This window comes from Pygocentrus nattereri, chromosome 12 (assembly GCF_015220715.1).
Source record: "Pygocentrus nattereri isolate fPygNat1 chromosome 12, fPygNat1.pri, whole genome shotgun sequence".
Lineage (NCBI taxonomy): Eukaryota > Metazoa > Chordata > Actinopteri > Characiformes > Serrasalmidae > Pygocentrus > Pygocentrus nattereri.
The window spans coordinates 11531748-11662168 of NC_051222.1; the positions used below are offsets into that span (position 1 = coordinate 11531748).

At 39.5% G+C, this 130421-nt stretch overlaps 5 protein-coding genes and 1 long non-coding RNA gene across 6 annotated transcripts; 4 read left to right on the plus strand and 2 right to left on the minus strand.

Moving 5' to 3' along the window:
* Window positions 1-2184: 2184 nt before the first annotated feature.
* Window positions 2185-32709, plus strand: rgs11 (regulator of G protein signaling 11). Its single transcript, XM_017717410.2, has 17 exons — window positions 2185-2265; window positions 3504-3600; window positions 10573-10623; window positions 12029-12135; window positions 14005-14056; window positions 14151-14209; window positions 14383-14459; window positions 14898-14979; window positions 21028-21096; window positions 22058-22081; window positions 23832-23893; window positions 24114-24227; window positions 25014-25129; window positions 26593-26680; window positions 27969-28107; window positions 29619-29701; window positions 29815-32709. The coding sequence occupies exons 1-17, from the start codon at window positions 2203-2205 to the stop codon at window positions 29945-29947; spliced, it is 1416 nt and encodes a 471-aa protein (XP_017572899.1). The 5' UTR covers window positions 2185-2202; the 3' UTR covers window positions 29948-32709.
* Window positions 32710-32892: 183 nt separating this feature from the next.
* pgap6 (post-glycosylphosphatidylinositol attachment to proteins 6) lies at window positions 32893-53575 on the minus strand. The gene is made up of 13 exons (XM_017717411.2): window positions 53408-53575; window positions 52190-52367; window positions 51050-51260; window positions 50225-50355; window positions 49482-49750; window positions 47956-48272; window positions 43712-43805; window positions 43231-43348; window positions 39508-39647; window positions 38279-38457; window positions 37039-37185; window positions 35933-36049; window positions 32893-35092 (listed from the first exon to the last, which is right to left on the minus strand). The coding sequence occupies exons 1-13, from the start codon at window positions 53469-53471 to the stop codon at window positions 34799-34801; spliced, it is 2259 nt and encodes a 752-aa protein (XP_017572900.1). The 5' UTR covers window positions 53472-53575; the 3' UTR covers window positions 32893-34798.
* A 6243-nt stretch (window positions 53576-59818) lies between these two features.
* On the plus strand, window positions 59819-65251 carry percc1 (proline and glutamate rich with coiled coil 1). The gene is made up of 2 exons (XM_017717428.2): window positions 59819-60088; window positions 63867-65251. Exon 2 carries the CDS (start codon window positions 63868-63870, stop codon window positions 64591-64593), a length of 726 nt encoding a protein of 241 aa, XP_017572917.1. The 5' UTR covers window positions 59819-60088; window position 63867; the 3' UTR covers window positions 64594-65251.
* An 8232-nt stretch (window positions 65252-73483) lies between these two features.
* pdia2 (protein disulfide isomerase family A, member 2) lies at window positions 73484-84816 on the plus strand. Its single transcript, XM_017717412.2, has 11 exons — window positions 73484-73814; window positions 75355-75561; window positions 75642-75775; window positions 76634-76771; window positions 76856-76972; window positions 77123-77248; window positions 79944-80138; window positions 80840-80960; window positions 81048-81229; window positions 82332-82532; window positions 84369-84816. The coding sequence occupies exons 1-11, from the start codon at window positions 73571-73573 to the stop codon at window positions 84435-84437; spliced, it is 1734 nt and encodes a 577-aa protein (XP_017572901.1). The 5' UTR covers window positions 73484-73570; the 3' UTR covers window positions 84438-84816.
* Window positions 84817-99452: 14636 nt separating this feature from the next.
* LOC119264806 lies at window positions 99453-109225 on the minus strand. The gene is made up of 3 exons (XR_005131228.1): window positions 108996-109225; window positions 99622-99793; window positions 99453-99506 (listed from the first exon to the last, which is right to left on the minus strand). It is a non-coding gene; the product is annotated as an uncharacterized LOC119264806 (long non-coding RNA).
* Window positions 109226-109865: 640 nt separating this feature from the next.
* Window positions 109866-118553, plus strand: si:dkeyp-75b4.8 (lipopolysaccharide-induced tumor necrosis factor-alpha factor homolog). Its single transcript, XM_017717431.1, has 5 exons — window positions 109866-109914; window positions 111105-111250; window positions 112239-112334; window positions 116331-116538; window positions 118345-118553. Exons 2-5 carry the CDS (start codon window positions 111118-111120, stop codon window positions 118448-118450), a joined length of 543 nt encoding a protein of 180 aa, XP_017572920.1. The 5' UTR covers window positions 109866-109914; window positions 111105-111117; the 3' UTR covers window positions 118451-118553.
* Window positions 118554-130421: the final 11868 nt, after the last annotated feature.

The following is a 130421-nucleotide window of genomic DNA, read 5'->3' on the forward strand; positions in this document are numbered from 1 at the left end:
AAACTTCTGAAAACGTTCTCCACTTAAAGGACTTCCTAACATTCATTCCAGCAGCAGAACTTGTTTAAGGACCTTTTCCTCCATTAAACCAAAAACATGGTTACAACACTAGATGGCGCCCTGAGTCCTCAATGAATGGGGTGAATGGAGCAAAATGACTGAAAACACCATTAAAATTAGTTTTTGGTCTTTCATACAGAGATTTCCTTTAAAAGTGAAAGAAAGAGCATTAAATAATTTGCAAAGACTTGTCAGGATCGTAATGTTTTTCTACAGATAATTGACCCGTATTGGGTCGTGGGATGCTAGCACTGCTGAGTGCTGATTGGCTGGTTTGGCTTTGTCAGTGTTGAAGGGACAAAACCTCTCTTCATCCCTTAGAGTTAAACAGGCTGTGCCATTAAGACTATTACATGTAAATGAGCTCTGTTCTGATTGGCTGAATTTTGCTTTGTTCAAAAAGCAGTCTGGGTTGAAATGCTCCTTATAACTCTGTGTAAGTGAGGAGGGGTTAATCTGCGGTTGGCTGAATAGGTGGATATATGCAAATGAGTTTTTCTGACATCACAAAAACAGTGAATTCCAAACTGGTTGTTTTTCAGCTTCAGTTCCATATATGGACTTTATGAACTGGTGTGTATTTTTTGAAAGTTAAACATTGTTTACTATATCTATTTCAATAAAGTGAGGACAACGTGGTTTTCCATGACATGGACCCTTTAAAAGGATTAACCGTTTACAAATGACAGTTTTACACAGAATCTCCATAAAAACCCATTGATTTTGGACTCTCTCAGGAGTGCCATCTAGTGTCTGACCAACCAGACGCTAAAAAGACATCACTGAGTGGCGGTTCTCCTCACTAGAAATCCTCTGACTGAACCAGCGAGAGAACCAATAAACATCTAGTTCAGCTCTTTCTGCACGAACCTCGGACAGATGTAATTAAATGAGACTCCCAGCATCGTTTAGTGAGTTTATCATGTTTGTTATCAGTTAACTGTCTCCACAAATTCACTGTTTTCCAGCTAAAAGGTACGAGGTGACGTTGCGATGTGACTCCACTGTAAAAAGTAAAGGTGCCTTAAAGATCTAATACAAGGTACTGAAAGAACTGAAAATGCACGGTTCCGTCCAGACGCGCTGTAAGCGAGTATAAGAACAAATAGTAAAGCTGTCTGTTCTGATCTAAAGCAGTAACAGAGAAGAGCTGAGCTCAGAGACAGCGAGCAGAGCTGGAGGACGCAGTTCAGTGAGGAGGAGGTTTTTCTTCGCTGTTTTTTTCCAATAATGTTCATAAATTCGAATTTAAACAGTGACTGAAAGGCCTCGACAGTGCAGCGTCAATAAAAGCGATAAACAAACGAAAACCGCCGAAAAAAGAGTGTAGAAATGTGGTGGAGACTCGCCTGTAGGTGGTGTCTGTCGCTGAGTGGGCAGTGAGTTGAAATGCGGGTCGTGTCCTGATAAAGTTTGAGCTTTATCGAGTCGCGCTGGTTTAGCAGAGCGGATCGCTGGTCTGAGCGCTGGAACGCAGGCGACGAACAACGTAGCCACGAAGACCGTTCTAGAGCGCGAGATCACAGCGCGGCGCTGAAACACATAGCGACCAACTTGATATCGAAAATAAACAGGAAGGTCCGATAATATTAAGTAAAATATACACAGTTTTTATTGTAGTTAATATATACAATAACAATTATACAAATGTACACGATATTAATAGTCTATAAATGTAATTTAATAACATAATACGATAGTCGTTATTTTATTTTTTATATTTCAATTGTAAAAAGGAAATATTCAGGTTCATTTTTAGTGAAATGCATCTTAGTACTTTATAAAATTAAATGAAGGTGCTGAACAAGTCGCTAGAAACTTTTCGCTTTTTAGCCGTTTAACTCAACCAGTTCACCCCATTCATCCAGGACTCACTCGCGCGCGCCCTCTGGTGGTCTTCAGTCATGTTGTCAATATAACGGGACAAACCCTAAACCTAACCCTAACCGGCCTTTGAACCACTAGTCAATCACTGTGTAGTGGGCTGGGCTTGACAGAATAAGGGCGGGGCATTAGCGAAGCTTTTCACAAATGCTCTCTCTCTCTCTCTCTCTCTCTCTCTCTCTCTCTCTCTCTCTCTCTCTCTCTCTCTCTCTCTCTCTGACTCCAGTCGGTGCGCGGGGAGCAAGCCGAGCAGCCACCATGACCATCAACACGCTGAACCAAGGCGGAGTGCAGAGAGAACAGATGCCCTGCTTGACCAAGGTAGGACGGCCGAGACCCTGAGGGGCTGCTTTCTGTCCTTTACCTCAGAAACCGTTAGCTGACAGTCTGCCAGCTGTGTTCAGCTCCTGAGACCCTCAGAGCCCCTCACTTCACGAAGTTTTGACGAAGCTCACTTCAAAATAACGACGTTTCTGTGGTAAATTCTCTCTGTTGAAGCTCGTTCTGCAGAGAAAACCGCCCGTTTTCTGTTCTTCTGTTTGTGGCAGCAGTTTGTCAAAGTTTTTTATCTCAGAATAACGACTTATTGGCTCCAAAGTGAGAGTAAGTGTATAAAAATACCGACTGTGTAGATAATGCCTTTTCTTTTACATGTTATCGAGAAATAAGGACTAAAATAATGATTTGCTTGACAGTCGTTGTTCAGACTTATTATTTTTTCTCACGAAGTTAAAATAGACAGACTGCTGGAAAAGAAAAGGGGATTGTTGTCTTTTCTAGCTGGTGTGAATGAGTTTCTATAAAATCACTGTGTAGTGCAGCTGCACTTTCCATGAGTAGAGTTCAGTTTCTGTCGTCACCTTTTTAAAGGCAGTAAAGTGACTGTTGTTGTTTTTATTTCTGTAAAAAAATGAAGGATCTGTAGTTTAACTTAAAAGTAGCATTTATATGATCACAAATATATATAATGTAATAAACAGGGCGTTGAAAGACCCCTTTTACCCTGTTCTTCAATGGTCAGGACCCCCACAGAGCAGGTATTATTACTAGTAGTGCCTAACAGAGGGAACAGTGAGTGAATATTTCCGTCAAAGCTTTTCTCAGCCTGTTACTGAATGGACTCCATACAATACTGAGGACTCACTCATGCTGTAATGAAAGGCCTGTGGTTGATTTTTACAGTGTTTTGTCTGAATGTATTGAAAACTGAGTTTTGACGTCACGCTACCGTATTGATATTTAGCTTTATTAATATTCATAGAGGACAGAAACACTGTTAACTGTGATGTTCATGATTACTGGTTCTTTAAGATTGTTTTGGAAGAACAACTCAAAACACAAATGAAGTGAAGAGTAAAATTGTGTGAATGTAAAAGTAATCAGTCCATTGATGATGAGCTGAGTCAGGCTTCAGTTCAGAGTAGCAGCACTGAGGAAGCCTGGGTTCGCTTCCTTTATTAATGCTGACTTCAATATCTTCAGATATCATGTTGCTGTGATGTGTTTGGAGAATATTGTGACTGCAGTCAGTGTGTTTTTGGTGTGCTGTGTTGATGTAGATGGAGCGGGTGATCGTGTCGATGCAAGACCCTGACATGGGAATGAAGATGAGGAACCAGCGGCTGCTCATCACAGTTATACCTCATGCGATGACCGGTGAGTCTCTCTCTCTCTCTCTCTCTCATTCTCTCTCTCTCTCTCCCTCTATCTCTCTCCCTCTCCCCCCCCCCCCCCCTCTCTCTCTCTCTCTCTCTCTCTCTCTCTCTCTCTCTCTCATTCTCTCTCTCCCTCTCCCTCTATCTCTCTCCCTCTCCCCCTCTCTCTCTCTCTCTCTCTCTCTCTCATTGTCTCTCTCTCATTGTCTCTCTCTCATTGTCTCTTCTCATTAGCTGAAGTTGAAATGAGCTGTTCAGTTCATCTTCATGAGCCGCCAACATGTCACGACACAATCAGGCAATTAGTTAATTAGAGACAGACCTCCTGTTAGTTAGTGGCAGAAATAGTTAATTGTTGTTATTATTAGGGAAGATTTTTCGGGCTTGACCGATATGAACCTTTTGTGGCTGATGCTGATGCTTATATATATATATATATATATATATATATATATATATATATATATATATATATATAAATTAATATGTTGGCACAGGGTCATGTTTTCCACTGCGTTTCATAACCTCTTCTTTTCACAACAGTTTTTAAGCATTTAAGAACAGAGGAGACCAACTGCTGTAGTTTTGGAAGTGAAATGTTTTCTCATTTTTGCTTAACATAGGATTTCAGCTGCTCAACCGGTCAGAGTCTCCTTTGTCGTATTGTTCAAATGTTATCAGTGTGTGACAGGGTCTGGACTGCAGGCACCCAAGCTCTTTTAATATGGAGAAAATGCTGTTGTAACACATGCAGAATGTGGTTTGGCATTGTCTTGCTGAAATAAGCAAGGACTTCCCTGAAAAAGGTGGCAGCATATGTGGCCAAAACCTTCAGCATTAATGGTACCTTCAGAGATGTGCACTAATGGCCACCTATACCATCATGAATACTGGCACACAAATTATTTAGAAAGAGCTGAAGCCTTTTGGCCAAAATATCCAAAATATTCATTTTTCTGGTTTGACACCACTTCACAAGCGCTATTGTACTATGTTACATTTTTCCTCTTAAAATTTGTTCAGACAACTGTACAGAAAGAGATGATTATAATTGTCTTTTAATTTGCTATTCTGATCTTAAAAAGACTACACCTTCAGCTCCACCATCAACCCTTGTGGGAAAACATTATTACTTTTGTGGAAAAACTGCAGAGCCTCCAAAACAGGTGTACATTGTATTTTAGGGCTGCTGTGAAAAACACAGTGATTGGAAGTGATGCCAGGCTTACTGTGTGTATCTCTGAAACTCAGTGTGAGTGTTTGAAGGGAACGGCTATCCATCTTAAAGTCTATGCACACTGAACTCAGATGACACTGTGTGTTTTTCGGCCCGAAAGTTCATTTTTTATGATTAATTATACAGTAGCCTGCAGTGTCGCTCTCTCAGAGGAGGTAGGGTTGACGCAAGGGAAAGTGTGAGGGAACACAGTCAGAATCTAATTCAGTTTTTATTTAGCTGTACTGTGCTGAATTTCATCTTGGTGCATATGGTTATGAGATCAGACAAGATATCAGAATCGAGTGAGTATCTGCAGATAATAAGCATAAAAATGTATTGAGTTTGGACAGACAATCATTTTTGACTGATGTTTCCAATATCAATATTTGATTATTTATTGTAGAATGTTTAATTTTTATGTATTATACAACTCCAATTCCAATGAAGTTGGGATGTTGTGTAAAACATAAATAAAAAGAGAATACGATGATTTGCAAATCCTTATCAACTTATATTCAACTGAATACACTATAAAGACAAGATATTTAATGTTCAAATGGATTCAAATATTCACTCATTTTGAATTTGATGCCTGCAATACGTTCCAGAAGTTGGGACAGGGGCAACAAAAGACTGGGAAAGTTGAGGAATGCTCAAAAAACACCTGTTTGGAACATTCCACAGGTGAACAGGTTAATTGGAAACAGGTGAGTGTCATGATTGGGTATAAAGGGAGCATCCCTGAAAGGCTCAGTCATTCACAAGGAAGGACGGAGCGAGGTTCACCACTTTGTGAAAAACTGCGTGAGCAAACAGTCCAACGGTTTAAGAACAATGTTTCTCAACGTGCAATTGCAAGGAATTTAGGGATTTTCATCATCTACAGTCCATAATATCATCAAAAGATTCAGAGAACATGACAGGGTCATGTTTACCACTGTGTTACATCACCTTTCCTTTTAACAACACTCAATAAGCATTTGGGAACTGAGGACATTAATTGTTGAAGCTTTGTAGGTAGAATTCTTTCCCATTCTTGCTTGGTATACAACTTCAGTTGCTCAACATTCCGGGGTCTCCGTTGTCGCATTTTGCGCTTCATAATGCGCCACACATTTTCAATAGGAGACAGGTCTGGACTACAGGCCAGTCTAGAACCTGCAGTCTTTTACTATGAAGGCACGCTGTTGTAACACGTGCAGAATGTGGCTTGGCATTGTCTTGCTGAAATAAGCAGGGACGTCTCTGAAAAAGACATTGCTTAGATGGCAGCATATGTTGCTCCAAGACCTGTAAGTGCCTTTCAGCATTAATGGTGCCTTCACAGATGTGCAAGTTACCCATGACATGGGCACTAACACCCCCCACACCATCAGAGATGCTGGCTTTTGAACTTTGCACTGATAGCAATCCAGACAGTCCTTTTCCTCTTTGGACCGGAGGACACGACGTCCATGATTTTTTGAGCATTCCTCAACTTTCCCAGTCTTTTGTTGCCCCTGTCCCAACCTCTTTGGAACGTGTTGCAGGCATCAAATTCAAAATGAGTGAATATTTGCAAGAAACAATAAAGTTTATCCGTTTGAACATTAAATATCTTGTCTTTGTAGTGTATTCAATTGAATATAGTTTGAAAAGCATTTGCAAATCACGTATTGTGTTTTTATTTATGTTCTACACAACGTCCCAACTTCATTGGAATTGGGGTTGCAGATTAAGTAATCAATATTAGTTATTATAGAACGTTTAGGTGCTTTTTTAATCATGGCAGTGTCCTGAATCAGACCTGCTTTCAGGCATATATCAGATATGCATTAGTCATGGCAGTCGAACATGTGCTCAATTCTGTGTACCTTCAAAAAATAAGGGCCATTTTGTGCCGTTGTTTATTCATAAAAACTTAAAATATTTTCTGTTTGGAATTTATTTTGAAATTTGTGTTCTTGGTGACTTTGAGGGAGGCGCACAAGTATAATCTAAATGTGGGAAATACATCATGTATGATGTATATATAATGATTTGTCGAAGCTCGGAGTGTGTTGCACATGGCTACCTCCATGTTTCTACGCTCACTGTCCACTTTATCAGCTCCACTTACCATATATGTACACTTTATAGTTCTACAATTACAGACCATCTGTTTCTCTGCAAACTTTGTTAACCCCTTTTTACCCTGTTCTTCAGTGGTCAGGACCCCCACAGAGCAGGTATACATGTAGGCATTGAGCGTAGAAACAAGATGTGCTTAACGAAGACTGGACTTTTATTATAACAGATCAGTTCCTCCGAGAATCTGTTATTTCCTCTTAGAACTTGTTCAGGCAAACATTAACAGTGTCACACTTAACACAAAAATGATCAGATATTGAGCACTATATAAAACGTTAAAGGCTCTTACATAAGAAAATGAAATTTTATAAACGTGAATGAAAAGGTCCATCATGTCAAAATATCCACTTTTTACCTATATGCATGGCTGCCCACACCAAACACACTCACTCTGAGCTCAGCCTTTTTACACCATAGTTCCTGCCTGAAAATGAGCCACGTGATGTGCAGCAGCTTTGGCTGAGAATTACGGCAGCATCATCTGCTGAGCCATAAAGAGCTCATACAGCGAACTTCCTGCTTGCTAATGGAACCCTAATCTTTACCTTCTGCCTCTGTAGCTCACTATTGATTACCATGAACAATAATTCCACTTAGAAAAGAATAGAAACCCCCATTCCAAAAAAAAACCCCACCCCCCCTAGTCCCGGAACACACTTATAATAGATGCCAGTGGGCAGTTGCTTCAAAACACACTGGCTTCTATTAGAAGTGGTTTTTAATCAATGAGCTTTATGTTTTTACAGAGAAACATGTCAACAGCGTTGTCCATCCTAATCAACTGTGTGATACAGATGCAGTAGGTGCAGATTGCGCTGAGTGTTGCTGTAGCACAGACAAAGGTAGATTTTGATTAAATGTGATAAAGTATTGAAGTCCCCTGCTCAGATTACATATTTTGTTGACTGTCTGAGTGAGTGAGAATAAGTTAATACGTCCTGTAGAACTAACAAATTTAAAAGTAATTTTTTCATCAAATTTCTATTTATTTGCTCATCTTTATATATATATATATATATATATATATATATATATATATATATATATATATAAAGATGAGCAAATAAATGTAGAGGAGATGTTCACTTATTTTCACTTAAAATCATAACATTTGACCAGAAAAGCACAAACTTTTACATACAATGGTAGGGCTACTGCTTTATTCTATGCCAAACACAAGGCCTGCAGGCCATGTCAGGCCTGTGGAACAATACTATTCAGCCTGGGAACTTATTTTAATGTTCTATTAATATTAGCCTGTTTCAAGCTGCACTACACTTCCCAGTATGCACTGAAACATAATCTTTGTTTGACCACCTTCTATGGGCCAGCACTTACACAAAAATAAAAGATGCCTGGTGTCTAGTTCAAAGCAAATAGGCAAAAAAAACATTAGACATTAAAGACATTTAACAGTAATCTATACACAAAACAGCCTATTGTTTCAACTTGTTTGTATTCAAAATTATCTTTGAATAGTTCATGTATTGAGTGCCTATTTTGCTGTTGCAGTTTTGGCATATTTTGATTGAACAATGGTCAGTTAGCCATAGCAAAATGTTCAGTAATAATGAAATATTAACATTACTAACAAACAGTGCATAGTTACTGCAAGTTTTGAAAGTATATGAATAAAACAAAAAGAGATCTTTCCTACATTCAAATAATGTTAAAAATCAGGTCCTTTTTTATTTTTAAATAGGTAGGTAGGTAGGTAGGTAGAATGAGCTAACTTTATTGATCCCGAAAGGAAATTGCAGTGTTTGAGTAGCAAGACATATAAACTTACTATGAAGAAAAATAGAAATGAATCTAGGCACAAGTTAAAGTACAAGAGAAATGAAACAAAAGTATATCTATTTAAATATTTACATTGCATATGACACATATTTGTTGTATTTATAAGACAGCAGGCACTGAGTGGTATGAGGTAAACTAAAAGCACATATTATAGGCCTCACTGCTTCAGAGTTGCATCAAGATTGCACAGTGTAAAGTGCACAGTTAGTGTCATTACAGTAGTAGCTATGATATGATATATTGCCCAGCGTGTGTTAATTGGAGAGGAGATACAGTGATGTTGTTCAGCACTGTTCTGACAGCAGGAGATCAGTACCATCTGTCACGATTAGTCCCTCCCCTCCCCCTTGATTGTTCTCACCTGTGTTATCCACCTGTGTCTTGTTAACCCTGTTGTATTTAAGCCCTGTGTTTTTCCCTTTTAGCTTGCTGGTCTTTGTTTGGGCTTTGTATTGTATTGTTTGCATTGTTTTGTTTGGTGTTATATCTTCTGGCCTCCGTTTTATTGTCTGTTCTCTGTTGTTGTGTTTAGTCTGTATTCCTTTATGTTATGTCTGTCCCTCCATGTCTCCATGTTGGCTCTTGGACCCTGGTTTGTGGATTTGCCCCTAATAAATCTCACTTCTCTCAGCGTATGCATCCGCCACATCATCGCTCCCACACGTTACACCATCTCTGCAGTAAAGGGACTTGTTGTAGAACTTTATAGCAGTGGGTAACCAGTGTACCAGTTGCAGTTGAACATTCCTGAACCCCCCCCAGTAAATAAATTTGTCTTTGTCTCACAAACAGTTTTCTTTTAGCGCTGGTCCATGTCCTGAGTCAGCTGTCTGGCTTCAGAACGTTCTGCAGATCTTTTTTATCACGGTGCCGTGATTGTTACACTGATACTTCACAAAACATCTGATTACATCACTAAAAACCAAGCTGACACATAGCTCTGCTACCAATGGCCTTTAGGCTATTTCACATGGTTAATGTCTAGTCATTTTGTTATTTTAACAAGAAGTAGTTTATAGCCTGTAAATATGCAGGTTATTAAACTGAACCAGGCCATGCCAGAAACTACCAATACCAATATGGTGTGGTGTTACCACAGCCTGCGGTGCTGTGCTGAAACAGCTTTCTGGATATTGATTAAGAGGATCCTCATTCTGTCAGAGTAAGGGGCAGCTTGCGGTCCATACATACGGCTATTTCTTGTGTGTGTGTACTGTGCTGTAAAACAGCTTTGTTTTTGAACAATGACCTGCTTAGAATCCCCCGCCTCTAACATTCCCCCAGGAATAGTATCATAAACCAGAAATAGCTAGGAGATAGTAATCTATATTGCACAGGGTATCGCAACCCTATTCTGTGGCGTTAAGAGGGTATTTACCTGCACTCTCTATTGGTCAATTGATGTGAAGTGGCAGGTCTTCTGGACGCATAGCTTCTGCCCCCTGCAAAAAGCAAAAGAAAGATTCCAGAAGCAAAAAACTTTATCAGCCAGTTCAGCAGATAGAAACACAATAAAGCAAAAACAGACAAAATGACTAATACATTTATATCAGAATGAGTGAAAATGAGTTCTAATCTTTTTTTTTAAATGTTAAGTTTGATTTAAGTCTCATTGTATTAGCAACACATTTTGGACATTTTGGTACTTAATATTTTGCTTGTGGTTTCATTATTTTATTGGAAATTTTTGGCACAAAATTACAAATGCTGTAAAAAGTGACAAAAATGAAGAAAGAAGTCTTTGTTCAGGCAGCCACAATACACAGACCAAGTGGTGTGTGTTTGAATGGATGTGTTTGTTTGTCCATATGTCCATTTGACACTCTTCTGTTTTTGTCCATCCAGGTCGAGATATTGTTGATTGGCTGATTCAAAAGTATACCATAACGGAAGAAGGTAGGAACACATGTGTATGTGCACATGCAGATGTGTGTATATCTTTGTTTGTATGCAAATGCAATGTGTGCATGTGTCATGCTGGTTGCTATGCTTTGTTTCCAGCAGGAGTCCCTGAGGAGATGACATGATCCTTATTGTGTGCTCCTTTGCGAGTTTTCCAACACACATATACTCATTATTTATACCTATTTCAGGACGAGGGGGTCATACATATACTCCATATAGTTACTTAGATATTTACTTAGTCTTTAAAGGCACCCCGTAGGGATGCATGGTTTTATTATTATATTTTTTTATTTATTATTTATATTTATTATTTATTATTAAAGGAATCAGGTGTAGCGGGTAACCCCTCTACTTTCTACACAGTAGACTGGGGTTCAATCCTACACTATACCAATATGAGTCCTTGGGCAAGACTCCTAACATGACCTTTGCCTACATGTGTAAAAACAGTCAAATTGTAAGTTGCTCTGGATAAGACTGTCTGCTGAATACCGTCAATGTAAAAGCATGGGAATCTCATTTGCACAGTACTGTACATGATAAACAGTGGATATGGGCCTTTACACACAATTTCCATGTTGCAAAGCCTAACCAAATTTTCCAAAAAGAAATACTACAAAATCAGAACAGTTTGGCCCTGAAAATGTAAACGCACACACATACATGCAGGCACGCTCAAAAACTCAGACACGTGTGCATTCACATACAGTTCAAAACTGCTGTAGCCAAAATATCCTTACATTCTAAATGCAGTGCAAAGAGCAGAGCACTCTGATTATCAGAACTCTGGGTAAGCAGGAATTAGGATAATATCAACTGTCAGCAATTAGAACAGAATTCACTTGTAATCCTAACATCGCAGATCACACAAAAATACTCTCTAGTGTGAGTGTCAGTGTAGTGTGAGTATTATGAAGGAGCAGTTTGAAAGTGGAAATATTTACGCAGAGCTGTGTTTTTCTGCACCCCTGTTGTGCTCGGTAAGCTTAGGTAAACATCTAGGGCATCACGCAGGTGTATGTGTTGTAAACAAGACTCCAGAGAGTTCCGCAGTGACTTAATGTGCTCCAGAAAAGAGAGCATGTGCAGTAAAGAGTCAAGCTGAGTCATTTATTTTGAGGTATCCCAAGTACAATGTTTATTGTTTTCACTATAATACATTAGAAAATCAATACTTTTCACATATGTGTGTTAAGACAAATACTAATTTATTTGCATATTAGCAAAAAAATACACGTATGCTTCAACCTAATGGTATTACCATTACTGAAGAAACCAGTGCTGGCTAATGACTGATGCTGACTCAGTGCTACACCAGCATTGTCAGTACCAGCTATGGCTGTGATATAGCTGTAGTAATATAACATTGAATTTTTTTTTGCGTGTGTGTTTTTAGAGGCGTTACATATAGGAAACTTCTTGGTGAAATATGGCTACATATACCCTCTGAAGGAGCCTCGGAACCTGTGTTTGAAACAAGACGAGACCCCTTATCGCTTTCAGGTACACACAGACAGTCCGACTAATACCAGAGGGGTATTACATGTAAGATACTCATAAATGTTACATATCAAGTAGGAAAACACTAAGACCTGCATATATATCATTTACAAATGTAGAGAAGAATGTCACAGTTTTATGCATTTAATCAATGCAATTTAGTCAATGTAGGAGTGGACATGCTTTTCTGAGCATATCGTAGTTATATGATATGATCATATCATATGATCATATAATATCATTAGCATATAATAATAATAATAATAATAAAAACATTTTAATTAAACTTTTTTCCATTTAGCTACAAAATCTCAAAGTGCTTTACATGGGAATTTAGGTAAAAAATGGAAAAACAACAGTACGGTCTTAATGAAAAATAAGAGCAGACATACAAATCACAGGCAAAAATCATCATCATTATCATCGTTAATCGCAGCGGGTCCTAGGACGACCCCAGAGTCTTATCCCGGTAGGCTGTGCCTGGTACACCGCCACCGGGAGGCGTCCAGGGGGCATCCACCTCAGCTGGCTCCTCTCAATGCAGAGGAGTAGCGGCTCTACTCCAAGGTCCCCCGGATGGCCGAGCTCCTCACCCTATCAAATAGAGTGTAGCCTGCCACCCTGCAAAGAAAGCTCATTTACGCTGCTTGTATTCCCGATCTCATTCTCAAATTAAATTATCCACAAAAACATTGATAATTTGGAGATGAATTGGCTTATTTGTGTTTAATCACTTCAGCTAGTTTCCTGATACATTCAATCCACAACAAGATACCGACAAATACTAAAAGTCAGGAAGCTGAAGCTGTTCCACCTTAAATGGCGCTGCAGTTATATTCTGGTGCCTCAGGCACCATTTAAGGTGGAATGGGAAGATTCCAACAAGAAGCTGGCGAAACAGAAGCTGACTTCAGCCTCATAAAATTAAATTTTGAGAGACATTTTACAAGAAGCTGTTCTACTTTTGAGGACAAGTCTCCTGCTGGAGATGCAAGAAAAGCAGCTACAATCTGCTTTTTTGTTTATATTTTTTAGCCTGTACTTCTACATTAGTACATACTGACACATTTACAGCCAAGATAGAAAAAAATATAAAATGTTGTGGCTCTGAAGGTGGTTTAATGTTTGTTGACATTTGGGTTGCGACCCCTGGCCTAAGCATATGCTAACCTGAACAGATATGCTCTTAATGTGGATTTAAAAACACCAGTGTATTCCAGTATTTTCTGGAAGGCTTTTCCAGAGTGTAGGAACTTCATAAGAAAATGATCTTCCTCTAACTGAGCTGTTAAAGATCCTTGGAGTTTGCAGTCAGGCTGCCTCAGCTGAGAAAAGTGGACTCGACGAGCTACAATGCTTCAGCAGATCAGTAAGGATTATATCAGTGCTACGCAGTTAAGAGTTTTAAATGTCATAAATAAGATCTTGGAGTTAATGTAAAACTTTAGAGGAAGCAAGTGGACACTGAATAAAACCAGAGTATTAAAACTGCTAAAACTGTCTTAGTGAGCACACAAGCTGCTGCATTCTGAAATAGTTGGAGTTCATTTAGAGAGACAGACAGTAACACATTACAGCAGCATTAAAGAAATGAATGAAGACAGTGTAGTGCAGTGCGTTGTGTAAAAATTATTGTATTTGTAGGTTTTGCTAATTTGTAGCACTAAAGTTCGTTTTTTCTCTGTTCCAAATGATGAAGACTCAGAAAAACTAAATATTGTGATACGTGTTGTATATTGCGAAAATCTCTGGAGATTTATTATTAATTAACAAGTTACACAGAAAGCTTCTAGCTTTTGTCGAATTATAGAAAAGATTATACTTGAAGGGAATTTACACTAATGAATGTAATATCTCTTTTGTTTCTTTCAGACGCCGTATTACTGGACCTCAACCCGTTGGCCTGCTTCAGAGCTGGATTACGGTGAGTTTCTTCAACCTCACAAATCGTTCTCTATACTATTTTGGCATCAGGCTCAAGCTTTGCTGGCTATTCTGCTCTTGTTTTCTACCCAAAGCAATTTATTTGGCCAAGAAGAACATTCGGAAGCAAGGGGAGCTGATAGAGTACGAGAAGGTATGTGTGCTAAAATTTCTCTTCCAGCACAGTTGTCCACACAATGCTTACTGGACCATGTGCTAATTGGGAAATATTTTCTCTTGCGTTTCTTCCCCTCCCCCCTCTGTCTCAACCTTTCTCTTTGTTTCTGTGTCTCTCTCTCTCTCTCTCTCTCTCTCTTTTTCCGTCAGGAGTGTTATAATGCTTTACATAAGAGGATCAATCACACCTGGGACTTTGTGGTGATGCAGGCGAGAGAGCAGCTTAGGTGAACTGCTTTTTGCTGCTCACAAACACACTTCATCTCCCCACTTACCATTCTAGCTCTGTCCATTATGTATGGGGGAAACTTCTCATCCTGGAGAAGTGAAATGAAGACTGCAGCTAAACAAGAGCTGTTTCAGTTTCGTACCTTTAGTACTGATAATACCAGCACTAATTAACTCTAATACTGGTCCAGTTTCCCAAAAAAAACATTGTCCTAATTGGTAGAGAAAGTGTTTAGTGTGATATGCACTCTACCATATAAGAATTAACTGTGTGCTGAGATGATTTTGGGAAACCTGTGCACTGTTAGTACTAAGACATCAACAAAGTAATAGCTACATCATCATTGTCTGTACTGTGATATAGTATTACAGCATTGCAATGTTTGTCTATTGTTTTTAAAGGACTATGCTGTGTTTTTTTGTTTTCCTCCATTTAGGGCATCTAAACAGCGGCGGAAGGCTGATCGCATTGTGCTGGAGTGTCAGGAACAAGCCTACTGGTTAATCAACAGACCTCCTGTGAGTAGATATGTCATATAATACGTTAATATATTATATTGTGAAGACATACAACAGGACATATTAATACTGGCTATGCGTTGTGTACTACTACAGCTTAGTGTTTCCCCATTGTGACAGTGATTGACTCATTAGAAACTGCAACATTCTCTACGTTCAGATTACAAGGTTAAATTGGTGCAAATACAACTTTTTTCTCCCTAATTTAGTTGTGGACAACTACTTAGGCCTCTTCTGTCACACGGCGCTACCAAGCTGGGAGGATGAAAGCTCTAGTATGTACTTCCTCCAGGATATGTAAATTTAGGCACGGTATCTTTTAGAACAGTCAGTAATGCACATCATTGGACAGCTCAACAGGCTTGGAGGAGAATGCTAAACACCAGTTATGTTACGTCAGCTAACATAACAGCTAACACGCTCTGAGTGATGGGAAGGGGTCATCCTACCCATCCAGAGAGAATGAGGACAGTGGTGCTGGACTCATGGCCACATATGGCTGCAGCATCGGCATGGGCTGGCTCAAGTTTGCAATCAAACGATAGGGGCGGGATTGAGTCAGTTGCACTGCTCTATTCAAATCAGGTCTAAGCCTCCTTTATATGTAGATACGTATAGGTACATATAGATATATCATGGCAGATTCAGAATGTGTATTTTTACATGTAAATATGTATTTTTCTATAGCTTGCAGTTTCTGCTAGTTATCACTGCAGAAACACTGAAACATTTTTTTTTTTTTTTTTTTTTTTTTTTACAAACACAAACGTGAACCATCAAGGCAGAAAAATCGGACCTGAGCCAAAACTGGAATTGAATAATAAGACATTGGTTAATGTCTTATAAGCCAGTGTTTTTCATTTGTGGCCCACCCAATTCAACTCATCAGTTAATTGAAAAATCAGGTTAATTCATTTGGTGTTTGTCGATTTATTTATTTATGGCTATAATATTCTACCTACAAAATTACTTGAAGTGATGTTTTTTATCATACAGAACTGTTTTATCACTATTATTTATATATTTATTTATAGCCACAATATCCTACTCACAAAATTACTTCAGATGATTTTTTTTATCTAGCAGGACTTTTTTCTCACTTATTTATTTATTTATTGCTACCTTGTCCAACTCACAAAATTACTGTAAATTGTTTGATCATGCTGAACTGTTTCATACATATTATTTATATATGTATTTATAGCCGCAATGTCCAGTGTGATTTTTTTAAAGGCAATTTATTTTAACCTTATTTATTTATTTACTTACTTACTAACTTTCTTACTTATAGTCATGATATCCCACTAATAAAATTGTTTATTGTGATTTTTTTATTATGCAAGACTACTTTATAACTACAATTTAACTATTTTTAATAGTTACACTGTCTTACCCACAAAGTTATTTTTTGCATTTATGTATATTTCACATTATGAACTGTATATATCTTATATTTCCACAGTAAATTTTGTGCTTGTTTTTTTGTTGTTTTTTTATGCTTTATACTATATATATATACAGTGAGTCCAAGAAGTATTTGATCCCTTGCTGATTTTCTTTGTTTGCCCACTAATAAAGACACTATCCTTCTGCACTTTTAATGGTAGATATATTCTAACATGGAGAGACAGAATATCAAGACAAAAATCCAGAATATAATTTTAAAGAATATATTTTAATTAATTTGTATTTCAATGAGGAAAATAAGTATTTGATCCCTCTTGCCAAACACACTCAATACTTAGTGGCAAAGCCTTTGTTTGCAAGCACAGCGGTGAGACGTTTGTTGTAGTTAACCACAAGTTTAGCACACACACCAGGGGGAATTTTGGCCCACTCTTCTTTGCAGATCCTCTCTAAATCACGAAGGTTGGTGGGCTGTCGCTTGGCAACTCTGACCTTCAGCTCCCTCCATAGATTTTCGATCGGATTGAGGTCTGGCGACTGGCTGGGCCACTCCATGACCTTAATGTGATTTTTCTTGAGCCAATCCTTTGTTGCCTTTGCTGTATGTTTAGGGTCGTTATCATGTTGGAAGACCCAACCACGGCCCATTTTCAGATCCCTGGCAGAGGGGAGGAGGTTGTCCCTCAGGATTGTGCGGTACATGGCTCCATCCATCTTCCCAGTGATGCGGTGAAGTAGCCCTGTACCCTTGGCAGAGAAACACCCCCAAAACATTATGCTTCCACCTCCATGCTTGACGGTGGGCACAGTGTTCTTGGGGTCATAGGCAGCATTTTTCTTCCTCCACACATGGCGGGTGGAGTTGAGGCCAAAAAGTTCAATTTTGGTCTCGTCTGACCACAAAACCTTCTCCCAATAACTTGGTTCATCTTTCAAATGATCATTGGCATACTTGAGGCGCGCCTCCACATGTGCTCCCTTCAGCAGGGGTACCTTTCGGGCCCTGCAGGATGTGAATCCATTGTTGCGCAAAGTGTTGCCAATTGTTTCCTTGCAAACTGTGGTCCCAGCTGCCTTCAGGTCATTTGCTAACTCCTGCCGAGTGGTTGCAGGACGATTTCTGACCGTTCTCAGCATCATTGCCACCCCACGAGGCGAAATCTTCTTTGGAGCACCGGGCCGAGGTCTGTTGATTGTCATGTTATACTCTTTAAACTTTCTGATAATTGCACCAATAGTTGTTACTTTCACATCCAACACCTTACTAATCTTTTTGTAGCCCATTCCAGCTTTGTGAAGGTCAACAATTCTGACTCTGAGGTCCTGTGACAGCTCTTTGGTTTTACCCATGTTGGAGACTTGAAATCTGTGTGATCTGTCTGATTCTGTGGACAGGTGTTTTTCACACAAGTGATTAGTGAGAACAGGTGGCTTCAGGTCAGGTAACAAGTTGATTGGGAGTGTCTAACTGGTCTGTAAAAGCCAGAACTGCTAATGAATACTAAGGGATCAAATACTTATTTCACTCCATGAAATACAAATCAATTAATATATATTCCTTAGATTTATTTTCTGGATTTTCTTTTTAATATTCTGTCTCTCCATGTAAGAATACATCTACCATTAAAAGTATAGAATGATCATGTCTTTATTAGTGGGCCAACGAAGAAAATCAGCAAGGGATCAAATACTTCTTGGACTCACTGTATATATATATATATATATATATATATATATATATATATATAAATATAGTAAGACTACTTTATAATTACAGTATACACTTATACACAATAATAACTCATTATTGCGAAGTCACGTCTGATATATGGTAGCTTGCACTAAATAGGAACTGAATTTTGACAGTAGAATTTATTCCAGACAATCCTACACATGCTCTCATGTTTACATGCAGGCCCTACTTATGAAATATTCACTTAGCCTGTTAAAAGCATCAGTTCCTTTTTTAAAAAAGAGGGGGATGGGAGAGGAAGGACCTGTCTGGAGAGGAAAAGAGAAATGCAGAGAGGAAGGGAATGAGTAAAAGAGAGAGCATAAACGCATGAATAAAAGAGGGAGGAAATAAAGGGGGCAACAGAGTGGAACTCTGATTTCTTTATGAAAGCATGCACACATGCATGCCTTTACTTGAAGTTATGAGAATTTTGCAGGATGCTTGATCCACAAGACGTACACCAGAGACACAGAGCATTTTGAGGTGATGCTTGGCTGAAGGAGTGAAGATGCCTGTAAGGAACAAATCCACAAGAAAAGAAGTGAATGTGTGTGAATGTGGGTGTGTTTTATTTTTTGTGTGTTTGTGCTTGCAAGGTCATGTGACCAGGGCTTTCTCTCTAATGGGTCCATCTTCTGCCTCAGAGCTTAAGAGGATTCCATTATTGAGATGTGTGTGTGAGAGAGAGGGGCACCTACATGCACGCAACTATCAGTGAAAACATTATCCAGGAATTGAGGGTTTAATCTGGGCTACATTTAGAGGCCATTTCATTCCTTCACATCCAGTCTGTGCGGGTGGGTTTGGTTAATTCTCATATAAACCATAAATCCAGCAGCAGGAAATGTGTCAGGATAAGTGATTTACACAAATGCGTCTGGATAAACCGGTGGCACCAAAATTATCATTTGTCTACCTACATCTGACGGAAAGTCTAATCTGGGTTTAATTTTTAAACCTTCATCCACTAAATCACCCGTTCAGAATTATGTCTCTTAATGCATCTAAGGCCTTGGTGAAGGGGCAGAAATATATGTCTATATGGGCATTTGTCTCCAGTGATGACAGGAGAGGATAAAGTTCAGCTCCTCCCTGCTGGGCTTTAGTTAACTTTATGGCATTTTATGCTTTCAGAGAGGGGGTTATGCAATGATTATTTATCATCACCCACCCCTGGTGATAATAAGCTAATCAACAGCTTCTTGCTCTAATTTTTCTGTTATTATTATTCTGTTTTCTTTTAAATGGCACTGCAGTTACATTCAGGCAGTTCAGGTCAGAACTGCTGGACTATTTAAGGTTGAACAGGAAATTTATTTTGCTAGCTACCGAGACATTAGCATAGTATTAGCAATTCTTTATGCTTGTTATGAAGAAAAGGACCATAATACATTGAAGAGAAATTAAATGGTTGGTTATCGAAATTTCTAAGGAAATTTTCTCACAGTACTCCATTTGGAGTGTGCCTCTGAAAAACCTCTCTTTGGAGGGCCATGTAGCCCCAATGCTTCACCCTACCCCTCTATTTCAACAAAAATCGGGACACCCTATCCCTAGGCGTGAACATGCAAAACGGAGGGCTAAGGGCTGAGTGGTAGAGGCAATTAGTGAAAAGGGATTGGACCTTAATGACAGAATCAGTCTTCAGTATCCAGTTTAGCTGCTCCTCAACAAACTGAATACACATTTCAGCTAGAGTTCCTATGTGGCTTTTTCCGCATTTCTCTTCCAGACTGAGTGGCATTGAGATATGGTGATTTTGCTGGTTAGTCAAACTGTCCATGTGTTTGTCTGATAAAGCAGTCACATGTACAGCTGGCACGCTGAAAGGTGTTTTGCTCGGACATAAAGCACAAAGTTTTGGAAGAGTGAACTACAATGAACAGGAATTTAAGAGACTTTTGTAATCTATATCTGACAAGATTCTGTCATTAATTGGATGCTTAATCCAGTATTAGAGACAAAATGATTCAAGCAACTATTTTTTGTCCAGGGAGACTGACCTTCTCTTGCAGTATTATATGTAGTCATCACCCAATACCTGGTTTTGCTGATTAATGCTTCATTAAATTAACATATAAGCTAGTGGTGGAATTCAAGCAACACAACACACTACAAAGACCAAACAAAGACGAGCAAACTAACAGGGGAAAACACAGGGCTTAAACAGGGCCAGGAAACAACAAGGGTTAACAATACACAGGTGGATAACACATGTGAGAACAATCAAGGGCGGAGTCAAGAAATAAGGGGGCAGGACAGGGAAGAATCAAAACAAAGAAAGCACAAGGACAAGACCAAAACAAAACAAAAGCACATGGAGGACTGGGAGGGGCCAATCGTGACAGTGAGTTAGTTTGAATCCAGAAAGCCCAGACTTGTGTTGTTTTAACTGTAATTTTCTAGCCCAGATAATATATTTTTTAAACCTGATTTTTAAAATTAGATTTATGTTGTTATTGTAATTTATTATGGTGTTTCTACAGGCAAAAACACTTACTGTGGAGATAATTTATTTGAACATTTTTCTTGGCTGCCTAATACTTGCACAGTACCGTCTAAGATATATGATTTATATATTAACATTTACTGCTGCACAGTGCATAGCTTATTAATCATGACTGATATGGGTCTGGTGTGTTTTGATTCATGTAATTCAGCAAAACTAAAAAAAAATTGGTTAAAATAATACAAGAACGTGAACTAATGTTACATTATTGATCGCCAGTGTAATATTAATATAAGCAAGGTTTATCGCAATTGTAGTATGTAACAATATAATCACTGTACTAGTATTTCCCTATTGTAGGGCTTTAATATAGATTATTACATTTCAGTTTGAGGAAGCATAAGCTCATCTCGACATGTGTACAGATATTCCGTGTTTTTGTTTTTTTCTTCTTCAGCCAGGTGTCATGGACATTCTGGAGCAGGGGCCAGATCGGAGGAATGTTGCCAACACACGAGTACAACTGGTCAGTGGTCAAATGCTTGCAATGTGCTGTACTTGCTCTTGACACTCTATGTATGTCATTGTGCTATTCCATCCACATGCTCTTAATATATTTCAGATCCTAGCGAATATAGATTTCCAATATGATGAGTCAAGCAATGTAGGGATTTCAGTATGAAATTCCAAGCCTGTAAACAGTTTTCATTAATTTCAACTTACAAGCAGGCTCATTTTTTGTTAACCATCTAATACCCACATCATGAGAACAGCACATCACCAGTTGTCTTGTGATGGAAGATAATTGTTTCTCTCTTCTTTCTTTTCATTTTTCTGATGCATCCATACTCAAGTAAGTGTTTCTTTTGTAGTGTAAGACTTAAATTCTGGCCTTTCTGTATTACTCTCAGCCATTTTGGTTCATATTGTGGCATAGAGCTTAACGGCATGTTCATCTGCAGTATTGTGCAAAAGTCAGATGCCCGTACTGAGAAAAGGAACTAGGCCAACATTAAGGATATTTGCTAATCAAACAAAGAAGCTGCTGGTGTTCTTTAGAACAATCCCTGGCTGAGACCTCCCCATTGTAGTAACTCCTAAAACTGAACTGTGGAGGTTTAGGAAAATGTTCCTGCAGTTGTCTTTGAAAAACTGGAAGCAAAGACTGAACACATTATATACTGTACTAAATACATCATATCTCATGTAGTTCATGAGGCTTCTGTGTCATTTCCTGTTAAATGTATTTGCTTTTTTTTCCGGACTCTAAAAAATAATTTTGTACTTAATGGCAGTTTTGACTGGAACTTGATTGAAGGATGTTTTCTGACTTTTGCACAGTAATGTTTGTTTAATAGATTTTATTTGAAATAATTTTAATCAGAATTGATTCCTGGAGAAATACAGGCATTCTAAAATCTCATTAGTCCAAATGCGTTCACAGCAAATAACAACATATGATTTGTTTCTGCTGAATTTCAGAAAAGAATGCTGAATTCTACAAGAAAGAGGTAAATCTACTTGAAGATGTTTTGTTTTTATCTCCATACATTTTCAAGCTCACATTAATTTGTTTATAAATATGTTTGTTATTACATAATGTGTGCAACATACACCGATGAGGCAAAACATTATGACCTCTCACAGATGAAAAGAATAACAATGATTATCCTGTAACAACGGTGTATGTCAAGGTGTGGGATGTATTAGATGGTAAGCGAACATTTGGTTCTCATAGTCGACGTGTTGGATGCAGGTGTCATGCTTCTGGGTTTCCCCCCTGCCTCCATAGGTTCCGCACATTAGGGTTTCAACAATTCTCTGGACTCTTACGCCACAGACTCAGCCAATCATAAACAATGTCCTAGACCCAAGTCATGTGATTATTGAACTGAGGTCATCTGTTTCTTATTATCTGTCTGAGTATAAATACTTGTGTGTTTGAAGACTTTCTTTGTAAAGTATTGCTGGCCTCACCTGTTGTATACTGAGCCTTCATCTCGGTATCTTTATTTATGTTTCTTGTTTCTGTACTTGTGCCTTTGGATTGTGCTGTATGGTATTGTTGTCTCGGACTGGCTCCTGTTTTGGTTTTGTAGTTCGCTTGTATTTGACCTACTCTTTCTGATTAGTGGCCATGTTTGCACTTTTGTTCTTTGCTGTTCTGCCCTGGTTTGGCTTTCACACCCCTTTTGTTTATCCTCTTACTGTCAATAAATGCTTTTTGGACTTTTTTATCTGCGTTAGTGGGACATTTGTTACAGCAGGAAAAATGGGCAAGTGTGATGACTTGAGCGACTTTGACAAAAGTTCCTTTGAGTGTTGGGCACCCAAGGCTCAATGATGGGTGAGGGCAAATAAGGCTATACCGTCTGGTCCAATCTGACAGAAGGGCTACTGTGGTACAAGTCACAGAAATTTTTAATGATGGTTACTGAAAGAATCTGTCACAAGACAGCTGCATATAGGGCTGAGGAGCCACAGATCGATCAGAGTGTCCATGCTAACCCGTTTACCATTGAAAACTGCTACAGTGTATGCACGAGCATCAGAACTGGACCTTGGAGCAATGGAATAAGGTTGCCTGGTCTGATGAGTTGTATCACATGGACACCCTGGTACATGTGCACTGTTAACATGCAGAAGTCATGGCACCAGGATGCAATGTGGGAAGAAGACAAGGCAGTGGAGGGAGTTTGATGCTCTGGGCAGTGCTCTGTTGAGAAACCTTGTGTCAGAGCATTCATGTAGACGTCAGTTTGGCATCTGCCTAAACGTCGTTGCAGACCAGATCCACCACTCCATGGCGATGATATTCCCCAATGGTGGTGTCCTCATTCTGCAGGATAATGAGCCCTTCAGGAGTGGTTAGTGAAACATGGCATTGCAATTCCCCAGATCTAAAATCGATCAAGCATCTGTGGGATGTGTGTTGGAGCTGTTTTGGCAGTACCTGGAGGACCAACAGCATAATAAGCAGGGGTCATAATGTTTTGGTTCAGTGGTGTATTTTAGCTCTTGTAGCAAAACCTTCTATCTCAGAAATTGTGCCTTTACAAAAGAAGGAAAAACAAACATTATTTTAAATGTGTGTGAATGTACTGAATTTGTAAATAATAATAATGGTGTAAAAATATTTGATGCGACAATATAGTCTGATATGTATGACTAGACTGTCGTATATTAAGCTATGTCAGATTCCTTATACATTTGCATCATGCTATTGTACATTTTGTATTTAATTATGATGGAAAACCTTAGATTGAGCAAAACAGAAGAGGTCTGGGAAGAAATCGAATCAAGTCCTCCATCTGTCTGGAAAGGTAATTCTACTCCGTGCATATATTTGTGTAAATATGGCCACTCATGCCTGCTGTTGTCTGTTACTTCACTGTTTCTGCCCATTAATAATGGATCTCTTTACAGCCTCTAAAAAAAGCCTTTATAGGATTACATTAGAACATGGCTGTAGAGTGATGTTATGCTCTATATGTGGTGTTTGCCTTTAAAAAACAAGTTGTGTATGTTTGTTTGGGTGTGTAGTTTTGTTAAGTACTGTGAACAGTACCAGGATCATGACCCCATAATGCAAGGATGCCTGCCCAGCAACCCGTGGATCACAGATGACATCATGTACTGGAACATGAATTCTGAAACGTGAGTCAAGACTCATACACGCATATTTGGGCAGAAGAAGAAGTTATTGAATGTTAAATAATACACTATAATGCTCTGTTTATTATGGGGCATTTATTTATTTTTTTTTTAGCCTGACTTGAAATATGATGTAAATAATGTGCTGTATTAAGATGCTGCTGCATATTGTGCTGACTAGCCAGTCGCCTCTCACTTTCAGTGTAACTTCATGGTATTTAAATAGGCGATTCATTTAAATGCCTGTTGTGGAGCAAATAATATTAATTATGTTGCAGCTTTGGCTAATAAAGGGCAATGGTAGTCGTGTGTTTCATGTTTTATGTTACATACTTTTTACAGCTGAGTTTCAGTTGAACTTTATACAATTCAAGTGCAGTTTAATTTCATGTTGGTTTCTAGCAGCTGAGGTGGCTGGCATGCTGGTTTCACTGTGTAAAGCCAGCCTTAGAATCATGAAATGACGCAAAAGACGTCGGAAAGATTTAAAAGGTGTTTACTGTGCAGTAAGTGTTCCTTTACTCAGGAAAACACTGACATTAGAATAGGCACAAATAACACAATACATAGAAACATTTTTCCAAACTTCCAGTCTCCTCTACTTTTTACTACATTTATGATCATTTGTATGTGTTATAATGATATACAGTGTTTTTACAAACAAAAACACTGTTATTGGTAAGATAAATGATAAATGATGTGCCGATCTGGACATATCAGCGTATATAATGCTTTGTTTTAATGCCTTGTATTACGTGTGAGAGTGATTTGTGATTTATTTTTGACCAGGGTAACCATGCCGACCAAGCTGCGTGTGGAGCGCTGGAGTTTTAGCTTCATGGAGCTGCTGAACGACCCGCTAGGCAGAAAAGAGCTCCTTACTTATCTGGAGAAAGAGTTCAGTGGTACACACACTGCACAGACACACACAAACACACACACTGGCTCAGACACACATCTGAAGCATGTGAACATATTGTCACTTTCATACCTCAATTTTTTTTCATATGAGAGAGTAAACATATGAGATATAGCCTTTATTTATATCGTATGAGACAAAAACAAAGGCTACATCCTCATTATGAGGCTGAAGTGGCACAAATTTTGCACTAATGAGACGAAGATCTGACGTATACATCTTTTCAAATCAGATCTGAGCCACTCTCGCCTACATTCATATTACAAGCCTCTTGTAGGGAATTTAAATCTGCAGCTACACCAGCCATTTACAAATAAAACTGGACACTCGATAAGTTTCTCTAGAACAAAGATTTTCACATCAAACCACTCTGAATGACTTTGATACATGTTCATGTTTTAATTATGCAATTAATTTTTTTCCTGTGAAATTCTCATATCATACAGTTGCAAGAACACTGGTTAAGAAATTAGGAAAATGTTTACTCTTCCGGTAAAGTCACCCAACATCACAGGCGGATCAAATTCCAGGGCCACAGGGGCACTGGCCCTAAAAGAAATCTGATTGGCCCCTTAAGTGCCCCCAATCCAGGCACTTGGATTTGAGTCACATCATTTACAAACTCTTCACCTTTCAGTTAAATTCTCAGATTTGAATATTGAATATGCCACTCACAAGAATTGTGTAGATTGGTAGTTTCAGGAATGCTGGCCTATCCGTACTTTAATGGTGCTAATAAATGAAACCACTTCTGTGCAACAGAAGTTTCTTCAGAAGTTGGTTTCATTTTTATGTATATATTTATCTTCAGTGGCTTTACAATGCTAAAAAGGCTACTTTGAGTAAAATCTTGGTTGCAAAAATCAGTTCAGAACCAAGACAACCATGTACCACTCGATTTTTGTCTGAAATTGATGTAGAACATCACTTTTCTGTGGACTGTACTTCCATGAGAGCTAGGCAGTCGCCTGTAAATTGCAAGTATCACTGCTTGTTCTTTTGCAAGTTTGCATGTCTGTATTTGGTCATTGAGAAATTATTAGCCTCATAAATGTATAAAGTGAATAACATATGCAAATGCTTTATATAGATATTATGAAATATTATCAGAAACTGCCATTGCCAGACATATAAGTCTACACAATTGAGTGATGTTTCCTTTTTATGAGACAAGATATATGATGGTTTTACTTGACCCTGAATGGCTTTGACCTTCTTGAATTTTTCTGGAAGTTTGAGGGAGCTTTTATTCCACTGCACTTTCTGAAGGCATCAATAATGTAACAACTCCCCATGTTTCTTGTCTCCCTCGCTCCGTTCTTTCCCTTCTCCTCCCAATTTCTCTCTTATTCTCTCAACACTCTCTGCTCTCATGTTCACCCTCCCTTCTTCTGTCCTATTGCCTCTTCATTCGTCCTCCCTCAACGTCTATTCCTGTCTTTTTCTCAGCGGAAAACTTGTGCTTCTGGCAGGCGTGTGAGGAAGTGCGGCACGGCGAAGCCTCCAAAATTGCAGCAAAAGTGGATGAGGTTTACAAGTATGATCTCACATGTTCCAGATTTACGTGCAGAATCACGTGCAAAGTGGTCTCTGTTACATATGTATGAACTAAAAGAAGTGATGAATTGAATTTACTTGATTTAAATGTGAGCATCATGAAATAACCATTATTAAAATCAATAGTTAGTAAACACAAAGGCAAAATGTTTAGTGCTTTGCATTATATTTATCTGCAAATTATGTACAGTACTGTGCGAAAGTCAGAGACCAGCATTTCATTGATTTAATTTCCAGTCAGAAGGGCCATTGAGTTCAAGTTATTAATTTTTCAACATCCAAAAAGAAAATAACATATATTTAACAGTAAATTTAACTAAATTACAGTGGTATTTTATGTATTTATTGTGTTCACCGTTGGATTGTACTAGAGCTTTCATTCTTTTCAGTTCTTTTCAGTTTCCTTTTCTCAGCAGCAGCTTTTTGGTAGCTACACATCCTTTCAGACACATGGCACTGAGTTGTCTTCCCACAGTGAAAGGATGGACAGAAACACTTGTGGATGTTTTCAGATCTGAAGCAGCTTGATTTTCGTCTCCCTCTCAAAGATGAAAGTGTTAAATGCTGTTTGTTTGATGTTGATGGTTTTGGTGGTCTTTGACCTCTTCCTTTTGCAAATGGATTATAGCAATTTTGAGTGGAAATTCAGTAAAGAAAGGTTAATTTCTTTGCATAACAATGCAAATTTCCCCCAGTGGGATAATAAGTCTTATATCTTATCTTATTTCTGACTTTTGCACAGTACTTTCAGTACAGCTTTCAGTAATGACGATTGATGTACACCAATCAGGTATAACATTATGGCTTATTGTTTCTACACTCATTGTCCATTTTATCGGCTCCAGTTACCACTAAGGTGCACTTTGTAGTTCTACAATTACAGACTGTAGTCAATCTGTTTCTCTACATACTTTGTTAGCCCCCTTTTACCCTGCTGTGTCTGATCCACTCAGACCAGCGCAACACACACTAACACACATCAGTGTTACAGCAGTGCTGAGAATAATCCACCACCAAAATTGTACCTGCTCTTTGAGGGTCCATGGGGGTCCTGACCACTGAAGAACAGAGTAAAAGGGGGCTAACAAAGTATCAGAGAAACAGATGGACTACAGTCTGTACAAAGTGCCTGATTGGTGTAAGCTTTGTGCACAAACATACCACACAGTGACACAGTGAAATACTGTCACTATCTTGATGTGTTACTAATTTCACCTGGGTTTGCAGTGGTTAAGTCTGTTTAAATCTATCTTCTTTTTTTTTGGCAGGCAGTTCCTTGCACCTGGAGCCAGTCGCTGGGTGAATATTGACAGTAAGACAATGGAGAAAACCTTAGAGGGAATCAAGCATCCTCATCGTTTTGTCTTGGATGATGCACAAATGCACATTTACTTCCTCATGAAGAAGGTAAGCAACTAGATGAATGCTCCAGCAGTTCAACCTCATCTCTGTGCTTATTGTTAATTACAGTGGATAATCATTGTGATATGTTTCCCTGCATTTAGAAAAGAAACGAAAACCCACGCGCCTCTGATAATATCATGTGTTATCAGCGGCATGCCCAAAAAAGTAAACTGGTTTTGCCAATGGGAAAAATAAATGATTTTTAGAAGATTTAGAAAATTTCTGCTGTTGCATTCTGTGGTACACAAAAATGCTCCTTCCCATATTATCACCCGTTCCTCTGAATTATGAGATTGTGAAGTAGACAAAAACACTGAATATACTAGTAGCTAAAAATGCTAGTAATTGAAATACAAATATTGTTAGGTACCAGTGGTACAGGTTCGTGGTATGTAGATATATACGTGAGCAGAATGACATTCTGCTATGAATTTTTCTAAGATGAATTTTGCCGTACTGTGGATACTGTACATTCCCAAACACAGTAAAACACAAACAGCACCAGCCTGAGACAACTTAAACATTCACATGAACAGCTTATGTAACTCTTATAAAGTCAACAAAATGCTGTTTTAGACAAAATTGCACCACTGACTGCTACTTGTAGCTGCTTCTACATTAATCATTAAAGATTTTCGCAGGTACGTGCATGAAGTGAGTGTGTTGTTGGTCACGTGCCATGTGAATGATGGATCATGAACATGTTCAGTTTTGCTAGTCATGCTGTGCGGTGTTCATACATAATTTTACTTGCAAGGTTTTTTAACTCCCTGAAGAACATTGTCGTTTGGACTACTTTCGGGGGCAGTCGTGGGCTGGAGGTTAGGGAACCAGCCCTGTGACCGGAAGGTTGCCCGTTTGATCCTCTCGGCTGACAGTCCATGACTAAAGTGTCCTTGAGCAAAACACCTAACCCCCAATTGCTCCCCGGGCGCCGTGGATAGGGCAGCCCACCGTTCTGGGCAAGTGTGCTCACTGCCCCCTAGTGTGTGTGTTCACTAGTGTGCATGAATGTGGGTGTTTCACTGCAGGGATGTGTTAAATGCGGAGGTCTAATTCCACAGCGTGCAAACACAGTTGGCAAATGGTTCTAAATATACCACTATTTTACTAAACATGTGTATTTTATACCCTGTTTCAGATGTATATGTTTGGACACATTTGGGTCAGTTTCAGCTCGCAGCTCTACAGGTCATTCACAGATCCGTCACAAAAATTCTATTATTTTTAGGTTTATATTAAATTGGGTTTGTATATAGGGAAGCTGTTAAAATCGTTGTCCATGCTAATTGACTGTGGAGTGGAGTATCCCTTAAAAGCATTTGTAATACACACAGAACTCAGCAGGAATTTCGCATTTGAACACATAATAAGGTCCAGGTTCCGTTATATGTTGCATGTTGCATAGCCTATCCTATTGTTGTATCCTATTGATATATCCTACACTGGATATATCAATGGGGTAGATTAGTGACCAAGCTTGGTTTCAAATTATTTATCTGCCATATCTATAGGACTCGTACCCTCGCTACCTGAAGTCTGAGCTGTACAAGAACTTGTTAGCGAAAGCTATAGTACCGCAAGAAACGAAGAAAAGGTACGTACAGAAACAGCCAAACATGTACAAGACGTCTGAAAATTACATTCTTAATATGATCAAAGGAGAAAGTCGCTGTCTCACAACGTGCATGTGTTCATGTCTGTGTGCAGCGTGTTCCCATTCATGCGCCGTCAGCGACATTCAAGCCCCTCTCCAGCGCTGGTCACACAAACAGCAGAGGATAACGGAAAGGCAAAACCCAGTGCTGCCAAGGCCAACGCTGGAACTGCCTCTCAGATTTAGTTACACACAAACGACCAGAATTCATGGCTACAGTGCTTCTATAACTGTCATGGTTGGGTTAGCTATGTTAATAGCAAATAGAGCATGAACCTTAAACTCTCAAAATCTGTCCTGCTTCCCTGTAGCGCTTTATCCCTCTCTAGGGCCCGACCGATATAAAAATCTGGTCACTGATGGCCAAATGCATATTTTATAAAAAAAACATTTTTAATCATGATGGAGTTCAGATTCACCAGTTCAGCCTCTGTTATCGTCATATACAGTACTGTGCAAAAGTCTTAGGTGCCCATTGATCATGGCAAAATATATTTCAGAATAAATGCAAATAAACACAATTATGGTAGAATTTTGATCTTGTGAGCTGGTTAGAACAGGTTCCCCAAGCCATCGTATAAATTTGTTCAATGATTTGACATAATGAAGCATTGAGCGTTGGATGATACCTATGATACCGGAGAGATTAAGTTAAACAAACACATAAAATCACCATTATTATATTGACCCCTTAAAATATCAGGCTCATTACATACTACATTTAAAAGATGATTTTCAAGGGTTCTTTGGTAAAGAAGATGGTTCTATTTAAAACCATGAATGCTCAAAGAACCCTTTGCTTGTTTGATCTTTGCATCTTTGATCTTGTTGTTCTTTGCGTTGTGAAATGGTTCTTTAGGTTGATGGAGAATGTTCTACATAGAACTTTTTTGAAAAGGGTTCTGCTGTTATGATGTCAAAAGAACCTTTTTTGGTGCTATACAGAACCATTTCCAAAAAGGTTCTATGTGGAACCATCTACAGCACAATTTGAAGAACCCTTCCACAATGCAAAGGACCAGTTAATCATGCATGTTCATCATGTTCTTAAGGGTTCATGGTTCTATACATGGCTCTATATAGAACAATTTTCTTCAGTAAGGAACCCTTGAAGAACCATCTTTTTAACGGTGTGTGGCTTGATATTCAGGTATTACAGGGACTTCAGTGCGAACTGGTTTATTCTTAGATTAGGCTAAGCTCTGGCTAGTTAAGGTGTTAATGCTATTTGTGATTATTGTGATATTGGAATTTTCTGAGGAAATAAATGCTCATTGACCACGTAAATATCGTTTTAAAGAACATTTTGTAAAGTTTTTCTCTGTTGTCAGAAGGTTGCGCATTTGAATCCTGCAATGCCTCAAAGAAATATGTCAATTAGCGGCACAGTGTCAATGATACTTTTGCACTTGCTGTTAAAACTGCATGTCATCAATATCGACTGACATTATCCACTGACCAATATATCGGTTGGGCTCTACACCTTTATGATGTCTCTGTCAAATAAACAGGACTGTATCATTTTGTATACGCAAGTCTAGTTAGGTTATAGCAATAAAACCATTCACACCAAACTGCTTCTTTCCCAAAATATTATTCCCTTTTCAGTGTCTTCAGTTGTTCATAATTAGATATATTTTTATCATCATGTATTTCTCATATCCTTTATTTTTGTTTTTAATTCTTTGCACTATATGTTGTATTTCTTTGTTTAGCACAAGTGCTAACAAGCACTAACTGAAATACTCAGCCATGTACTGAAAAATAAGGCTGATTTATTTCTTACAAAACGTTTTCTATGCGTGCAGAACAGTCAGCGTGGCAGCTTGAGCACTAGCTGTAGCTTTACTGCTAATGCTGGATCTCCATTTACACCTGTCTGGTCCAGGTCCACACCGCAAATTAGAAAGAATCGCAATAATGAATATAATAAAGCCGCATTACAAAGTCTATAAACACTACGAGATAAATGGTTAACAATAAAGGTCCAGTGTTTTATAAGATTCATAAAGCATTAGTTATGATTAAAGCCTGAAAAATAGCTTTGAGTGAAAGCAATGTGCACTCAATGTCCAGTTTATTAGAAACACCTTTGTTTTTCCACTCCCTGACCACTTCATTATCTCAACTCCAAACTCAAGCACATCTGTTGAACAGTTTGCCAGCTGCATTCTTTCCTGTTCAACATGGGTCAGTTGCTGTTGCCCTCATCTGTTGGCCTCATGTTACCTCTAGGGCGTGGTCCACCAGCCAAGACTGGCAAAAAGATGACCGACACAAATTGTGCATAAACACACGAGCTGCCATCTTTAACTCTACACTGTGAACCTACAATGGTTCCTAATAAAGTGGCCAGTGAGTGAATCTCAATATCCATTTAGTATCTTCATAAGCTGCTGTATAGTATTTATATATCTTATACCAAAGCAGAATATAGTATTTATATATCTCATACATATTAGATGCTTTTTCCAGACTCCATGGAGTTTCTATGGTCTTTTCCTGGCCTCACTTTATGCCTGCCTCCTTCTGAATAAAGCACAATAATGAACAATTCTTGACGTTCTCTCATTTCTCGCTACTAATTCTGTCTTCTGTAGGAGGGGACATCATTCTTCAGCTGGTGGAGACCAAAGATGGCAATAAAATGATGATTCAAATCTCCAAGACCCCAGAGTTATAGCACGGAACAGTGGTAGAGGACCAGAGAAGTCAGAGACCAGCATTCATTTATTTAATGTCCAGACAAAATGGGTCATTATGTTACTCATCAATGTTTGCGTCTACACTTTAACTTTAACATTGCAGTTTCGATTCTTTTAAGCCACTTTCTTTGTTTTTTCTAAGAAACCTGCAGGGAAATCTTTCCACACCTCCAAAGATCATCTTAAAAGTTTCTCCTCTCTGAAAGATGAAAACTTTTAAGTACTGTTTACTTGATGGGGACAGCTCTGGTGGTCTGCTTGGTCTAAATTGTTCTGGAAACTTTCACTTGTAACCTCTTCAGAAAAATCTCCTAATAATGAACAACTTGTACTTGATGGCTTTTTAATGGTTTTCCTTCTGGTCATGAAATATAAGCGCGGCCTCTGACATTTCTGCTCACTCATCAATACTGCAAACAACACAGGTTGGTGTTTTAAATAATCACGTTCTTGTTTATTTGTTCATTTGCTCTATTAATTACAATTCTATCATTTTTATATTTCAACACCGTAAATATACTTTGTAAGAAAGGAGGCAGGTACTTTGACAACAACAGTGAATATAGAGGCATTATGGCAAGACAAACAAAAGTGTTTCATGAGGGGGAAAGTCTCACATTGACATAGACAAGACAAATACACATGCTGACATTTACATACACACAGATGTAAAGTTGCATTGCTTAAGTTCCCAACCCCATGAGAAGTTTGTAGTTTATAAATCCTGCAGTGTTTTTTGAGCTTAAAGAGATTGTCATAGCGACAGGAAGGTGGGGTGGTGAGGAGTAGTGGAAAGGAGGGTGCAGTTGCCAGTGGTTCCCGAGTTATTTCTTATTATGAAAGTAAAGTTCCCATTCAAATCCCTTCAGATCTCAAACTGCAACAATAAATGACCAACACAAGCAGCAGAATGACCATCTAAACTCATAATTATGTACTCAGGCACATAAAGAGTTGAAGCCAAAGGTGCTGAGTTTTACAGACCTAAAAGGTCTATTATAATATGGTTTAATGGAATTTCAGGCTGGTTGAGTAGCTGCCCACTGCCATGTACAGTACTGGGCAAAAATGAGACCATCTTTTACATTTATTTTACAATAAGTACATAATACTTTAAGTACAAGTGCCATAAAGTGCCAAGTCAGTGCCTTTATTCATTTTGAGGAAATATTTATGGGAAAAAGAGGACATTCACAAACGGGAAGAATAGACCGGTCATCCTTAAGCAAGACCTCAAGTGTTTGTGATTACTTTGATCATGTGAAGCACAAAATGCAACCAACGCCTAAGACTGAACTTTGGAGGTGTAAAAACAAAATATCCCTGCAGTTTTCTCTGAAAACTAAAAATTAAAAAACAAAAAGGATACTGTAATAAAGAGTGGACACCTTGAATACAAACTGAGATGCAAATATCTCATATGAATCTTTTATGTTTTTTCTATGGCACTGAAAAATTAATAATGCATACTTTAATGGCTGTTAATGCAATAAATGAGGTAAATGGTGGTGGTCTCCGGCTTTTGCACAGTAGTGTACATTACATCTAAAAAGTGATCAGTAAAATTGGATCCCAGTTAACAATGATTTTCAGAGAATCGTTCAGGTGCAGTGTAACAAGTACATATGTACATAAGACATTCTTCATTGCTGGTTAATTTTAGTCATTCAAAAATGTTATATTATATTAACACAGTACCAGCTAGCCATTGCTTGGCCATTAAAACCCCATACAGGCACGTTTTCATGACTGCACATGCAGTCCTGCACTGGCACTGCCTGACAAAATCACCTTTTAAATCACAAATAAAGTGCTGAAGAGAACAGTGTTTCATTAAGGTTTGTTTAAGAAAGACCTTGGTCATGTGCCAATAACCTTTTCCAGTAAACACACACAAAAGGAAAAAAAAATAAGGAACAGAACTCAGACACACCCTTACACTCTGTCATGAACACACAATCACCACCGTTTTTAAAGTGCCAAACCAATAAGTGGCCATTTTCTCTATTTAAAGAAAAATTAGGAAATATTCCCAATATGTAATCTCTCAAAATCAGCATTTTTAATATTAATGTCTCCAACAGAAAGCCTAATCTACATGAACATATTTTAATCTAACAGTCTATCAAATCAAAATGTCAATAAATGTTTTAAACCTGTAATTGTCTCCAATTGATACTGTCATGTAAAATTAATTATGCACTTTAACGTGCAGTAAAATAGCAAGCGTCTGCTACATTAACTGTCTTCAGGAGCATGTGCCCCAAATAAAGCTGGACAAATTACATCCGTAAAGCTGTATTGCGCGTTTCGTAAACCTGTGTGTGTATATTTAGGTGACGGTGTAAAGCTCTTCTTTCTGGTTTCGGCAGATCTTGTAGCCACAGAGTTTGTGTGGCCAACCCCAAGGCGGCACATGTTTCTCACGTGGTGGTAAAAGGAATACAACACTCGTGGCCACCATGATGTGCCATATCGAGTGAGTGTAGTAGTAGTTGCTGTCAGTCTGTGCAAAGACGTACACGCATACTCCGATTAGTGCCGACAGCATGCCCGGGAGCAGGAAAAAGACCCAACGCTTCCAATTTGGTGGGTAGCAGTGATGACGTGTAACACTACGATACACCTGCAGACAGCAGAAATATTAATGATTCATACACATTCAAGTTTCTGGCACAATTTCAAGCATTTTGGGAACAGCAAGAATATGACATGGAAATCATCTACAGCTCCTCATCATCATCGAAAAACATTTTTTTTACACACTTTCTATAGAATACAGTACTAACATAATATTGAAATGTACACTAGATGCTGAATTAGAATATATGAAATTATATATTTTATATATTCTGTATATACAGTACATGGGCAAAAGTACATGGACACCTGACCATTACACCTAAAAGAGCTTGTTGGACATCCCATTCCATTACTGCGCATTACTTTGGAGTTAAAAGAGAAAATACCCAGTGAGCGGTCAGTTGTGTGGACGAAAATGCTTTGTCAATGTGAGAGGTCAGAGGAGAATGGGCAGACTGGTTCGAGATGATAGAAAGGCAACAGGAACTCAAATAACCAACCAAAAAATCTCGGAGGAATGTTTCCAACACCTTGTTGAAATTGTGCCACGAAGAATTAAGGCAGTTCTGAAGGCAAAAGGGGGTCCAACCTTTTACTAGCAAGATATAGCAAAAAATAGTGATTTTATGGATGTTAGTGTGTTTATATAACCATTTTCAAACCTCTCATCGAGGAAGCCCAGTATTATATGTAGTTAAAAAGCAACTCCTGGTTTGTGCTCATTGTGCTCATAATGTAACTGATGAGATATATACATATATATATATATATATATATATATATATATATATATATATATATATATATATATATATATATATATATATATATATAAACTCTCCATCAAAAAATATATTACATGATACGACAGACTGACTCTTACCCAGGCAGTTACCATAATGACCAAAGCAAACAGGACAGGGCCTAGTAGGTTCCACAGGCCCCGGCGGTCCAGCTGCATCGCCATGGCAATGATCAGAGTTCCCGTCATGAAAAACACCTGCAGGAGACAAGGGAAGTGTACACGTATATCACGAACCAATGAAACATAACAATGCCAACAGCCAGAATCACCCTTGGTGGTTATCAATTTCGCATATTGAAAAAATGTGTTATTTTGATTTTTGAAAATCAAAAGAGCTCAACGTAAACTGAGGATAAAATATTTGGAGTCTGTTTCAAATTAAACAATTCTATTAGTATCTAAACAATGAATATCAAGCAAGATTGGGTACCTCACTCATATTTTATTGGCTCACTATGAGGGGTGAAAATGTTACATATAGACAATGATCAACTTGTGATTTAACCCATGCCACAACTCATTTATGTAATGATGGGCTGCCCAAAGTGCAGCCTGCAGGCCAAAGCAGGCCTGTGAGGGAGTTTGATTTGGCCTGCTAGAAAATGACCATAATCCCACCCCCTCACCCAAAGAGAGAAAGAACACAATTTTTTAACTGTATATAACTCGCTACAGCCTTATTTACCTTTCACAACTGTATTCTGCTTACAAAATATAGTGCATTGTTTAAAAATGCATTTTTAAAAACCTATTCCTTTATTTATATTTCTCCTTTATTTGCATATTTTGTCATTTTCATCTTCAGCAAGAAACACTGCACTTCAGCTTCGCTGGACAAAAGGTTTGGGCAGTCCTGATCTGATATCAGCATACTTGCACTTTCATGATTGATGCTTCATTCACAAATTAAACTGTATCACCCAAGTTGCAACTGTTAATTAACCTTTAACCTATTAAGGCTGACACAAAAAGTGTTGATTGTTATACAGTCTGCATCACAAACCAGGATTTAGCCGACTGACAATAACCACATGAATCACCAACAGATATATCGCAACTCGCAATAACTCCCTGATGCCAAGCTTGTTGGGTTAAACGAAGAATTAAGACCTTAGCAACCAATGATTCAATCATCTAGCCAATTATCTCCTCTGTACCTGTTCAACAGACAGCACTGCACTTACATATTTAAATGGCTCCTTCAGTCGTGCCATGCACACAATGGTCACCCAAACAGCCACCACGGAGCCCAGGAAGTCACAAAACTGTAGTGTGTCATAGTCCATGATACACATCACCGTCACCCCTGGCTGGTCACATGCATGATAAAACTACAAAGAGACACAGTTGGAAGCATTAGAATTGTTTAGTGGATGGTAAGAATAAGAAAAGTTTGAAGATATTCTCTCTTTTTTTTACCCTTAAAGAGATCATAAAAACAGAAAAAAGAAATGCAGACATACATCCTAGGTAGCCAACATATGATCATATACACTAGTGTCCCTGAAGTGTGTGCATGTGGGTAGGTTGGCATGTATTACATATGCTCAGCATGTCTGCAGAATCTGGTGAAAAATTCTATTTACTTTAATTACATTTTTCCTAGTAGATTCCTATTTTAAGTAAAAGCTAGTCATTAAACCCAAACTAAACCCAAACAAGGTAACACCCCTGTACCTACGATAACCTTAAGAGCCTCAATGCTTGAGCTTTAGCAAGAAAATTGAGGTTAAGTTAGCCTAGTTAAAGCTACACTATGTAAAATGTGGGGATTTGGGACCTCTCTGGTAGAAATGTGTAATTGCATGCTATGTTCATGTTGGTTGTGCTTTGGACCCAAGTGGATGAATCTGATGATTAGAAGACAACTCAGTTTTGGTCTTCCAAGGACGTAAATGAATGATCAACTATTGGCTTCATATCTTCATCAGTATAGTTACTTTTGCATTTTACATTCAGAGTCATTATTTTTCCTTTATTTTATTTTTTTGAGACTGTGGCTGTGATGTTCATACAAAAGGATGTATGACCTGGTCCGAAAAATATTGAAATCTGACTCAATGGCCTCTGACTTTTAAATTACTTCAGGTTTTACAGGCCGATTTGTACCACACTCACCTGATATTTTAGTATGTTCTTTATCCTCTTGATTCAGTTATGCAACTTCTTTGAATTTGAACAAAAGAAATCTTACATAGTAGTAACCTTAACTAATAGCTGATAGTGCTAAATAAAAGTCACAGGAGGCACCTGCATCATCATTTCCATTGGTATCAGTTAAAAATCATGGAAGCAAACAATGAATGCCAAAAAACACCATGCAAATAAAAAGGAACAAGACTAGGGGGTCATTGAAAAAAACATTGCACAGGCCTCTGGCGTAAGCTACTGATTTGATAATTTCCTTCTCTTAGAAGTACAAACCGTGGAGAAGAACATGGTGAAGAAGTAGACGGCAGCCTCGACATGGTAGCCGCGGTACAGTGCCACACAGGTAGGTGGGATGAAGAGCAGGTTACTGAGTGTGAGGAGCAGGGCTGCACTCAGCTGCCGAGAGAATGACAGGGCAGCTGATCCATCTGAGCAGCTCCACCCCAACCAACCTGTCAACCAACAAACAAAATCAGCCTCACAGTTAACAACAGAAAACAAGCAATAACCAGCAGAAAAGCAATGGTTCGGGCAAAAGTCAATCGGTTTGGTGTTTTCTTTAGGTTTGTGCTAGAGCTATGAAGCTACTATGGCCACCACTTTAGCATTGTGCCAAACGCACAACTAAATGACCACACACTTGCCTCAAACCATGTCAAGTTAAATGTTCTCTGGACTGATCTATTGACACAAAGTGCCAACAGTAAAGTTTGGTGATAGAGGGATAATATAGCTAGAGCTGTTTTTCAGGGTTTGGGCCCCTTAGTTCCATTGAAGGACATTGTTAATGCTACAGCATACATGAATATTTTAGACGGTGGCAGCAGTTTGGGGAAGTTCCCTTCCTGTTACAGCATAACTGAGCCTTGAGGCCTAACTGTGCTTATCAGTACCACGTGACACAGATAGAGACATGTCATCTTCAACAGGTGTTTTTCTTCTTTCTTGGTCATGTTCAAACAAAAAAACATTATTGGCAGCATGCTCACATTCATGCACATCTGTTTCAGTGTAAGTGTAAGTGTAAAACCACCATTACTGGGCTTCATATTTTCCCCCGTCTTCCTGTGATGAAACATAATAAATATCTAAACAGTGAGTGCAGTTTGCAAATATTGCCACTTTGAGCAATTAAACAAGTACTTGAGTACCAGTGCACATCCCTAAACAGTATGTAGTATATATGTTTCATGAACTGTTACATTATCTTCAGTGCAAAACTAAAGAAGCAAACTTTAAACCCCAAATATTTCTTAGTTAATTTATTATGTTTTGCAAAAAGAAGCAACTATGTAAAGAAACCTGGGAACAGGCAATAAGAAAATGCCATTGTGGCATCTATTTGGATGCTATTTTGAGATGCTATGTGCAATTTGTAGTTTAAAGTATGGATAAGTCTCTTATTGCAAGTCATCAGGTCCATGCCACAAGATCCAATCCCCTGTTTCAACAGCCTACTTAACCTGCCTTTATGGACAACTCAATGCGTTCATGTGTTTTACCTGCTTTGCATACACATGCGGCGTAGAGGTAGCTGTGTGTGCGCAGCAGCCTGCACTCGCCGTATGGTCCACAGTCATCAACACACGCGCTCACACTCATGGACACACTCACCATGGCGGAGGTGTTACGGCAGGCAGTGCTGAAAAAAGACAAAAACAGATGTGTTGCACTGCGTTCTCCAAAATGACCTACACACAGCCCAGCCAGGCCGACAGACCTGTCACTACAGCAAATATTTGATACACCAAAAATGTTCTGCACAATGTAGAATCAAAGCACCCTCTCTTCATCAACTTACTCAATGTTATTACCAGGCATGTCGCAATATAAACATTTAATATCACAACACCTTCCTAAATGTTTTATATTATTGCAGTATTGCATTCAAAACTAGAAAAGGAAAGTTTAAGTTAAATTACAGCAGTTGCAGAAAACTGTTTGCTACATGGTTGCTATGGTATTCCACTTTGTTGTTAAGAGGTTGCTTGGTGGTTGCTAAGTGATGCTAAGGTGATGGTAGGCCGTGGTTCTGGCTTCCCAGGTGGTTTCTACAGTGTTGGTAGTCCATTGCTACGTTATGCTAAACACTTGGTATGGTGTTGCTAACCCGATGCTATGCTATCCCAGATGGTTGCTAAAGTTTTGCTAGTCCGTCACTACACTATGCTAAGTGCTTGGTAAAGTATTGATAAGCCTATGCTATGCTGTCCCAGGTGATTGCTAAGATGCTGCTAGGTCACTGCTATGCAGTCCCAGGTGGTTGCTAAAGCGATGCTAAGCACTCCCAAGTGGTTGCTAAGGTGTCTATTAACATTTGGCAACAGAGTTTGTACTGACTGTGGTGGATTAAGGCTTTATGATCCTGCACAATTTCAAGGTTCTAGAAGAACATAAAAGCATATAGTAAATAGTATAATATCACATTTTTGATCCTTGAATTAATATTAAGAAGAAAACAAAAAGCTACCCCAATAAACATGGGCCAGTTTTCCCTGTTTAAGCCCAAATCTAGACTAAAGAATTTCCAATAGCAAATCATCATCAGTTCTGCAACACAGTCTATATATAGATTAGGCTTAATCCTTACCAGGGAAACCGGTTATTCATGCTTAATGCTAATCTATGTTTTTGTCATGTACTAAAACAATAGTGCTGTGTTGCTTTTTACGCAACAACTAAACAAACCACACCACTTTCCACATGGCTACTGAAGCTAAAACAGAAAAGAGGCCTAAGAAAAGAAACACATCACATGTGTGAGAGCACTTTGAATGATCAGATGATAGGAAACATGATCAGTGCAATATTTTCTATAGGCTAGTATAATAAATAGGCACAAAAAGTTTCATAATCTCAAATGTGTACAAATGATCCTTATCCAAATAATCCACACTGCCTCTGAAATAGGTCTGTCATATAACTGCTTCAACTCTAGGCTCCACAAGGGCGCCTGTTTTGATATAAGAAACATGTTTAGTGCAGTTGGTGTTTCTGAAACAGATTCAAATGGAAGGTGAAGAGGGAACTCTTTGAGGTCCTCTTCCTGCAGGTTTCAGCTCCAACTCAAATCTACCATCTCTTTCAGCTAATCAAGCACTTTTGAAAGCAATAGATAGATTGATCAGGCTGTGTTGACTAGGGCTGGAGCTACGGTCAACAGAATGATTGTTTACGAGGGCTGGTGACCATTACTCTTAAACACTTTTTATGGGTGGTTTTTGGAACAAGAATTAAGGTACTCCTTTGGAAATAACAAAAGTTTTTATAATTTATCAGAAAACCATACATACAATCATATATTTGCAATTTGTACTGGAGTTGAGAACTTCGGCCATAGAGAACTGCAGTCCTAAATGCTCCTATATAAAGCACTTGATATCTAACACTACAAGACTCTAGCCCACACATTTGAAAATTTGAGCTTGTAATATACATTTAGCTAACATTTTTACTTTGGACAGATCTGTTTGCAGTTTAAGCAGAGCTTTTTTTACGTAATCTGTTTGACTAAATTGCAACAGCAGTGTAAGTTAAGGAGATGGTTCCCCAAAAGAAAAATACATTTTTTATGCATCTGAAATGAAAACAACCTTACTTGAGAGTTTGCTACATTTATACTGGAGGAGAACAGCAAAAATAGCAAACAAACAAACAAACAAAAAAAAAAACACTATAAGAGAAAGACTGATGAAAACAGTTTTCAGAATAATGGTGATAAACCACAGACATATCAAGAACTCTGCCAAACCAGTTGGAGGTTGTGGTATTTGAATGGATGATGAAAGTATGGAGGAAACTTAGCAAAACAGAAACTGAACTTGCAAAATGTTTGCAAACAAAAATGTTTGATGTCCTTAAAGGAGAATACTGCAGAAATGAATCGCAGAGATAAACAAAAGCATTCGGAGTGGGAAGATGTGAAACTCAGATTCCTTTACAGTAGTGGTGATACGAACCAGGGGTCACCAGGTCTATAATACAAATATGATTCAAAATAACTTGAAACAAAATCATGTTATATTAACTTCCATTACAAGTTATTACCATCTTTTCCTTCTCCTGCAAAGTTATCATTTTGGAGATGCGAGGCTTGCTCCAACTGTCACACAATGTTATGCTGATAACAGTAAAATAGAAAGAAAAAAATATATATATTTAAGTGCTTTTTTTGCGTAACAGCACCCTGCATGTACTTCTCTGCCATTAAAAGGTTTTAAAAAATATTTTAGGCCAAAATGTTTTCTCAAAACTATCGCGAAACAATGCTTTAGGCATCAGGCAGCATATTCATATAATTTCTTGTGAACAGTTTTCTGTGAAGTAACTTTTAGAGATATCAATCATAACTACTGTGAAAAATCCCATTGTGTGAGTTCCTCTAAGGTACATTTCACAACAAACCATTCTAAATGACTGTATGATTTATTTATTTATTCAATGGAATTCCCCTTTTGTGGGGACCATATTTAGTTTATCTGATCTTTTTTCTCATCTTTTTTATCACTATGTATCTATTGTTGATGTAGTCACTTGCTTTTACATCAATGAACTAATTAATTCAACAAAATTTACACTCCTTCATAACACATTGAGTGTGCTTTTACATGCGCTTAAAAATCTGATCACAATCAGATTTCTGCAGTTATCTGATTACTCAAATGGTCATGTAAATAGCATAGTCCAATTTCTTAGATCGGTGTGAGGTCTAGAAATTCCATGAAGAAATCTGATAAAAACAGCTGGATTTTACCTCAGTAATCAGATTTCTCAGAGCATGTGAACTCTTACTCTAATTCCTTTCGGTTTTCTCAGTCTGCGCATGTGCAAAAACATACGGCGGTACTGGAAATAATCAAGAAGCATTGCCATGAGACTCAGCAAAACACTTCTGGAATGATGCTGAAACCCACTAAAGGCTTTATGAAATTAAGGACTTAAATATTCTTCATTTTCTATATTATGTATGTTCATAAAGTGAGTTTCACATTACGTCTACGTCACATCTTCTTCTGTGAGTTTATTGGTTCTTTTGTTCTAAAGCAGAAATCTGATTACTGTCTGACTCATGTAGACCCAGAGTTTCACTATTATCCGAATTACACGAATACTCAAGTGCATTTAACAAAACCTGATTTTCAGCAGTTATCGGATTATTAAGTGCATATAAACATACCCATTGTAAATTGGGCTGAAATAAGTATTTGAAACGCGTTTATGCTTACCTGCTATTGCAGATGGTTTGCAGACTGAGGTACCAAAGTGCTGCTTCAGGAAAGGGAATCCTCAACAGAGCCTTTGTCTCATTGCTGCTCACTCTGAGAGAGTAGCCCTTCATAAATGCTGCATAGAAGAATAATATAATAATAATAATATAAGCATGTGTTACTTTGTTTAAACAGTTGTTGCACAGGTTTGGGCACCCCTGGTCAAAATACATGTTTTGTTGATGTTTCTAATGCAAAACAAGTTAACACATTCTCTACAGGGAACACACTTAAATAGGGCATTTTTCTGCTAATTTTAGTGCACAATTTCTATCTGTTTACTAATTTTAAAGTACTCCTAAAATCATCTGTTAATGTCCATAACATGTGACATATCAGAGTTTATGGTTTTAACTCCAGTTTGCAACATTTAAAAAAATACTGACCAGGGGCGTGCAAACTTTACCATGTGGTTTAGTTTTTGAATTTGATAACACACCTGCATCACATGAATGGCTGGTGTTGAGCTGAAGCACAGGAGCAGAAGGTGTAAGACATGCTCTGATACTGCCAAACGCACCAATCAGAGAGCTCTGCAATACAAAGTGTTTATTGTTAAAAATGCACACTCCTACATATGCAAAAATGCTGCACTATGTGAGGCCTGAGGGCGCTAACAAAGTCCTTCAGAGCTGATGTGAAATGGTTTATTGTAGAAAAACTGACTGAAATGTCTTGTTGTGCGATGCATGCAAATATAAAAAAATAATACACTATCCAATACCTCCTGTAAACCTATACATGACAAAACATTTTATGAAAGAACTTTGGGGTAAAATGCTGGTAAAGCTGGAAAACTATTTTGTATTTTGTATATATTATTTTGTATGACTCTGCATCTCTTTGTCTAGAACATATTTAAAAAGTACAACTCAAAACTATTGTAAGATCAGGCCTCAGGCAACATATCTGTAAAGAGTTTATGAATTACTTTGTGTGAAGGAGCTTTTAGAAACATTGAGTGCTTCTGGTTCCTATCACCACCACTGTGAACAATTCTAAATCAATACATTTCTGTACAATGGGGCTTTTCACATCAAAACACTCTGAATGACTCTGCTAACCATTTAAATATGCAGACATTTTGGAAAATCTGTAAATCCCCTTTAAAGCAAGTGCATCAGTTCAGTCCAAGCAAAGTACATTACCAATACAAGTCCAGGCTACAGATATCTACTGCTGAATTTTTCATACTTTGCCATGATCTGAGCCTCTTAACCTTCACTGTAAACAGATCTGTGGTTCTTCCTCAGTAGAGCAAATGCAGTCCACTAGTAGTGAACCACAGATTAGAACCAGATACCTTATACAACATCCATCCATCCATCCATCCGTCCATCCATCCATCCATCCATCCATCCATCCATCCATCCATCCATCCATCCATCCATCCATCCATCATCTTCCGCTTTTCCGGGGTTCAGGTCGCGGGGGCAGCATCCTAAGCAATGAGGCCCAGACCTCCCCTTCCCCAGCCACTTCCACTAGCTCTCCGGGGGGGATTCCGAGGTACTCCCAGGCCAGCTGGGCAATATAATCCCGCGAACGTGTCCTGGGTCTTCCCTGGGGTCTCCTCCCAAGTGGACTTGCCTGTGACACCTCCTGAGGGAGGCGTCCAGGAGGCATCCTAACCAGATGCTCGAACCACCTCAGCTGACTCCTCTCGACGTGGAGAAGCAGCAGCTCTACTCCAAGTCCCTCCCGGATGACCAAACTTCTCACCCCATCTCTAAGGGAGAGTCCAGACACCCTATAGAGGAAACTCATTTCAGCCACTTGTATTCGCGATCTCATTCTTTCGGTCATTACCCAAGGGTCATGACCATAGGTGAGGGTGGGAACATAGATCGACCGGTAAATCGAGAGCCTTGCCTTATGGCTCAGCTCTTTCTTTACCACAACAGACCGGTAAAGAGGCCGCATCACTGCTGACCCAGCACCAATCCGCCTGTCAATCTCCCGCTCCCTTGTACCATCACTAGTGAACAAGACCAAGAGATACTTAACCTCCTCCACTTGAGGCAAGAGCTTATCCCCGACCCAGATGGAGCTCTCCACCCTTTTCCACCTGAGAACCATGGTCTCGGATTTGGAGGTACTGATTCTCATCCCGGCCGCTTCACACTCGGCTGCAAACCGATGCAGCGAAAGCTGAAGTTCACGGCCTGATGTCCCCAATAGGACCACATCATCCGCAAACAGCAGCGATGTGACCTTGAGGTCACCAAACCGGACACCCTCCATCCCCTGACTGCGCCTAGAAATTCTATCCATAAAAAGTATGAATAGAATCGGTGACAAAGGGCAGCCCTCACGGAGTCCAACTCTCACTGGGAATGAGTCTGACTTACTGCCGGCCATGCGAACCAAACTCCTGCTTTGTTTGTACAGGGCCTGGATGACTCGTAGCAAAGAGCCATGTACCCTGTACTCCCGAAGCACCTCCCACAGGATACCCCAGGGAACACAGTCGAATGCCTTCTCCAAATCCACAAAGCACATCTGGACTGGTTGGGCAAACTCCCATGCACCCTCCAGAATCCTGGAGAGGGTGAAGAGTTGGTCCAGTGTTCCACGACCAGGGCGGAACCCACACTGCTCCTCCTGAATCCGAGGTTCGACTATAAGCCGGACGCTCTTCTCCAGTACCCTTTAACTACCTTAGCGACTTCGGCCTCAGTAATGGACAAGCCTATTCCCATGTCCCCATACTCTGCCTCTTCACTGGAGAACGTGTCGGTGGGATTGAGAAGGTCCTCAAAGTATTCCTTCCACCGCCCAATGACATCTTCAGTCAAAGTCAGCAGCACACCATCTCCACTGTATACTAGTGCTAGTGGCACACTACTTCCCCCTTCTGAGTCGTCTGACGGTTTGACAGAATCTTTTCGGAGCCAATTTAAAGTTACTTTCACCACAGTTACTTTCTCAACAAACTCCTCCCACACCCGGGTTTCTGCCTTGGTGACGACTGAAGCCGCAGATCGCTTGGCCTGTGGATACCTGCCAGCTGCCTCTGGTGTCCCACAGGCCTACCATGTCCGGTAGGAGTCCTTCTTCAGCTGGACGGCATCTCTCACCTGGGGTGTCCACCACCGGGTTTGAGGATTACCGCCCCGACAGGCACCAACTACCTTGCGGCCACAGCTACAGTCAGCCGCTTCAACAATGGAGGAGCGGAACATGGCCCATTCTAAGTCAATATCCCTCACTTCCTCCGATATCTGGTCAAAGTTTTGATGGAGGTGTGAGTTGAAGATCAATCTGACAGGTTCTTCTGCCAGACGTTCCCAGCAAACCCTCACTATACGTTTAGGTTTGCCTGGTCTGACCGGCATCTTCCCCCACCACCTGATCCAACTCACCACCAGGTGGTGATCAGTTGACAGCTCAGCTCCTCTCTTTACCCGAGTGTCCAAAACACATGGCCGCATGTCCGATGACACGACTACAAAGTCGATCATTGAACTGCGGCCTAGGGTGTCCTGGCACCATGTGCACTTATGGACATCCTTGTATTCAAACATGGTGTTCGTGATGGACAAACTGTGGTTTGCACAGAAGTCCAAAAACTGAACACCACTCGGGTTCAGATCAGAGAAGCCATTCCTCCCAATCACACCCCTCCAGGTCTTACTGTCATTGCCCATGTGAGCGTTGAAATCCCCCAGTAGGACAACAGAGTCTCCAGGAGGAGCACTTTCAAGCACCCTTCCCAAGGACTCTAAGAAGGCTGGGTACTCTGAACTGCTGTTCGGTGCATAAGCACAGACAACAGTCAGGACCCGTTCCCCAACCCAAAGGCGTAGGGAAGCTACCCTCTCGTCCACTGGAGAAAACCCCAACATACAGGCACCGAGTCAAGGGGCTATGAGAAAGCCCACACCTGCCCGCCGCCTCTCACCATGGGCAACTCCAGAAAAGAATAAAGTCCAGCCCCTCTCAAAGAGATTGGACCCAGAGCCCAAGCTGTGTGTTGAGGTGAGCCCGACTATATCTAGCCGGTATCTCTCAACCTCGCGCACCAACTCAGGCTCCTTCCCCGCCAGTGAGGTAACATTCCAAGTTCCAAAAGCCAATTTCAGCAACCGAGGATCAGAATGCCAAGGCCCACGCCTTCGGACACTGCCCGATCCACAACGCACCGAACCCCTACTACTGCCCCTGCCATCGGTGGTGGGTCCATTACAACGTAATGATTATAAACTAAAAAACAAACTGCATTTTTGGAAACGAGAAGTTATTAAATGAAAAATGGTAAGAAACATACTGTTATTTAGCATTTATAGTTATTTTCTGTATATAGTTAGTCACCTGCCTCAAGACAGGATCATTGCTTTGAAATATGAGGCATTTTAGATATTAATACTATTATAACTTTAATCTCCATGTTATACAGCTTTCTCAATCATTATAGAATCACCTACAGTTTTTTTGTAAAGAATCACCTACAATTAAATTTTTTTTATGCTGTAGCATTGCAAAATTTTTAATCCATGGCTACCTTCCTAATACACTACTCTAAAATCCTTAACACAAATCACTTTCAGCACATTTAAAGGGCACATTTTTCTCACTTCATAATTTCTTGCAAACTAACATTTAAAAAAAAGGTAATGAAAAAAGGTTTTCCAGTATATGAACCCTTTAATGAATCTTTATCGATAATGCTGACATGCTTACCACGTTAAGATCCAGCTGCACTATTAGTGCCCCCCCGCTGTCCACAGCAGAATCCAGGTCTAGGGCAAGCATAGTCGGCACCTCAGACGCCACAGTCAAGTTGCCATTAGAGACAGCAAAGCGTATGGAAAGGACATCCTGCTCCTCTCTGAACACGGACGGATTTTGGACGCAGGCGCCGTCTGAGATGTTAGCACGCAGCGCAGCAGCAGTGGAGGCATTGCTGGACGTGTTGCTGGAGGAAGATCTCAGAGAGAAGAGCTCCAGAGGAAGGGAGGCGTTAAAATCCGAAGGGACACTTGAAGGTTTACAGCCCACTGTGTGTGCATGTAAGAGACACATAGAAAAGAGAATGACATTTGAGTGAAAGAGCGGTACACATACAGTTAAAAGGTTTGAAATCACTTGTCATAATAATTATTGTTACTGCAAAAAACGGCATCTAGAGAAGTCAAAAATCTAATTGAAGCAACCAATTTCTCATTTTGAGAATGTCAGAAGCTTAGAATAACAGAAACAATTAGTGTTTAGAATGATAAACAAGATGTAGCAGATTCTGAAACGACTGAAAAAAGTATAACACTGCAGATTAAGTTAGTCGTAATAATAATAAAATGAATAACCACAATTCATCATATTTCGGAAGTAGGGATCTGCTAGCAAGGCAGATAACTTGGCAACAATGCAAATATTTTATTTATCATTTTAAAAAAGTAAATTCCTGAAAGGCTAAGAACTAAGAAGTGTTTACTGACATGCTATTAACTAGACATCAGAAGGTATATTAGATACAGCTTCCAATAAAATATCTGGAACGTATAAAGTCATGTACGCTGTGTGGCCAAAAGTCTGTGGAGATTGTTAGACATCCTATTACAAAACCATATGTGTTAAAATGAAGCTGGCCTCCATTTGCAACTATAACAGCCTCCACTCTTCTGGGAAGGCTTTCCGCAACACTTTGCAGTGTTCAGTCAAAAGCACTAATGTTGGACGAGAAGGCCTGGCTTGCAACTGACATTTCAGTTCATCCCAAAGGTGTTCAGTGGGGTTGTGGTCAGGGCTCTGTTCAGGCCACTGGAGTTCCTCCACATCAAACTTGTCAAACCATGTCTTTATGGAGCTGGCTTAGTGCACAGGGGCTCAGTCATGCTGCAACAGAAAAGAGTCTCCCCCAGTTCGCTGACTGAAGGTGGTATCTATAGCAATACTACATTTAAAGTCACTGAGCTCTTCGGTATGCCCCATTCTACTGCCAGTGTTTGTCTATGGAGATTGCATGGCTATGCACTTGGTTTTATACACCTATGAGCAATAGATGTAGCTAATACAGCTGAACACAATAATTTGGACTAGTGTCTGTATACTTTTGGTCATATAGAGTTTCTGCAACAAAACAAGCTTCATAGCGATAAAAACAGTGATTCCGAAATTTTGAGCGGTATTCTCTTTATCTCCAAATGGTCTTTTGTCTCTAAAGCCTCATAGAAGTAATTTTAGCTCTGAATCTTGTTATGTGGTCAGACCTGTATAATTGGCAGATATGATGAAGGTTGCCGTGACGTTGGGCTGACTGATCTCCACGGTAACTCGCACCCAGGTATTCCATGGCGGATTGGCAACAGAAAGAGCGCATGGCTCCTCCGCTGAGCAGTTCACTGTAATTGCAGAGCTCTGCCCCAAAGAGGTAGAGCCTAAAGTGATGGTCAACCCACAATCACTCGCCGGCCCACCCTTCACAGAACATGTGTGGATAAACACATTCAACCTGGAGGTGAACTCAGGAACAAAGACCCTACAACAGAAGATCATTCACACCTGTTAGACATAGACAGATAATGGTTTTCAAGCCATTCAGTTAGTATCTACTTTAAAATCGACTGTTATTATAGGCCAATGTAACGTGCTTAATATTTAATGAACAATAACAGAATATAGAGTATTAATATTTTCAAAGTAACTTCAGACCTGTAGCCCAGTAAATTCTGCATACAACTGTATGTCCAAAAGTTTGTGGTCAGCCGCTCACCCAAAGTTTCTAAGACAATCGAGGATTTGCATATATGTCATAAAGGATTGTCACTATCAATAATCTATTACTGGTTCATTCCTACTGTGCGACAGATCAGTTGGACAGTTTGCATGCAAATGACCAAACTGTTGTTGTTGATTCATCGAGAAGGTAAACTTTTCTTTTTTATTGAGCCGTGACAGTCCTAGTCTAATGTGTCAAATGCACATGGATTCAAACAACACATGCAGAGCGTACTTGAGCTGAGCCTGTTTTAAAGGTGCAGTCACTGTCTGAGTGAGTGGAATGTAGGCCTGCAGGACCGGCATGTCAGCTGCTCTTCTCACGAACATCTGAGGCTGGAACAAATACGAACAGGACGGCAGCCCCTGGAACAAACACACACAGAAAGGAAAACCTTTAATGACAAGACATGACTGGAGAAACATAACAAAATTATACAATTATGGTTAATTAACATTCTACCATGCTCTGTGGCACATCCAAAAACGCTGAGCAGGCCTATCTGACCTCCATCTTGGAAGATAATTGCAAGACAAGAATGTTTAAATGCCTTTTAAAGAGGGTTTGCTCTTGGGACATGAATGGCAGAAGCTTCAGTCACAAAGATTGCTCAACAGGCTAGTGTTTCTGTAAACTGACTAAACTGGTATCTGCATTTAGATCTTTGAGGAAGACGGCAGTATGCGATATATATTAAAAAAAAAAAACATAAGAGCAACATTGTTGGTGCACCAGTTCCGTGTATGAGGCACGTAACAATATTTTTCCACCATCTTGCCAACATGTAAACAGAAATATTGTGATTGTTGGTTTTTTTCACCACATTTGTAAAGAAATACAGAGCCAACAATGCATCACTTCCCATCAGACCAAATGAAAGGAACCTCTCAATGTGACTTTGTTCACATCTCAATGAGTGAATTGCGCACTTCTGAATTCTAAATGTCTTAAAATATTGTTGTAAATTCTAAGAGGTAACATCTTTGTAACTTGACGGATCTGGAATTGCTGTGAATAACACAAAAGCTTAAGTGACGATACACAAAAATCTTTTCATACCTGTTGTTCGATCTTGCCATCATCTTTAGGCAGGTGGGCAGCCAGGAACCAATCTCCAGGTACAGGATTCGTCATGTTAAACAGTGTGACATTGATGGCTTGTCCACTACGCACATTCACCGTCAGGTTGTATGCGAGGGAGACTGCGGTGGAGTTGGGAAAAGCTGTAAGGATGGGGTTGATAACCGGTGGTGCACCAGCCCGAAAGTGCCTGTTGGATTAAAATAGAGAACTGAGAGACAGTTTGAAGTTGATATAACATTGTTCACTCTCCATTCGATAATGTCCATGCCAAAACAACCCATTTTGAATTCACCGCCCTTGTAGAGTTATAAAAATCCATATCAGACATACATCCACCTATTCAGCCTAGAGTAGTTTAGCCCCACCCATTCACAATTAAGTTATATGGAGCATTTCAGCCTAGACTGTTTTTTTGAATAAGGCATGATACAGAGCAGCCAATCAGAAGGAGAAGGCATGTATATATATATCATAGATCTTTAGAAGAGTAACAAAAACAGCCTCTTTCATTCTAAAGGGTTGAAGATCATTTGAAAAATTATCATGTAAAAATGAATTATGACTGTTTCTGGTACATAAAACTACACAAATGTTATAAAGTGGACATCAGGGGACAAATTTTACATCAAGAAAAAAAAGATAATGGCCCTTTAAGGCTGCAAAGAAGTTCATCAGAGGTTTGCAAGAGCTCAAAATCACTGCTAAGTCTCAGCATGAATATTAATCTGTCCACGGTCCTCTAAATCTAACTTAGAACACTGACGAGAGACACAGAGATCACAAGTAATACCCGCCAAACCGAGCCTTTGTCTTGACTTACTATTCACAAAGAATAAGAATTTACACAGGTGTAACAAAACGAAAGCAGCTACCAGTTATGCACTAATGACAAACTGATCATCATAACAGGGGCTGGTGCATGGGCAAGAAAGGTTTTAGGGACCACTGGTGTGAAGAATGTCCATTCAGTGAATTTTAAGACAATCAGACTGCTACGTAAGGAAACTAGTATAAAGCTGGAGAGCTGGGATGCTCCTGTGTGATTCTCACTAGAATCATTATACACTGGCCTCCCGTGAATCAACATAATGTGAACTGTTGAAAGAGGTCACTCACACAGCAATGTTCTGGTCACCGCAGTGAAATCCTGACCCTCGCACTGCAGTGAGCAGCCACCGCACCAGCACTGCATCCTCCGGGACTCTGAAGTAGTAGAGGCGCACATTCCCAAACCAGCTGTATTTGGCCAACTTCTGTGGCGTCTTTGAGTAGAACTCGTTCACATACGTCACATCTGCGGAGGGCATTAAGATGGCATGCACTGATCAGCCATAACATTAAAAGCATCTCCATGTAGCTACACTCACTGTCCATTTTATCAGCTCCACTTACTTTAAAGTTCTACAATTACACACTGTAGTCCATCTGTTTCTCAGCATACCTTATTAACCCTTTCACCCTGTCCTTCATTGGTCATGACCACCACAGAGACCTGAGGGCAGCGTCCTGTGACCTCTGATGGAGGACTAGAGAATGACGAAACACAAACTGTGCAGCAGCAGATGAGCTATCGTCTCAGACTTAACATCTGCTTTACATGCTGTGCCTGATCCACTCATGCCAGCACATCACACATTAACACACCACCTCTATGTCAGTGTCACTGCTGACAATGATCCACCACCTAAATACTACCTGCTCTGTAGGGGTCCTGTGGGAGATCTGACCATTCAGAAACTAAGTAAAGAGGGGTTAACAAAGTATGCAGAGAAACAGATGGACTATAGTCTGTAACTGTAGAACCACAAAGTGCACCTATATAGTAAGTGGAGCTGATAAAATGGACAAGGAGCGTAGAAACAATGAGGTGGTCATAATGTTATGGCTAATTGGTTTATGTCAACAACATCAATAGGTGCGCTCCAAATAAGCTACTCTCTCAACTCCTCGACAAAACTAATTCACTAAAAATAAAGCTACTGATGATTTACCGTTACAATTACTTATATATAGCTAAACAAGCCAAAGCTAGTTGGTTAGCTAACGTTAGTGTACTAAACTTGTAAATGAAGTTAACGTTCACCATGTCAGAAAGGTATGATGACAATGTCACCAATGTTAGCACGCCGCGATGTGTTTACTGTAGTTTAGCTGAGGTTGGCACGCCTACAGAGTGGAAAAAAGATCGTAAATCACGATGAAAGTTAACTAAGATCAACTGTAATCTGATTAGATCGCTAAAAAAGCGAACAAGCTGATTAGACGCTGTGAAACGCTAACCTGGCTAGGCTCGCTAAGCTGCCTCGTCCGTAGTGCATCTAAACATGTTCTCACCGTCCGCCAAACAGCCAGCGACCGCGGACAGCACCCAAAGGCACATCAGCAGGTACTTCGCCATTTTTCACAGCACGGATCCACGATCATCTCATTCCTTGTTATGTTTAGCCGTCAGCTGCTGACAGCGGTTGCCACCGTGACCATCGCGCGCTGCTTCCTACTTCGTCAGACTCCGCACATGCGCACTTCGAGTTCGCGGAGGCGAGCACGCAGGCCCTGGACATCCCCTACAAGGCCGTCTGTGAGGGGCTGCCAGCCACCCTGACAGTGAGTTTAGCGTTGATTCTGTGGGTAAAGTAGTGTTTCCCCACTCTTGTCATGGAGGCAGACTAGCCTCCACATTTTAGTGCTTTCCCTGCTGCTGTAGCTCAATAATGTGCGGTTAAAGGGGAACTCCACCGAATTTTTTTAACATTCTCCATACATTCATTACATAATTACATTATTCAACATAAGAGTATACAGGGATTATATTATGCTCAGAATTGCACTCCAAGACCTGTAAATTTTTGTATTTCACTCCATTTTTTTCTGCACTGTCTACCCTTTTTATTTTGCAACTGTACTTTTGGATTGAAATACATTATATACACGGGCTTCAGTAGATTTACAGAATCTCCAGCTGCCTGGAATGAATTCTACAGTTACACTTAGAACTGGATCCTCTGACTTGTAGTTTGTCTGCTTTTAGTGTATTAGGCCCACGATTATGGAGTGACTTTGTTGAGTGTCTTAAAAAGTCTGTACCTTTTCTTATTTTTGACTCTTTAAAAAAAAACCTAAAGACCTTTCTTTTCATAATTCATTTATTTTATTTTATTAATTTTTTATTTATGGAACAAACTTCAGATGCCAAATGGTCTTTTACTGATCAGCTATATATATATATATATATATATATATATATATATATATATATATATATATATATATATATATATATGTCATAAACTTTCAGATGCCATAGATTTTTTATGCCATATAATTTGTTCACGACATTAGACTCATAGCTCCAGAGCATAACTAAAGAAGCAAACTTCAGACACCAAATATGTCTTTGCTGATAGAATACGTTTGGAAAAATCTGAAAAATGTACAATTTGCAATTTGTGCATCTGAGCAGGCAAAATACTGGATACCAGGTCTGGTTTGGGAAATGCTGACATAGAACATAAACTGGGCCCCACATTGTGTGCACTGGTATACCCAGTCCCACTGTGCAATGCTTGATTGCAATTTGCTGTACTACACTAAACAGGCCAACGTTTCTTTAATCTCAGTCCTGGAACACAACGGTTTTCTTGAGTTTGCTTCCTCAAAATCTAGTCTACTATTACCTTCACATTACTGAAAACTGAAAAATGTAGGATGTAAATGCTTTACTGTATTTGCCAATAATTTGAAGAAGAAAACAGTAAAGCCATCATCACCAACCATGGAATCATTGGCTCTGCGTGGAAGTGGAAGCTCCTATCTGGAGGGTCACTCTTATCAGGTAACATGGAGAGGTTCCACATCCTCTCCATGCAGGCTCTCCACTGGTGTCCCACAAGGCTCGGTGCTGGGTCCTCTTCTCTTTTCTCTTTACACTAGTTCTCTTGGTGAAGTAATATCCTCTCATGGCTTTTCTTGTTACTGCTATGCTGATGACACTCAACTAATGCTTTCTTTCATATCTACTGACACCCAGGTTCCCAGTCGCATCTGGGCCACCTGAGGCTAAATCCTAGCAAGACTGAGCTGCTATTCATCCCTGCAGCTACAGGTCCTCATCATGATCTTTGCCATCTCAATCGAGAACTCTCTGATTTTTCAATCTGAAGAGGCAGGAAGTCTTACTGTGATTCTGGTTGGCCAGTTATCATTCTTGGCTCATATTGCTAACCTATTTCAGTCATGCAGATTTCTCCTGCACAACATCCAGAAGATCTGGTCCTTTCTCACTACAGAGGCCACCCAGGTGCTAGTTCAGTCTCTTGTCATCTCAAGGCTTGTCTACTGTAACTTGTTCCTGGCTGGTCTTTGTGTGCAGGCCATCAAGCCTTTGCAACTCATCCAAAATGTAGCACAGCTCGTCTTCAATCTTCCTAATTCAGTCACATCACTCCACTGCTGTGGTCCCTTCACTGGCTTCCTGATGCTTGCCTACAAAGCCAAAAATGGACCAGCCCCTCCCTACCTGATGGCAATGGTCAAAACTCAGACTATACCACGAGCCCTTCAAGCTTTGAGTACGGCTTGGCTTGACCCGCTATTCTTCAAGACGCGTGGAAGACAATCATCAAGACTGTTCTCTGTCCTGGCCCCAAGGTGGTGGAAAGAACTCCCACTGGCTGCCTCTAGTGGTCTTCAAACACAGACTGAAGACTCATCTCTTTATACAGCACTTAAATGAGCACTGAGTGAATGAATTGCACTGCGCTTTGTTTAATTCCTTTTTCTCTGGGTATCAACATGGACTTTTGTTTCTAGCAGTATCTGAGCTCAGGACTGACTTTCTCTCTAAGCTATTTGTAACAAGCAAAGATCAATAAAGCACTTTTTGTAAGTCACTCTGAGCTGTCACCCCAACAAAACTCCTGTGTCTCAGACCAGTATACAAAATACCCCTAGGTATTCAGGGGGTGCCATGTTTGCTTGCAAATCTAGCACAGGCTGACTGCTAACCCACCATAGTGGCACTGATGCAAGCTTCAATGGCACCAAAAGGTTTGGTTTAAAAATTCAGCTTCTGGAAATGCTCTTTTCAAGTTTGGTAATGTGGCTGTCAAAGCACAAATTAAGATACAAGTATACTATAAAAGTATATTATCTCCTCTTGTGTTTTTGGTTTTAGAAACTAGTAACAAATCAATCTTTCCATCTGTCTCTTGGGAAAAAATATGTTACAGCATATCGTAAATGTTTTCAGTGGTATACTGGACATATTTACAGTTGCTAGGCTATGAAGGACCAACTGCATGACCCACAGCTCCACTGGTTTGCCTCAGGGTGGTGCTGGTTTGTTAAGAAATTTGCAGATTGTGGGTGAGGCACGTTGAATAACAGCAGAGTAATGTCATGATAAGTTTATTTTCAGGGGGCCCAAGAACTAACATTCCAGATTTATTTCATGCAAAGGCCTTATTACTCGTGAACTACAGGGACCTCAACACAAACTAATGGAGCAGTTCTTAGGTTATAGAAGTATGTAATAAAACTTTGAGCCTGCCAGCAGCCATTTTGCATAACACAATAGGAGCAAGGCTGTGAAATAGAATCCCTGGAACACAACAATGTTGGGAGTGGTTGAGACACTGGGCAATGGAATCAAGAAAACCCCAGGTGATACTGTTTGTGCTGTCAGAGACGTGGGAAGTCAGATAGCAGTGTTACAAGAGATGTCCACAGTCTCAGACACCAGGACTCCCAGGGAAAGGTTCTAAGACTGCCACTAAAGCATTCTCTTCCTCGACAGGGGAAGTATTGTAGGCCTCATCTAGAACGAGCCAGGGAAAAGGTTATTGGGATGGGAGTAGCTTAATACACACTGCTATCCTTGCTCAGTTCTCAGTTCAAAGTGCAAACTACAGTGTTGTCAAAAAGTACTACCCCCCTTCCCCCACCAGGTTAACTCTATTTTTGCATATTTGTCACACTAAATGGTCAACCCGGCTTTAGCAGCAACAACTGCAACCAAATGCTTCCTATAACTGGACATCATCACACTGAGCCATTGTTCTAAAAGGCTTGGAGGTCATCAGGGTGTTTATTGGAAAACATGAGATGAGCTGGTATGTTCCTCTTGGTTAGCAGTGTGTTTAGCCTTGCAATTTTCCATGCATAGCATTATGCCCAGTCTCTTTCTATTGGTGAAATCATGAAAGTTGACCTTAACAGAATGTTCAGTCCATTTAGGCTCTTATTTTCTTTTTAAACACCTTAGTGTCACTGCTGGACTGAGAAAAGTCCACCAAAAACATCCAGCCAGCAGTGTCCTGCGGGCAGTGTCCTGTGGCCACTGATGAAGGACTAGAGGATGACCAACACAAACTGTGCAGCAACAGATGAGCTGTCGTCCCTGACTTTACATCTATAAGGTGGACCAACAAGGTAGAAGTGTCTAATAGAGTGAACAGTGAGTGGACATAATGTTTCCAGCAGCAAAGCTCTATCTGATCCACTCGTGCCAGCGCATCACACACTAACACACCACCACCACATCACAGTGTCACTGCAGACCCACTGCCCAAACAATACCTGCTCTGTGGTGGTTCTGTGGGGGGCCTGACAATTGAACAACAGGGTAAAATGGGGCTAACAAAGTATGTAGAGAAACAGGTGGACTACTGTCTATAACTGTGGGACTACAAAGCACAACTAAAATGGACAGTGAGTGCAGATACATGGAGGTGCATGTAATGAAGTGGCTGGATGGTTGTCTGTGATATACTTTGATATATTTATATATGTTTTCTGTTCTTTTTTAGAAAAACATATGTTCTGACATATGTTGTACCAGATGCTGGTCATTTCCAAGACACCACCTCTCTTGTCTCTTTTAATATAAACCCCACAAACTGGTTTGTGTTCCTAAATGTTTTCTTTCTGCATTTGTTCAGTAAAGAAAGGTAAACGTGTACACGGCAGTGAAAGATCAGAATTGATGTCTTATCTTTTTAATGGGGTTTTACAAAGGGGCTCATCCAAAAGTCAAAATGGCGTGAGATCCGATTTCACGCCTTTTTAGGTTCACCCTTAAGTGCTTCACCGGAGAGCGATAACAGCTCCAGTCACTGCGTGTTTGGACAGCACCAGAATGTTTGAGTAAGAACGCTGTCGGGAGGTGGGCGCCTGATTTTGTTTCCCACCCGTATTCGGACGAACAACGCCCCCCCTGCAGTAGGATAGGCATCGAGCGTGTATTAAAAAGCCTTCATATGACCGTCACTGATCAAAGACAAGCACAACCAATAAGCTGTACGAGAATGTTCAGTCCATTTAGGCTCTTATTTTCTTTTTATAAACTTCCTCCAGAAGCTCTTAGTGTCCCTCTTATTACCCGCCGGACAGAGAGTGACGTCAGCTGTAACCAAAAAAAAACGACAAGCTTGAAGTTCCAGGAGAAATCTTTTAATTATAGATATTTTTTAAAATTTGCGTCAAGTTTTCAGATTTTAGATTTAGAGTTAAAAATCTGCAGTTGCCGTTAGTTGCCGGGTTTTTTTTGTTTGTTTTCTTTTTTTGATTTTCAGTTTTGTGAAATGTACTTTTCAGATTTGCTGTTTTGGCTTCAGATTTAATTTATTAGAATACACAATTTAAAAGGAAATAAGAAAATGAAGTGTGGTTAAATTAAAATGCATTTCAACTTTTTTGTCCTTTTGTTTGGTTTCTTGTAATATAAAGCTGAAGAAATCAGAGAAAATCTCAGATAAACACATTAAAAGGTGACTCATTTTTCTATTTACATGAGAATCTGGAGAGGTGGAGGTTTGCACTGGAGAGGAGAGGAATGAAGGTCAGTAGAGACAAGACGGAATACATGTGTGTGAATGAGAGGGAGGCAGGTGGAAAGGTGAAGATGCAAGGAGTAGAGGTCGTAAAGGTGGATGGCTTCAAATATCTTGGGTCAACCATCCAGGTCAATGGACAGTGTAGAAAAGAGGTGAAGAAGATGGTGCAGGCAGGATGGAGTAGGTGGAGACGGGTGTCAGGGCTGATGTGTGACAGAAGGATAGCAGCAAGAGTGAAAGGGAAGGTTTACAAGACAGTAGTGCGTCCTGCTATGATGGTTTGGAGACTGTGGCTCTGTCTAAAAGACAGGAGGCTGAGCTGGAGGTGGCAGAGATGAAGATGCTGAGATTTTCGTTGGGAGTGACAAGGCTGGACAAGATTAGAAATGAGCAGATCAGAGGGACAGTGAAGGTGGAGCAGTTTGGAGATAAAGCCAGAGAGGCCAGGTTGAGATGGTTTAGACATGTGTTGAGGAGGAATAGTGGATATATTGGCCACAGAATGTTGGAGATGGAGCTGCCGGGTAGAAGGAGAAGAGGTAGACCTCAGAGAAGGTTTATGGATGTAGTGATGGTGGACATGGAGATGGTTGGTGTAAAAGTAGAGGAGGCAATGGATGGGCAAGATGGAGGCAGATGATCCGCTGTGGCGACCCCGAAAGAAGAAGAAGATGTGTGGTTCATAATTAAATTTACAAAAAATAATATCACAGCAATGCATTTTTATTAACACTCATCCGTGAATTTCCCTCAAAGACTGACCAGAATATCTACGTTGGGGGGGGGGGGGGGTCTCAATTTAAATCTATTAAAAAAAAACAATCACCAAATCTGTTGCGAGTGAGTAGGATCTGTTAGCCAATCACAGCGCGGGAGGGCGGGACTTGTCGGAAAGCAGGTGGATTAAAAACAACAACACTGCAGCTGGGCCACTTGAACGTTCCCCGGCAGTAACAGAGCCGCAGCGCGCGCAGCTCCGCCGAGTTTCCGCTGTGCTCTGCGGTTGCCGGGCGCCGAGGCGGGCTCGCGCTCTGTTTAAGCAGAACACAATTACAAATAGACGCAAATATTTGCTGAGAAAATACAGAGCGCGCCCCCGTCCAGGGTATAAATGGGCCACCAACGTGGGCCGACTGGCACAGAGCGCCGCCCGAGGAGCGACCTGCGTCTCCGGCACTGCGAGGTAAGAGATCCGACTGAAGACTGACAGACACAAAGCCCAGTGAATCTCATCTGTCTGACTGACAGCCTGCAGTGACTGACGGCTGTGTGGAGTTTCACTCTCTGCGTCTTTATCTGGAGTATATTGTGCAAAAGTTACCTTTCAGATACATTTTGGAGCTTGATGTTCTTTAGTAAAAGCAATGGTTCTCTTTAGAACCATGATTTCTATATACACACTGAATAGTTTACTAGGTTTAATTAAGGTTCTATTAACAACCATGATTTTTATAAACAGACTAAAAAGAATTGCTCTTCAAGGGTCTTTTAGTAAAAACAATGGTGCTATTTAGAACCATGAGTTCTAAATGCACTTTTAATATAGAAGGTTCTTCAGTGGTTCTTTGGTAGACGCAATAGTTCTATTTAGAACCATGAGATCTAACCTTCTTAAAAAGAAGGTTCTTCAAGGTTTCTTAAATAAAGGCAGTGGTTCTTTTTAGACTTATGAGGTCTATATGCACTCTTTAAAAAAGGGCGTTCTTTAAGGGTTCTTTAGTAAAGGCAATGGTTTAATTTAGATCCATGAGTTCTATATACACACTAAAACGAATTGTTCTTCAAAGGTTCTTTAGTAAAGACTGTGGTTCTATTTAGAGCCATGAGTTCCATATAGAACAATTTCATGCTTAAACGGTTCTTTGCATGGTGAAACGGTTCTTCATATGGAGAATGTGTTGTATAGGGCTCTGTATAGAAACCTTTTGAACATGCTTCTATGTAGCTCCCAAAAGTGTTATTGTACTGTTACAAGCTTGACATCATAACAATAGAAGCTGTTTTCAAAAAGGTTCTATATAGAACCATATACAGCACATTCATCAGTATGAAGAACCTTTTCACCATGCCAAGAACCATATAAACATGCAGACTGTTCTTTGAGTGTTCGTAATGGTATATAGACCCATTGCCTTTAGTAAAGAACCATTAAAGAACCATCTTTTTTTAAGCAAAGCAAAATTTATTTATATAGTGCTTTTTACAACAGGTGTTGTCACAAAGCAGCTTTACAGAACAATCAGTATTACAGAAAGAAAAGAAAAGAAAATCCAGGCCCAAGCACCCATGAGCAAGCCAGCAGTGACGGTAGCAAGGAAAAACTCCCTAAACAGGAAGAAACCTTGAGAGGAACCAAGACTCAGAAGGGCAACCCATCCTCCTACAGTCGACACCAGATAGCAAACATTATTAGTATAAAGTATTATAGTACAAAGTGGGAGAAAGAAAAGCAGTGATTAACTTGATTAATTTATGATTATGCAGCAGCAGCAGCATCTGAGGGTGAGAATTGCACAGCGTTGTAAAGCAAGAAGCTCAGTGGTGGTCAAGCCGGTCCAGAAGGCTGGTGAGCAGTGGCACCCGATCAAGGCAGAAGAGGCAACAGCATCAGACGCCCAAGATGGGCAGCTATTCAGCTCGGCAAAGAAAGGAAAGAATATGCAGTCAGTTAACAGAGCAGCAGAGACTCTGTCAGGTCTAGATCTGACAGGGAAGACTAATCACCAAAGACTTGACTATACAAGTAAGTTTTTAGCCTAGACTTAAAAACTGAGGCTGTGTCTGATTCCCGAACATTAACAGGAAGATTATTCCAAAGCTGGGGGCGTTGTATGACAAGGCTCTCTCCCCTGATGTAACTTTATTAATTCTAGGTACCAGTAGTGAGCCAGCACCTTGTGATGTAAGTAGGTGTGATGGTTCATAGCAGGAGAGAAGCTCACTCAGGTACTGAGGGGCGAGTCCGTTTAGAGCTTTATAAGTCAGTAATAGAATTTGTAATCAATGCAAAATTTAACTGGTAACCAGTGCAGGGTTGATAAAACTGGGCTAATATGGTCACATTTTATGGTTCTTGTGAGGACTCTGGCTGCAGCGTTCTGGGCTAACTGAAGCTTGTTAAGACTTTTGCTGGGACAGCAGGGCATTACAGTAACCTAGCCTTGAAGTAATGAATGCATGAACTAGCCTTTCTGCATCCTGTAGAGATAATGCATTTCTTAATGTAGTGATATTGCAGAGATGCAGGAAAGCTGTTCTAGTAATATTAGTTGTATGTGCGTCGAAGGACAGATCAGCGTCTATCACGACACCAAGATTTTTAACAGATGAGCTTGATGCAACTGAGAAATTGTTAAGTTTAAGTGTTAAGTTAGAGTGTTAAGTGTTTAAGTGTATATTGTAACCACTGTAACAAATCAGTAGTCAATAAATGACCACTGAGCTTTATTAGAAGCAGCTACCTTATACTCACTGGCCACTTTGGAAGCTCCACTTTATAGGTGTACGACTCCAGACATCTGTATTGCCTATAACAACAACAACAACAACAACAACAACAATAATAATAATAATGATACACCCTGTATGTAAGCTGACATTATGCTTTATACAGAATTAAACACAACTATATCAGTTCTGTAACAAAATCAATAATCTTAGTCCATGTGTCAATGGTTACCTTCTACCCCAGCACTGACCCCACTATTATTGATTAGCTTCTGACCACAGGCTTGTTGTTGACCAGTAGAGGTGCATAGATCATTACTCTTTATGGCTGATTCAATTTTTTTAAAACCATAACTGGCAGGTAGCCCATTTTTAGGCCCATTTTTATCAAAGGATCTCATGAAACACACAAGCTACATTACTTCTTATTGGCCAAATATGAAACATAAATAACATTATTTGCTCTTGAACAAACCAAACTGGCACTTTAATAACATTGAAACATCACATTGAAAGTAAGAGGCAAGCAGCTATTTGGAAACATGGAGAAATTATTAGAGACAGAACATCAGTGTCAATGGGTATCAGTGTTGGGCTGATAATGCAGAAATTGATTTGGGAGGGAATCTAAATCGATCCTATAACCAATCTAGCCTGAAATGGCGCTCGCTCACACTGTGCGATGTGTTATTTTTATCCTCTTCAGTGAAGTGCTTCCATTAAAATGAGCTAATTTAGTAACATTTAAAGAAGAAAATAATGGATCTGATTGTTACGATTGTTTTTGATTGTTTTATGAAGCTTTTAGCTTGAAACAAAAATTTTTAAGATTGATTGATGGTGTTAAAAATTACATACAGATTTCAGGCATTATAGAGCGAACAGGAAGGAGGAGAAAGTGAGCTTTTTATTTGAAAGGCAGAAACCAACATAATAGCAAGTGACACTAGGGTCAGAGAAAACCAGAAGATCATTTTAAAATAAGATAAATGCAGAAATAAATTGTCAAGATGTAAATAAAGTCATTCAGAGTTGTTTGATGTGAAATGCGCCAGTCTAAAGACACTTATCAAGTCAGAATTGTTCACAGTGATGGTGATAGGAACCAGACGTCCAAAGAGTTGCAATTTAAAAGTTACCTTACAGAAAGTTCTTCCTTTTATTGCTTGAGCCATTATTTTATGATAAGGCTGTGATTTAAGGTTTGGGCCTTTTTTCAGACTCACCACTATTTTACCATTGACAACATTAAATACAAAAGCCCAGAGGACATGTTTAGGTTTACTGGTCATCTTGGATAGTAACTGAAAAGGCTGTATTTGCATCGTCACCCCTTTTTCCAGTCACCACCACTGTACATTGAAAGTTTTATCTACAGTGCTCCATTTCACATCAAACAATAAATTACTTTGTTTACATTTCGACTGCTAAGTTATGCAGAAATGTTTAAAAAGGATGTATATGTATAGCATCCAGAGTTGTCTATAAAGCTCATGTTGTTTGAATATCTGTAGGATGGCAGCAAGCGTCATCAGAACCCTGAGCGGTTTCGGACTGACCAGGCCGGTTCAGACCTGCTTCCTTCCCACAGAGGAAGAAGAGGCTGAGGACGAATATGAAGAGGAACTCAGAGAGGAGGTGGAGGACAGCTTTGAGGAGGAGGATTCCCCATCTATTGAGCCACAAGAGGAAGAGCCGTGGGCTGAGAATACCTCCACTGGACACACTGATATGACTGATCGTCTGCTGAGGTTCGCTGAGCTCATCAGCAGTGATGTGCAGCGCTATTTTGGACGCAGTCACGACCCTGACGCTTGTGATATTTACACTGAAAGGGTGTGTCCAGAGGTCAGTGGCAGGCAGCGGTACTACGCCGACTTCATGAGAGTGGCATCATCGGAGCAGGGTGGGGAGCCTGAGAAACTGGGCCCCCTTGCGGAGCTCTTCAAGGAGGCCCACAGGAAAAGGCAGGGTTTACCCATGACTCAGCGCCGTCTACCCAGCAGCTTCTGGACGGAGCCGCGCCCTTACCACCTTGCTAACATGCCAGATATGCTCAGTTGCCCCATGGAAACCACACTTAGAAGCACCAACACTCCAGTCAGTACATTGAGTACTTCTAATACTCCAGTAAGCACCATCAGCAGCTCTAGTACTCCAGATTTCAGTGACTTGCTTGCACACTGGGCCACAGACAGAGACAATGGCAGTGATTTTGGTTGTGAGTACCAGCTTCCATAAAACTCTAACTGTTTTAGGGCTGTCACTACTGATTATTTAGGTAATCAAGTTATAATGCGATTATTTTGATGATTAATCAAGTGATCAGGGTTTTTAAAAAAAGCCCTAACAACGCAACTGGACTTAACAAACTCTGCAGAGCCTTTTAATAATTCCCAAAAACATCAAAGGAAAAATATTAACTGGGAAGCCTTTAAAAAACTTTTAAAAGATTGTTTCAGATCTGAAGCAAGAGTGGAGGTTGATTTTCTCCTCTGTCTCAAAGATGAATGCTTTAAGTGCTGTTTATCTGGTACTAATAGTTTCGTGGTCTACAGGCTCTTGCATGGTTGTTAGGAGTCCCATTTTCTCTGTATCTTTCAATCATTTTTAAAAAATTTTGTTGTAGCAAGTTCTGCTTTTCACGTTCCTTATGCACGTGTGTTATCTTATGTCTAATCTCTTCAGGAATATCTGAAAAATGAACTCAATGGCTATTTTGACTGGAAACATAATTTATGAAGGGTGGTCTCGGACTTTAACGTTTCTATAATTGTGCACAGCCACCTCACATCACCTTGTTTCATCTTTTATTCTATAATTCAGTGGCAAAAATGTGATTCTTGTGCTTTTTGTGTCTTTTGTCAAGTTTGGAGAATAAATATTTACTGTACATATACGTGTGATTGGATTCTGGTGATATGGTCCACATATTTGGTGCTGATCTTGTATATTTGCATCATATATTTTATTATCCATGACATATGAGATCCTCAAACATAGAAGAAATTTTAACTTTTGAAAGAGCTTTTGGTTCAAAGTTTAAGAAACGAAGCCAAGTCCTGGTCCAAACGGAACTTTCAGACATTGTGAACTTTGTAATTTTAGTCAGGACAAAACTGAAATTAGCAAAAAAGTTGGATCAGACAAAAATCTTTAGTTTTCTCCCCCCAAAAGGGCCTATGTCTACATTCTCCTTATATTGCATTTTCTGCCTGAGGTCCACTTATAACGTTTGTGTGGTTTTATATACCAAAAACGGTCATAAATCATTCTTACATGACCACTTCCAACCCTTTGACTTAAACACTCTGTGTTGCTATGCCATGCCTATTGGAATTAGGTCAGGTCTGATTGAGGTGACCTCTGTCGTGCGTCTTTTAGAAAGCAGTTTTGGGATGAAGCACTAACTTCAGGATGAATAGGAGGGCCTAGCCTACTGTAGGCTGAGTAGGAGGATATATGTAGATTGTTTTTGCGAAATTACAGAAACAATTACAAATAAATTTATAGTTTCCATGTACAGACTGTTTGGACTGAGAATTCCATGGTGCATTCTAAACGTTGGACAATGTTTACATACTACATCCAATGCTTTTATTTAAAAAAAGTGAGGAAAAGTCAAATTTTAAATTATGCTATCTGGGCATTGACTTTTTTTTAAAAATGCATGTTTAAAAAGTTCAGCTTCACTTAGTTGTTTTACTTCATCTACTTAATCCATTTTCTGCAAAGAAAGTGTGGTAAAAGTACTTTATACATTACATTTACATCAACCTAAACTCAAATTTATCTTATTTGGTAGTTCTTGTCCTCTGTGCCCTCCTGTTCCCTATATCAAGTACAAGCCGAGCTGCCCGTAAGAGAGGAACGAGGGGCCTTCGGGGGCCCTGCCACTAGAGATTCAAGATCCAAGAGTTTTAGTATTGTCATATGCATAGCAGAAACAGGCAGTTACACTGTACAATGAAATTCTTACTTTGCTGTTCCTCCATTCACCAATATAATCTTAGAAAAAAAAGTAGAAAGTATAAAAATATATTAATTACACTGAATAAGTAGAAATACACTAAAAACAAAAGTAAAAATGACTGTTATAAAGTCAAAAAATTAAAAATGAAAGAAAAATTAAAGTTATGTGTGCGTATTTATAAGCATGTAGAGCAGCGGTTCATAAAGTGCATGTTGAAAGTAACAGATGTAAACAGTAGTGTTCTGTGTAAGTAACAGATGTAAACAGTAGTGTGTGTTGTGCTGGTATGAGTGGATCAGACACAGCAGTGCTGCTGGAGTTTTTAAACACTGTGTCCACTCACTGTCCACTCTATTAGACACTCCTACCTTGTTGGTCCATCTTGTTGGTAAAGTCAGAGACAGTAGCTCATCTGTTGCTGCACGGTGTGTGCTGGTCATCCTCTAGTCCTTCATCAGTTATCACAGGACGCTGCTGGCTAGATATTTTTGGTTGGTGGACTATTCTCAGTCCAGCAGAGACGCTGAAGTTTTAAAAAACTCCAGCAGTACTACTATGTCTGATCCACTCAGACCACCGCAACACACACTAACACACCACCACCACATCTGTGTTACTGCAGTGCTGAGAATGATCCACCACCCAAACAGTGCCTACTCTGTGAGGGTCTATGGGGGTCCTGACCATTGAAGAGTGGGGTTAAACGGGGCTACCAAAGTATGTAGAGAAACAAATGGACTACATTCTGTAATTGTAGGACTACAAAGTGCACTTATATGGTAAGTGGAGCTGATAACGTGCTTAGAAAGTGTATATACAGTATAGTTTTTCCTCAAATGTTAGCACTCCTAAAATGTTAAATATTAGGGATGTCCAAATCAGTATTGGAGTTATAGTAGCTCAGAGTGTATGCCCAAGGGTTAAATTGGGCCAAAGAATATCTGAATAAATGTGCTTATTATGCCTCAACATATAAGTAGCCCAGAATATTTGCGGTTATTTATATTGCTCAGGTATTTTGCATAGCCTGATACAATTCATGACTGAGGAAGCTAAATCAAACATTTGTTCATACAGTGGGCCTGTTCCATGTAAAGAAGTTTTACATGGAACAGTATTGTGTGTATTGTAAGGCTCAGTATTGTGTGTGGCCTCCACGTGCCTTTATGACCTGCCTGTATGACCTCCCTACAATGCCTGGGCATGCTCCTGATGAGGTGCCGGATGGTCTCCTGAGGGATCTCCTCCTAGACCTGGACTAAAGCATCCGCCAACTCCTGGACAGTCTGTGGTGCAACGTGGCGTTGGTGGATGGAGCGAGACATGATCTCCCAGATGTGCTCAATCGGATTCAGGTCTGGGGAACGGGCGGGCCAGTCCATAGCTTCAATGGCTTCATCTTGCAGAAACTGCTGACACACTCCAGCCACATGAGGTCTAGCATTGTCCTGCATTAGGAGGAACCCAGGGCCAACCACACCAGCATATGGTCTCACAAGGGGTCTGAGGATCTCATCTCGGTACTTAATGGCAGTCAGGCTACCTCTGGCGAGCACATGGAGGGCCGCAGAAATGCCACCCGACACCATTACTGACCCACAGTATTCAGTCTTCAGCATGACCCACCAAACCGGTCATGCTGAAGAATGTTGCAGGCAGCAGATCGCTCTCCGCGGCGTCTCCAGACTCTGACACGCCTGTCACATGTGCTCAGTGTGAACCAGCTTTCATCTGTGAAGAGCAAAGGGCGCCAGTGGTGAATTTGCCAATCCTGGTGTTCTCTGGCAAATGCCAAGTGTCCTGCACGGTGTTGGGCTGTGAGAACAACCCCCATCTGTGGACGTTGGGCCCTCATACCATCCTCATGGAGTCGGTTTCTAACCGTTTGTGCAGACACATGCACATTTGTGGCCTGCTGGAGGTCATTTTGCAGGGCTCCTCCTGTTCCTCATTGCACAAAGGCAGAGGTAGCGGTCCTGCTGCTGGGTTGTTGCCCTCCTACGGCCTCATCCACGTCTCCTGGTGTACTGGCCTGTCTCCTGGTAGCGCCTCCAGCCTCTGGACACTTCGCTGACAGACACAGCAAACCTTCTTGTCACAGCTCGCATTGATGTGCCATCCTGGATGAGCTGCTCTACCTGAGCCACTTGTGTGGGTTGTAGAGTCCGTGTCATGTACCATGAGTGTGAAAGCACCACCAACATTCAAAAGTGACCAAAACATCAGCCAGAAAGCAGAAAGGTACTGAGAAGTGGTTTGTGGTCCCCACCTGCAGAACCACTCCTTTATTGAGTGTGTCTTGCTAATTGCCAATAATTTCCACCTGTTGTCTATTCCATTTGCACAACAGCTGTGAAATTGATTGTCAATCAGTGTTGCTTCCTAAGTGCACAGTTTGATTTCACACATGTTTGATTTACTTGGAGTTATATTGTGTTGTTTAAGTGTTCCCTTTATTTTTTTGAGCAGTGTATTATATATATATATATATAATAGATGTGGCTGAAACACCTCAATTCAGTAGTAGCGGTGTCTATGTGGTCATTTATTTAGTATGAATATCTAACCTAAATTAGGTATTCGTTTGAATTGACTTGAACTGTGTGTGGCAGGTTTATCTGCAAAAACACAAATACCACATTGGATTCTGTATCAACAGATAATTACTATTAAAGAACTCACAGTTGAGATTGGGGGTGTGCAGTTCTCAACTTTGTGTCTTGGGTCATCCGTGTATGAGAATTTTTCAGGGGCCCAGCCATGTCTCTGTGGGCATGGATACAGAATACATTTCATTTGACACTTTTATAATCCACAAATATAAACGTGTAGGTGGGTGATTTTTTTTAAATAAAAATAGGTATGCTTAAAATGCCAAATTAGATAATAAGGTTGCTGTTTATTTAGCATTAATGCTTCCAGTAGACTCTGACGCCAATTGCCTAACATCCCTGATGATTCAGAGGTTTGAATATTGAACAATCACTCAGAGCTTATTGTCTACCTAATATTAAGTGAGCTCAATGAGAGTTACTTTGTGTCTTCAGAGTTCTGCCACTGTTTCCTTGAACAAAGCTGACCCTGACGCCTGCATTAAACTGAGAAAGTACGCTTTGCATAATTCCAGTAGGCTATGTAAAACAGTTGGTTGCATTCTAACGTTCCAAACTGTATCCATGCAGTTAAGATCAGTTTAATTTGGCTGAGTGATAGCAGGTAACAGTGGTAGCAGGTAGCACGTAACAGCAGGTAAACACTGTTTAAAATGACAGTATTTGGACCGATTATATGTGTAAGAGTCTGTGTGACATACACTTAAACAATGAACCAATGGGCTTATTTCATTTGCAAACTCAAAATATGTCAACAGTAAATAAAAGAATTATGGTGTCTTTAAACAACTGCTTTATGTGAAATGGACAAAAAACATTTCCTTGAATGAAAACTGGTTTCATTGCAATATAATTCTTTTTGGATCAAAATAAACAATTTTCTAGCACCACCATTTGCCAAGCATGTGTATACTGACTAAAATTAGTCAAAATTAGTAAAAAAAAAGTACCTAAAATTTAAGTTCATTGTGTTAGAAAACAAAATGTGAGAGCAAATGAAATTCATTTGAAACAGATCAATCCAAGACTGTCATTTTCTTTTTGGCAAGGATTTCTTTCTAAAGGTGGCTGATCATTCTCATTTAAGTAGCTTCTTTCCAGACTTCCAGACCTAACCCTAACCCTAACCCTAACCCTATTTACTTAAAAATTCTGAGCTCATGATCCCATCAACCCCCCACAACAGCTGAAAACTTTGATGTTTCCATCTCTTTGCTTTACAGCTTTACAGTCTGGTTGGGATTCCTCTCTATTCCTCCTCCACTTAAAGAGTCTACCATCAGTGTGATCTTGTGCTGAAAGTGTTTTTCTCTGAAACAAAGATTATTTTGCTAAAAAAGTAATAAAGTAACCTAAAGAACCTTATTAGAGGTTACCAATGGTTAAGTTGTTAAACTGCCTGATTACTTTAGGGGGTCTCTGTATTCATACTTTCCCCCTTACACCAAATGTAGTTGATGAAGGTGTTTGGAGTTTGGTGGAGGTTGCTTATTTTACAAATTACTCTCCAATTACTCTCCAGTTATCACTGTGCAAACTTAAATGACCTCTTACTTCACCTCAGTCCTATCTTTAAAAAGGGACAGATTCCATCTATTTACAATTTTTAGTAGTCAGGAACCCTCTAGGCCTTCCATTATTTGATTTATAATCATTATGCATGTTTTATTTAATCTCAGCAAATGTTGTAAAAGTTTTGCTTGGAAAGACATGGGTTACATTCTTGAATCACGCCCTAGAAAAATGTACAGTGGGGATTTATTTTACTTAGTGGCATCTAGGTAGATACAGCCAAGCAAACTTTCCCATTTGTTAGGCCTTCAGGAGCTGAATTGATGGTCTAATTCTGTGTTCAAGACATCTAAAAGTTTGAAGTTTTCCAACTCGGAATATCCTACCTCTCAGGGCCTCAAAATGAACAAACCCTACAATTATCCATGTATCCTCATGTACTTCATGACATTATACACAAATAGGATCTCATACACAAACATAAACTCAAAAGTCTGTTTAAAAAAACCTAAAGAACACTACTAGTTAACACCATTATTAATTATGTATAATATAGTGTAAGTCTTTTACAAGCTTGAAGTAAAACAAATAATTTAGGCCTGTAGTTTGCATAATGCTAATAGGAGGATATATGCTTTTATTGCTTAGCTCCATACTAAAGTAAAGAAGCAAACTTCATTTGGTGGTGAAAGCAACCTCTTAGCACACAATCAGTACAAAAGAGAAGTAATTTTCCAATGGATCTCTCACTTTAAAGTTGAACAAAGGGCATGACCTTACATCAATAGCAGAAGCAGTGCTCCACAGCCAAATGAATAGACCTGCAAAGTATGGAGCCACCTGGATTGATCTGCACTAAACAACTGTTACCCTCTGTATGGAGGCTCCAAGATGTCAGGAAATCGCCACTGATTAGCAAACAGTGTACAATGATATTTGTTGTAATGTGGGAACTTTGATACTTCAAGTAATACGTTGAGGGCCACAGTAGAGGAGGGGAATGGTAAATCTTCAACAATGAAAATAATACACATTGAAATGTTTCTTGTTCTCCGTACATTTCTTGGTCCAGCCATTTTTAGGAACACCATTCTAATAGTTCTTCTAGTAGGACATTTGCTTCCAGTGCAGCCAGAATTCTTTATAGCGTGGATTCAAAATAGAATCTGGTCCATGTTGTTGTGACCACATCACATTTGGGTTGAAAATCTTTCTGTTCTACACATCTTAAAGGTGCTCTTTTGAATTCAGATCTGGTAACTTGGTAGGCCACTGAAGTACACTTTACCAGTTTGGCGAGGACAGGTCACACTATTGCGCTGGAAGAAGCCATTAGAAGCTGCATAAATTGTAGCTATAAAGTGAAGCACATGGTCAACAACAATATGTAGATCAGCTGGTATTCAAACGATGCTCAGTTGGTATTAAGAGGCACATTGTGTGCAAAGAAAACATTTCCTTCACCATTACATCACCATCTGTAGCTTGAACTGTTGACACAAGGCAGGTTAGGTCCATAAGTTCATGCTGTTCATGCCAAATTCTGACCCTACCATTTGCATTTCATGGATAAAATCAAGATCAATAAGACTAGGCAATGTTTTTGTCCAGTATTAAACTGTATAGTTTTGATGAGCCTGTGACCATTATAGCCTCCTGATTTTGGCAGACAGGAATAGAACTTATCTTTATGTGATGTTCTTGTTGTAGCCCATCCACCTCAATGTTGATCATGCTGTGCCTTCAGAGATGCTTTTCTGATCACTACCATTTTAAGGAGTGGTTATTCAACTTACTATAGCCTTCTTGTCAGCTCACACAACTCTAGCCATTTTCCACTGACCTCTCTCCTCAACAGTTTTCAGAATACATTTTTTCCTTTTTTGATGTCTGATGTTATTCATTTTCAGATATTTTGAAGAACTTAAATATAAACTAATAAACTTGCATAAGGAAGTAGTCAAAGTAAAATAAATGGAAAAAAACAAGAGTTAAAAAATAGGTAAAAATGTAAAGAAAATGGGAGTCCTTACAACCTAGTAATCCACCAAAACTGTTTTGTTCTTGCTTCAGAACTAAACAAAAATCCACAGGTGTTTCTCTCCATCTCAACACTGAGAGAAGACAAAACTACACTATAGATCCAAAATAATGTGTGGCTGCTAAAAAAAACCCTTAATAAGAAAAGTAAATAGAAATAACATCTTCAAATTAAGCAAAGAAGCCCAGAGTCCAGACCTCAACAGCACTGAATGTGTTTGATTACTTGGATCATGAAAAGCAGAACTTTGGAAGTGTGGAAAAATATCATTGCAGATTTCTTACAAAATCTCCTGCAAATAATTAAAGATGTGATAAAGGCAAAAAGTGGACACACCTAATCCTGAAAACCTTCGGTTAAATATACTGAATGTTTTCTGTTGCTGAAAAATGAATAACTTGGCTATTTTGCAGAATAAACAAAAGGTGGTCTCTGACTTTTGCACAGCACTGCACAAAAAGTAAACTGTAACTAATTTGCGTCACATGAAACAGTAGTATATAATAAGATATAATTCAGAGAGTATGTGTATGGTTTACAGTGTTTCTATTTGGATGCAGCTCATTGTAGGATACAGTTTTCTCTGTATATGTCTCTGAATGTAGATTTTTGCTATTGCCATTCTGGTCAGCAACACAGCACGACAGGATATTAAAATATTTTATGTGAACCTGACCTTGGGGCATAGAAGAGTCAAAAACAAGGCAAGGGCAAAGGGCAGAGGCCTAAAACAAATTTCTGTTGAGGAGGAACTGTGTACATGTGATTTTTCTTCAAACACTTCAATGAACACAACTTTATTGATAATTCACAGGATAATCAAAGAGTCCAGCAGGATCGTAGATACCTCACTGATGATTCCTCTCTTCATTCGTTGATACCTTTGCATATAATCTCAACATATGCTAATTTTTCCCCTTCAACGTCTGAAACGAGAGACTGCAAGAAAGCTCTGATGAGGCCAGTAGATTTGCTCCACGCACACAAACCTGTATGACTCGTCACTATTAGCCCCCTCTTATCAGCTCCATGAGGCCACAGAGCAGCGTCAGATCGCTTCAGTAGCGCTCCTGAAGAACCATGAAGCTCCTCCGTGTGCTGCTGCTCTCGCTCCTTCTGTGTGCTTTGTGCTCGAGGGCAGAAGAAGAGAAGGTCGAGGAAGGATCCGAAGAGGAGAAAGATGAGAAGGAGACAGAGGCAGAGACGGAACCAGAGGAAAAGAAGAAGACCGATGAAATAACGGAGGAGAAAGATGTTTTGGTGCTTCATAGCAAGAACTTCGCGAGGGCCCTCAGTGAGAACAAATACCTGCTTGTGGAATTCTGTGAGTATGGCTTTGATATAACTCTTTTTACATCAATTTTAAGTAATAATTCACTATTTAAAAAAAAATTGCAGAATTTTTGTGTACTTTAAACATTGAGACGATGACATTGAGATGTAAAAATTCATATATATATATATATATATATATATATATATATATATACACACACACACACATACACACACACACACATGTATACATGTATATATTGCATTGCTGCTGTTGGACCAAATCCCATGACCCAAGATGTAAAAAAGGCTGGTTCCATTGACTTACATTCAAAGTAAAGTACTTTTTTTCCTCCTTCTGTAAAGTTACCATTTTGGAGATATGAGGTTTTGTTCCAACAGCAGTGATATATTTTGTCTAAATACATCTAATATTGCCAGTAAAACAGTAAAATGTTTTATCATATTAACTTTCTTAAGCTTCTGATGTGATAAATTTCTAAGAGAGTCCAGCTAATCGCTTCAGGATTCAACTTCAGTAAAAGTTGTTCAAGTAAAAGTTGAACATGTGGTCAGTCTACGCGTCACTCTTGAGCCACGCAAGACTTTTTCCATCACATAATGTTACTGATTTTGATAGACCTCCTTAAGGAACTCATGCTTCAAATAGCTATTTCACCTGTTTTTGGAGAAGCTTACCAGTAATGTAAATGTTCTTTTATCATATAAACGATACATCTCAGTCATGAACCTTTTATTTTTAAGGCTGAAACAATGCATCAGTTTCTCCTCCTTGTTCAAGGTGTGTGTATGCTTCCTGTCCACAGCACAGATGCAAATTTTCCCATGTCGAGAGGGGGAGTGTGCCAATCTGCCACTTGACCAAGATTAGTTAACACACGTATCAGTTGACCACTGTGGCCTACGTCATTTCATCTAAGGTTTAAGCCACGTTGAGTAAAAGAATAGCTGGTAATTTCTGAACATTTTTGGGGACAATAAAACATTTTGCATTTTATGTTTTCACCAAAAGTTTAAATTTAGCAAATTAGTAGTAATTGTGCATCAAAATGTGCAAAATTGTGAGAGATAACTAAGATACGAAGATGTAATTATGAGAAAGGATTTTATTATAACAAAGCAAGTCATAATTCTGAGATACAGAATGATAAGGTATAACCTCATAATAAGTTATAATCTCATTATTATAAGATTGCAAGTGAAAATTATAATTTGCTCTCATAATGATGACTTACTATGTCATCATTTCCTCATAATGACACATCTTAACAACAACTTTTTTTTGTTATAATGAGCACTTTAGTCATGCTCATCAGAAACCTCCTTATAATTTTGAGATACTAGGTTGTAATTATGAGATGCTTAGTCATGCTGTGAGACATGTCATATTTATAACAAATTATATGGCTTTTTTTTCAAATGGTGAAAAAAACCTTCCATACAAAACAGCCACTGGGCAGGTGCTTCAGAAAACTGTGGACTTTAAAGGGGAATGATTTTTTCAAAATATCTCCATTTGGCTTTTTCTGGGCAAAAACTCACTTTTCCTCCTTCCTATTTTCTCAAAGATGCCCCGTGGTGTGGTCACTGTCGTGCACTTGAGCCAATTTATGCTGAGGTTGCAGGGCAGCTGAAGAGTGAGTCCTCTCCAGTACGACTGGCCAAGGTTGATGCCACTGAAGAGAAGGAACTGGCTGAGGAGTTTGACGTTGACAGCTTTCCAACACTGAAATTCTTTAAAGATGGCAACAGGCAAAACGTCACAGAATTCACAGGTGATTTTTGCACATAATAAAATAATCAATGCAGTCATTTTGTGTGGCCCTACCTGACCAAAATGTTTCCTGTGTTAAAGGAAAACGCACTGCGAAGGGCATTATGCAGTGGCTGCAGCGGCGCCTGGGGCCTAGTGCTACTCTCCTAGAAAATGCCAAAGATGTGAAGAAACTACTGGACGCACATGATGTGGTTGTGGTTGGATTCTTTAAGGTAAACAAAGGGCAGAGATTGAAGGAGTTGTTTGGTGAAAAATAAAGTTTACATAATTTTCCACTTACCCCAGATCGGCTGAGACACATTTAGAATCCAAATTTTACTTCATTGCTTTAGAACTGGAGCTATGAGGCTAATGTTGCTAACAAACACTGTAATGTAATAGTCACCCAAATAGCCCAAACTTCTCTCCACCTGCTCAAATCACGTCCAGGACTTGCTGATGTGGTTTAAGACACATTATGACTTACTGTGAGCTATAAAAATAAATCTGTTCATACTTTATGATTACCAGACCTGGTGTTGTCTGAAATGGCTGGCTGTAACCAGTCATTGTGCTCTAAATCACACCGATAAGTCTGTGCAACCTCACTAAAGATCTGGGACTGGTCTGAGTGAGTTAAGAGAAGTTTTGCGAATGTATTTTTACAGAAAGTATTTGGGCTATCGGGTGACTGTTGAGCTCTAGTGTTGGCTAGGAATCTTAGATGTATTAGTTCTAAACTAAGAGAGCACAATTTGGACCTCAAACATGTCTTGGTCTGTTGCCTACATCTGGGGTAAGTGGGAAATTTGATTTTTGTTCAATTTTATAACAATTTTACTCAATTTTGACAGAATTTTCTGACATCTATGGCCTCAACAACAAACTTAATTAAGCCATTCAAGGTGTACAATGTCCTTCTAAAAGTAAGGGTGCCAAAAATGTGTTTAAGCCAAAACCATTTGGCAACATTTTAATTTTAAGAGTGTGGGAATACTTTAAATGATGTAACTCATGAACCTCATTTACTGGAAAGTTTAAACAGAGGGTTAGCAAGCCTGCTGCACTTCCTAATTCTCTTCCTCTGACAGGACTTGGATGGAGAAGAGGCCAAAGTGTTCTATGATGTTGCACTGGACACAATCAGTCTTAACTTTGGCATCACCAGCAGTCCAGAGCTCTTTAAGAAGTATGAACTACAGAAGGACTCAGTAGTGCTCTTCAAAAAGGTGACTCTGCTAACAGTTCAGCCATTTATATAACTTGTATTTGAGAGTGAAAATTAAAGAAACTTGTGTGTATGCGTGTTTCAGTTTGATGACAAGCGAGCCGACATGCCCCTTCCTGAGGACGGCAAGCTGGACAAGGATGACCTGATTACATTCATCCAGAGCAACAGTCTTGAGCTCGTCATCACATTTAGCGATGAGGTAACTGTTAAAATAGTTTCTGCAAAGTGGTCATATGTATTTAAATCACAAATGTGTCATCAAATCACAGGTTAAATTTTTTGCCATTAATCAATGCTGTCTCAAACTGTGTCCTCATGTCCTCGTCCATGTCCTGTCCTGTTCATTCAGAATGCTGACAAGATTTTTGGCTCTAAAGTACATAACCACCTCCTTCTGTTCATAAACACAACCATCGAGTCCCAAAATGCACTGCTTGATGACTACAGAGACGCTGCCGGCGAGTTTAAAGGGAAAGTGAGTTTTAATTCAGACCAAACACAAACACACAGACACACACATGTTAACAGTTAAACAAATTTTATTAAATAATCTACAAAGCTGGCTTTTCATCATTAGACATGTCAAATCTCAAAATCTCAGATAATAACAATGGTAAACTGTGACTACTATAGCTAGGCCTTCGCTCTGGGGCAAAAATCTAAACTCTGTCCAAACATGAAGAGAACTTCCTCAACAATAAGGGTGACGAGAATTTGACCTTCCACCTTTAATGGTGCAGCTAGGGTTGCCACCTATGTCTGACAAAAAACCAGGACACTGTCATACTGACGGCGGCCCACAAATATACGGCTGATGTAACAATCAGAGACGGCTTTGAGAAGTAGGGTTGTTCAAAGCAATGAATATTTTAAATACATTAAGTATGAGAAGGAACTGCTGCTTACCTGCTTATCTAAGTACTGGTGTGAACTTTGCTTGTGCTTGCTTTTGCACCCTCTTGGCTAAAAGGTTAAGGAGGGAGAGCACATCAGATTTGACCACCACATTTAAACCAACTCTATAGACATTTACTGTGTATAATCTTTAGATAATGAAGTGAAGATAAGAAAACACACATAAGCCTGAAACACACATCATAGGCCTCTCCTTACCAAGTTTTCCATTTATATTTGGCATTTCCCTTTGCTGCAGCTACCAGTGGTCTCTGTTCTTCAATAAATGACTTAAACTCGGTGCATGACAAGTTAAAATTCAGACGGACTTGAAGCTCAGACTTAACCATTGAAATCGACAGTCTGTTTCTTTTGTCAGACCAAATATCCTCCATGTGACTGAACACTCGTTCTGTGTAGGCATTGCTGACTGGTATGGAAAAAACAAAAGCAACTACTTTCATCAGTTCACTGGATTCAGTTGCCTTGCTGAAAAAATAGGCCCACTTTTTATCTAGGGTAAGGAATGGTGTCTGATACTTCATTCAGGATGATCACATCACCATACAGCTTGTCTCTTCTTCTTTCGGCTGCTCCCTTTAGGGGTCGCCACAGCGGATCATCTGCCTCCATCTTGCCCTATCCATTGCCTCCTCTACTTTCACACCAAAATTAAAATGAATTTTAATTCATTTTAATGAATACAGGAAGGGCATCCGGCGTGTGCCAAAACTATCATGCGGATCACAAATATTAAAAAGAAGGACAGTCCCTGGAAAACCAGGACAGGTGGCAACCATAGGTGCAGCAGGTGCAGGACCATTTAAGGTGGGATGGATGCCAACACAATGGTGGTGATTGGAAAAAAAGAATAAATCTGTAACAAATCTAAGTTGAAATATCACAGATTTACTTGTAGTGCAATATAACATAAGATGCAGTAAATTTGGTCAATAGAAGCTCACATTTAGCTTAATAATAGACTTTTACCAAGTTTCATTGTCAAAGTGATGTACAATTCAGTGGTCAACACACGTTTTTTGAAAAAAAGAAAAGGTTAAATGCCTTTAAGTAAACCATACACTCTTAAAATTATCAAGGTTTCTTTAGTAAAGACAATGGTTCTATATAGAACCATGAACACTCAAAGAACCATTTGCATGCTTAAGTGGTTCTTTGCATGGTGAAAAGGTTCTTCTTGATAGAGAATATGTTGTATATGGTTCCATATAGCACCAAAAAAGGCTGTGATGATTTCAATCTCGTACCAATAGAAGAACCCTTTTTGGTGCTATACAGAACTTTTTAAGCTGTTATGGATATAAAATAGAATGTAAACTGAATTAGTGAACTGCTGAGGAACTCTTTACCTTTTGTATATATATACACTGATCAGCCATAACATTATGACCTCCTCCTTGTTTCTACACTCATCGTCCATTTGATCAGCTCCATTTACTATATAAGTGCACTTTGTAGCTCTACAGTTACAGACTGTAGTCCATCTGTTTCTCTGATACTTTGTTAGCCCCCTTTTCTTCAGTGCTCAGGACCAGCTCAGTGCTCACAGAGCAAGTACTGTTTGGGTGGTGGATCATTCTCAACACTGCAGTAACACTGACGTGGTGATGGTGTGTTAATATGTGTTGTGCTGGTATGACTGGATCAGACACAGCAGTGCTGCTGGAGTTTTTAAACACTGTGTCCACTCACTGTCCACTCTATTACACACCCCTACCTTGTCAGTCCACCTTGTAGATGTAAAGTCAGAGAAGATAGTTAGTTCATCTGCTGCTGCACAGTTTACATCAGTGTTACTGCAGTGCTGAGAATGATCCACCACCCAAATACCTGCTCTGTGAGAGTCCATGGGGGTCCTGACCACTGAAGAACAGGGTAAAAGGGTTTAACAAAGTATCAGAGAAACAGATGAACTACAGTCTGTAATTGTAGAGCTACAAAGTGCAGCTGTATAGTAAGTGGAGCTGATAAAATGGACGATGAGCATAGAAACAAAAAGGAGGTCATAATGTTATCCCTGATCAGTGTATGGAGGTCTAAATCTGACCTCAAACTTAGGGCCCCCCACGTTTTTACTGTATCCCAGCTCTGAATACATTTGAACTAAGTGGTTAAGAACACTGAATACCTAGTTCACATGTGTTGGGGGGCTGGTTAGAGTGAACTGGTTGGCGGGTCCCTAGTTTGAGAACCTCTGGTCTAGAAAGTCAGGCATTTTACATGTACATCTACACTGTGTGTCTATGTGAATACAGGTGCTGTTCATTAAGATAGATGTCAATCAACAAGTTTCGCATGTGATGAAGTATTTTGGTATCTCTGCGAGCGATACCCCCATTCTCCGCCTCATAAACACGGACACGGTGAAGAAGTATGCTATGAAGGAAAAAGATATCAACGAGGATACAGTGAAAGCCTTTTGTCAGGATATGCTGGATGGCAAACTCACGGTTAGTAAATACCCTCTCCTTACTGATGAACATTGGGTTGTGCATCATGTAGACTTATATAAATATATATCTCAGCATATAATGCAAAAGTGAAAGACTACACTTATCCAGTGTAGTTTAATTTCCAGTCAATACCTCCATTAAGAAATGAGCATTAAGTAAGCTATTCATTTTCAAGTGTCAGGAAAAAAGCTGAAAAACATAACAGAAAAGTACAGCTTCCATTCTCTTCAAGAGACTTTCATTCAGTTTTTAAATCTGCAGGGATATTTTTTCCACACCTCCAAAGTACAGCCTTAAAAGTTGTTTGCATTTTTTGCTTCTGATGATTAAAGTAGTACCAAACACTTTCAGTGACGCCTTTCAGATATACAGTGTTGAGCTGGTTTTTCACAGCGGAAAGATGGATGGAAACCATTTTTCAGATCTGAAGTTTTAAATACTATTTTCTGATGGTGATAGTTTTGCTGGTCTGCCCGGTTGTTAGGAGTCCCATTATAGATGCATCTTTTAGCAATTTTTTGAACAGCAGAAACTCCTGTTTTTTCATTTACATTCCTTTGACTTTCCCCTTCCTCGTGTAAGTAGATTATCCCCTAACTGATCACTGTTCTTTTGTCAGTGTTGAAGTATATTATGTTCAGGTATGATTGCTGTTTTGGTCTGACGCATTAACTTAACCCTCATCTGTCTTTATGTAGCCCCATCTGATGACCCAAGAGATTCCAGAAGACTGGGATAAGAATCCAGTCAAGGTCCTTGTGGGAAAGAACTTTGAGCAAATCGCCTTTGATGAGACCAAAAATGTCTTTGTGGAATTCTGTAAGCATGATGTTTATTAATTAAATTTGAAACTTAAATTACATAGTCGCATCATTGACGTGAGTGTGATATTGTCCCTTTTTTCAGATGCTCCTTGGTGCAGCCACTGTAAGGAACTCGCCCCTGTGTGGGAGAAGCTCGGGGAAAAGTACAAGGACCATGAAAACATCATCATTGCCAACATGGACGCCACAGCTAATGAGGTGGAGGACGTGTCAGTGCAGGGATTTCCCACCTTGAAGTACTTTCCAGCAGGGTCTGAAAGAAAGGTCAGCAAGTTCCACATCAGCATTTAGCTTTTCATTATATGGCCACAAGAAGTTTACACTCTTAACCCTAACTTCGGTACTTTAGCACAACATGCACTTTAATTTCCACTCACCACGCCCAACTGCTTAAATACAGTTGCCCTCAGCAAGGTTAACTTAATTAGCATATTAGCTAGCCATGCAAACTCCTAAATGGAAAACTGATCTTTGAGATGTCTGAACGTAACACATACATTTTGTGAATATTTGTTTTGTCTGTCTGTAAGCTAATACCTAATAACGATTACCTTTCTTTTTTTACTAGCTGTGTAGCATTTTGCTTGCTAACTAAAGTAATGGAGCTACTGTAGAAAACTGTGGAAAACAAGCATATCTTATAGGTAAATCCCCAGCCTTATATGGCCAAGTACCTGTGGGGAAAGCTGTGGGGAAAAAAGATATATCTAATGGGTAAACCACCAGCCTTTTGAGGCCCCATACCCATATACCTCCAAAACAATGGAAAAAACTGTATCTTATAGGTAAATTCTCTGCCTTATGCAGCCGTTTTCCAGTATATAAAATTGTGAAAAAAATCTGTTTTATAAGGAAACCTTTGTTCTTATGCAGTTTTACACCTCTAATGCTGTAGGAAAAAAGGCATCTTATTGGAAATTTCCCAGCTTTATATGGTTTTATACCCCGACAATGCAAGGAAAAGCATATTTTATGAGTAAACTCCCTGCCTTGTACCTGCAAAACTGTTGGTAAAAACATATTTATGGGTTAACCCCATACCTTATCCAGTGACATACCTCTATAACTGTGCAAGAAAACGTATCTTCTAGTAAACTCCAAGCCTTATACTGCTGTATATCTCCAAAACTGTCCTTATGGGTAAACCCCCATCCTTATATGGCTTATACATCCAAACTGTTGGTAAAAATAAATCTTATGGGTAAACCCCCTATCTTATCTGGTTGTATTCCTCCAAAACTGTGGACACCTATGAAATACACTTTAATTGAGCTTTTAAAATAAAACCATATTCAAAATATTGATCTCGTGTTTAGCATTAGCTAAACAAGATATGTTAAGTTGTTAACAAGTTCTCTGATTTCAGGTCATTGATTACAATGGAAAGAGAGATTTTGAAACATTATCCAAATTTCTGGATAATGGTGGAGTGTTGCCAGAGGAAAAGGAAGATGATGATGATGATGATGATGATGATGATGATGATGATGAGGACAAAGATGAAGATGATGACAAAGATGAAGATAAAAATGAGGAGAAGGACCAAAAGGGCAGTGAAGAGGAGGAGGTCAGTAAAAGATCTGCAATCAAAAACATAATTTAGGTTAAAACAGAATGTAATTAAGAAGAATTGGCATACAATCCATCTTTGTTTCTTTTACAGTGATAAAAAATGCAAATAACTGGAGATTCTTATGAATCCATTTCACTTTGCACTGACAATAATTATAGATGTGACTGGGCAACTGTGTTTTGAAGAATGACTACTGGTAGAACTTTCAGTGCAGAAATCAAGATTAGGCTATTTGCACATTGCTTATTTCACTCCAGCCCACCAGGCCACAGCCAATCAGATCTTTGATTTCAATGAAAGATTAAACTTAATCTTAAGCAAAAACTTAAATTGAATTTTGTAACCATGCAATATTTCAAAACAGTGCTACAAAAAGTTTTTAGTTATTCATGTTTAAACATCGAGTTCAATATTCAGTGGGTATAAATAAAATACTAATGATTACATTTTATAATAATAATATTTCTGACATAAAAGGAACACCTCCTTTTTTTTAAATGAATATGGAGTTCCCTCTACTTTGCAGCTATAACAGCCTCCAGTCTTCTGGGAAGGCTTTGCACAAGAGTTTGGAGTGTGTCTGTGGAAATTTGTACTCATTCAGTCAAAAGAGCATCTCTGAGGTCAAACACTGATTTTGTATGAGAAGCCCTGAATCACAATTGATTCCAAAGGTGTTCTGTGGGGTTGAGGTTAGTGCTCTCTGTAGGCTGAAAATGGGAACCCATCCTCGTCTGGTTGACAACAGATAGCAAACAATAACACAACAAGAGCAAAATGACTAGAGAATAGGATTTTACCATTAACATATAATATTGAATATAGCAGAAAAATAAAAAAAATAGGCCAACCTGTGATTAGACAGAACTATTTAGATTAATCAATGATAACCTATGAATCCTGTTATCCTGTCAGAGTAACAGTGAGAAATAGATCTATAACAATCTGTTATGGTTACCAGTGAAAACCAGTGACTACTGTTAGGAGTGAATCACAGTGAAAATGAGATCTAATCCATGACCAGGGCACCCAATCAAGGCAGATGAAGCAACAGAATCAGACCCCCAGAACAGGCTGCTGTTCAACTCAGCAAAGAAATACACAGAGTTAGTTTTGGGTGACTGAGTACAGACAGCATTAATAGTATAGTGTTACTAGTAAAGTGCTAACAGAGCACAGCAGCAACCCGGGCAGACTGATAGACTCTATTACAACCTAACTAAAAGGCACCCCTCTGCCCTACTGTCAACAAACTCAAGTTAGTGCATGAGAGCAGCGGGACGACAGCACAAACATTCAGTTTACCATAATATTCTGTATACCATAATATGTCCATGAACGCCCAGATCTGCTCCTTTTGTCTAACAGGGAAAAACTAATTACCAAAGACTTGACTAAACAAGTAGGCTTTTGGCGTAGACTTAAAGACTAAGGCTGTGTCTGAGTCATGAATGCTGATTAGAAGATTATTCCATAGCTGGGGGTCTAAAGCGCCGTGGTTGAGCTGTTGTTGCAGACCTGGGGTGTCCAAGCTTGCATGCTAAGCAATGTAGATGCAGGTTTTCATTCCAAACAAGAAGAGCACACCTGATTCCACTTGTTTACTCAGTCAGTCTCAGTCTTCAAACAACAGATCCAGCAGTGCCCCTGTTAGGAACTGGCAAGTGTCTTTTTACATTTGAGTTGCTGTTGTTCTAAAGACTGAACGCATTTCTTTGCAGTGTCTCAGGGCTACTGAATCAGACTCCCCAAAACAGGCATCTAAAAAGACATTCTCTCCTTTAATGTTCTTTTTGATGACATGCTCTCTCTTTTATTGTTTCTTTTTAGGGCTCAAGTGAATCAACAGAAGATTTAGAGAAACCCAGCAATAAATCCAGCAAAAAAGATGAGCTATGAAAAAAAACAACTCATGAATCATGTGTGTATGTGCTGAATTGGATCAATGTTAACTTGAAATTGAATCTACTGTTTTAACAAGAGTTATTTTCTGTGTTTATGATTTGAATTGGCTTGGCACTGAACCACTAAATTATTAGTCTTAATAATAGTTCCAAATCGTTGATTACTGCCAGTGTAAAGAGACCTCGGGTTTCTCGTGGATACAAATTAACCAACAAAAGGAGAGAAAGAGATAAACAGGACACATATAAAAGTATTATATTCCATTCACTGGCCTTTGATTGCTGAAAACAATCATTTTAATATACTGTGTTTAAAGAATTTGATGTAAAACATGTTGAAGCTGTTTTAACTAAATAAAAATTCCTTAATAATTTCTGATGTTGAATCATTCTAAACAGATGGTGTACAAATGTACTTTGTACAAAATCATATCATATAAGGCCACACTGTAGCTAACTACAGACTGTAGTCCATCTGCTTCTCTGCATACTTTGTTAGCCCCCTTTTACGTTGTTCTTCAGTGGTCAGGACCCTCACAGGACCATCACAGAGCAGGTGTTATTTGGAGGGTGGGTCATTCTCAGCACTACGGTAACACTGATGTGGTGGTAGTGTCTCACATTAAGGACCATTACTAATGATATGCAGGTCAATTCTGAACAGGTTTACATTCACTCTCAGGTTACATTTCCTGCACAATTAAATTTATGACACAAAGAAATTTATGACACAAAGCCCACAAAGAAAGTTATGATACAAGGTGCCTTCACAGCAGATCATTGAGGACTTGCTAAACATACACACCTGGTAGCATTTCTTCAGCAGAAATACCTTGGACTGCTAGGGAGGTAAACGGTGTTTGTTCACATGCATCACCTGTTTCTGAACCGCATGAGCATGTTGAGAGATTGTGGAACATGTATATACTTCCAAGTAATAAAGAGGTAATTTGTTCCGGATGCAATCAAGAGGATATTGGCATCCCCAGTTTGGAAATGTGAGAGGTGGATGGTGCTACCTGATATAGAATCTTTTTGCTGTGGAAGGAACTCCTAAAGAATCTGTCCTGTCATCCTTACAGGCAACAGAAAAGTGTCTGGCTTAGGGATCCTGGGTGGGCTAAAAGAGAACAGGATATGTCACAAAAGTGCTGTCTAATGCTGCTGCCCAGTCCCCTGAGTTGTGGTATCTTCCATACCACCTGGTGCAAAGTTATTATTGTTTATTAATATTCAAAATTATGTGGGAACAAAATGTAACTGCAATATAGGAAAAAGTTTTCATAGTTACTGAATCCTTAATATGCTTAATCAGGTTCTACAATCACCTGGTTAGAATTTATGAAAAAACAACTCAACCTGGACATAATGTAATAAATGTCTGTGCTCAATCCTAGCCTATTTTATGCCCTTTCACCCTCAATTATTAGTACTTAATGACTTTCTGGAGAATGGAGGCAATCCCAGATTCCAAAGAATACCCTGAATGGCCCACATCCTACAACTCACACTGACAAAAGTGAGGAAGAACTCAAGTTTTGAATCAGTTGTACAGCAAGAAAGCCCGTTTATGCAATGCAGAAATCTATAATCTATAGCAAATTAAGAAATGATCTCTGATCCATGACTATAATGGGATAGTACGCATTGGCCATCTGCAGAATGGCAGTCGTAACTCTCCCATGTTGTACCATGCCTTCTCAGCCTTGAAGCACATCTGCTCTTTGCCACCATTTGGAAGCCAGTCACTCAATTGCTCCTAAGGTCTTTGCAAAATCAATTTGCTGAAATTTTAAATCTTGACTCTTGTAGTTTTGATAGCACTGCAGCTGGACCCTGTCTAATGGACCAGAGTGTATCACTTGTTCTTCATTTACCAGATATGCAGTGTTTAAGGAAGACAGCAGAATCCTTTGTGCAGAACCTTGCAGGACAGTATAGTTCAGCCACTGATCTTCATCTTGCTTCAAGAGCTACTGACACAACAGCTAGAGCCTCATCTGTGGTCCTCTAAAACTACCAGTACTTTACTTCTTACATGTAGATTAACAGACCATTCACTGAATATGTGTTCACACCATCAAATGAGTTGAAGAAGTAACTGGGCAAGTGATGTTTTCTCTGTATCTTAATTATTTATTTGTTTACTTAACAACTTTTGAAGTTTTGGGAAATCTTGATTTTTTTCTTTTATGTTATATGTAATATTTTCATAAAATGAATAACTTGGCCAGTTTTACTGGAAATTAAGTCAGTCAAAGGTGCTCTCTGGTTTCTGCACAGTCCTATATATAAGACTTCATAAAGACTATGAACAACATATGCTGAAAAAATGAACAATAACTGAAAGCAAAACCTTGCAATCTTATCTGTAAAAATGAGACTTGATCCTTTTTCACATGCCCCTGCATATGTGCTGCTGAATGTACTAACATTAAATAGGATTCTATCTGGTGTAAGCCTGATCAGCTACATATAGTCGTCAGCCTTTGTAACGATATTTGTCCTTCACAATTAAAACATCCAGATCCAAGACAGTGTCGATCTCCTCACTGTAGTTCTTTGTAGTGTATTGGAAGGCCTAATCTTTCACTGCACTCTTGCATCTGTAGGACAAACACAACATAATTCTGTTCAGAATTTGTAGTATGCAGAGCATAACTATACACAGTGTTCATAACCATACGTACTGTTATAGATCAGATCTAGGTCAACAAACAACGGTAAAATGTAACATTACTGTATATAATCATACACAAGATTAAAGTGCCATATAATGGAAAACGGCATTTACACTGTCATAATTGAATAAGGAGAGTTTGGTACATGGAACTAGCATACTGTGAACCTTAAACCCTTAAACCACCTTCAAATGTAAATCAGTAAAACAGGTTAATATCAAAAACCTTTACATTTATGGCATTTGGCTGACGCTCTTATCCAGAGCGACTTACAATTTGATCATTTTACACAGGGAGGCCAAGGTGGTGTTAGGAGTCTTGCCCAAGGACTCTTATTGGTATAGTGTAGGGTGCTTGCCCAGGTGGGGATTGAACCCCAGTCTACAGTGTAGAAGGCAGAGGTGTTAACCACTACACTAACCAACCTAAGGGGCTAAAGAACCTGTCAGTCTTTGCTCAGATTGACTCTTACCCTGCCTCCCAGCCTTCACTAAAACTCCACCTAAACACCGGTTGACCAATAGTGGCTTAGCAACTGGAACTGGGCTTGTGTGCTCCAGCTGATCAACCTCTGGTACTCTAATCTGGAAATTAGCTGAGTTACTAATAATATGTCAGTTTGGTAGTCAAAATTGAAATGTAAATGTAAAAAGTTTGTTTGTTTGTAGTCATACCTCCAATTCACTGGCCTCCATGATATCTCATTTTCTGTATAAAAATAAATGAAAGTATTCATAACTGTGCCTGTTTTTGATAGCGTTGGTTTATAGGTTAAGGATATGCAGACACAGCAGAAAGAGCAACAATACATGTATTTTACAAATGTGGTTGATGGACACAAAGCATATTAGATAGAATCATTTATCAGATTAAGAAAGAGGTTAAACTTAATGTTATAATTGCAGAAACACTATTTTCAAATGGTGTGATATGAGTAATTTCTATGAATTTGCTTTATTTTGTGAATTGTTTACAGAAACATAAGCTCAGCTTCCTTTCCAAATTGAGACATTTCCAATATGTTGCTATTCATCTGCTATGAGCAAAATGTGATATTATCAGGGTATGAAATACAGGGGATCCTGGACAGTTAAAGGTTAAATTAACCTACTATCTTAACAAATTATCATCTTGCATTTTTCTTGTATTTTTCTGTAACATCCTTCCTCTTGTCTTTGTCTGTCTTCTCTTTTTTGCCCTCCCTCATGTCACTGACTTCAGGTTTTCCTGCTCCTACCCTGTAATTTTTCCCAGGAGTTCCTTGCCTTTTCTTTCTACCAGTACTTAAACTCCTTGTGTTTGTCCTGTAAATATATATATATATATATATATATATATATATATATATATATATATATATATATATATATATATATATATATATTTTTTTTTTTTTTTTTTTTTTTTTCTGATTACTAGCTGTAGTTTCCTGTTTACTTGTCTTTTGTTTTGTTAGGTTTTTGTCCAGTGCTATGTCCCACACCAATGGCCAGTGTTCCAGAGTGCAGCTGCAAGCCAGTGTTGGGTTCCATGCTGCCCAGTGGTAAGGAGAGCATCTTGGGCATCCAACTCAGCTCCAGTTCGTCCCCTAATGCAGTTTCTTATGACCTATGCCCAGTCTGAAGGCCCACCTGCCCTGGAGGACCTGGAAAGCTGTCCCAGTTCCAGCTGTATTTTCCTGTTCATTCAGCTGTTGTTTTTATTTTTTCTATTTTCTTATTTTGGTTCTGTGGATTTCCTGCATTCTACTGCCCAAAAATAGTTTGCAGTTTTAACCTGTTGAATGTTTTTAAAGCATTGACTCATGCTTATATGAAACTGATGGTTAAAGAATGTTAGATAGATAGATAGATAGATAGACAGATAGACAGATAGACAGATAGACAGATAGACAGATAGACAGATAGACAGATAGACAGATAGACAGATTCAACTTTGTCATTACTCAGTACAAGTACATGGCAACGAAATGCAGTTAGCATCTACCAGAAGTGCAAATAGTAGCAATAGTGCAAAAAGAGACTGTGCAAGTGTGCAATAAATAGACATCAAATAGACAACAAATTACAGTATATAGAATAAATTACTATTATAGATATGCAAAAATAGATTATAAGTGTGTAGATATATACATGAGCAAGTTGGAGATGTACACTGTATTGAATATCTGTTGCCATGTGTTATTTACATGGCAGTAGAATGTTAAATTTGTGCAATGGTAATAATAATGAATAAAACAACAGCTCTGATTGGTGAGTGTAGTATGAAAGGCAGTGTTCATAGTCCGCTGTGTGCAGTATGAGTGGTAGTGTTATCAGTGAGGTGTGGAGTTCAGCAGAGTGATTGTGGAAGGAAAGAAGCTGGACCTGAGCTGACTGGTTCTGGCCCGGATACTCTTGTATCTCCTCCCGGATGGAAGTAGGTTGAACAGTTTGTGGTTGGGGTGGGAGGGGTCCTTAATGATGCTGTGTGCTCTGCGCACACAGCGCTGCTGGTGAATGTCTTTGATGGCAGGGAGCTGCATGCCTGTGATGCACTGAGCGGTCTTTACTAGCCTCTGCAGGGATTTCCTCTCCGCCACAGTGGAGCTACTGTACCACAAGGTCACACAGTTGGTCAGTATGCTCTCGATGGTGCATCGGTAAAAATTTGTGAGGATCTGAGGAGACAGACGGTCTTGTTTTAGTCTCCTCAGGAAGTAAAGACGCTGCTGTGCCTTCTTGATGAGATGGGAGGTGTTGAAGGACCATGAAATGTCTTCAGAGATGTGGATTCCCAGGAACCTATAAAGCTGGAGACACGTTCTACCTCTGCTTCACTGATGTAGACAGGAGAATGTGTGCAGCCCTTGGTTTTCCGATAGTCCACGATGAGTTCTTTGGTTTTGTCTGTGTTCAGGATGAGGTTGTTGGTGGTGCACCAGGAGGTCAGGTGCTGGATCTCCTCCCTGTAGGCCGATTCATCGTTGTTCCTGATGTGGCCAACCACAGTGGTGTTGTCTGCAAACTTGATGAAGATGTTAGATGTGTGCAGAGGAACACAATCATGGGTGAACAGGGAGAAGAGCAGAGGGCTCAGCACACAGCGTTCAGAGTGATGGTGGTAGACATATGACTGCCCAATCTCACGGACTGGGGTCGGTCTGTCAGGAATTCCAAAACCCAGTTACACATGGGGGTGCTGATTCCCAGGTCGCTGAGCTTGGTGACCAGCCGAGTCGGGATGACAGTGTTAAAAGCAGAGCTGAGGTCGATGAACAGCATGCGGATGTAGGTGTTCCTTTCATCCAGATGGGTGAGGGCAGAGTGAAGAGCAGTGGAAATTGCATCCTCAGTCGACCTGTTTGCACGGTATGCAAACTGGTGGGAGTCCAGAGATGGTGGAAGCACTGTCTTTAGGTGGCTGAGGACTAGTTTCTCAAAGCACTTCATCACAATGGGGGTGAGTGTGACTGGGCGGAAGTCATTAGGAGATGCAGCAGATGAGCACTTTGGCACCGGTATGATGGTGGATGTCTTCCAGCATGCAGGAACAGCAGCCTGGGCCAGTGATAGGTTGAAGATATCGGTGAAGACCTTGGCTAACTGTCCAGCGCACGCTCTGAGGACACGTCCAGGAACGCCATCTGGACCAGCAGCTTTGCGTGCATGCACCCTGCTCAGTACAGACTGCACATTATCTGCGTCATTATTATGACGTATACGGGTCTCTCCAGTCTGTCTCTTTCCTTTTTGGTTTCTGCCCCAGTCTTGTCTTTATCACTCTAACTCCAGCTATGTACTTTCATTATAGTTTTGGTTTCGGTATCTTCTCTGTCTTGCCTCCTTAGTGTTGGTGTTCAATTTGTAACCACAGATTATACTCTGTGTTTTCAGGTATCTCTTGTTTGTTGTGCAGGTGTCAAATCCCCATTGAACTACACTATATTTCCAAAAGTATTCACACACTCAATATCCAAATCACTGAATTCAGGTGTTCCAATCACTTCCATGGCCACAGGTGTATAAAGCCAAGCACCTAGGCCTGCAGACTGCTTCTACAAACATTTGTGAAAGAATGGGTTGCTCTCAGGAGCTCAGTGAATTCCAGTGGGGTACCGTGATAGAACGCCACTTGTGCAACAAGTGTAGTCATGAAATTTCTTCACTACTAAATATTCCACAGTCAACTGTAAATGGTATTATAACAAAGTGGAAGCAATTGGGAACGACAGCAACTCAGCCACGAAGCCCACAAAGTGGTAGGCCACATAAAGTGACAAAGTGCGCAGAGGTCACTAACTTTCTGCAGTAGCTACAGACCTCCAAACTTCATGTGGCCTTCAGATTATCCCAAGAACAGCGTAGAGAGCTTCATGGAATAAGTTTCCAAGGCCAAGCAGCTGCATCCAAGCCTTACATGTTGGAACAGGAAGGGACCGTCCCCAAACTGTTCCCACAAAGTTGGGAGCATGAAATTGCTCCTGCTGAAGCATTAAGAGTTACTTTCACTAGACCTAAGGGCCTGAGCCCAATTCCTGAAAAACAACCCCACACCATAATCCCCCCTGAAACCAACCTAAACACATTGCAGAGCGTCAAATGCAGTGGTGTAAAGCACCGCCACTGGACCCTAGAACAGTGGAGATGTGTTCTCTGGAGTGACTTGGCAGTTGCCAGGAGAACAATGCTTGTCTGACTGCATTGTGCCAAGTGTGAAGTTTGAAGGAGGGGGGATTATGGTGTGGGGTTGTTTTTCAGGAATTGGGCTCGGGCCCTTAGGTCTAGTGAAAGTAACTCAATGCTTCAGCAGGAGCAATTTCATGCTCCCAACTTTGTGGGAACAGTTTGGGGACGGTCCCTTCCTGTTCCAACATGACTGCGCCGGTGTGCACAAAGCAAGGTCCATAAAGACATGGATGAGTGAGTTTGGTGTGGAAGAACTTGACTGGCCTCCTGGCCTCAACCAGATAGAAGACCTTTGGGATGAATTAGAGCGGAGACTGTGAGCCAGGCCTTCTCATCCAACATCAGTGTCTGACCTCACAAATGTGCTTCTGGAAGAACAGTCAAAAATCCCCATAACCCTTGTGGAAAGCCTTTCCAGAAGAGTTGAAGCTGTTATAGCTGCAAAGGGTGGGCTGACATCATATGGTTTAAGAATGGGATGTCACTCAAGATCATATGCATGTGAAGACAGATGAGCAAATACTTTTGGCAGTATAGTGTATATTCTTTTCTTTCTTCAAGACATGTCCATAATGTACAGAAATGTGTGTGTACAGCATTACATTATAATGTGTATGTGTTTTCTAATGTATTTACATTTTTTACAGTAATTAAGGGTGTGAGGAGCTCCAAACTTTGGCCCTGCATTCACAGCTGTGACCTGTTTAACAATGACATGCATAAGTACCTACCTACTTATATATTTTACAGTAAAAACAGCTTTATATATTGCAGTGCCAAACAATTTTGTACTCTATAACTAAAGAACTTTATATATAAATATAGGCTTGTGTATAAAAATGTCAGTCTGAACCTAATACAGTATACTGTAGGCTAAAGGAAATGTGTTACTGTCATTGCCACTAATTCATAAATACAAATAACATGCTTTGATGTGTTCAGCTATTTCCTAAACTATTCTCACATATTAAATAATATTATATTTATTATTATCAGTGACTATAAAGCATGATGGCAGGAGAAAAATAGATGATAAGACGTTGAAATTTCATGACTGACAGGCCTACGTATAATGCCAATACAAATATAAGCATGACAAAATCTTCCTGCCTTTAAAGAGATGAATATGGTTTAGCATTCCTAAGTAGCCTCATGGCATTCCTAGGTGAGATAGCTTCTACACATTCCTGTCTTCCCATCACAGCAATATCAGCCAACCTGGCAGCTCACACAAAGACAGACAGTAAGAATTCTCTTCAAATAAACATACACATATAAACATCATGTGCACACAAGCATTCATTCAGTGGAATGTACAGACAGTATAGACAGTGTAAACTGGTGGGCTAAGTTTACTTTATTTTTGCACCATTGAAGTTACACCTTCATATACAGTATAACCCCTTAAATAGCCAGGACCCACAGACAGGTCCAAAGCTTTACACCATGCTTTTAAACCTAAAAATGCATAAGAAGCCTTAGTAAACATGAAGACTTGGTTTTTAAGAGGTTAAGAACAACTGCGAATGACAGAGCAGATGAGTAAGATGAGTATGGAGTGGATAGAGAAAAAAAATGGTAGAAGTAATAAAGTAATAAAGGCATAATTGAAAAGGAACAAATTAATTTAAATTTCAAAATGTTGTAAGTAATAATATTATGACTGGGCAGTCATGGGCTGGAGTATAGGAATCCAGCCTTGTGACCAGAAGGTTGCCGGTTTGGTCCCCAGAGCCGACAGCATATGACTGAGGTGTCCTTGAGCAAGGCACCTCACCCTCAACTGCTCCCTGGGGACTGCGGATGGGGGTGCCCACCGCTCTGGGCAAGTGTGCTCACTGCACCCTTCTGTGTGTGCTCACTAGTGTGTACATGATATTTCACTTCACAGATGAGTTACATGCGGTGGTGACGTTTCCCTGTTGTGGGACTAATAAGGGTCACTTAATGTGTTTTCGATCACTAAATAATTAATTCCTTAATTCATTACCTAAGATGCTTATCATCTGTGATGTTAAACCTCCCAGGGAGTGGTTGGAATGACATCTCTAAAGCTAGAACTTGCAAACTTGCAATTGCATTGGAAGGCACAATAAGTAGAATGCCTATTCTCCACAATGCACCGTCACAAATTTTTTGTGGTATCACCACATCATTATGCATTGTTACTCCCCTAGTAAATTGTTTAATAAACTTTTTACCTGATCATAAATAATGAAGTATATTCTTTTTCATGTGAGGTGTATTTACACTCATCATGTATTTGTTATATTGTTATATTAATGTTTTTTTTTAATATCTGCTGTTAGGCTTTCTGTTAATATATGTGTGTTCTGTTGAGGGCCTCTCTCGCCCCCTCCTTCAAGAGAGGGAGCTAATGTATAGAATAGCATTCCAATGGTATGAGAGCAGTATGTAAACTTTTCCAGATATGGGAATGTATGGATGTGTGTGTGTCTCTAACCATGTTATGCATGTGCGTCCATTCAGCATATAAGACCAGAGGCAGTTTGAAAAAGTTAGGGATCCCACATTCGGCCTTCGGTATTCTCACAGGGTTTTAACACTATCTTATTAATGTGAAATAAAGTTGTTCATGTTTAAATCCAGATAGTGTCTACAGAGCTTTCGTCTCTCCACCTACACAACTGAGAATAAACAACACATACTTGCATACAAAACTGGGAGCCAGCGCCTCAGAGTAGAATGCCACTTAGGACACCTAAAGAAACAGCCTTTTTACGGATGCTGAGATTAGCGTCATTGCAGAGTGTTTTCTCTTCCTTTTAGTTTTTTTGGATCAAAATTTTGTTCAGTACTTTTTTCTCTTCTTGTATATCATAAAGATCCAATCTCTGAAAAGGCCTCATACTCTGAAAAGACTATGAACATGGTTTAGTGAGAGAATAAACAAAAATAAATGAAAATGAAATGACACTATGTTCATTGATAAAACTAGTGTCATTGCATAGGATATTCTTTCACCTTATTGTGTGCAAATGTGTATGCTTTATTCAAAATCTACGCAAATCTGCTCCTCTGCATAGTCATTCGCAAACAATGATATTTGAAATAGCCATCAGAATCAAGACATCCAATTGTAAGTCATTGGTAACCTCCTCATGGTAGTTCTTCACAGGGAAAATGCAGTTCATTGGGACCCCCAGTTTGTCACTGCACTCCTGCATCTGTATGACAAACACAACAGTTTTTTGTTCAGTGTGCTTGTTTCATGAGGAGGTAACCATTTGAAAAACTTTTGATTGCAGGGGGTGTTTAGATTACACCTCAGTGCATAATACTGATTTGGTTTTAGTTGTATCTCATAAAGAAGCAGTGATAATCACTCACCTTCTCTTTGATCTTGCTGGTATAGGTCGTTTTCAGGTCAAACAGAACAAACAGACGAGATGGGAAAATCCAAAAACAAGGACAGAACCAAACTAGACAAGGACGGGCACAGAAGCCAGAGCAGGAGAACGCAGAACAGGAACAGAGGCAGAAACAGGAACAGAAACAAAAGGAGAAGCAGGAACGGGAACAACAACAGGAATGGGAACGGACACAGACACAACAGTAGGGAACAGGACAACATCAGGGACAGCGGAAGGCAAAAACAAAGGAACAGAAACAGCAGACATGGGAGGCACAGAAGACCCACAGGGAACAGAGACAGGAGGAACGGAGGACACAGATGAGGGCAGGATGGGCGGGAACAATGGGCTGTAACGTCCATGGGGGCAGGCGGGCCTGCTACGATGTCCATAGAGACTGGCAGTGGGTCCGGAGGTGCAGGAATGCCGTGGGGTGTGCCCACGGGATCAGGAATGCCGCGGGGTGCAGCCACAACGAGGAGCGAGGTAGCGGACGCATGTGTGGAGGTAAGCGACTTTTATTGAGGGCAAATCCAGAGTCATAGTCAAGACTATAATCTATATAATCCAATAATCTACACCAAGTCGAGGGTGGACAGACATGACAGATACCAGAATCAAACCAACAAGAACAAAGTAAACATCCAACACAGACCAGCAAACACTAGGGGCAAACACAGGGCTTAAATAACAAAGGGTAAACGAGAGACAGGTCGAAAACAGGTGGAGACAATCATGGGTGGAGACACAAAACGAGGGGGCCGGACTAGAAAAACCAAAACAAAAATGCACATGGACAAGACTGGGAGGGGCCAATCATGACAGAACTGTTTGTGAAACACTTAAATATAGTTTCTCTATAGTTTCTATAAGTTCTATAAACTTCTCTAAGTTTCTATAATTTCTCATTTTTACTGTTCACCAGATGGAAAAGTGAGGACTCACCCAGGTTACGAGCTTTTTTCCGAATAGTTTTCATCTTCTAGATCACTTCATCAGAGGTGAGGGAGATTTTGTCTGCTGGTACAATGCTTACCAGACAGTGAACAGGCTGGGGCTGCTGTTGTAGTTTGGGTTGTCTTTTGCAAGTGGACAAACAGGATTGAACTGGAAGAACAAAAAACGTGATATGTAGTGATGAGGCAAAATATACTATCCTAAATGTAATATCTAAACTAAATAACTAAACTAAAAAATATCTAAATAACTAAAGACTATATTTAAACATTTTGATTCTATTTACTTTATCAAAACATAAAAAACCCACATTTCTTATGCTTTTTTCTTTCTTTCTATATGCATTAAAAATTGCTTGATTGATAGTAAACTGGTTCACATTAAACAATGCATCTTGTGCACTGGCATTTTGTTTGTTTGGCAAAGTTCAAAATCAACGGGTCCACTAGATCAGATGAGATGTCCTAAACCATCTCCTGTCCACAAAGTTTAATATATTATGCAATACCCTCTGGAAAACATTTTAGTTAATCATTTGAATTAATTCTACACGAAGATAACAACAAGCAAACTACTGAGAAGATCAAGATGTACTTATTAAACAAAAGATCTGTTGGCAACTTTGGGACTTGTAGCGTACAGAAATTTCCCTGCATATTCTTTAAAAAACTTAAAGAGAAGAATTAAATTTGGTTGTTGAGACTTCTGTGTAATTTTCTGACAAATATATGTTATCTAATTTTTATCTAGCGGCTCTTAACTCCAGCATTGATGCAGACATGGTAAATCCCCAGCAACACCACTTTGGCTAGTACACTTATACTGTGGCACTACCATGTCACTGCAGTACTGAGAATGGTCCACTACCCAAATAACATTTAGTCACATTTCTCTTCAGAAACTGACCAATGATGAATGGGGTGGAGGGAGTTTTTTTTACGTTTTTTACAAATTGTTTACGACATCAGATGGGCTACAGTCTGTAACTACACCTACAATATCTAGTGGGGCTAATGAAGAAGAGACATTCAGACAACAGATGGAATGCTTTGTTAGCTTTGTAGGTGTACATTTACCAATAACCAATAAGTGGACCTCATAAAATGACCACCAAGCTGAACTGCAATATGTTTCTAATAAAATGGGTGGTAAGTGTATAAGCTTGCTATAAAATGTAAGCATTTCATTACTACTTTATGGTTCAGATGTGTTTTATTATTTGTATGAAGACATGCCTTAGAATGCTAATTTCATATATAATGATAATAATGAGTTTATCTACTTACTATGTAACCATTTCTCCATTTTCTAAGCGTATGTTACCATTTCTCACAAGGCCCTCTAATATACTGATTATGTCATCTGCATGGACCCCTACTAAACTGCCTGATTCAAGACCCATAATGTCAGAGAAGACAAATGGATAGTAAGATCCTGGTCCATCTTTCTTCAGCCTATGGATTTTGAACTGGACACAAAACACAGAAGAACATTCTGTGAAAGCTGCTTTTTAAAATACAGATCAGTATATCAGCTAATATACTTAACCAGGTGCGAAGTATGTACAAACAGCCCATAATTAAACTTGCATTATTACTTTGTGAAATTTCTCTTTACCAAAGTAACAACAATGAGTCTTTTCCTGTAATGCTTGATGAAAATACCATGCAGGTTTTTACTGGGGTTTGGGTCAGTTGACTTGCCATGTCAAAACCTTGATTCTGTGGTCATTTAAACATTTTTGTGGATTTGGTTGTGTCATGTTTGGGAGTCCTTCCGCCCGATGACTGCTGGGATAGGCTCCAGCACCCCCCCCGACCCTGAGGGAGAAGTGGCTTAGAAAATGGATGGATAGATGGATGTTTGGAAGTCTGGTTCTGCTGGAAGGTTCAATCATGACCCAGTTTTAGCTTTGTGGCAAAGGCAGCCAAATTTAAAATATAAAATCTCCTTGTAGTTCATGTGGAGCCCAAAAACATATATCATAGATCTTAGAGTCTTCACCGTAATTAACAGTGAGAATGAGGTTCTTTTCTGTATAACATACAACAATTCTTTTTTTATGTGGCAAATTCACTTTTAGGCTATGTGTCACGATTGGCCCCTCCCAGTCCTGACCATGTGTTCGTGTTTTGGTTTAGTCCATGTGCATTTGTTTTGGTATCTGTAGTCCTGCCCCTTATTTTGTAACTCTGCCCCTGATTGTTTGCACCTGTCTCTTGTTTTCCCTGTGTACTTAAGCCCTGTGTTTGCCCCTTGTGTTTGCTGGTCTTTGTTTGAATTTCTGTGTTGTTTGAAGTGTTTGACTCTTGTTTGAGGCTCTGTTCCTTTTGTCATGTCTGTCCCCCAATCTCTACGTGTTGGCTATATGAGCCTGGACTGTCTCAACTATGACCCTGGATTTGCCCAGAATAAAAGTCGCTTATCTCAGCGTACGCATCCGTCTCATCGCTCCTCGTTACACTATGTTCAAATGACCAGGTTGAAGTGGCACAAATCTGACCTGACGTTGAGATCTGATGATTTCAGCGCTGTGTGGACACGGAAATCTGATCTTTTCAAATCAGAAATATGATAACTGTTTGCTGCCAGAACGCTCTAGTTTTATTCAATTTCAATTCAAGTTTATTTGTATTGTGCTTTTTACAACATGTTTTCACAAAGCAGCTTTACAGAAGTTTGAAAACATACAGTTATAACATATCCCCCAGTGACCAAGCCAGAGGTGACAGTGGCAAGGAAAAACTCCCTCAGTCTGGAGGAAGTAACCTTGGGAGGAACCAAGACTCACAAGGGGAGACCCATCCTCCTCTGGTGAAACAGTATTTACAATTTAATAAGGTAAATACCAAATAAAAGCTAAGAGGATCTCTGTTTGAACACTGGATGGTAAAGGCACTGGTAGAGGCAGTTTCTGACTTCTTTATGAAAAGTGGGAGTGAGCTGAAACAGTCCCATCCTATCTCAATGCTGGTACATTTGAATAGCATAGCACAGTGATGTAATTGAGGGTATTGCAGTTGGCACAAATGAACAGGAGAGCAGGTTGGTGATGGTGAGGAGGAGGCCCTCATGGTCAGTCTTCAGCAGGATGGGAGGGCAGTCTTTATCTCAGGAAGAGTAAAGAGACAAAATTAGTTCTGCTCAGGAGTGTGATTGTAATAAATATGATTTCCCCCAGTGTGGCTGGTGATTCTGGCAGATCTAACTATAACAGCATAAGCTAAAAGGAGAGAACCAGAAGGTAACATAGATATGAGAGTACCTTGAGATCCCCCCACTCCACCGTCAACAAACCTGTGTGATCGCATGAAGTCAACAGCACCAACATCTCAGTTTACCATAAGCCTCTATGCCCATTTACCCCTGGATCTCCTGCTTTTATCTAAAGGGGAAGGGTAATTATCAAAAGCTGAACTAAACAAATATGTTTTTGTAACCCACCCAAAACAAGGAGAAGAAAAAAAATTATAGTAATTATAATAATTATTTCAGCTTACCACACATGTTCTCACAGGGTTTTATGTCAGGGGACTGGAATTGTTCTGCTGGAAGATCCAACCATGATCCAGTTTAAGCTTTTTGGTAGAGGCAACCATATTTTCATTGAATATGTCCTGCTACTTCATGGAGTCCTTGATGTTATGTATCCCAACAATATTCCCATGTCCACTGGGGAAAAAAATCAAAAATCTTCTATCATGTTTAACAGTGCAGGTGTGATTCATTTCTGTACAACCATCCCTCCGTTCATGCCAAAACCCAGAGGTGGACAAAGTACACAAATCATGTACACTTCTCAAAAAAATAAAGGGAACACTCAAATAACACATCCCAGATCTGAATGAATGAAATATTCTCATTGAATACTTTGTTCTGTACAAAGTTGAATGTGCTGACAACAAAATCACACAAAAATCATCAATGGAAATCAAATTTATTAACCAATGGAGGCCTGGATTTGGAGTCACACACAAAATTAAAGTGGAAAAACACACTACAGGCTGATCCAACTTTGATGTAATATCCTTAAAACAAGTCAAAATGAGGCTCAGTATTGTGTGTGGCCTCCACGTTCCTGTATGACCTCCCTACAACGCCTGGGCATGCTCCTGATGAGGTGGTGGATGGTCTCCTGAGGGATCTCCTCCCAGACCTGGACTAAAGCATCCGCCAACTCCTGGACAGTCTGTGGTGCAACGTGGCGTTGGTGGATGGAGCGAGACATGATGTCCCAGATGTGCTCAATCGGATTCAGGTCTGGGGAACGGGTGGGCCAGTCCATAGCTTCAGTGCCTACATCTTGCAGGAACTGCTGACACACTCCAGCCACATGAGGTCTAGCATTGTCCTGCATTAGGAGGAACCCAGGGCCAACTGCACCAACATATGGTCTCACAAGGGGTCTGAGGATCTCATCTTGGAGGATCTCATGGCAGTCAGGCTACCTCTGGCAAGCACATGGAGGGCTGTGCGGCCCTCCAAAGAAATGCCACCCCACACCATTACTGAACCACTGCCATATACCGGTCATACTGAAGGATGTTGCAGGCAGCAGATTACTCTCCACGGCGTCTCCAGACTCTGTCACGTCTGTCACATGTGCTCAGTGTGAACCTGCTTTCATCTGCGAAGATCACAGGGCGCCAGTGGCGAATTTGCCAATCCTGGTGTTCTCTGGCAAATGCCAACCGTCCTGCACGGTGTTGGGCTGTGAGCACAACCCCCATCTGTAGACGTCGGGCCCTCATACCATCATGGAGTCGGTTTCTAACCGTTTGTGCAGACACATGCACATTTGTGGCCTGCTGGAGGTCATTTTGCAGGGCTCTGGCAGTGCTCCTCCTGTTCGTCCTTGCACAAAGGAGGAGATTGCTGTCCTGCTGCTGGGTTGTTGCCCTCCTACGGCCTCCTCGACGTCTCCTGGTGTACTGGCCTGTCTCCTGGTAGTGCCTAAGGCGCCTGGACACTACGCTGACAGACACAGCAAACCTTCTTGCCACAGCTTGCATTGATGTGCCATCCTGCATGAGCTGCACTACCTGAGCCACTTGTGTGGGTTGTAGAGTCCATCTCATGCTACCACGAGTGTGAAAGCACCACCAACATTCAAAAGTGACCAAAACATCAGCCAGAAAGCAGAAAGGTACTGAGAAGTGGTCTGTGGTCCCCACCTGCAGAACCACTCCTTTATTGAGTGTGTCTTGCAAATTGCCAATAATTTCCACCTGTTGTCTATTCCATCTGCACAACAGCTGTGAAATTGATGGTCAATCAGTGTTGCTTCCTAAGTGGACAGTTTGATTTTACAGAAGTTTGATTTACTTGGAGTTATATTGTGTTGTTTAAGTGTTCCCTTTATTTTTTTGAGCAGTGTACTTAAGTTAAACTAGAGATACCCAAGGTAAAATACTACTCCAGTAAAAGTAGAAGTCTTTACTCTAGACCTCAACTTGAGTAAAAGTACAAAAGTATTTGCCTTCAAATGTACTTAAGTATCGAAAGTAAAAGTACTAAAAGATTAATAATGGCTCTGATGTCCTGTTATCATTTTTATAACAAGACTCGCTTCCTAAACTCATTTTAGGTGAAAATCCTACAGTGTTTCTCTTGCTAAACCAGTCTTTTAATAGAATGTCATTAATTAGTGATGCTGATGTCTATTTAAATAAGCAGAAAACACTGAAGGTAAACAGTTTCCATCAGGGAGAACCGAGTGGCTCTGAAATCACTTTTTACACACAAGAAAAGTTTCAGTTTAAGATTACTTCGTAACTTAGTTACAAGTTGAATAAAAACTGAGAACTGGCAACCTAAAAACCTCTAAGTGTGACCCTTGGAGACATTTTTGCGTCTCTAACCATCCTCAACCACTGTACTTGGGGGAAAAATACACTTGCGTCCTCTTCCCCAGCAGTTTCACTACAGTTTCAGTTGTTCTTCTTAATTATTGCCCTAACAGTGGAAATTGGCATTTTCAAGTGTGTGGCTGTTTTAATAGACATTGCCTGATTTATAAAGATTAACATACATTGCCTCATTTAATCTTTTTATTTTTCAATATTACCCATGTTGATAAATGGTTAAGGTAATTTGGCATTTGTGCCACCTCAAATTTATTCCACTGTGAAACATGACATTATGCATGAGCACTTAAGAGTTCACAAACACTCTGGTTGATTTAAAAAATGTGAAATATAAATTGGAAATATAAATTTGGTTGCATTTTATTCATCAGGGGTGTGAACAATTAGTTTAGTTAAAATGTATTTCTTGATAAGTGTTTTTGTTTTCTTAGACTAAACTGAGCTTAGATTTTTCATATATTGAAAATTGTGCCAATTAACCATTTTTTCACTACATTATTTACTGATCTATAGTAAGGGTGGCAATAATGATGGGACTGACTGTATACATGAGTTTTGTGACACATAACAGCTAAAATAATATCTCAAAAGTGTGCTTATTGTTATCATAGATCCTACATAAAGAGAAAAGGCTGTAAAACTAATTTCATATATTTTAAACATATCTATTATATACTAGAGACTATAAAGGGAGTTATAACTGTCATGCCTTTGTTTGTGATGATGGAGCATACAGATACAAACCTGTCACCTCATTGTTTCATTAATAGATTAACCACTCCAAGGGACATTGTAAGTATGGAATACTTAAACTTCACTCTTTATTGTGATGGGAAGCTACCAAATAAATTGACTAAGACATGTAAATAAAACCCAATTCCAGAAATATACTCCAGTGATCTGCAAATCCTTTTAGACCTATATTCAATTAAAAACAGTACAAAAACAAAATCTAAAATGTTTCATTCTAAACTTACTTGCATATTTCAAAAGTTTGAATGGGGCACTGTATTACATCACCTTTCCTTTTAGCAATGTTCAGTAAATTGCCCATGTCGCAACTTTTTTGGAATGTGTTGCAGGCCTCAGTTGCAGAATGAGTATATTTTAGATGTTTGAAAGGTAAAAGATTAAATATCTTGTCTTTATACTGTATGCACTTAACCACCCTGTTCAGTTCAAATGTAAGGAACAGCAATAATATTTGCAGGTAAAATTGAGCCGATGCATGTTTAACCATCTGAAAGTAGTTAAATATATTTTTAACCCATAACAGGTCATGGTTAACTTATAATAATTCATCAATTTTTCAAAAAATCCAGAACGATAGTCCTCCCAAAAGAGTTGACCAATTACACAACCAGGAACATCATGCGCCGACACCCAACACAGTTCTTCTGGACCATACCCCTCCCTGGATTTGCCCATAATAAACGCCGCTTATCTCCGCATATGCATCTGCCTCCTCGCTCCCCATTACTGAAAGACCAGCCACCAAAGGACGCAGCATCTCGTTGGTCCCGCAAGAAGGCGAAGAACCTTCCCTCCTTGTGTCCGGACAATGAACGCTTAGGTAAGCGCCTTGGGTCTGCCTGTCTTGAGCAACATTGCAGGGAGGAGCGACCTGCATCGCAAGACAAGGCTAGATGGATGGAACATTCAGGATGGAACCCGTTCTGTGGTACTCGGCTCGTTCGCAAGCGCCACTGTGAGCTGCCTATCGCTCGAGTGAGCCTTGGGAACGGCCGAGTGTGTCCTGTTTCTGTTTATTCCTCCAGGTTGGAGCAGCTGTCCCCAGCCCGAGTTCCTGATCCCATGGCTGCACCCCGTGGCATTGCTGATCCTGTGGCATTGCTGATCCCGTGGCTGCACCATGAGGCATTCCTGAACCCGTGGCCGCACCTTGCAGCACTCCCGCGCCTCCGGACCCGCCGCCAGTTGCAACGCAACGCTCGAGTGAGCCTTGGGAACGGCCGAGTGTGTCCTGTTTCTGTTTGTTCCTCCAGGTTGGAGCAGCTGTCCCCAGCCCGAGTTCCTGATCCCGTGGCTGCACCCTGAGGCATTCCTGATCCCATGGCCACACTCCCAAGCCTCCGGACCCGCCGCCAGTCGCAGCGCCTCTTGACCCGCCGCCAGTCGCCACACCTCCGGACCCGCTGCCTGCCCCTGTGGACGTCCCCACAGGCTCACCTGCCCCCGTGGACGTCCCCGCAGGCTCGTCTGCCCCCGTGGACATTGCAGCCCCTTTATTCCCACCCATCCCGCCCTCACCTGTGTCTGTTTCCCGTGGGCCTCCCGTTTCTGTGTCTGCTATTCCCCGTGGGCCTCCTGTTTCTCCCATGTCTGCTGTTCCCCGTTGGCCTCATTTTACTTCTGTGTCTCCTGTTTCTGTTCTTTCGTTTTTGCCCTGCTCTGTTCCTGGTTTTGTCTTGTTCCCATCTGTTTTGTCTGTGCCCATTCCTGTTCCTGTTGTGGTTCCCGTTCCTGTGTCTCCTTTCGTTTCTGTCGTGATTGGCCCCTCCCAGTCCTGTCCATGTTTTCATGTTTTGGTTTAGCCCATGTGCGTTTGTTTTGGTCCAGCCCTCTCATTTCATGACTCCACCCCTGATTGTCTCCACCTGTTTCCCACCTCCCTCATTTACCCTGTGTATTTAAGCCCTGTGTTTGCCCCTTGTGTTTGCTGGTCTTAGTTTGATGTATTGGTCCTTGTACTGTTGTTTGTACTGTTCTGCTTGCTTGATTCTGGTTTGTCATGTCCGTCCCCTGATCAATCCATGCTGGCGCAATGACCCTGGATTTGCCCATAATAAATGTTGCCTATTTCTACATATGCATCTACTTCCTCCCTCCCGGTTACAAGGTTTGAGAAGAGAGAAATGAACAGAACGAGACATACAATAACAAGATGGAAAATCTAACTTGTGAGTAACATCATTCACTCTCTTGAGAATTTTAAATGGACCAACTTGTGGTTCAGTTTCCTGCACCCCTCTCCAAACCTGAATTCTCTGGTTGACAGCCATACCCAGTCCCCAGGTTGGTAACAGTGGGTCTCAACCCGGCATCAATCTGCCTGATCCTTGTTTCTCTGGAGAGCAGTTTCAATGTGTTGATGAGTCTCCACCCAGACTCATTTTCTGTACTGCATCCATTCGTCCACAGCTGGAACATTTGAGAAGACACCTGTCCAGGAGGACTGCAAGAGGTTGATAGTTAAAAACATACTGATAGGGTGTCAGGCCTGTAAGCAGAGCTGATTAAAGAGTTCTGTGTCATTTCAGCTCATATTAGATATCTAGCCCAGTCATTAAGATTATTGTGACAGTAAAGTCTCAGAAATTTTTCCAATTCTTGATCACCCGTTCACGTTGTCTATTGGACTCTGGGTGATATCCTGAAGTTAAACTAACTGATATGCCTAAATGTTCAAAGAAAGCTGACCAAACCTGTGATGTGAATTGAGGGCCTCAATCAGAAATAATGTCCTCAGGAATGCCAGAGTAGTGGCAAACTTGGTTAACCAAGGTCTCTGCTGTTTGAAAAGCTGTAGGTAATGAGAAAAAAGGAATAAAGCATACGCGTTGGGAAAATCTGTCTATAATGGTAAGTATGGTGGTAAAGCCTTGAGAGTTTAGGAGGTCTGTTACAAAGTTTACAGCTAAGTGTGACCATGGTCTGTTAAGGCACAGGTAATGGCATAAGTTTCCCAGCTGGCAATGTCTGTGGGGTTTTACATTGTGAACATATAGAACATAGGGGCCAAAAAGGCAAAAGGGCTTTTATTAGTGCTAGGCTAAAGCATGGTCAAAAAACAGGCGTGGGTCCAATCCAAAAAACAGAGATATACCACAGCAGTGATCATAACACCGGGCAAATAAATACCAAGGGACAAGGCAAAAGATGAAGTCCAAAAAACAGGCAGAATGGTTCTAAACACAGATCAAAACATGAATGGCAAAAGTACAAAAAGGCTGTGCAAAAAGGCAGATTCAATCAGAATAATGCTCAGCAAGTTCAGAAAGAAGCAATACCTCGCACTGAACCTAACTAAAGCCCGGGCTTATAAATTATTCTATCTTCATCATATGACAACAGACACGGGAGCGCAAGAGACCGTCAGAAGTCATGTGATCCCCCCGTAGTATTGTGGGTAATGGAGTCCATCAAGGTTTCTGAGTCAGAAGGAAGTTGCCCTGTCATGTGATCTTCCTGTGGATTCTGGGAAATTAAGTCCATCAAGTCTTGAGAGTCCAGTGACAGTGGTTAGCACAATGACCAAATTTTGATATTTATTGAGGTATTGTTTTGTTATACACTTACAAACATCAACAGATTAAAAAAAAAATGTTTAACAAAAACATAACACTGCATAAATGCATACAAATGCAAATACATGAAGAATGAGAACAACTGCATTATGTCCTTTTTTGTCAGTGTTATCAGTTTTCTCATGCAAGATTCTTGATAGCCAGCACTTTGATGTCTGTATTCTATTTGTTTGCAAATTTCAAAACACATTACAGTGAATATTTCATGGTCGATTTATGGCAATACTGTGGTAGAAACATTTGGAACAAACTAGTGGTAGTAGCAGTTGTAGTAGAACTAAAATAGCATACTGCATATTGTAAGTATTAAAGGTCACATGAACGTGTTATTAAAGTTCCATTATTCATGAGGCAGATAGAAAGAACAGCAGATAATTTGAGGCTTAATACAAATAAACTGTTAAAAAATAAACGTAAAAAAAGGACAAAACACACGATGATGATGATAGACTAAGGAAATCACATGATCTATAATGATGGACTGAGGACAAAACGCATGATAATAATATTAGTTATAATAATACGATACTCATAAAGCTTTTTTCCAGAACCTAAGGATGTTTACAGTACATCTTTTAATGAATGTGTAAATCAACATTTATAAAAAGAGATGCATTTTACATGATATTAATATGGGCTACTTTGTCTTTTTACTGAGATACAGGTTTCAAAATAAAACTCCTCAATTTTTATTTTGAAGTATTATGCTTTCTCAGTAATATACCTCATTTCTGGAAAGCCAATATAAAAATTACCTCTCTTTGCTTGTTTAGTCATTAAGTGCTTTGACACCCTGAACATTTTCACCTTTTTTTCTTAAGCATTTGTTGCTTTGCATATCACTTTACTAGTCAATTAAGTTTAGGAAAAGTCTTTCAAATGAATCTTGAATGTGTCAAAGCACTTAATGACCAAAGAATGTGAGGTCATTTTTATGTTGATCATCCAGAAATGAGTCATTTTACTGAAAATAATATAGATTTTCAAAATAAAAAATGAGGACTTTTATTTTGAAAAATGTCTCTCAGTAAAATGACATAGTAGGACATGTTAATATCGTGTAAAACATGTATGCTTTATGAATGTTGATTTAAACAGTTAATAAAATGTGTTTATGTAAGATGTTATAAATGTTTTATGTAGACACCCTTCAAGTGAAGTGATAGTGAACATTAATAAGAGTTTCAGTAGCAGATTAAGAAAGCTATGGTCTGATTTTGGTGATATTGCTCAGGTGGAAAAAAGAGGTTTAAACAACAGATCTATATCAGATGGGCATTAAACGAAAGAGTCTAGTCAAGGATGATGCCCACAGTTCGAAAAAGAGGGGAAGATCTCAGGAAAGCACACATGATGTAGATGATTGACTCAATACAACATATGATGATAATGATGATGGGTGCAAGATAACACTTGAAAATGACAGACTCAGGATAACTTACATCACAATAATGAAGGACCACTTAAAAAGACCTAAACTATCCAAGCTAAACTCACAATAGCAAACACATTTCATTGATTAGCTACCTAAGATAGATACATACAGGGGCGTTGCCTGGGTATATAAAGATCCGGGGCTCTGCCCTATTAATTATATATATATATATATATATATATATATATTTTTTTTTTTTTTTTTTTTTTTTTTTTTACAATACGTACCCTGATATATAATGTTTAACACTATAATATGGAGTTATATTTTTTTATTCAACAGATTTAAAATTTAACAAAGGGTGCACAAATTCTGCAGAATGACTGTTGGTGACCTAAAGATAGTGAGCTTTTACTAAAGGACATGGACCAGGTATATTCCATCAGTAAATCCATTCCTCAATAAAGTATGCAAAACAGTATGTAAACAATGGATTTCATGCAACTGTGTAATAATGTAAACAATTCACTTGTTTCTAAATTGTTCTTTTACCTTATGACACATTGAAACAAATTATTGAAAGAAATATTAATAATTATTAGTGCTAAGGGGTCTACACAATTAACACTCTTTAAGAATTACTTATTATCTATCCTGTATGTTTTTGCACAGTCTTTCTTCTCCTAACCTGTTCTTTCTTTAGATCAGTCCAGTCCTGATCAGTTCAGTTCATTTCAAGTCTCTCCACATTTCCTCCCTCTCCACCCTCTCTTCTACCCTGTTAAATAGTAATTCAGGAAAGCATGCTCAAAATAAAGCTGGAAACAATATTTTAAATACAAGACTGTGCTAAAACAAACTACATCTGGCATTATTTTGCTAGTCTTCGTACTAAAAACGTGTATTTTATTAATAATGTGTTTATTAGGCATTGTTTTCCATACCGCTTGTATTGTCTTCTCCCATCTCCTCTCCTCTCCTCTCCAGTTCTACTCTGTTCTCCTCTCCTGTTCTCTCCTCTTTCCTCTCCTGTTCTCTGCTCTCCTTTCCTGTTGTCTGTTCTCATCTCCTCTCCTGTTCTCTCCTCTCCTCTCCAGGTCTCTGTTCTCCTGTCCTCTGCTCTGCTCTCCTCTCCTGTTGTCTGTTAGCTAACTAATTCCGAAGCTGACTAGTGACAAGCTGCATTTTATTAAGCACACAGTGGGTTTGATCTGTGTGTTTTGATTCGGAGACGTGTGTTTTTAACCAGCTATCAGAGCTCCACAAACAATGTCATCACAGTTTACATAGTTAACTACCGTTACCTTTCTCCTTGAAAAAACGCCGTATATCCATTTTCTTTCACCGTCAGCTTCCTGCAACCTGCTGCCAAAAATGGCTAGAGCACATGTGCGCTCCCCCACGGGGGTGGGGGTGGGCTCTCCTCCGCGCCCGCAAAACCAGCAAGCTGATTGGCTGTTTCTCCTGAAAGGCGGAACTTTATCCTTGAAGCGGCACTATGATTGGCGTTAAGAGATTTCCTATTCTCACAGCAGCATTGGCCTCATCATTAATAGTACAGCTGAGCGAAAAGGTTCGGGGCTACTGGATAATCATTCGGGGCTGAAGCCCCGGAAGCCCACCCCAGGCGACGCCCCTGGATACATATCTTCATTAACAAATAATGTACAAATAATATAACAGTGTGGTGCTTGTTTTCAACATTTGATAGCTTTCAATAGCTTTTGATTGGCTGGTGTGTTCTGTTGGCTCTAAGTCTTCATGGAAGCTGTTGCCCTCAGGACTGTCAAGACTTCTACTTTGCTCTCTGCTGATGTTTGCCTAACCAAGACTAAGTAATGCATTGTCTTTATGAGACTCAGAATCTGACTATGGGAATGAGCATTAGTTTATTTCAGGGGTGCCCAGTCCTGGTCCTATTTATGCCATGTCAGAATGATTTTAGTTTTCTTCAGCAGGCTCTCAGGATTCCTACGTGTTACAGCTCCTAAACAGTCCCTCCCCTCCACCACAGCTGTACCAGCCAATCTGAAAGGTTACACTGAGTTACGCAGTTGGAATTCTCCTCAAACACACACTCACAAACATCCTGAGCTCACAAGTGCACACCCATTCATTGCAATGGAATGCATAGACTGAAAAAGTAAACTGGTAGGGTTAGTATGAAAATAGTGATGTCATAAAGAAGGAAGACGTTTTCCTACACAGGCTAACAACTCCCAGGTAAACAAACTTTCTTTGTGAATCATTTAGGATACACCTGCTTAAGAGTAATATAGAATATCAAAGTTATCAAAGTGGCAAGGGGGAAATTATGAGTGGCTAAATAGCAGTTAAATAGAGCAGGAAAGACATTGAGAGGAAATGACAGCAGAGGAATACAGAGCACAGAGAGAGGCAAGAGTGGTAAGGTGTACAGTAATAGAGATGTATTGTATCTATTCCAGAGAAATAAAAATTATGCAATTAAAGAAAAAATTGCATAATTTTATCACTGAGGTGTAAACAAGGTCATTCAGTGTAGTTTGAAGTGAAGCTTTATAGACTTTATATGATAGATGAACATACAAATTCAAGTTAGGAGCCAGGGAATGCAATATATAACGCACACATGTAACCATTTTATTTACTATTCAAAACAAACACTGAAAGTTAACTCATGTCTTTTTTATAGAGGTTAAGTTTTTATTTACTATTTAATGCTGATAATGATAATATAGAGGTAAATATTAAAGATATTAAGTAAGATATTAAATTCTTCAGACATTTAGTTTCTATCATCTCAAATATACACTGATTGAGTTTCTCTAGACAAATGAATTTCACACAAAACCACTCTCAGTGACTTTTATTGATTTAATGATTTAATTAAAGTTTCAGTTGAGGTCAGGGCTCTATGCAGGCCACTGGAGTTCCTCTACACAACACTTCATAAGGCTTGCTTTGGGCACAGTCATGCTGAAGCAGAAAAGGGTCTATCCTCAAATTTTCGTCACAAACTTGGAAGCATATAAATGTCTAAAATGTCTTCGTGTGCTGTAGAATTAATGTTATCCTTCACTGGAACAGCCCCAGACAATTATCCAAAATACTAAAAAATTCCCCTGTGATAGACTAGAGACCTGTCCAGACTACTGGGATAGGTTCCAGCACCCAGAAGGATAAGCGGTTTAGAAAAGTGTGTGTGTGTGTGTGTGTGCTAAAAAATTGGCAGAATTCCTCGTTACCAGCTCTAATGTGGCCATTAAATGTGCCTTAAGTGTTGAGCCTTGGATAAATTCTATCAGATACCTTGAGTCACTGCTGGCAATTCCGAAGCAATGTTGCAGTGTTATAGCAATATTGTGCTTGGTGCATCAGACAGTCAGTTAGCTTTTTTGTGATCAATTCATTTCTTTTTCTCTCTCACCTAGTTTCAAAAAATAAATGGATGTTCCCCGATGTTCCTCAGCCCATTCCATGCCTCCACCCCCCTCCTACACTGAAGCCAGTCAGTGTCCAGCTTATGTGACAGGGCCGGCGACTCCTTCAACACCACCTCCCAGTTATGGGGAAGCAGGTAGATTGGAGACCTACTAAATTGTATTGCTTTGATGAGTACAATATTATATGCTCAAAAGTATGTGGACACCTGAGCAACACATCAATACGAGTTTGTAAGATATTCCATTCCAAAACCATGGAAATTAGTATGGAGTTGACCCGTTTTATAACTAGAACAGCCTCCACTTTTCTGGGAAGGCTTTCCACAAGATTTTGGAGTGTGTCTATGGGAATTTTTGCCTATAATATCAAAAGAGGATTTGTGAAGTCAGGCACTGTTGTTGAACGAGAAAGCCTGGCTCACAAATGAGGGTCTATTTTATACCAAAGGTGTTCAGTGAGGTTAGGATCAGGGCTCTGTGCAGGCCATTAGAGTTCCTCCACACAACACATCAAATCATGTCTTCATAAGGCTTGCATTGGGCACAGGGGCATATTCATGCTGAAACAGGAAAGGGTCTTTCTCACACTTTCGCCACAAACTTGGAAGTATAATGAGTATATAAGTAAATGTCTAAAATGTCTTTTTGTGCTGTAGCATTAACAGTATTCTTTATTGAAATAGCCCAAGACAAACTCCACTGTTAGCACATTGCTTTTCAGTAGGAATCATTTTCATGGCATCTTCCAAACTCAGACTTGTCCATTTGACTGCTAGATAGTTAAATGTGATTCACCACTAAAGAGAAAAATTTGACTTGTTGTAAAGGCAGCATCCTATGACAGTGCCATGTTTAATGTCACAGAGCTCTTTACAACCCATTACAACCCATTATACTGCAGTGTTTATAATAATTAGGAGGGTCCACATGCTTTTGGCCTTGTAGTGTATATTGAAAACTGCCAAGAACTGAAAAGGACAACTATGAATTTACAATATCTAATACACATTTCTATTTTCATATGCATAGAATGTAAAGTTGTCCCTAGTTTTTAGTGTATGCTGCTGGTCTCAAAAGTCTGATTGTTGATGTTAATGCAAATCTGCTGATTCTTCTGTGCAGTGGGTACATCAAATGAACCAGTCCTGTCTCCCTTTCCTGTTCTCACTGTTCCCACTGTTCCCACTGAAATTACAACAGTCCACCAAACACAACAAGGTTAGTGGTGGTCTTTAAAAAAAAGTGTGTGTGTGTGTATATACATTTATGGTAACATGAAGTAACATAAGAAACAGAGAGATATTTCCATATTTCCTCAGACAATCCTTCATTCAATTGTTTTGACCGTGAATTTATAAGACGCGTAGCACTCACAGACAACATATAGGCAGAGACAAAATGAAAAACTAGAAGTGTAAAGTCAGGACGAGAGAGAAATATCTGTCCAAAGAAATGGTACTTTCCAGGTACATTTTTCAGTCATCAGTAGGTAAAAACAGTATAAACGCCCCCTCAGAGGTACGACAGTGGTTTTAAGGTCCAACTGAGTACCTTCAAAATCTAATGTTTTAAAATAGAACAATAAAATAAAAAGCCTGGAGACAGGATGGGGTGTGTGGAGTCAATACAACTTATGGTGCAATTATATTCTCCAACTAAAGGTAATAAAGAAATACTTTTGAGGGTACCACCCCAGTAAGAAAAAGGGCAACCATTTTATTGAAAGTATCTTTTGGTTTAGTTAAAAACTGAGATATTTTGCATAAAACATTATGTTGAATTTGTAATTAATATAGGCAATTCTCCCTCTTCCCCATGTGCTTTTTGTTTACCTTGTGATAGTCCATGTGCTTCTTTGTTTTCGTTTTCAGTCCTGCCCTCTTGTTTCGTGACTCCACCCCTGATTGTCTCCACCTGTGTTTCCGCCTGTCCCTCGTTTACCATCATGTATTTAAACCCTGTGTTTTCCTGAGTTTCTTGTTGGTCTTTATTAGATGTATGTTTGATATGTTTGAGGTTTGATGTGTTGTATGTTGTTTGATCTTCCGGCCCTGTTGTTTGTTTAACCTGTTTATTTACATTATGTCTGTCCCACCTTATCTTTGTGTTGGCTCTCTGACCATGGACCATCTAGACCCTGATTTTGGATTTGCCCATAATAAATCTTGCTTTTCTCTGCACATGCGTTCATCTCCTCAACACTCCCAGCCATTGGCAGAGGCCACTGGTAGAGGGAAGAAATTTATATTTAAAATCTTCAGAGAGCTTCTTAAAGAGTTGATGCCAGTTGGTTTAGTAGAGGGTTTGCCTTTTAAAAAGATAATATAGGAAGAAAAGAGTAGTGATAGTGATGGAACTTTACTTCTCAGACACAATTGAGGGGTCTCAAGCAGTGGTTCACCTGGAACTCCTCATAGCCAGTAAGCAAATCCCCTGGCACTGACTGCCCAATAGCAAGGCTTAAACATGGATATGCCTAAGCCCCAACTGCAGCAGGTTTCAGAGCCATTCAACTTGTCAAATAATTGCATCAAATTGTTTGAAAAAAAATGCATGAAGATAAATGGGGATGTAAACATCATTTCAGTGGATTATGGTACAGTTATGTTCCCTGACTAAAGGTACTGAGCTGGACCCTTGAGGGTACCAGCCCAGTGACGAGATGGGTCCTGCCCCAGTGACAGTTTTGTACCTTTGTTATATTTTTATATATTAGTGTACTGGGAAACTTCACAAGCCTCCATAAAAGTCAGGCCACTTCAAATTTCCCTCTATGATACTGCTGATTTCTAATATGGAATTAAGTTTGTACCAGAAGTTTGGATGTGCATCCAAACCTCTGGGTGTTCAAATGGTATACTGGTTTCATCTGCAATTCACAGAGAACACTGATCAATGACTGATGCTAGCTGCAAAGGCTCTGGGTCACAACCTTAGGACCAATGAGCCACAAATATAAAAAGATTTTCTATGGTGATTTTGAAAAAAGTAGCATGACAATAAATGGGGATGTAAGATACAGGAATCTTGGAGATCATTGCTCATCATTACTGCAATTTCCCCCTGGGATCAATAAAGGAATCTGAATCTGAATCTGAATCAATTTTATAGTATTTGTGAGACCAATCTCTTATAAGGGGAGCAGTCTCCAGATCTCAATGGGCCTTCCTAAATAATATCCTAAATAATAAATAATATCTTCCTAAATTATTCATTAAACTTGTTCTTGAGAAAGGCCCTTAGAAAAAGTCTGCTACCTGTTCTTATGAAATGGATAGTTCCATTCCTAAAATCTGATTGGCTGAGCCGCGTTCCAAGCTGTTGTAAAATCCACAACATACCACTTCTATGACCACCTCACAACAACTGAATTCTGTATCACTGTACAATGACATGAAAAAAAAAACCTTGTGCTGTTAATAGAATAATCTTTGACTTTCATGCTGCTTGCATGGTTCACCGAGTATCTTAATTAAGTAAGAACCTGTTTTTTGTTAAAACTGAGGGGCTGGAGACTCATGTTCTTAACTAGAACTAGGCTGGTCAGCTAGCTAACAGGCTAAATAACCCCACTATTAATATCACAGACTTGATTTAAAGTACTTACGGTATAATTAACTATTTAAACGGCAGTATAAAAGTCTTAGAAATGTCACCGGCGCTTGTGTTTCAGTCAGCTGTACTAGCAAACCCAGGATGAATTCCAAATGGCTCTGTACTCACTAACTAGTGCACTAGCTATGAAAGTTTAGAAATTCTAGCCTCAACAGCTAAATAGTGCGTCACTTATCGAGCGTGGATGTGTCTGAGTCCTAAATGACTATTTCTTAGCTGTATTACATTGTTAGGCTGCAGTATTTAAATTCCTACATAGTGCATTATGTAGGGAGCAGGGAGCTGTTTGAGATTCAGGCCCAGCACTAGAAGTGGAGTGCCACTGGATCGCTGGGGTGCCACTGGATCGCTAAATAAGACTTTAGTGAGGCTGTATGTTACTGCGATTTTATCAGGGGAAGGGAGTTTTAGCATCATGCCTAAGATCATCCTTCCCTTCATAAAATCCCAGTAATCCATGGCCTTACTGCTTTATTGAACCACGGAATCTGCAACTTTGTGCTCTTGAGTGTGTAGACTCTGTTCTCATCTAAGAACAAATTCCAAATAAGAAAACATTGCTGAATGTCAGAATCTTTGTGAAAACTACATAAGTGGGTTTTAAGAAGAATTTTTTTCTTACAAACGGTTGGTAAATGAGGCCCAGTGCTTGCTTTGAGTTTGTTGATCAAGTTTAATTTAAAGAAATGTTTAGGGAGTTTCTTGACATGAACCAGTTTAAATGGCAAGGGATTTAGGACACTGGGGCTAAGATTCATTATAATAGACATGAATTCACTTTTTATACTTTTTAAATGTAAAATCATGCCAGAAATATTGGGAAGGTTCTGTGAACACCAGACATGATTGGACATGATTTTGGACTTTGTGTCCAGTATCATAAGACAAACCTTGTGGAAGTGGTGGAGACTGTTCCATCCCATCTGAGGAACACATTTGACAGGTACACTGTTAGAAATAAAGGTTCTGTGCAGGTACATTTTTCATTCATAAAGGTACAGACTATGTAAATGTTCCCTCAAAGGTACAACAGTGGTTTTAAAGTCTGATTGTGAATCGTGAATAAGTTTTTCCAGGTGAAAAGCACCCATTTGTACTTTTCATATCCAAATATTTTAAAACAGTACAATAAAATAAAAAGCCTGGAGACGAGATGAGGAGTGTGGAAAAAGATTTTCTATGCTGATTTTCAGTATTGCTGTGGTGCTGAAAATCCTCTAGAATCTAATTTGGTGGAGATACAGTAGGTTACAATAGGTTAAGCACTATTGAATGCCGTCTTTTCATGATGTGTTTACTACTCCTATTTCTGGTTTCATTCAGGTACTTTAATAGTAATGTTTTACTGGATTTTACCTATATACACACGTTTTATATTACCTTGCTTCAGTGGTTTTTCTTCTTTGCTTCCAAATTTTAATCAATTTACTTTTTTAATCAATTTAAATTTTAATCAATTTACTTCAGATAATGAGAAAATTATTACTATTCCAGTAGTTATTCACTGAGCAATAAAAAACTTGGTGCTCTCTAGCACCTTCGGTACTATAGATACTATTTTTCACTCTTTCTTTCTTTTCCTCTCTGATTCTCTCTAAGTGTTTGTGCAACAGACAATACACTCTTCGCCCCCCCAAGTGTTTGTGGTTTCACACCAGGAGACACGCAGGCGTCAAAGCAGGCGTCGGCTGCTTGACAGACCCACTGTGATTAACTGCCCATACTGCCATCACCATATTACCACCACTGTGGAATACAAACCTGGGGCGGCAGCGTGGGGCATGTGCTGCCTCTTCACTCTTCTTGGGTAAGGCAGACGAATCAAATCACTGACAATGGCTGGCAATTAAAAAGTGAACCAAATGTTTAGGTTCATGGAGACCAAATGAGCCACAGCGTAAGTAGCATATAACTGCTGTCGGAACAAAACCTAATATGTCGAAAATGGTCACTTTACAGGAGAAGGAAAAAACATGCTTTACTTTTAATGTAAGTCAGTGGAACCCGACTCACACCCCCCCCCCCCCAGTCATTTCGGGACGTTTCTTTTAGCCTATTCTTCGTAAAATTTGCACACAATGTAAAAGGTAACAGGCATTTTCAGATTATGTCAAAAACTGAAAAACGTCTAAAAGGGAGATAATTGTCTTGTTATAATTATCTTGAGATCATTATCCAGATATGAATATCAATTATCTTGAGTTTTCTCTATATATCTCAAGATAATTATTATGAGATAATTATCCCATAATAGTCCATTTAAGTAAATAAAATCTCAGATCATTTTGCCAGCAGGAGTGTTCTTTAACCCAGTGTAGAAAATCAATGTAATGTTTTTTTGTACCCGTGTCCTTTCGGAAGCTCTGTAAAATTGATTAGAAAATTTGATTTGCCAATTTTCTATTGGGCATTATATTTATATTAAAGCTTTTGTTATCAACCAAAACTTGTAGATTTTATATACAACAGAGATAATGAAAATATATAGCAAAATGAATTTAAAACATGTATTTTGTATTTCAGAGACATCATTAAGCTTCTTTGAATGTCTAGAAGGCCCTGATGTTTCACCATTGCCAAAAGTTTATGGGCATCCTGCATTAAGTTCCAAATTCCTGGGTGCTCTAACATTCTTAGCTCTACTCTATAGATTAGTGGTTCCCAACCCTGTTCATGGAGTAAGCACTGTACTGCACAAATGAGCATTGTTTTTGATACTAACACACCTGATCCAACTCATTAACAACCCCTTACTGGGTTAAAGAGAAGGAAAACACTAGTGCAGGGGTACTCCAGGACCAGAATTGGGAACTTGTGGTGTAGACCATGGTACGTTATTATAAGATTAGTCCACTTTATTTAACAATGTCTTGCAATCAGCAACAGGTCATGCTTTATAGGCCTCAGGAAACTCAAGAAAGTATCCTGTTCATGCACCTGCTAGTTGCCAGTGTTGCTTCCCTCCATCATCCATTCCTTAATGTGCTTCAGGCAATTTAATCCATATTTTATACATATTCTAGTTTATAAGCATGTACATTATCTATATCTTTAGGACTCTTTGAATGCCTGTTCATTGAGATGCAATCACAATCAGTGTTTACTGCACTAGCAGTGTCTCCTACATACACCGTTAGTACAGCGCAGGAGATGCTCTGCAACCACACCAGCAAAATCATCAATTTTTAGATTATAATTTACAACACAATAGAAAGTGAAAGTGTATGATTTTACTGCATCTCTATGGAGTTTACACTTTGCTTGTGCACAGGTGAAAAAAGTCATGTTTTGAGGGATGTAAGATGCTCATCTAGCACAGTCAATGTGAACTGAAAAACTGATTAAAACGATATCTTCTCCATCAACATGATACAAATATAATTGTTTTTAAGGTTGGTTTTAAGGATGAGTAATTAAGTACTCATTTGGAAATATTAATGAGTATCCACCGCCTGTAAAATGCTATTCAGGCCAGCCCTAAATACAAAGAAAACAGGCAAACTTTATGATTTTATATCATAATTTAATTTTCAATTGCTCATTTGCTCATTTTTGAACTTTGATAATAAATGATGGTGACCATCCTGATCATCATCTTCTATCTCTGTTTCAGGTTCATCTGTGGATGTTGTCTTATCCCATTTTGTGTTACAGCATTCCAAGATGTTCATCACAGCTGTCCACACTGCAGTAAACACATAGGGATATATGTTCGCTAAGGAACATGAGCAACCCATATGTGACGTTTGTAAAAACCTGCTGTGCCTGATTAACAAATACCAACAAACCTGAATATCATGCTAGATTTACTGCTGTATTGAAAATATTCCACCATACAAATACTATTTGGTCAGCAGTGGACATAAGATTTATGCACCAACATAACTTGAGACCTGTAAATCAAGGTACATGTTTGTAAATCCAGAAATGTATTACTAATTACATATATATATATATATATATATATATATATATATATATATATATATATATATATATATATATATATATATATATATATTATATATATCTGTATATCATCACAGTTGTGCAAGGATATACATTACTTTATGTTTACCTTTGCATTGTGATAAACTTCCATGACAATTTAAGAATATTTTGTAAAGTTACTGTTTTGGACATACAAAGTTTTGTTGTGATGAGAAAAGCTGAATGTTGCAGGTCTTTCATTATGTACAGTATACCTGGACTTAGGCAGTATTCCCATCTGTAAAATGTGGAGAAAGACCCACCTCCCTTAGTTATTGTATAGTATAGTACAAAGTTTCCTCTCAGGCCACATCATAGCATCCATAAAACTTTTGCTAACAGACAGGAGTACAGTTTTAATATTTTAATTTTAAAATAAACTTGTGTTATAAGATGTTCAGCATAGAGATACGTGTTTAAAACCTGACAAAATATGTATGAAAGCCAATTTAAAGAGTACAGAAAATGGATTTTGGAAAACACATTGACATTAATCAAACAAGGGAAAATGTTTACCAACTCACTTACTGCAAGAAAGGGACTACTGTAAACTACTGACTACTGTAAATTGAAAATAATATTTCTGAGAGAATGCCAGTGACCTGTGGTGTCCCCCAGGGTTCAATTCTTGGGCCACTCTTATTTAATTTATACATGCTGGATTCTGCGTCTTCTTCTTCTTCTTTCAGCTGCTCCCTTTAGGGGTCACCACAGCGGATCATCTGCCTCCATCTTGCCCTATCCATTGCCTCCTCTACTTTCACACCAACCCTCTCCATGTCCACCTTCACTACATACATAAACCTTCTCTGAGGTCTACCTCTTCTCCTTCTACCCGGCAGCTCCATCTCCAACATTCTTTGCCCAATGTATCCACTATTCCTCCTCAACACATATCCAAACCATCTCAACCTGGCCTCTCTGGCATTATCTCCAAACTGCTCCACCTTCACTGTCCCTCTGATCTGCTCATTTCTAATCTTGTCCATCCTTGTCCCTCCCAACGAAAATCTCAGCATCTTCATCTCTGCCACCTCCAGCTCAGCCTCCTGTCTTTTAGATAGAGCCACAGTCTCCAAACCATACATCATAGCAGGACGCACTACTGTCTTGTAAACCTTCCCTTTCACTCTTACTGCTATCCTTCTGTCACACATCAGCCCTGACATCCGTCTCCACCTACTCCATCCTGCCTGCACCCTCTTCCTCACCTCTTTTTTGCACTGTCCATTGCTCTGGATGGTTGACCCAATATATTTGAAGTCATCTACCTTTACGACCTCTACTCCTTGCATCTTCACCTTTCCACCTGTCTCCCTCTCATTCACACACATGTATTCCGTCTTGTCTCTACTGACCTTCATTCCTCTCCTCTCCAGTGCAAACCTCCACTTCTCCAGATTCTTTTCCACCTGCTCTCTACTCTCACCACAGATTACAATCTCATCTCCAAACATCATGGTCCATATCTGATCAGATAAGGTCATATCCTGACCTCATCTGTCAACTTGTCCATCACCATTGCAAACAAGAAGGGGCTCAAAGCTGATCACTGATGTAACACTACCTTCACCTTGAAACCATTTGTCATTCCAACTGCACACCTCACCACTGTCTCACTATCCTCATGCATGTCATGCACCACCCTAACATACTTTTCAGCTATACCTGACTTCCTCGTACAGTACCACAGTTCCTGTCTTAGCACCCTATCATATGCCTTCTCTAGATCCACAAAGACACAATGTAGCTCCTTCTGACCTTCTCTGTACTTCTCTACCAACACTCTCAACGCAAAAATTGCATCTGTGGTACTCTTTCTGGGCATGAAACCAAACTGCTGCTCACTGATCTGAACCTCTCGCCTTAGCCTTGCTTCAACAACTCTTCCCATACCTTCATGTTGTGGCTCATCAACTTTATACCTCTGTAGTTACTGCAGCTCTGCACATCACCCTTGTTCTTAAAAATGGGGACCAGTACACTGCTTCTCCACTCATCAGGCATCCTTTTGATTTTGTTAAACAACCTGGTTAAAAAGTCCACTGCCTTCTCTCCTAAACATCTCCATACCTCCACAGGTATGTCATCTGGACCAACTGCCTTTCCATTCTTCATCCTTTTTAAAGCTGCCCTCACTTCCACCTTACTAATTCTCTGCACTTCCTGATCCACTAGCTCTCCCCCTGTTGTCCTCCTCTCTCTCTCGTTTTCCTCATTCATTAGTTCTTCAAAGTACTCCTTCCATCTACTCAACACTCTCTGTTCACTCACTAGTACATTTCCCTCTCTATCCTTTATCAGCCTAACCTGCTGTACATCCTTTCCAGCTCTATCTCTCTGTTTAGCCAAACGATACAAGTCCTTTACTCCTTCTTTACTGTCCAGCCTCTCATACAGCTCATCATAGGCCTGAGCCTTTGCCTTTGCCACCATTCTTTTCGCTATGCGACTAGCCTAACAGTACTCCTGCCTACTTCCTTCATCTCTCTGGTTATCCCACTTTTTCTTAGCTGCCTTCTTCTTTTGAATACTCTCCTGGACTTCCTCATTCCACCACCAACTTTCCTTGTCTTCTTTCCTCTGACCAGACGAAACACCCAACACATTCTTGCCAGTTTCTCTCACCACCTTAGCTGTAGTTTCCCAGTCCTCAAGTAGCTCCTCACTGCCCCCAAGGGCCTGTTGCAATTTTTCCCTGAACTGCCTGCAACCATCCTCCTCCTTCAGCTTCCACCATCTAATCTTTGACTCTGTCTTCACTCTCTTCCTCTTCTTTGTTTCTAATCTCATTCTACAGACAACCACCCTATGCTGCCTTGCTACACTTTCCCCTGGCACCACTTTACAATCTCTAATCTCCTTTAGGTGGCATCTCCTGCTAAGGATATAATTCACCTGTGTGCACCTCCCTCCACTCTTGTATGTCACCCTGTGTTCTTCCCTCTTCTGAAAATACGTGTTCATGACCTACAGTAGTCCAATTTCCACCGGCACCCTGCTGGTCAACAGCACCGGAGGCGGTCGTTGTTAACCCAGGCCTCAACTGATCCGGTATGGCAATCACATTTGTGATCCACACCTTTATTCTAGCAGGATTGATTACTGTAATGGTCTCTTAACTGGATTCCCAAAAAAGACAATCAGTTTCAGATTATTCAAAATGCAGCTGTAAAAGAACACGCACACATCATGCCCCACTCTGAAACCCTTACACTGGCCACCGATCTGTTACAGAATATTGCTCAATGGTGCAGGAGCAGCATATTTATTTCATATGTTGCTGCATTATGAGTTGATCATTAGGAACTGGTCAATTTGTCCTGCCAATGATAAAGATTAGACATGGAGAAGCTGTGTTTAGATACTATGCTGCTCTTAAATGGATCCAGTTGACAGACAGCATTAGAAGAGACACTAGAAGAGACACTGGATACTCAGGCTCAAAACCTTCCTATTTGAGCAGCCTTCAGCTCAGTTTAAACACTGTTATCATTTCTAGACTTTTTCATCTGTAACTGCACTTTTTACATTTTTAATTAGATGCTTTTTAACTATCCTAATTGAATTTCTAATTTGATTTTTAATATAATGGTTTTCTCATTTAAATCTGCTGTTTTGAAAATCGTATTTTTAATTTCTGTTCTCATTTTTTATTTTTTAAACAACTGTGTATTTTGTCATTTGTAAAGCACTGTGGATGACAGAAGGGTATACATAAATAAACATGCTACATAAATAAACTTGCCTTGCCTTGGAGTTTAGAAACATATATGTAAAGTAATGGGAAAATACAGTTTAGCTAACCTTACAACCAGTATAAGTCTGCCAGTTACTGGTTTAATCTAAACTCCTTGTATGAATTATATTAATACATTTACAGTTTTTAAGATTTAATTTTGGTTGAAATGTCAGCAGATTTTAAATAGTTAGGGGAGTATATTAAACCTGCTAAAATTTTACTATCCCTTATCTCTGGGGTGCAAGATCTGATCCAAATTAGACTTATTCTGGTGACTTATCTTGGTATGTAGGTTATACCTTAAAAAGCATATGCCTGTAAATTTTAAAAGTTAGAGAGTAGAATTCTGGGAATGACACCTGCCAAATGTAAACTGTTCCCTACTCTCTTCACCTAAAAAAATTTATATTGCTTTCTTACTAGTTTTAATCAGTTTTCACTTGTTGATATTATATAATGGAAGCATGTAAGTAAAACTGAGTCAGTTGTTGTGTTTCAATGAAATTAAGTGGTCAGATTTTCTTCAAAGTGTTTGTTCAATGCAATTGAGTAAAACTCAATGAGTGAGTGAGTGTGAGTCTGCCCTGTGATGGACTGGCAGCCTGTCCAGGGTGTCCACAATGACCATTTTAAACTTCAGAATTTCACAGTTTTGTAATGTATGTTATTGCTTATAGGTGGAAAATAATGAAAATAAATAACTGATCAAAAAAAAAAGAATTTCACAGTTTGGACTTCAAAACAGGATATAAAAGAAGAATTTTAAACGCAAGAATTGAAAAAGTGAAAATGCAACAAATGTTATTTTACTTACTCTATATTTTAAATTCATACCCATTAACAATAATAAAAAACATTTTAATATTCATTGATTTAAATAAAAAGAACTTTAGGTAAATATTTCTCTTTTTAAATTTACATGACAAATGAACTTTTTGAACTTTTAATAATGATGTCATGCAAAATTATTGTTTTGTACAGTGTTTAATGGGAAAATGGGAAATCACATACATAGTTCACATATTCCGAAGTGTGGTTTATTCATTATGTCAACTTAGTACACACAAAATGGACCTCACTAAAATTTTGTTTCTAGTTACAGACCAAGATATTAATAAACATTTAACTTATTTACCTACTTAGAGCATCATTTAGTACATAATTATCTTACACATTAAACATTTTTATAAACCATTACACCAATTAGTAAGCAGCTAACAAAGAAATTACATGTATATGAGTAATATTAGCTCATTAGAGATATCTATATAAGCAGTCATCTGTTAGACAAGCATGTGTGCTAGCATTATTATTTAGCCTAATAAGTGCAAAAGCAAAGTTACTGAATATGTTGCTGTCTTACACATCTACTTTATATTAAAGTAACAAACGGGAATATGTGAAATGATGTCTTGCTGTTTTATTGCTTATTCATGCATATGTGCAGTACCTAAATCAATCATCATTTAATAGGATGTTTTTTCTCATCAATGGCTGAAATGGATATTTAGTATAATGGGTATTTATTCTGTGTAAATCTGGTCTTCTATGTAGTCATTTGCAAAAGAAATTATATCTGCTACAGCCATCAGAATCAAAATATCTGCATTCAGTTCATTGGTAATCTTCTCGTGGTAGTTCTGCACAGGGTAGATGCAGTTCATTGGGACCCCCAGTTTGTTACTGCACTCCTGCATCTGTAGGACAAACATAACAGAATAAACTTAACCAGACAATAAGATTGTCGGCCATGCTGAAAAAACAGCAAATCATTACCTATATTTTTTTTTCACTTTGAAAAAACCTGCCATTTAACATTTAAACCAGTCATTCAGACATTTAAACAGAGGCTAAGTGTTGTGGGGACTCATTTAGTCAAACCTAAGAAGAGAATGAATGATAAATATCAATAATGAAACACAATATAAATGAAAGAAGGCACTTGTGATTATGCTATGCCATACCAGACTTTGGTACCAAATGTCTGTGGACACATTTCCTAAATATTACATTCACATATTTCAGCCAATCCCATTGGGAACAGGTGTATAAAATCAACCACATAGCCACACAATCTCATAGACACAAACTGCCATTAGAATGGGTCACACTGAAGAGCTCAGTGACTTTAAATGTGACACTGTTATATGATGCCACCCTTGCTAAAGTCACTGTGAAATTGTGAAATTTTCACCCTGGTCATATGTAAGTGCACAGACAACAGATCAGCCATGAAACAATAGACCACATAAACTCACAAAGCAGGTACCTATCCTCATTACATCACTCACTACAGAAGCAACATCAACACAAGATCTGTGCATCAGGAGCTTCATGAAATAGGCTTTCATGACTGAGCAGATGCACCTAATCCTCTAAGATCACTATGCACAGTGCCAAGCATCATCTAGAATGCATGCTGCTACTGGACTCTGTAACTGTGGGAACATGTTCTCTGGAGTGATGAATCATGCTTAACTATCTGGCATTAATCTGGGTTTAGTGGTAAAGTTTGGTGGAGGAGGCATAATGGTCTGGGGCCGTTTTTCAGAGTCTAGGCACCTTAGTTCCAGTGATGGTCACTCCTACAGCATACATGGAAATTGTACAAAATTATGTACAACTTTAGGGGAACAGTTTGGGGAAGTCCCTTTCCTGTTTCAGCATGACTAAGCCCCTGTGCACAAAGGCAAGTGGTTTGACAGGTTTGGTGTAGAGGAACTCCAGTGGCCTGATCTTAACCCCACTGAACACCTTTAGGATTAACTGGAACATCATTTGCAAACCCTGCCCTCTTGTCCAACATCAGTTCCTGACCTCACAAATGTTCTTTTTACTGAGCTTAAATTCCCACAGATATACTGTAATGCCTTGTTTCTCACTACATTAAGGCAAATCAAGTGCTGTTCTTAAACTTTTAGCTCTTTTGTGTTCATTTATTACCTGTTCATGCCTTGAAGAAGGTCTCTAACTGAAAATCTCCATATTAAAAAGATTTTTGCACAGATTTGAGTGTATAGATGTTTTCTTACTTTTAATTTTTTTAGCTCCAGCACTGTAGCCAAGTCTGACACCAGATGACCAGTGTTTTTCTTCTTAAACTTTACAGTTTAAGAATATGCAATATAAGGTGATTTGTGATTTACTGTAGTCAATTAGTGTTATGTATACTATCCAAGGTAACACCAAATGAAGTGTAATTCCCTAGAATTCCCTAGAAGTTTATACTTCCCAGGGGGCAGTATAAAATATTTTAAAACTTCAGTGGTCATTATATGCACTTCTCAGGGAACAACATATGTTGCGCTAAGAGTATGCACATAATCATAAGCTTGCCACTGGAAAATGATTTTTAGAAAGGAAAATATTGTTCTGGACCTTTAGTCCTGCAGCTAAATACAGCATAGAAGTGCACATCAACTGTTAATGCATCTTCAAAGAATAATTTGTTGAGTTTTTCTCCACTCATAATCTAACACGCCTTATGCAGATATTTAAGCAGTTCAGGGGCATCTGACCATATAAGACAGGTAACTCCATAAGAACGTCAATGGTTTTGGAATGGGATGTCCAACAAGCACATATAGGAGTGACGGTCAGGTGTCCTCATACTTTTGGCCATACAATGTATGCATGCAACAGTTTGAACACCCCCATCATAGTGTATGTTTTGTTAATATTCGATGTGAAAATAAGGTAACACATCGTCAGCATTTTTTCACCTTCGTAGTTGCCTGAAAAAAGGTGCCTCTACCTTCTCCTTTATTTTCTTCCTGGTGTAAATCTTTTCCAGGTCATCTTTGACTAGTGGACATGCTTCAACCACCATGGTCATGATGGTGACTTGGGGAATTCGTGTGGAACAGCATGCAAAACATTTTGAGTATCTTAAATGTATTATTATTATTATTATTATTATTATCAACTTAAAACACAATATGTTGAACTGCTTACTGCAACCAAAACTAAAAACAGGGTACTGTGATTACATGGTAAACAACAATTATCATCCAGTAGATTATTAGAGATCTACGCATATTATGCTTACCCAAATCGCGTGCTTTTTCACGAACTTTCTTCATCTTCTGGATAACATCATCAGAGGTGAGGGAGATTTTGTTTGCTGGTAGAACACTCAACAGACAGTGCACTCTGTCTTTCAGGCGGGGGTCGCTGATGTAGTTTGGATTTTCTTTGTCAATTGGACAACAAGGATTGAACTGAAAGAGCAAAAAATTAACTGTAGAGAAAAGCCAGGTTGTGTAATGAGGTGCAATATGTATGATTGTAAGGACTGAGAGAGGGTACACAGCATTATTCTGTCTGAGGGGGTACTGAGGGGGTACTTTTACTGTAAAAGTTTGGGAACCACTGTAGTAGAGTGGGAGAGCGAGTTGACTTCACAGTTTATGAACATAAAATATCAGGTGATTTGTGATATGCTGTAGTTAATTAGTCGTACAGAATATTGCGAAAAGTAGGTGGACACCTGATCATCTGATCGTTTACTGGGCTAGCAGCGATTGTGCAATCCTAACTGACGTGCAGACAGTTTGAGCAAAAGGGCTGATCACCCCTTACTTGTAGGCCTAGCTCAGGGGTCACAACCGAAATGTTAAGAAGAGTTAATTTTTCCTTTCAACAAAAAAAGAAACACAACATCTTATCTCCATTTTGCCATCTTGGCTGCAAAAATGTCTCAGTATGTACTAATGTGCTAGTACAGGATAAAAATATAATATAAACACAACACTGACTTACTTTGCTGTGCTTTAAGCTTTAGCTCAGCTGTAGCCACTTCTCTCACAACTCAGTCAGGAAACTTTTCTGTGAGTTCCATGTAAAATGTCTCTCAACGTTCGACATTTCCGAGGCTAAAGTCACTTCTTATTCACCAACTTGCTTTGTGCACAGGGGCTCAGTCATGCTGGAACAGGAAAGAGTCTTCTCCAAAGTGTTGCCACAAAGAAAGCATATAATGGTGTAAAATGTTTGTACACCCCGGCGACCCTGACAGAGAAGGCTTAGAAAATGGATGAATGGATGGATGTTTGTACGCTGTAGCAGTATCCATCGCTGGAGGGTTGAGCTCAAACCATGAAAAACAGCCTTAGACCATTATCCATCCTCTACCAAACCTTACTGTTGGCTCAGTGCATTCTGGTAGGTAGTGCTCTCCTGGATTCCACCAAAATTGATTAATCAAACAGACTGTCATATAGTGAAGCGTGATTTATAACTCCAGAGAACACATTTCCACTGCTCCAGAGTCTAGTGTCTGCATGCTTTATACCACTCCAGCTGACACTTGGCATTATGCATTGTGATCTTAAGCTTGTTTGCAGCTGTTTGGCCATGGAAACCCAATTCACGGAAACCCAGCATCTCCACTCCATACATATGCATGGTCTACCTATCCATGGCTGAGTCGTTGTTGCTTTTATATGCTTTCAGTGGCATCCCATGACAGTACCATGTTTGAAGTGGCTGAGGTCCTCTTTATGACTCATTCTACTGCCAGTGTTTGTATATGGCGATTATATATAAATGAGCTCTACAGTTAAATGGCCAGCTGATTTTGTTATTATATATTTGGGAACCAGTTGCACTAGTCACTAGTCATTTGAAGTCACAAAGAACTTTTTACCAGACAACATGGGAAGAGATGACCTAATATGGCCTTATCTATGACAAACCAGGTCTGGCCCTGTCTGTGGACGTGTGTTTTGACTGATAACTCAACAAGATGTCCAAAATTGCACCCAGAAACTTACAAAGGAGAGTTTAGGACACATAACAGTATGCTGCAGTTACTTTTACTTTTCATTTTCTTCATCATAACTGAGCCTAGTTAAAACAGTAATAACATACTGTAATGTAAGGATTTTATTCCTTACATAAAATGTATGTAAAAGCTTACATTGTAACAGTCCCTCCTGTTCTGTTTTCATCATAAAATAGTTAAATGAATTTAAAGCGTAACTCAAAAGCTCCATATAACTTGATGATTACGATGTGTGCCATTCTAGAAAAGTCACAACTGTTCACAGAGTTGGTGAGAGGAATTAGAGCACAAAGAGGCCCTAAGAGCACAAATGATTACACACATGCTGATGCCTGAAACATTGTTTTTTGATAGCTTTGAAATGAGATTATATATATGTTTAAATAAATATATATTTTTAAATAAACTCATGATGGAGATGAGTTTGCTGCGCTATATTTAGGGCATGGGTTCCTATTAACGTACTATCTAGAAAATATCAAGGAAGCACTTCACATTGAACTACTTTCTTTACAATTAATTTAAAAAAAAACATTCAGTTCAGTGTTTAGCATAGTGAATGTGAAGCTCCTTCAAAAGTTCATAACAGAAATAGCAATAATGTAAAATTACTACTGACTTGTAATTTTCACAAAGAACCACAGCCAGCCATTTCTGCTTATTTGACCATGAAGTGTATCAGGCTTGATAAAATGTTATATATGATATTGATATCATATTGGGCTTTAATATACATCTAGCTGTTTGCTGTCTGAGAGTACTATCAGACGGCTTCAGGGGTCTCACTGGTGCTCAGGCTGAAAAGGGTTCTGTATGTGTCGATGGAGCCTGAGCGTGGGGGCCCTAGTTTCAGGTCCCAGGAGAGAGTTGGGCCTCTGTCTTTCTAGAAGCTGAGGCCATGATAACAAAAACCAGGTGTAAGCGATACCATAAGATATTGTCACGTGCTAATGTATGGATTGTGCGCTATGTGTGTGTGTAATTTTGCCTTAAAAGCTGAAGCATCTTGGACTTCGGGGAGATTCCACATTGGCTCCTGGGTCTCTGCAACAAGGGCTTTTAGTGCTATCTTTAATTTGAAATAAAGTTGTTCATGTTTAAATCCAGATAGTGTCTACAGAGCTTTCATCATCCCACCTACACAACTGAGAATAAACAACAACCACCATTGCTTTCTAATTACCCAAGAACTGTACTTTCACTTACCTTTTAGAATGATCAGAAATCAAGCTGCTCACGACTGTTGATGCTGTGCTCTGCTCCTCCAGCTCCGCACGAATGTGCAGCACTGATGAAATAGTAGTTATAACTGGGGCTTTACTTTAACTAATATAGGTTTCACATCAACAGGGCTGGGCACAGTTTATTATTGAGTTTATTATTGACATAACCATGCCATGGCAGACATCCTATGCTGTCATAAATTGTCTTGACAGGCATTGTCATTTGTATCATGTAATGGCTAACAATTAGCAAAAACCAGCATGTGACTTTAGCTGTCACCACATCAAACATTGTGGCATTTGTCATACACCCAGAGCTTGGTAGAAAAACATATACATATACCATAATATATTAAAAAGTAACATATTCAGAATACATTTGGAATACTTACTAATAAAGCACATGGGAAAACCTCTGCTTTTGGAATTTTTATTTAATGGACACTTGCTGTTACTATTCCAGTAAAACAGAGATGCTAAGCTTATCACTTATGCACTTCTCCACTACTGAGGAGACTATTCTGTTCCATCATCCCTCAGTAACGCTGAGATTAAGAACAGATAATCAGACTGATTTATCAGTCCACTCAGGCTTGAGTTCATTAATGCTGAAATAAATGACTGACTCCTCACATTGATAAGTAACAGTTTACTATAGGCATTAACTAATGTATATGTTGACATAAAAAACAAGATGTACAATAATACAAATAATCCTAAAAATTCTACACACACGCTGTTTGATTTTATTACCACTTTTAGAAAATAATTTTACTTTTGGGATGTCATGGAAATCCCAAAAGTTTTGTCATGGAAATTCTGACAACAGAATGAATCACAAGTTTTGAATAAGCAAGAGTTATTTATATAGGAAATTAAAGTGATACAGACCAGAGAGTAAAGAGATGAGAGTGCATGCTCTGAAGTGGTCTCTTTTACACAGGGGATTT

Bases quoted from the DNA above. Each gene is read 5' to 3' on its own strand.
- rgs11 (XM_017717410.2), top strand. From the start codon at position 2,203: ATGACCATCAACACGCTGAACCAAGGCGGAGTGCAGAGAGAACAGATG. The intron at 3,601-10,572 runs GTGAGTCTCTCT...TTGTCCATCCAG, and splicing joins TATACCTCATGCGATGACCG to GTCGAGATATTGTTGATTGG. The intron at 22,082-23,831 runs GTAAATCTACTT...GGAAAACCTTAG, and splicing joins CTGAATTCTACAAGAAAGAG to ATTGAGCAAAACAGAAGAGG.
- pgap6 (XM_017717411.2), bottom strand. From the start codon at position 53,471: ATGGCGAAGTACCTGCTGATGTGCCTTTGGGTGCTGTCCGCGGTCGCT. The intron at 50,356-51,049 runs GTATGAAAAGAT...TGTTTGTTCCAG, and splicing joins ATGGCAAGATCGAACAACAG to GGGCTGCCGTCCTGTTCGTA. The intron at 49,751-50,224 runs GTACGCTCTGCA...CTTCTGTTGTAG, and splicing joins TTAAAACAGGCTCAGCTCAA to GGTCTTTGTTCCTGAGTTCA.
- percc1 (XM_017717428.2), top strand. From the start codon at position 63,868: ATGGCAGCAAGCGTCATCAGAACCCTGAGCGGTTTCGGACTGACCAGG.
- pdia2 (XM_017717412.2), top strand. From the start codon at position 73,571: ATGAAGCTCCTCCGTGTGCTGCTGCTCTCGCTCCTTCTGTGTGCTTTG. The intron at 73,815-75,354 runs GTGAGTATGGCT...ATTTTCTCAAAG, and splicing joins ATACCTGCTTGTGGAATTCT to ATGCCCCGTGGTGTGGTCAC. The intron at 76,973-77,122 runs GTAACTGTTAAA...CTGTTCATTCAG, and splicing joins TCATCACATTTAGCGATGAG to AATGCTGACAAGATTTTTGG.
- si:dkeyp-75b4.8 (XM_017717431.1), top strand. From the start codon at position 111,118: ATGGATGTTCCCCGATGTTCCTCAGCCCATTCCATGCCTCCACCCCCC. The intron at 111,251-112,238 runs GTAGATTGGAGA...TCTTCTGTGCAG, and splicing joins TCCCAGTTATGGGGAAGCAG to TGGGTACATCAAATGAACCA. The intron at 116,539-118,344 runs GTAAGGCAGACG...TCTCTGTTTCAG, and splicing joins TGCCTCTTCACTCTTCTTGG to GTTCATCTGTGGATGTTGTC.